At 47.8% G+C, this 121,896-nt stretch overlaps 9 protein-coding genes across 24 annotated transcripts; 2 read left to right on the forward strand and 7 right to left on the reverse strand.

Annotated features, from left to right (window-relative positions):
- Positions 1 to 6,139: 6,139 nt before the first annotated feature.
- Positions 6,140 to 27,689, forward strand: PAIP2 (poly(A) binding protein interacting protein 2). Its single transcript, XM_027605284.2, has 4 exons — positions 6,140 to 6,295; positions 22,924 to 23,087; positions 24,229 to 24,408; positions 26,682 to 27,689. Exons 2-4 carry the CDS (start codon positions 22,950 to 22,952, stop codon positions 26,736 to 26,738), a joined length of 375 nt encoding a protein of 124 aa, XP_027461085.1. The 5' UTR covers positions 6,140 to 6,295; positions 22,924 to 22,949; the 3' UTR covers positions 26,739 to 27,689.
- Positions 25,674 to 42,408, reverse strand: SLC23A1 (solute carrier family 23 member 1). Of its 10 annotated transcripts, none has more exons than XM_027605278.1 (16): positions 42,236 to 42,408; positions 39,723 to 39,784; positions 38,951 to 39,082; positions 38,342 to 38,499; positions 37,312 to 37,400; positions 37,080 to 37,147; positions 36,727 to 36,908; positions 36,493 to 36,613; positions 36,059 to 36,215; positions 35,602 to 35,749; positions 34,959 to 35,064; positions 34,639 to 34,768; positions 34,386 to 34,529; positions 33,838 to 33,933; positions 30,731 to 30,997; positions 25,674 to 26,193 (listed from the first exon to the last, which is right to left on the reverse strand). In XM_027605278.1, exons 2-15 carry the CDS (start codon positions 39,756 to 39,758, stop codon positions 30,750 to 30,752), a joined length of 1,815 nt encoding a protein of 604 aa, XP_027461079.1. In that variant the 5' UTR covers positions 39,759 to 39,784; positions 42,236 to 42,408; the 3' UTR covers positions 25,674 to 26,193; positions 30,731 to 30,749. The 10 variants fall into 10 exon arrangements, with proteins under 10 accessions (XP_027461079.1, XP_027461076.1, XP_027461078.1 ...); XM_027605275.1 differs by having other exon boundaries at positions 38,951 to 39,085; XM_027605277.1 differs by having other exon boundaries at positions 42,197 to 42,408.
- A 567-nt stretch (positions 42,409 to 42,975) lies between these two features.
- On the reverse strand, positions 42,976 to 44,949 carry MZB1 (marginal zone B and B1 cell specific protein). Its single transcript, XM_027606440.2, has 4 exons — positions 44,702 to 44,949; positions 43,773 to 43,900; positions 43,291 to 43,401; positions 42,976 to 43,192 (listed from the first exon to the last, which is right to left on the reverse strand). Exons 1-4 carry the CDS (start codon positions 44,873 to 44,875, stop codon positions 43,036 to 43,038), a joined length of 570 nt encoding a protein of 189 aa, XP_027462241.1. The 5' UTR covers positions 44,876 to 44,949; the 3' UTR covers positions 42,976 to 43,035.
- A 630-nt stretch (positions 44,950 to 45,579) lies between these two features.
- PROB1 (proline rich basic protein 1) lies at positions 45,580 to 50,607 on the reverse strand. Its single transcript, XM_027607124.2, has one exon. The coding sequence runs from the start codon at positions 50,135 to 50,137 to the stop codon at positions 47,075 to 47,077; it is 3,063 nt and encodes a 1,020-aa protein (XP_027462925.1). The 5' UTR covers positions 50,138 to 50,607; the 3' UTR covers positions 45,580 to 47,074.
- A 1,558-nt stretch (positions 50,608 to 52,165) lies between these two features.
- Positions 52,166 to 57,316, reverse strand: SPATA24 (spermatogenesis associated 24). Its single transcript, XM_027607135.2, is given in 7 exon segments — positions 52,166 to 52,327; positions 52,439 to 52,541; positions 55,399 to 55,469; positions 55,555 to 55,685; positions 55,919 to 55,968; positions 55,971 to 55,983; positions 57,145 to 57,316. Coding segments are annotated over 7 exon segments (615 nt in total). The 5' UTR covers positions 57,262 to 57,316; the 3' UTR covers positions 52,166 to 52,197.
- Positions 57,317 to 64,044: 6,728 nt separating this feature from the next.
- DNAJC18 (DnaJ heat shock protein family (Hsp40) member C18) lies at positions 64,045 to 92,974 on the reverse strand. 3 transcript variants are annotated; one of them, XM_027607127.2, is made up of 9 exons: positions 92,836 to 92,974; positions 89,970 to 90,056; positions 88,102 to 88,288; positions 79,744 to 79,889; positions 77,178 to 77,363; positions 75,580 to 75,689; positions 74,485 to 74,594; positions 72,167 to 72,339; positions 64,045 to 67,366 (listed from the first exon to the last, which is right to left on the reverse strand). In XM_027607127.2, exons 2-9 carry the CDS (start codon positions 90,007 to 90,009, stop codon positions 67,242 to 67,244), a joined length of 1,077 nt encoding a protein of 358 aa, XP_027462928.1. In that variant the 5' UTR covers positions 90,010 to 90,056; positions 92,836 to 92,974; the 3' UTR covers positions 64,045 to 67,241. The 3 variants fall into 3 exon arrangements, with proteins under 3 accessions (XP_027462928.1, XP_027462930.1, XP_027462931.1); XM_027607129.2 differs by having other exon boundaries at positions 92,848 to 92,871; XM_027607130.2 differs by lacking the exon at positions 92,836 to 92,974 and adding an exon at positions 92,741 to 92,761.
- Positions 92,975 to 93,405: 431 nt separating this feature from the next.
- On the reverse strand, positions 93,406 to 103,253 carry ECSCR (endothelial cell surface expressed chemotaxis and apoptosis regulator). 4 transcript variants are annotated; one of them, XM_027607131.2, is made up of 10 exons: positions 103,124 to 103,253; positions 100,001 to 100,045; positions 99,656 to 99,706; positions 99,437 to 99,496; positions 98,813 to 98,950; positions 97,553 to 97,666; positions 97,066 to 97,164; positions 96,845 to 96,881; positions 95,465 to 95,561; positions 93,406 to 94,244 (listed from the first exon to the last, which is right to left on the reverse strand). In XM_027607131.2, the coding sequence occupies exons 1-10, from the start codon at positions 103,182 to 103,184 to the stop codon at positions 94,116 to 94,118; spliced, it is 831 nt and encodes a 276-aa protein (XP_027462932.1). In that variant the 5' UTR covers positions 103,185 to 103,253; the 3' UTR covers positions 93,406 to 94,115. The 4 variants fall into 4 exon arrangements, with proteins under 4 accessions (XP_027462932.1, XP_027462933.1, XP_027462934.1 ...); XM_027607134.1 differs by lacking the exon at positions 93,406 to 94,244 and adding an exon at positions 94,274 to 95,295; XM_027607132.2 differs by lacking the exon at positions 99,656 to 99,706.
- Positions 103,254 to 109,626: 6,373 nt separating this feature from the next.
- Positions 109,627 to 112,481, forward strand: SMIM33 (small integral membrane protein 33). Its single transcript, XM_027607136.1, has 2 exons — positions 109,627 to 109,881; positions 111,322 to 112,481. The coding sequence occupies exons 1-2, from the start codon at positions 109,873 to 109,875 to the stop codon at positions 111,709 to 111,711; spliced, it is 399 nt and encodes a 132-aa protein (XP_027462937.1). The 5' UTR covers positions 109,627 to 109,872; the 3' UTR covers positions 111,712 to 112,481.
- Positions 112,482 to 114,188: 1,707 nt separating this feature from the next.
- Positions 114,189 to 119,970, reverse strand: STING1 (stimulator of interferon response cGAMP interactor 1). 2 transcript variants are annotated; one of them, XM_027607125.2, is made up of 8 exons: positions 119,836 to 119,970; positions 119,409 to 119,509; positions 118,700 to 118,926; positions 118,390 to 118,573; positions 118,032 to 118,239; positions 116,887 to 117,125; positions 116,016 to 116,202; positions 114,189 to 115,454 (listed from the first exon to the last, which is right to left on the reverse strand). In XM_027607125.2, the coding sequence occupies exons 3-8, from the start codon at positions 118,924 to 118,926 to the stop codon at positions 115,264 to 115,266; spliced, it is 1,236 nt and encodes a 411-aa protein (XP_027462926.1). In that variant the 5' UTR covers positions 119,409 to 119,509; positions 119,836 to 119,970; the 3' UTR covers positions 114,189 to 115,263. The 2 variants fall into 2 exon arrangements, with proteins under 2 accessions (XP_027462926.1, XP_027462927.1); XM_027607126.2 differs by having other exon boundaries at positions 114,190 to 115,454; positions 118,032 to 118,140; positions 119,836 to 119,969.
- Between the last annotated feature and the right edge of the window lie 1,926 nt (positions 119,971 to 121,896).

The following is a 121,896-nucleotide window of genomic DNA, read 5'->3' on the forward strand; positions in this document are numbered from 1 at the left end:
GGTGCCTGGGTGGCTCAGTTGGTTAAGCGTCTGCCGTCGGCCCAGGTCATGATCCTGGAGAACCGGGATCGAGTCCCGCATCGGGCTCCCTGCTCAGCGAGGAGCCTGCTTCTCCCTCTAACCCTACCCCCTCTCATGTACTCTCTCTCTCTTTCTCATTCTCACTCTCTTAAAATAAATAATCTTTAAAAAAAAAAGTTGGCTATGAACATCAAAAAGCATTAGCATCAGATTCTGGCTACTTTCTTGGCAACAAGTCTATATGGACTTCCTTTTTCTTATTACTCCACTTGTATCAGGGTAATCCCCAGTCTCTGCTCTCTTGTGTGTGAGTTCTGTAGTTTATTTTGTGGTGTCATGAGGGCCTGTGGAGGAAGGTATGGCAGTTTATTATTAGTGTGGTGGATGGTGAAGCTGTAGTGGTACCTCCTAATTCATGTTCCTGATTGTGGCTACTTCTCACAAGCACCAGGTGTGTCTGGCTTTTTTTTTTTTTTTTTAAGATTTTATTTGAGAGAAAACGAGAGCACAAGCAGGGGAGGGGCAGAGGGAGAGGAGAGGAAGAAGCAGACTCCCCACTGAGCTCAGGGCTCCATCCCAGGGGCTCTATCCCAGGACCCTGAGATCATGACCTGAACCAAAGTCAGATGCTCAACCGACTGAGTCACCCAGGTGCCCACTGACCAGTCAAATCAGCTGGGAAGGGCTTGGCCCAACCTGGAGGAATTGCCTCTGCCCTTCCAGTATTCTGCAATGCGTAGGCACACATCACCCTTCTGCAAAAACCTTTATCTACTCCACATCTACACCTTAGTGTCTAAGTCCTGTTCATCCTGCCTACTCAGCCTATACAAATTTGATCCTCCTTTTAACTCAGAATAGTTTTTTTGTTTCTTTCTGGGATTCTTTTGGTTAAATACACATAACAATTTATCATCTTAACCATAACAATGTATCATCTTAACCATTTTTTAAATTTTTTTTAAAGATTTTATTTATTTGACAGAGACACAGCGAGAGAGGGAACACAAGCAGGGGGAGTGGGAGAGGGAGAAGCAGGCCTCCCGCGGAGCGGGGAGCCTGATGCAGGACTCGATCCCAGGACCCCGGGATCATGACCTGAGCCAAAGGCAGACGCTTAACAACTGAGCCACCCAGGCGCCCCATCATCTTAACCATTCTTAAGTACACAGTTCAGTGGTATTACATCCACTTTGTTCTGCAACCATATCCATCCCCATAACTCTTCATCTTGTAAAACTGAAACTACCTATTAAGGAAAAACTCTCTATCCACCCCTTCTCCTGGCCCCTCACAATCATAATTTGTTTTTATGATTTTGACTATCATAGAAGCGGGATCCTACAGTATCTAAGTTTCATCCACGATGTAGCATATTGCAGAATTTCCTCCTCAGAGGCTGAGTAATACTTCATTGTATATAGATGCCATATTTTGCTTATCCATTCATCTGTTGATAGATATGGGTTGCTTCCACACTTTACCTGTTAGTAATGCCGCTATGAACATGGATGTGCAACTATAGGTCTTCGAGACCCTGCTTTCAGTTCTTTTGGATATATATCCTGAAGTTGTATTGCTGGATCATATGGTAATGTTAGATTTTTGAGGAACCTCCATACTGTTTTCCACAGCAGCTGTACCATATTACATTTCCACCAACTGCACAAAGGTTCCAGTTTTTCTACATTCTCACCAGCACTTGTTATCTTTTGCTTATTTGAATGTAGCTATCCTAATGGGTGTGAGGTAGTAACAACTTTTCTAGGAAAAGATCATGCCAGTTACTGCCTTGTGTATCAGTGTTTAGGACCATGCTGGCACATAGCACACATTCAAAATATGTTGCATAATGCTTTTGTATCCTCACCTGAATTGTAAATATTCAGAGCAGGAACCATTGCTTACCCCCATAGTGCTAGGCCCTTACTAAAGATTAAGTAATGATGGGATACACTCTTCCCAGCTTCCACATGATACAAATGAGCATAGAGACGAGACCATTACCAAACTGTTATAGAAACATAAGGTAGATTTTATTTGAGGTATGATATTTTTCCCTTTATAAATGCAATTGGGAATTCAGACTATAAAAAATATACAAAATACAGTAAATCTTCCAAAATCTGAGATATTGTTTATTCTGTTTTGAAACGTAGAGCTATTGCTATTATAGATAATGCTATTCAATCATATTTGCATTTATATCCACATGCTTATTTTTACATATATAATTTTAAAGATTATATGTGCTATTTTGCAGCCTTTTTAATTTTTTTTATAAGATTTGAGAGAGAGAGTGAGGGGAGGGTCAGAGGGAGAGAATCGTCATGCAAACTCCCTGCTGAGCACGGAGCCTGATGTGGGGCTGTCTTGCAACTCAAAATGGATCTCAGAATCCATGAGATCATGATCCCAGTGAAAACCAAGAGCTGGACGCTCAACTGACTGAGCCACCCAGGCGCCTCTTGCAGCTTAAAAAAAAAAAATGAGCATCAAACCCTACCAAGAGATATACATTTTTTTTAAGGTTTTATTTATTTATTTGAGAGAGAGCACACGAGCAGGGGGTGAGGGAGAAGCAAACTACCCGCTGAGCAGGGAGCCCCATGTGGGACTGGATCCCAGGACCATGGAATCATGACCTGAGCCAAAGGCAGACACTTAACTGACTGAGCCACCCAGGCGCCCAGGATACACATCTTTTTAATAACTAATGTTTTACTCTGTTACACCATAATTCATTTGACCAATTCCATATTGATAGGTTTTTTGTTTCTATGAAAGCCTTACATGTCCCTACATAGGTCTATTTTCTTTGGGCAAATTCCTATAGATAGGAGTGTTTGAGTCAGAGATCTGCCCATTTTACATTTTGATAAAAAGTCTGCAGGAATGGGGTGCCTGGCTGGCTCAGTCAGTAGAGCATGAGACTCCTGATCTTAGGGTCCCGAGTTCAAGCTCCACATTGGGCATGGATCCTACTTGAAAAAAAAAAAAGTAAAAAGTCTGCAGGAAGTTGGTAGTTTACACTGGGAGCTTATTCACAGCTATTCTGGGCCTTCATTACTATACTCTCCTGATTCCTACTTCAACTTCCATCTCAAGTTAGGATTCATTTTACCAACTGAACCAAACAGAAGGATTTCTGCAGTGTCTTTAAACTGGATCTCTAACAGTCTCATTGAAGTGTCCTTTTTGGCAAATTGTTAGCCTCTGCTCTACTAACAGCACTTTCCACGCATAGACCATCACCACCACCATCCAGACATAGCATGAACATTATGCAAATGAGTACAGGGTTCTGGGAAGGAAGGATAGCCAGAGGATAGCAAGGAAGTACTCTGGGCCCATCAAGCTTTCCCAGCCACAATGGTGAACTCCCACTGTGAGCTGGAAATCGTATTTGAACTATACCGAATTTTTTCTTTAAGTAAGTTCTGTCCCCAAGGTGGGGCTCGAACTCACAACCCACAAATCAGGAGTCGAATGTTCTACCAATTGAGCCAGTCAGGTGCCCCAGAAATTGAGATCTGAACCCCTTTGAGAAAATCAATGTAAGCCTCTGAATGGTTCAGATGAAAACAAACCAGGGGGCACCTGGGAGGCTCAGTTGGTTAAGCGTCCGTCTGCCTTCGGCTCAGGTCATGATCCCAGGGTCCTGGGATGGAGCCCCGCATTGGGCTCTCTGCTCAGCAGGGAGTCTGCTTCTCCCTCTCCCTCTGGTCCTACTCTCTCACACACTCTCTAACAAATAAATAAAATATTTTAAAAAACAACAACAACATGGGGCACCTGGGTGGCTCAGTTGGTTAAGCTACTGCCTTCAGCTCAGGTCATGATCCTGGAGTCCGGGATCAAGTCCTGCATCCGGCTCCCTGCTCAGCAGGGAGTCGGCTTCACCCTCTGACCCTCTCCCCCCCCATGGTCTCTATCTCATTCTCTCTCTCAAATAAATAAATAAAATCTTAAAAAAAAAAAAACCAACCAGGATTGGGGTGCCTGGGTGGCTCCCTCAGTTGGGCATCTGACTCTTGGTTTTGGCTCCGGTCATGATCTCATGGGTCATGGAATCAAGCCCTGAGTTGGGCTCCACACTCAGTGGGGAATCTGCTTGAAGATTCTGCCCTTATCCCTGTGCATGCTCTCTAATAAATAAATCTTTAAAAAAAACCCCACACACTGGGCGCCTGGGTGGCTCAGTCATTAAGCGTCTGCCTTCGGCTCAGGTCATGATCCCAGAGTCCTGGGATCGAGCCCCACATCGGGTTCCCTGCTCCGCGGGAAGCCTGCTTCTCCCTCTCCCCCTGCTTGTGTTCCCTCTCTCACTGTCTCTCTCTCTGTCAAATAAATAAAATCTTAAAAAAAAAAAACCCACACACCAGGATTTATCAAAGATAATTTTTCAATGTATATCAAGTAGTTTACTAAGTCACAAATTCTAATCTTTTCATGATTAGCTTCTGAGTGTCTGGTCAACTACAGATAATGTAAACTCCACCTATTTTGATTTTGTTTTCCTCCCTCCTCCTGTTCATACCTCTTCCAGCCTCAGGTTGATAGTTTATCTTTCAGGTTCCTTGGATGAATCATACTCTGCAGACCTGTAAAACAGCACCATCTCCTTCCTCCCAGAGCTGTTTGCTCAGCAAGCATCAAAGCCAAACCCTTCCTCCCAGTTTAGGCTACAGATCTGAAAATGTGGCCAAAGAGGTTCACCCAGGAGCTATGACAGAACAACTGTGTTCTCACTTCTTTGGGCCTTTGGAAAACCAACTTTTTAAAGCAGACTTTTTTTTTAAGCAGACTTTCAATGAATGTAATGGACCTAAAGATGAGTGAGCCCTCTTCTGGATTCCTTCCCATGGAGGGAACCACTTTTCTTAGTTTTAGTAGATATTAAAAGCATGTTTGTTGTTTTTTTTTAAGTAAGCTCTATACCCAATGTGGGGCTTGAACTCACGACCCCAGGATCGAGTTGCATGCTCTATAGACTGACCCAGCCAGGTGCCCCTTATGTGCTTTTTAATATTCAAATTTTACCAGAGTAAAAAGGTGAATCTCACTCCTTCATTTTCCTTCCCCAAAGGTAAGAAATTACTTTTTGTGTGTCCTCTTTTAAATATAGTGTAGGGCGCCTAGGTGGCTCAGTTGGTTAAGCAACTGCCTTCGGCTCGCGTCATGATCCTGGAGTCCCGGGATCGAGTCCCACATCGGGCTCCCTGTTCAGCAGGGAGTCTGCTTCTCCCTCTGACCCTCTTCCCTCTCGTGCTCTCTTTCTCTCTCTCTCAAATAAATAAAATCTTTAAAAAAAATTCCTATAAATATACTGTATATATACTCAAACATCCAAATTTTTTCACACATACTATATAACGTACTTTGGTTAGTATCAGTAAAATACATATATTGAGGCTTGCCAATGATGACTGCAAGGATTAAAGTAATGTGTGGGGGGCAGTGTATTCAGGATCATGGACTAGGAAGCTTTTGGACCTGAGGTCCCACCCTTCTATACTATCTCTGGACAGGGTATTTCTTCCCTTACCCCCGAAGAAGCTGCCATAGGCTGCCTAGGAACCAAATATTCATCACTTGAAAGTGTGTGTGCCCGAACGTGTCTGAATTCAGGGAGTTGTATAGATCGTATCCTTATGTGAATTTGTCTGCTGTTTCCCTATTATGGGTCTGTGTCAGGACCTCTGGATGTCACTGGGTGCGTGTCACTGTTAGTGTGACACTGTATCATGTTTGGTGTGTATGCGCGTGTGTGAATGCGCTGTCCTTATCCAGACGTTCCTGTTTGGTGTTATTTTAGATAACCGCTGCGATCTGTATTCTTCAGCCCCCAGATCCCCCACTCACTGCATGCCAACATTCTTGAAGGATGTGCGGGTGTCGGGGCACAAGTTCGCCTAACTCCAGTGTTTCCCAGAGGGAACGCAACAGGACTTCCCGTAAACCCCGCGTCCGCCAGGCACGCAGAAGAGGCCGTTGTGCACGCATACGCGTGCAGCCTGGGATACGAAGAAAACCTTGGGGTCGCGCGTTCTCTCGCGCGCCCTCTAGTGGCCTCAGAGAGCAGCGCTGACAGAACGAGGGGGCGGAGCCGGCGGGGCGGAAGTGAGGTCACTTCCGGACTGGGGTGTTTGTTTGGACTGGAGAAGGGAGGCGGCGGGCGAAGCGCGCGTCGAGCGGGGAAGCGGCGCTGCCTGTGGAGATCCGCGGAGGCCGACCGGATTCGTTGGCTGCCGTCCCCGCTGCCGTGCACTGGGTGAGGGGTTCCCTCGGGCGGAGCGGCCTGAAGGGTGCGGCGACCCCGGCGGTCGAGGGACAGCACCTCGGCAACGGTTGAGGGGCCTGGAGGGTCCCCCGGGTTGTTGGCCACCAAGCCTCGTATGGCTTCCTTTATTCCTTGCACCTTTAGTCGCGTCCGAGGGATGAGCTGGGACCGACTTAGACTCTTTCTTCTCTGAGAAATGGCCGTCGCTTTTTTTCTCATTGTCATTATTATTTATGATTTGGATCTCGCAGCACTCTATCCGGGTCTTCAGTGGCGCGCGAGGGTTGCCGGGATAGCACTTTCTCGTGCGCCACCCCCTCCACTTTCTTCACCTCCTCACTGGTACCCTTTTCCCCTGCCCCCCACTGCCGCTTCGGCAACAAAGCTCATTGTTTCTCCCCAGTTTACGCCTGCGCGTCGCCACGCGCAGCTCTTACTTGCTGCGCGTGCGCGCTGCTCCCGAAGCTGGGGTGGGGGAAGAGAAAGGGGCGGAGGGACTGGCGGGCTGGCGAGCGTCCTAGGGGAGCGTTCTGTGACCGTCCACGGGCCAGTACCTTTCTGATCGGCTTTCTCCCGTTTCTTCACCTTCGCTTACTCCTTATTTTTAGTTATATTGTTTCCCATGCTCAGATTAGGAGGGCTGGACTCCTACTCCGGGAGGGTTGTGAGCCAGATGAACTTTAAGGGCCCATCCAGTTCATATTCTTGGATTCCGGTCCTCTTAAATTTCTCTTCCACTATGTGCTTACTGCCCACTACCACAAAAATTATGTGGCTTGCGGTGAAGTTTGTTTTTTCAAAACATTTGTTGAAGCTGCCAGCAGTGTGATTTTCTGGTGACTCAAAAAGGGGCCTTTTCTGCTTCCTCTTGTCTGTCTTGCTTTCCCTGATTTTGCAGCCCCATCACCTCACCGAAACCTCAAACTCTAGAAAGAATTTGGTTTCTAATTTGCCGTGGGAGAAAGTCTAACAGCTGACAGCTTTTGACATTTATTTCAATAGAAGACAAATTCCCGTTTTCGTGTGTAGCTAATATTGTAGTCTCGTGGCATGATTTTTCACAAATTGCAGTTGAGCAGGTGTTGGTCTTCGTTTTCTTCAAAATCGCCTTTGAAATTTCAACCTATGCAGGTTATGTTTGGAAATAAGGGTCTAAGGATTTTTAATCTGATTCCCAGTGTTTGCTGGTTTGTGCTTCTGATTCCAGTTTGTGAAAGGATATTTGGGACAAATTAGCTTGTTTATGCTCCTTGTTAATTGTGAATTTGTACAAAATTTAATCTTTTCTCACGGATAAGTGTCTACGACAAATAAAGATAGGTGACTTTCCAAAAATGACAGCCTATTTATCTCTTTCTTTAAGGGATGGGTTTTAGGCAGTGGAAACTCCTGTGATGATTAAAGTCTTGAGAGCTGGGAGGGTTTTATTATAATATATTGCATGTTGCTCTTAAGGAGCTCCAATTGAAGTAGATGATCTCTGACCTCTTTGGAACAGAGTAAGTTTATAGTAGGCTTTTCCTTCAGTAAGCACTGTAACACCTTATTCAGGTTTACCCCTTTATGACTCTAGAGAGTGATGCTCCAGTTTCAGTAGAAAATATCATAAAATGCTGTTAGCATAGCAATTTCACGGACATTGTGAGAGATGAAAGAAGGTGGAAAATAAGGACTCAGCTCCCTTCCTTTTGTGCTTTTACATATTCTTGTAATTTACAAACGTATTCATTATAACCTATGAAATAGGCAGAGCAAGTTTTATCTTGCCCATTTTGAAATTGAGAAAATAGATTTTATTAGGTACATATTTCTATAGCACTTAGTAATGGCAGACATTGTTCTGAGTGCTTTTACAAGTATTTAATATCCACCTTCTCTAGGTGGTAAGTACTACTGTAAAATAAAGATAACAAGTAATAGATGTGAATTAACTGGTCCACTGTTGCACAGCTGGTAAGAACTGGAATTCAGACCCAAGTAGTCCAGAGATTATGTGCTCTTAACCAATTTACTGTGCTGCTTGTGGTTTAGTGACATACTCAGAATCCTCTAGGTGGTTAGTGGCATATCGTAGATTCGGATCCAGTCCAAGATTAAAGTTGTCCAAGTTATCTCTTTGTGATCTGAACCACCCTGTTGCATAGGCGCATTATTAATTTGCATTTGATACAGCCTAAGTTTCGGTTATAGTAACAATCTTTTTTCCTTTTTTTCTTCTAAATTTCCTTATTTTTTTTTTTTAAGATTTTATTTATTTATTCATGAGAGACAGAGAGAGAGGCAGAGGGAGAAGCAGGCTTCCAAGGAGCAGAGAGCCCAATGCAGGACTTGATCCCAGGACCCTGGGATCATGACCTGAGCCGAAGGCAGACGCTTAACCATCTGAGCCACCCAGGCGCCCTAAATTTCCTTATTGTTTAGAGCAGTGTTGTCCAGTTAGATAACTACTAAAGCACATGTGTCTATTGAGCACTTGAAATGTGGCAAGTGCAACTAAAGAACTAAATTTTTTATGTTATTGAATTCTAATTAACTTAGATTTAAAACCATATGTAGCTACTGGCCACCATATTGGATAGTGTGGGTTTAGAGGTTTGAATTGCTTCTGCTTTTTTTTTTTTTAACTTTTATTTTTGCATTTTTATATTTATTGATTCTTTGTTTTTTGTTTTTTGTTTTGAGAGAAGGAGCAGGGAGGTGGAGGGGTTGGGAGAGAGGAGGGAAAGAGGGAATGTGTTGTTTTGTTTTGTTTTGTTTTGTTTTGTTTTGTTTTTTGACAGAGCACAAGCAGAAGGAGAGGGAGAAGCAGGCTCCCTACTGAGCAAGGAGCCCGATGTGGGGCTCGATCCCAGGACCCTGGAATCATGACCTGAGCCGAAGGCAGATGCTTAACTGACTGAGCCACCCAGGCGCCCTGGAAAGAGGGAATCTTAAGCAGCCTCCACACACAAGTGCAGGCCCCACGCAGGGCTGGGTCTCATGACCCTGAGATCATGACCTGAGCCAAAATCAAGTCAGATGCTTAACCGACCGAGCCACCCACGTGCCCCATCTGCTTATTTTTTGCATCAGTTTTTATAAATAAGGATGATATTTCTGATGTGCTTTGAGCTTTTATCAGTAGTGATGATAGGCAGTACTTGAGCCATCCTTATTCTCACCAGATCACCTTTGTTATATCTAGTTGAGATTAGGGTGAAAGGCCTCATTCTGTGATGTTGTTTCACTTCTACAGGTTTTTGAACATGTGATTTTTTTTTTTTTACCTTATACCTTGCTCCAGCAACCTTTAATTGCTCTAAATGTTTAATATAAGCAGCAAAATAGGTAATAGTGTCATGTACCAGGCTCTGTACCTAGTTACTATTATTATTATCCACTTAATAGATGGGGAATCTGAGACACAGAGGGGTTAAAACTTGCCCTTAGGTTGCAGAGCCCCTGCTTTTAATTATTAATGTATACTGCCAAACATTAAAATGAAAAATTCAGTACTGCTTACAAACTTAAGTGGAAAACAGCTGAAGCAGAAATTTCTTTATCCTCTCTCACTAACTGCTGGAGAGACAACTGATTATGATAATAATGTGTGTATGCAAATAATGTTAAGGAAGAAAAGGTGTTTGTGGAGTCAGCTTAAAGAAAAAAGAGAGAACTGTGTTAAAAAAATTTTTTTGTAAGATTTTATTTATTTGAGAGAGAGAGCATGAGTATGAGAAGGGGCAGAGGGAGAGGGACAGCAGACTCCCTGCTGAGTGTTGAGCCTGACACAGGGCTCATCCCAGGACCCTGAGATCATGACCTGAGCTAAAACTAAGAGTTGGGCCCTTAATGGACTGAGCCACCCAGGCACCCCTCTATTTGAATTTTAATGAAAATTCTAAGAGATGAAACTAGGGGAGAAAGTTTCTAAAACTGAAATGATACCCATATTTTAAAATTTTATAGAAACCATTATGTGGAAGAGGCATTTTGAAAGGGAAGAAACAGCTGAATATGTGAGCTTGTGGATTGAAAGCACCAGACAGCATTAATAGGAAAAAAACCGCTCTCACCAAACCAAAATCTGGTGAAATTTCTGAATTTAAGTGTTAGGCTCTCATATTAGACTCTCACCTGAATAGGATCTTTACAAAAGAAAGAATAAAACAGTGAAAGCTGGAATATTTGCAGAAAATAGAAAGGACAGGTGTAAATCTGTCTCATTTAATAATATTACTCAAATATGAAAGCAAAAGATACTCTCAGACATGCAGTGGCTCAGAAATAAGTATCTTCAGGTAGCCTTTTGAAGAAATACTAAGCCAAAACTAAGATGTCAGGTTAGGGGAAGATGAAGAATAAAAGAAAGAATGATGAGCAATGACTCCAATAAAATATAAATAGACAGTAATGTGAATTTTAAGTGTTTGGTTCAGAAATTCTTCTAAAAAATCTATACCTGAGAGAAAACCAAGTAGTACAAAATAAACACTGCTTAAATTATTTCCACAAAACTTGGGAGGTGGAGTGGGAGGAAGGAAATGGGGTAAGTAAAATCATTCTAACGTTCTTGTCTGGGAGCAGGGATTGGGTTGGATACCCTGAACAAAGAAAAGCATTTTTTTTTTTTTTAAGATTTTATTTATTTAGTTGACAGAGAAAAAGAGCACAAGCAGGGGGAGCTGCAGAGGGAGAGGGATGCAGGGCTCATTCCCAGGACCCTGAGATCATGACCTGAGCTGAAGGCAGATGCTTGACTGACTGAGCCACCCAGGTGCCCCAAGGAAAAGCATTCTAAATGTCTTGAATTGGTTGAGGGTGTATAGAGCATGTTTTTAATTAATAGGAATCTATGTAAATCTATTCTAATTTCACGATAGATGTAAGTCATTATTATGCTGTACACCTTAAACTTTACAGTGCTGATATCAATTATATCTCAGACTAGGGGGAAAAAACTTATATTCCTCAGTAGTTTGTAAGTTATGGAAAATAAACCTGAAATTTTAAAAACTCTTATTTAAAAATAGGAAAATAGGGATGCCTGAGTGGCTCAGTCAGTTAAGCGTCTGCCTTTGGCTCAGGTCATGATCCCAGGGTCCTGGGATTGAGTCCCACATCTGGCTCCCCGCTCAGTAGGAAGCCTGCTTCTCCCCCTGCCTGCCTCTCCCCCTGCTTGTGCTCGCTCTCTCTATGACAAATAAATAAAATCTTAAAAAATAAAATAAAATAGGGGCACCTGGCTAGCCTAGTTGGTGTAGAGCATGCGACTCTTGATCTTAGGGCTGTGAGTTTGAGCCCCACATTGGGTGTAGAGATTACTTAAAAATAAAATCTTTTTTAAAAAAGGAAAATAAAGTACAGGAATAGAATGTAAGAAAGATAAACATGAAATTATGATGGAAGACATAAAACCAAGCATCAGTTTTCAAAAATAATTTTTTTAAGATTTTAAAAAAATTATTAGAGCGCATGTGGGTGCATATAAACAGGGAGGGGCAGGCAGAGGGAGAAGCAGACTCCCTGCTGAGCAAGGAGCCCTATGGGGGACTCAGTCCCAGGACTCTGGGATCATGACCTGAGCTGAAGGCAAAACACCTAACCAACTGAACTACCCATGCGTCCCCCAAAATGATAAATTTCTATGAGCTGGGTCAAGTAATCTCACTCTTTATAGTAGAAAACTTGAATACACCACTTTCAGAATTTAACAGATGAAGTAGAAAAAGATTGTGTATATGTGTACCTTAGATATAGAAATCACACATTTTGCTCTTTAGGCCCAAGGGGCATTTTGCAAAAACCGTAATTGTCTGCAAACAAAACTGTAATAAATTCCAAAAAGTGAAGATTTTTCTGGCTGTATTTTGTAACATAATGAAATTAAACTAGAAATCAGGTTAACAAAGTGTAATCAGAAGAACCTTAACCACTTGGAAATTTAAAAATTCTTCCAAATAATCTCTGGTTCATTATAAATTAAATAATTTATAATTACCTAAGACTGGTAAGAACTAAATTCTGTATATATGGGAAATTTATAAGCCATTTTTATTAAATGAAAGGTTGAAAATGAACATGTTTGTCAACTTGAAAAACAGGAACAAGCTTGGCTGAAATTAAGTAGCGAGGAGGGGAGGGAAAATAAAGTGTAAAAAACAAATTAATAAAGTAGAAAAAATCAGTGGAATTAGAGTAAGGGTTTTATTTATTGAAGTTGAATTTTTAATAGGTAATCCATTCAAAATTTAAAAGATGTAACAAAATATCTCTTGCCACCTAGTTATCCCTGTAGGCAATGAGTTTGTTTTTTTAGTAGTTCTTATTGAGCTAGAATTCACTGCATTTATCTCATTTAAAGTACACAGCAGAGTGATTTTTAGGATTGTCACAGAGTTGTATGTCTATCACCACAATCAGTTTAGAAACCTTGTTATCCCTTAGCTTTCATATAATATGTAGTGCTTTGTGACGGGTTTCTTTAACTTAGCATAATTTTGTGTACTCTTGAAACTAAGTTGGTATTAGTTCAAACTTGATGTTTTCTTTTTTTTTTAAGATGTTACTTACTTGAGAGGGAGTGAAGCCGACTCCCCGCTGAGCAGGGAGCCTGATGCGGGACTCAGTCCCAGGACCCTGGGATCATGACCTGAGCCAAAGGCAGACCAGATTCTTAACTGACTGAGCCACCGAGGTGCCCCAATACTTTAGTGCTTTTAAAAGTTTCTTTTAAAATATGTCATCCAACACTTCTTTTTAATTTTTATTATTTATTTATTTATTTATTTTAATTTTATTTATTTATTTATCTGACAGACACACAGCGAGAGAGGGAACACAAGCAGGGGGAGTGGGAGAGGGAGAAGCAGGCTCCCTGCTGAGCAGGAGCCCGATGCCGGGCTTGATCCCAGGACCCTGAGATCATGACCTGAGCCGAAGGCAGACGCTTAACGACTGAGCCATCCAGATGCCCCTCTGCCAGGTTTTTTTTTTTTTTTTTAAGATTTTATTTGTCCGACAGTGAGAGACACACAGCGAGAGAAGGAACACAGCAGGGGGAGTGGGAGAGGGAGAAGCAGGCTTCCCGCGGAGCGAGGAGCCCGATGCGGGGCTCGATCCCAGGACCCTGGGATCATGACCTGAGCCAAAGGCAGACGCTTAACGACTGAGCCACCCAGGCGCCCCCCTCTGCCAGTTTTAAATAGTCAGATTGAAGCATGAGCAAAAAGAAGATAGCAACAGATTGGCATGGTTTCATTCCCAGTTGTTTTTTTACTGTATCTGTCAAGTCATTATCTTTGTGTCCTCAAACATCACTCAAGCAAATTAGATACTTCTCTTGTGTTTCCAGCATTTCTTATGTTTTTGGTTTTGGAGAAAAGCTTTTTCCTAGCTTGGAGCTTACTGGCTCTTTGGAGTCTTGAAGCTGTTTGTTTCTGGCTGCCTCCAGATGGGATGATGATATGTGACAGCTATATATCCTTCACTTGTATTTTTAAAGTTATTTTCCTAGTAGTCACCTCAGTTTGTGACATCAAGTTTGAACTAATACCAACTTAATTTCAAGAGTACACAAAAACTTCTTTATAGCACTGCCCCTCCCCTCGCCTTATGTTATTGTCACAAAATACATCTTTATACATTGTGTGCCCATTAACATAGGTACCTAATTATTGTTTTATGTATTTGTCTTTTATTTATTTATTTTTAAAGATTTTATTTACTTATTTGACATAGAGTGAGAGCAGGAACACGAACAGGGGGAATGGGAGAGGGAGAAGCGATGTGGAGCTCGATCCCAGGACCCTGGGATCATGACCTGAGCTGAAGGCAGACACTTAATGACTGAGCCACCCAGGCACCTGTATTTGTCTTTTAAATCACATAAAGAAAAAGGAGTTAAGAGCCAGAAGTACATATTACTGATTTCCAAATTTGTGTAGTTACTTCTGATTCAAGTTAAATGTATAGTGTCCTTGTTTCAGCCTGAAGGACTCACTTTAGCTTTTCTTATAGGATAGGTCTACTGGTGATGGACATGCGTGCGCTCTCTCTCGCTTTCTTTTTTTTTTTTAAGACTTTGAGAGAGAGAACCTGAGCATGAGCGGGTAGTGGGGGGTGGGGGCAAAGGGAGAGGGAGAAGCAGACTCCCTGCTGAGCAGGGAGCCCACAGGGGTCTGGATCCCGGGACCCTGACATCATGACCTGAGCTGAAGGCAGACACTTAACCCACTGAGCCACCAAGGTGCCCCTCTCATTCTTTTTATCTGGGAATGTCTTAATTTCTCCTTAATTTTTTTTTAAAGATTTTATTTATTTATTTGATAGAGTGAGAGAGCACAAGCAGGGGGAACGGTAGAGGGAGAGGAAGAAGCAGGCTCCCTGCCAAGCAGGGAGCCCGATGTGGGGCTCGATCCCAGGACCCTGGGATCATGACCTGAGCCAAAAGCAACGCTTAACCATCTGAGCCACCCAGGTGCCCCTCGCCTTAATTTTTTTTAAAGAATTCATTTGTCAGCACAAGCAGGGGGAGTGGCAGGCAGAGGGAGAAGCAGACTTCCCACTAAGCAAGGAGCCCAGGCGGGACTCCATCCCAGGACCCCATCCCAGGACCCCGGGATCATGACCTAAGCTAAAGGCAGACACTTAACAGACTAAGCCACCCAGGCGTCCTCCCTCTCCTTAATTTTTGAAAAATAGTTTTGTTTTGTTTTTTTCTTTCAGCATTTGAATATGTTTTCTGGCCCCTATGGTATCTGATGTGAAATCAACTGTTAATCTCATTTTGAGGATCCCTTGTATGTAGGGTCACCTGTTTTGGAGATTATCTCTCTCCTCTTTGTCTTTCCGTAATTTAATTATAATGTGTCTTGATGTGGATCACTTTGAGTTTATCTTAGAGTTTGTTGAGCTTCTTGGATATGTAGAGTAACATGGATTTCATCAAGTTTGAGGAGTTTGGAGCTTTTTTTTTTTTTAAGATTTTATTTTAATTTTTTAAAGATTTTATTTATTTGAGAGAGAGGGAGAGAGAATCTGAAGTGGACTCCGTGCTCAGCGAGGAACCCAGTGCAGGGCTCCATCCAACAACCTCGAGGTCACGACCCAAGCTGAAACCAAGAGATGTTTAACCGATTGAGCCACCCAGGTGCCCCTACAATTTTATTTTTAAGTAGTCTCTACAACCAGCATGTAGCTTGAATCCACAATCCTGAGATCAGCAACTGAGCCAACCAAGCACCCCAAGGGGCCATTAATTCTCAAAATATTCTTTCTGGCTCCTTGTCTTTTCCTTTTGAGAGTCTCATTATGTGTATGTTGGTACATTAAATGGTCCCCGCTGGTCTCTTAGGTTCTGTTCATTTTTCTTCATTACTTTATTTTTTGCCTCAGGCTCAGTAATCTCAATTGACTTATCTTCAAGTTTGCTGATTTTTTTTCTCCTTGATCAGATCTTTTGTAATCCATGTAGTAAATTTTCCATTTCAGTTATTGTACTTTTTTTTTAAATAAAGATTTTATTTATTCATGAGAGAGAGAAGCAGAGACAGAGAGAGAAGCAGGCTCCCCTCAGAGCAGGGAGCCCGACGCGAGACTCGATCCCAGGACCCTGGGATCATGACCTGAGCCAAAGGCAGACGCTTAACAGACTGAGCCACTTAGGCATCCATTATTGTACTTTTCAACTCCAGAAATTCTTTTTTTTTTTTAAGATATTATTTATTTGTCAGAGAGAGAGAGGGCGGGATCAAGCACAAGTAGGGGGAGAAGTGGGCTCCCTGCTGAGCAAGGAGCCTGATGTGGAACTCGATCCCAGGACCCTGAGATCATGAACTGAGCTGAAAGCAGACATTTAACTGCCTGAGCCATCCAAACATCCCTCTTTTTCTTTTTTTTTTTTTAATAATTTCTCTGTATTAGTGTTCTCTATTTGATGAGACCTCATTTGTTTTTGTTTTTTAAGATTTTATTTATTTGAGAGAGCACGAGTAGGGGTGTGGGGCGGGGGAGAGGGAGAAGCAGGCTCCCTGCTGAGCAGGAAGCCTGATGAGACCTCATTCTTATGGTTTCCTTTAGTTTTTTGTACCAATTTAAAGTCTAATAAGTCTGTAATGTCTGGGCTTCCTCAGTGAAGTTTATGTATTAGTCATATTTTTTTCTTTGCATGCCTCCTAATTTTTTGTAAACTGGACATTTTGAATATTGCAATATGGCATCTTTGGCAGTTAGATTCTCTCCTTTCCCCAGGGTTGTTTTTCTTTTCTTTTTTTTTTTTTAAGATTTTATTCACGGGGCGCCTGGGTGGCTCAGTCGGTTAAGCGAGTGCCCTCAGCTCAGGTCATGATCCTGGAGTCCCGGGATCGAGTCCCACATCAGGCTCCCTGCTCGGCAGGGAGTCTGCTTCTCCCTCTGACCCTTCCCCCTTGGCATGTGCTCGCTCGCTCTCATTCTCGCTCTCTCAAATAAATAAAATATTTTTTAAAAAAGATCTTATTATTTGAGAGAGAGCACAAGCGGGGAGAAGGATCAGAGGGAGAGGGAGAAGCAGGCTCCCCGCCGAGCAGGGAGCCTGATGTGCAGGGCTCTATCCCAGGACCCCGGGACCCTGACCTGAGCCGAAGGCAGATGCGCAGCAGATGTGCAACCGACCAAGCCACCCAGGCGCCCCCCCAGGGATGTCTTTCTGCTTGATGTTTATTTATTTAGTGACTTTTCTAAACTAATTTTGTAAAAGTTTGAATTGTGTATGTGTGTGTGTGTGTGGCCATTGAAGTCTCTCTTCTATTAGCTTAGAGGTCAGGTAGTTACTTAAAAGAGATTTTCCAGGGGTACTTGGCTGGCTCAGTTGGTGGAGCGTGCAACTCTTGATCTTGGGGTTGTGAGTTCAGGACCCTATGTTGGATGTGGAGATTACTTAAAAATAAAATCTTGGGGCGCCTGGGTGGCTCAGTTGGTTAAGCGACTGCCTTCGGCTCAGGTCATGATCCTGGAGTCCCGGGATCGAGTCCCACATCGGGCTCCCTGCTCAGCAGGGAGTCTGCCTCTCCCTCTGACCCTCTTCCTTCTTGTGCTCTCTATCTCTCATTCTCTCTCTCAAATAAATAAATAAAATCTTAAAAAAAAAATAAAATCTTAAGGGGGTGCCTGGGTGGCTCAGTTATTAAGCATCTGCCTTCGGCTTGGGTCATGATCCCAGGGTCCTGGGATCAAGCCCAGCATTGGACTCCCTGATCAGCAGGAAGCCTGCTTCTCCCTCTCCCACTCCCCCTTCTTTGTTCCCTCTCACTCTCTGTCAAATAAATAAAATCTTAGGGGCACCTGGGTGGCTCAGTCAAGCAGCTGCCTTCAGCCCAGGTCATGATCCCACGGTCCTGGGATTGAGCCCCACATCGGGCTCCCTCCTCAGTGGGGAGCCTGCTTCTCCTTCTCCCAGCGCTCCCTGCTCGTGCTCCCTTTAGCTATCTCTCTCACGAATAAATAAAAATTTTTTAAGACTTCATTTATTTGAGAAAGAAAGAGCACCAAGGGGGTGAGGCGCAGAGGGAGAAGCAGACTCCCTTCTGAGCAGGGAGCCTGATGCGGGGATCTATCCCGGGACTCCGGGATCATGACCTGAGCCGAAGGCAGACACTTAACCGACCGAGCCACCCAAGCGCCCCAATAAAATAAAAAAAAATTTTTTTAAGATGTTATTTATTGGACAGAGAGAGAGAGAAAGAGCACAAGCAGGGAGACCAGCAGGCAGAGGGAGTGGCAAACAGAGGGAGAAGCAGGCCTCCCGGAGAGCAAGGAGCCTGACACAGGACTCTATTCCAGGACCCCAGGATCATGACCTGAGTTGAAGGCAGACGCCCAAGTGACTGAGCCACCCAGGCATCCCTAAAATAAAATCTTTTAAAAATTTAAATAAGAAAGATTTTTCTGGGGCTCCTGGTTGGCTCAGTTGGTAGGGTGTACGACTCTTGTCATTGGGGTTGTGAGTTTGAGCCCCAAGTTGGGTGTAGGGTTTGCTTTAAAAAAAGTCTTTAAGAGGTTTTTTGTTTTGTTTAAGATTTTATTTGACAGAGAGGGATAGAACACACGCAGGGGGAGAGGCAGAGGGAGAAGCTGACTCCTCACTGAGACGGTAACCTGATGCGGGGCTCTATTCCAGGACCCTCGGATCATGACCTGAGCCAAAGGCAGACGCTTAATGAACTGAGCCACCCAGGCGCCCCTAAAAGAGATTTTCTTAAATACCTATAAGCAAAAAACAACTCTCCCAGTTTTTTTGCAGATGGGCTGTTTATGTTGAGGCATATCTTCAAATCTCAGGCAGTTTACAAGTCTTTCTTATTTCTTAGCCCACCCTGAAGGTCAGCGAGAGATGAAAGTGTAGGGCATTCTCAGCTCTTTTCTGCCCATAGCCTTCTAGATTCCCCAGAATATACAGGAGCTTTTCAGAGTCCTTATTTCCAAAGGATTTCTTTCGCCAGGCTTTGCTCCCAGGCTTTTTGCTTTGTCTTTTGTTTGCCACAACTGTTATTCCTTGCCCTAGGTGGCTTTGGCTATTTCATTTGCCTTTAACTGTTTTTAATAGATGCCAGTCCAGCACTTTAAAATGATAAATTTTATGGTATTTGAACTATATATACCCAATTTTTTTTTTTTTAAAGTAAGCATTACACCCAGCATGAGGCTTGAACTCACAACCCCGAAATTAAGAGTCACATACTTTGGGGTGCCTGGATGGTGCAGTCGGTTAAGTGTCCGACTCTTGGTTTCAGCTCAGGTTGTGATCTTAGGGTCATGGGATCAAGCCCCATGTCAGACTTAGAGTGGAATTTGAGACTCTCTCCTTCTCCCTCTGCCCTTCCCCACTGTGCGTGTGCTCTCTTGCCCACGCATGTTCTTTTCTTTCTCTAAAATAAATCTTTAAAAAAAAAAAAGTCATATGCTCCACGGACTGAGCTGACTAGGTGATCCTATACCCAATTTTTAAAAAATAGCGTAACACAGGATGAAGTATAGTGTGGTCCAAGAAGGGTCAAGAACAAGTCAGAAGAAAATTTAAAATTCGATACGTTGCCTTACATTAGAACTAGAACACCTTGTGTTCAGTAATTGTAGGTCCATCAAAGTTCTGAGAGTAAATGATCCTTACCCCCGTGGCTTTCACTTGGCTGGCTGTAGCTGGAAATGTGATCTGGTCAGCAGTTGTTCCTTCCCTCAGTTGTCTAACACTGGTCCAGGTTTCAGTTCGTTATTCTTGGTTTCAATTGTGATTTGTTTCCCAAATATTGCTTGATAAAATAATTTTATTTATGGTCCTTTATAGACTTTTTCACTAGGATCTATACCAAAGCCACTGCTTGTTTGATGAGATGATAATGAGCAAAAAGCTGACTTACAGCCTTGTCAAACACAGGGATTGGGCCCTTTTTTGCTAAACTCTGTTTAGATTTTGTTGCTAGTTGGCATCAAACAAAGAAGGAGGGGAGTCCGCTGGGATTCTCAAACTATAGAATTTGCCGAGGCAGACTTTTCATTGTTTATAGAAGCTTGTGTTCATCTCTTGTATGGAAAAAATTTTTTCTTCAAAAAAACAGATTGTATTTATATGTAGATGTACTTTCAGTCACTGAGGCTTATTTAAAAACAAATTTGATATATTTGTAGATGGACATGTCTCACACATGTGGTTGCTACTTACCTACTCAATTCCATTTAAATACTGAATATCCCATAGTCTGCTAAACTTTTTTTTTTTTTAACTAAAGCTGTAAGCCACTCGTTAATATTGTGGTCTTCTGAAAGGGAGGATATAATGGGTATAAATTGGGATAGGATACATATTGGGAAAATAACAAAAGCTGTTATAAATCGCAGTGTCTTTGAACATAATGATCAGCTCATATTCAGAGTAAACAAAGTTACATCCAGTTGTAAAACAGGATTGACCCCCGCTTTTCATAATTTGAGTTTAATCTAAAATGTAATGCCTGACATATGAGAATTGAGTAATTTTCTTCAGAGGAACTGATTGGTCTTTAGTCAGAACTTGTTATCCAAAAAAAGGGTTTTATTTCATCCAAGATAAATGATAAATAAAAAATAACAAGGATACCATCGTCTGTTTTCTGTCCTGTCTGCTTTTGTAGTGCTTTTTCCTAACCCAAGTCATGTTTCATTCTACCCATACTCTGTCTCTGTCTCTCTTTTATATGTGTACAATAATAGCTAGGGCAGAAGTTCTTAATAATTTCTAGTTGAGGATCTCTTAACTAAGAATGTCACTGCCATGATGGTATTGTAAGTGGTATTCAGTATTTCAGAATAGACATATGTGTGTCAGGCTAGAAACCTCCCCCACTCCCAGCTTGAGAGACTAAATTCACATTATATGAACGGTATGAGTTTTTATTATACTTACATACTCTTAAGGATAAGTCCATAAGGGGCGCCGGGGTGGCTCAGTTGGTTAAGCGACTGCCTTCGGCTCAGGTCATGATCCTGGAGTCCCGGGATCGAGACCCACATCGGGCTCCCTGCTCGGCGGGGAGTCTGCTTCTCCCTCTGACCCTCCCCCCTCTCATGCTCTCTATCTCATTCTCTCTCTCAAATAAATAAATAAAATCTTTAAAAAAATAAAAGTAATAAAACTGTCCTCATATTAGGTGTGCTGATTCCTCCCTTTGGTGCTAGTCACACTGCTGTTTGATTTTATGTGCAAGCGACTCTTGTTATATGTAAACCCAATTTAGCAATTTCATACTTAAAGAATTAGTAGAATAGGGGCGCCTGGGTGGCTCAGTCATTAAGTGTCTGCCTTCGGCTCCGGTCAGGATCCCAGGGTCCTGGGATCGAGCCCTACATCGGGCTCCCTGCTCGGTGGGAGGCCTGCTTCTCCCTCTCCCACTCCCCCTGCTTGTGTTCCCTCTCTCTCTGTGTGTCTCTCTCTGTCAAATAAATAAAATCTTTAAAAAAAAAAATTAGAATATTGTAGAATCTGAACCTTATGCTTCAAACTTTTAGCCAGCAATATATCAACTGGGTTAGATCATGTTACACCTATTGAGTAGTGTATAAGAAACCAGACTACTGTATCAGATACTGCTCTGCTTTTACTCACGAAAGAAGAGATAAGGTGCGGGGCGCCTGGGTGGCTCAGTCGTTAAGCGTCTGCCTTCGGCTCACGTCGTGATCCCAGAGTCCTGGGATCGAGCCCCACATCGGGCTCCCTCTCAGCAGGAAGCCTTCCTTTCCCTCTCCCACTCCCCCTGCTTGTGTTCCCTCTCTCACTGTGTCTCTGTCAAATAAATAAAGTATTTAAAAAAAGAGAGATTAGGTGCTTGAGCTAGTTGGAGTCTGGTAGTCATTTGTGGCTGTGTGGGGGCTTGCTATTGCCTTTCATGGAAAGATGTTTATTACATACTATGAAGATAATAAAACAGTCTTAAAAGCAGTCTGTAGGGGCGCCTGGGTAGCTTAGTCGGTTAAGCGTCTGCTTTTGGCTCAGGTCATGATCCCAGGGTCCTGGGATTGTGTCCCACATCGGGCTCCCTGCTCAGTGGGGAGTCTGCTTCTCCCTCTGCCCCTCCCCCCTGCTCATGATGTTCTCTCACTCTCTAAAATTTTTTTTAAAGCAGTCTGTAGATACTATCTCATTTAAAAGCATGCATATTACGTAGTTTAGATGCTTCACACTCACTGTACAGTGGACCAATCCAGACATGGAGTAACTCGACATGGACCCAGAGATAAAGCAAGTAGAGAGTATGCTATGAAGTCAAAAGATCCTGAATAATAAAAGGATGGCTCAATTGGTTAAGCCTCCGACTCTTGGTTTCAGCTCAGGTCATGATCTCAGCGTTGTGAGATTGATCCCCGCATCAGGTTCCACGTTCAGCAAAGATTCTGCTTGAGATTCTTTCTCTCCCTCACCCCCTCTCCCCCCACTTCTCTCTCTCTCAAATAAATCCTAAAAAAAATTAAAAAAAGAAAAGAAAAGATCCAGAGCACTCTGTACCTTGGAACTGAGGTACTAAGAGGTTATTAAAAGTGTGTTTTTGGGACGCCTGGGTGGCTGAATCAGTTAGGCATCTGCCTTGATCCCGGGGTCCTGGGATCGAGCCCTGCGTCAGGCTCCCTGCTTAGTGGAGAGGCTGCCTCTTCCTCTCTCTCTGCCCCTAACCTCACCCTCATGCTTGCTCTCTCTCTTTCAAATAAATAAGTAAAATCTTTAAAAAAGTCTGTTTTCATTTGCAGTCTCTGGGCTTTTTAACACCAGTTTTTAAAAGTAGAATTTGCTTTTCATAAAGTCACTTGATGACTTAAGTCTTCCATACCATGCTTCTTTTATAAAGCAAGGGATATCTAATATTTTAAAAATCAGATGATTTGGGAGTTACATTCAAGCAGTTGATTACCATCATTGACTGTTACCAAAAAATACTAGATGAATCTAGGCTGTTCTCAGCTGTTTCTTAAACATTAAGATCATTTGAGAAAAAAAACTGAAACTTCCCAATTGCTTGATTTATCATGTGCATTAATATGTCACGTGAATCTGGTACCTAACCATGATGCCTGGTGGTAATAGATGCTCATTAAGAACTGAAGGACTGACTGACAAAATTAACTATTCTTCTTTGAAGGTTAAAAACGACAACTGACGCCAACCATGAAAGATCCAAGTCGCAGCAGTACTAGCCCAAGCATCATCAATGAAGATGTGATTATTAATGGTCATTCTCATGAAGATGACAATCCATTTGCAGAGTACATGTGGATGGAAAATGAAGAGGAATTCAACAGACAAGTTAGTTTTGCATACAAACATGATTTTTCTCATAGCCCATTACAGCCCTCAGTATAATTGTACTTGTCCCTGTAATGTGTTTTTCATCTGGTCCCTTATATGTGAAATATAGGGATTTTATATGCTACCACTCCTATTTTATTTGTATGCTGAGTACTACCAGGTTTATCTGCTCACTGAAATAACTTAGGGAAATTTGCAGGGTCCCACCCCAGATAGTCTTATCTAGGAGGACTAGGGTGGAGCCTGGAAAACTTGTTTTTTAAAAGCTCCCAGATTGGGTGTGCCTGCCTGGTTCAGTTGTATGTGACTCTTGATCTCAGTTTTGTGAGATCGCGTGTTGGGTGTAGAGATTAATTAAAAATAAAACCGTAAAAAAAAAAAATCTCCCAGATGGGGTTCCATTGTGCAGTTAGGTTTGGGAACTACTGCTTGCATCAATCAGATTGCTCTTAAGAGAATATAAATTAGGAGCAGACAGGCATGGGTACTAGGGTACAGAACTGTGCTGTTTTTTCACCTGAGGTTCTTAATTTGATAAGCCTGAAAACTTGACACCAGTATTATCCTTAGAGAATGTTCATACATTGATGAATGTTGTCTTTTATTCCCATATTTCTGACATCTGTTTCCATCTTGTGTCTAGTTCCTCCCTGATCATGGCTTTGGTAATCACTAGCCAGCTTGATTTCACCATATCTAGTGATGGATAGTCAAGAGTAAAAAAAGTGTAGTCTTATTTCAGTGAGAATCGTTTGGGCTGTTTTTGGTTTGCTTTTAATTAACCATGCCCCAGCCCTACCCTCTACAGATTTTTAATCATTTTTGGGTGGTTTTAGGGTTTGTGTAGTTTTAAAATATCACAGGTAATTCTGACAAATTCCTCAATGAAAACATTCCTTTATTTATTACTTCCCCACCACCCTCAGTGGAAAAAAGGATATTCTGCTAAGACAAAGACCACAAAACCCTAAACAGATCTTCCCTAGTCTTACGGTATATGTTTCTTTTTCTTGGCAGAGAAGCAGAGGAGGTTACAATATGGTGGTTTTAAGTGCTTTAATACAAAATATTTTAAGCCGTTCCTAGTGATGTCTTACCAAATGTGCTATAAATTACCCTTTATATATTATAAATCCAGATAGAAGAGGAGTTATGGGAAGAAGAATTTATTGAACGCTGCTTCCAAGAAATGCTGGAGGAAGAAGAAGAACATGAGTGGTTTATTCCAGCTCGAGATCTCCCACAAACTATGGACCAAATCCAAGACCAATTTAATGACCTTGTTATCAGTGATGGCTCTTCTCTGGAAGATCTTGTGGTAAAGTTATTTTTCATCTTTTTAAAAACTAGCTCATCTTGCCCGTAAGCAGAAAAGCCAGCAGTCATCTCTTTAAGAAGAGTTCTACATTTCTTCCCCTTCGGAAATTGTACTGCTTCTTACTATGGAAGCAGGGGCCTTCTGGTCTCCTCACTTATGACATGGAGTGACTTCTGGCAACACTCTGGGGCTAGTCTCAGACTAACAGACTTCTTGCCACTGCTTTTAGTTTTAATAACTGTGTTGCCCTAGGATATGTAGATGACTTAAAGCATTAATCCAAGAGAAGTATACAGTATGTCCATGTGACTTGCCTATACAAAAAGTAGCTTGATGAAGAGGTTTTGCTCTTTAATTTTGCCTTAAACATTTGGCGAAAATTTCAAAATTTTATCTGAAAGGTGAAAATTTGGATTTTTTTTTCTGACCCAAAATTTAGTTACCCTAACTCCCGTTTGGAACTGTGATTTAATAGGGACTTTTACAAGCTCTTGGCAGAAAAGAAACACAAACCTATTTGCATTTTTAGCTATTCTCCATGTCTTGTTGCTGGGGATGGTATATTTGCAGTAAAAGGTTTTTTAGGAATTATGATAAATAAGCATTAGTACTAGGGTAGAACCTGATGAGTTGTTTGCTAAAATTAAGATAAAATGATTGAAGTCCTAATGTTGACCTTTCTGACCATATTGACAATCTCTAATTGCTTTTACAAGATAGTTCTCTGGAATTTACTCCTAGACTCTGAAGTATTTTTTGCAGTTGTCTTCTTTTCACTGTGCAGTGATTTCCTACCCTTGGCGATACATCATAATTACCTGTGAAGCACTGAAAACAAAAGTCCCTCAGCTACATCCCAGACTTGCAGAATCAGTTGTCTAGGCATGTTAATGTTTAAAAAGCACTGCTAGGGCATACTGGCAGCCTGCCCCATCAGGCATTTGGGAGCCACTCTTCTAAAGGGCTATATGGAGAACATAGAAATTGACATTGTAGTATAGACTTGTTGCAGTAAATGACAGTAACCCAATTGAGCAGATGTGTGATATGAATAGTCTGTTGAGATATGCTTGCTTATGGCTACGTTAGTCATTCCACAAATAACCCTGGTTGCTCTGATGAGTAAAGTCCTTTGCTGGTCATAATGTATAACTTTAATGTGGACCCAGTATTATTGCCTAGAAACTGGTTTGTTCAACTTGACTTGGTCTATTTAAGATTGTTAATTCCTTCTCATTCTTTTGTAGCTGGCAAAAGATTACACATTCAAGAACACTTTTTTTATTTAAACCTCACATTTTTAAAGTTTAGATATAATTCCCTTAAGAGAAGTGAGACTATGTCCTGTCTAAGGAAATGGTTGTGTATAAATTATGAAACTAAAATTAAATTATTGCTCCAACATGTTATTTAATATACTTTGGTCTTGAAGTAAGTGATATATAGGGGGTTCAGATTCTATCTAAAAGCCTCTCAGCATTCCTACATTTCAGGGCCTGGAATACATCTTGATTTCTTTTCATCTTTTATCAACTGTGGTGGAGGCAAATTTCCAGCTATTCTCAATATGCTGACATGTCTGCCTAGGAAAATAAAGATTTAGAGGTATAGAATAATGGCTCTTAGAGACTTTGGCCCATTCTTCCCCTAACTTAGGCAAAAAAAGAGTCCCAGAGAGAGTGACTTATCCAGGCTTTCATAGGAAGTTAGGGGCAGAGCCGAAATTCCATCTTAGTTCTTCAGATTCCCCATGTAGTTTTCTTTTCCTGTTATAAACCTTGCTTCCTGTGGGAGAATCAGAATACAGCAATTTTAGAAAGATAACTCCATATTTTCAGTGAGGATCATGAGCAAAATTAATCCATAAACAGATCCTCAATCCCCTTTAATCATCATTTCAACACTTGTTTAATATGTTTGCATAGTATGGAACGGTTAAAATAAAATATCATAGTTAACAGAATTCCGTATTCTATGACACCTTTTTAGTTTGTGTGAAGTTAGTGGGTCTGGTTACACTTCAGCAAATTTAATTGCAATTCCTACTTTCTCTTTAGAAGGTGATAAGTTTTCATATAAATAAATAGTTTATATCTGGTTCCTTCTTTCCCTGCTATAGATAGATTTTTGGGGTTAAGTTTAACCTTACAATCTCAGTTCTTTTGTTTTATATTTTTTGGAAGATATTTTTGCATGTGGATCTGGGTTGAATGCTTCTGAGTATCTGAAGCCATCTGTTAATGAACTTGCTTTTTTATGTACTTATTTTCCAGGTCAAGAGCAATCTGAATCCAAATGCAAAGGAGTTTGTTCCTGGGGTGAAGTACTAAAATATTTGAGTAGACGGGGCCCTCTTTTGGTGGATGTAGCACAATTTCCACACTGTGAAGGCAGTATTAGAAGACTTAATTGTAAAAGCTCTCTCTTGTCACTGTGTTACACTTATGCATTGCCAAAGTTTTGTTAGTCTTGCATGCTTAATAAAAGTGCTGAGACTGTTATTAAGTAATAAGCTGTCAAACATTTCCTGAAAATAGAATTGGCCCCATGGCTTGATGTGAAGACAGCGAGGAAAGAAGCACCAGTCAAGTTGTGACAAAGCACCAAATTAAAATGACCTCTACATCTTAGTGAATTGTCTTTTTTGAGGCTAAACTAGTCCCTTAGGGTTAGCGAACGCTTGTTAACGTCTAAACTTTAAAAAAATGAGTATATTTAAATTAAGGTCTAGTTGTTAGGCATATTTTTTGCCTTTGTTACTATCAAAAAGGATCTGCTTTTTCTGAAGAAGGCCTTGTTAATTTGAAATAATTCTTTATAGACGAGTATATCTTTGGTTTACTGAGGTTATAAGGTAGTAATCAGATGAGAACTAGTCCTGACTTCGATGGTATTTTATCACGGAAGAAATAGTGAATTCTTCTAATGTTACACCTGAGGAAGTATGTAATTTGAGAATTGCATCTTATTCCAAGGAGTCACTGCGTCATAGCCATGCCTATGTGAAGTGCAACATATGACCCACCATAATCCAACTGAACAAAGTAATGGTAACATGATTTGAGTGGTGCTTTTCCTTGCTTTGTTAACCATCACTACAATAGTCTACAGCACAACTTTTCTTTTAACAAAGCTAGAACAGTTTTGGCTTCTTAAACTTCATACTTGGGTAGGTTAAGCTGCCATACGTGTTCAGTGTGAATAGTGTTTAAGTTGAAAATATTGTAAAAAAATTATATTTTTTCAAAAATATTTAAAAAAATAAATAATAGTAGAACTGAGCTGATGGCTTGTGTTTATTGGTGCTGGAATGCAGACTCTCCTGTGGTGATTGATACTCACTTTAGTGTGGGCTCAGTACTTCAGGACAACCCTGCTGGCAAGATTTGCTGAGAGCAGGCTTTATTAGATTCCATAGTGTCAAGTATGTCATTGTGCATGTATCTGTCCAGAATACAGCAGTAAAATAAACCCTGTATCCCCTTCTGTAACCCACCTTGATTGCCTCAGGCAGCAGTCAGTGTCAGGGCAGTTGTAGATATCCATGTTAAGAAACTTTTTGGCTGACCAGTATAATGGTAACCTTACTCTAGTATAATCGCTTTTGGCTTCTGCCCTTGACAAGCCATTGCTGGTCTGATTGGAATGGTTTGCTATTTTGATTCACCTGGACCATCTCTATTTTCCCCTCACGAGCTTATTTATAATATGTTCGTGGCTAATCTTTATTTTGGGATAGGCTGTCAACCATATAGCAATTCTCTGGTTCTACATACAGTTCTGCCTCATGGCCCTACTCAGTTGTTGATAATGCCCTCTGCTTTTCTTGAGTTTGTTGGGCTCAGAATTAAAAAGGCCATGTTGTCTGTTCTGGCTCACATTCTCCAGGGGTGGGGGTTGGGGGATGGTCCTTTGGTGTGCCCAGGTGCCCCAGTGTTTTTTAATAGCTCCATTAAAAGACAATAAACAGGTTTTTTGTTGTTGTTTTTGGTAATCTTGGGGTGCCTGGCTAGCTCAGTCAGTAGAGCATGCGACTCTTGATCCCCATGGGCTCAAACTGACGACCCTGAGATCAAGAGTTGTATGTTCTGACGGAGCCAGCCAGGGCAACCCAAAATAGGTAGATCTTTAAGCCTTTTTTTTTTTTTTAAGATTTTATTTATTTGACAGACACAGTGAGAGAGGGAACACAAGCAGATCTTTAAGAGAAGCAGAGATAATCCTACTTGACTTTTTCCTTCTTTTTTTTTTTTTTTAAAGATTTCATTTATTTGAGAGGGAGAGAGTACAAGCTGGGGGAGCGGCAGAGGGAGAGGGAGAAGCAGGCCCCCCGCTGAGCAGTGAGCCCAATGTGGGGCTCAATCCCAGGACTCCAGGATCATGACCTGAGCCGAAGGCAGACGCTTAACCGACTGAGCCACCCAGGCGCCCCAGACTTTCTTTTTTTTTAAGATTTTATTTATTTATTTGACAGAGACACAGCGAGAGAGGGAACACAAGCAGGGGGAGTGGGAGAGGGAAGGCAGGCTTCCTGCGGAGCAGGGAGCCTGATGCGGGGCTCGATCCCAGGACCCTGGGACCATGACCTGAGCCAAAGGCAGACACTTAACGACTGAGCCACCCAGGCGCCCCTGGCTCTCTTTCTTTTTGGAGCCATGATACAGCCAGTCCCCTCAGTCTTTAACAGCTAAGTACCACAAGTGGCACAGCAGGCTGACAGATGTATGAGGCTTACAGATCCTCTCTCTCTCAAGCTCAGATGGGGCAAATGGGTCATTTCCACATACTGCCAAATTACCATAGTGCAATGTAACTGGAGATTATAAACTTGAATTAGAGAGGCATTGTAACCTAATGATTAAGAGCAAAGACTAGCCAGACTTCCTGGATGTGAATCCAGTGATCATGGACAAGTCACTTAACTTTTCTGTGCCTTAGTTTCCACCTGTTTAAAATGGTAGTATTAACAGGGGCACCTGGCTGGCTCATTTGGAAGAGCATGTGACTCTTGATCTTAAGAGTTGTTTGTGAGTTTGAGCCCCATGCTCAGGGTGTAGAGATTACTAAAAAAAATAAAGAGGCACCTGGGTGGCTCGGTTGGTTAGGCATCTGCCTTTGGTTCAGGTCATGATCTCGGGGTCCTGGGATTGAGCCCCGCATCAGGCTCCCTGCTCAGTGGGGAGTCTGCTTCTCCCTCTGCCCCTCCCCCTGCTTGTCCTCTCTCAAATAAATAAAATCTTTAAAAAATTTATTTTAAAAAATCAAAAATAAAAATAAAATGGCAGTAATAACTATCTGTCTCAGGATTGTGTGATTAATACACATCAAGCACTTAAGAGAGCCCCTGGCACATAGAAAATTCTGTTTAAGTAATTGTTTTACGAGAGAGGAGTGTTCTAGGCTTAGCTCTCATTTTGTTGGAACTTTTCTTGATTGTCAGGGAAACCGCATATTAAAACTACTTAGCTGTTTAACTGGAGAGTCAGGCATCCACATTACAGGTAGAGATGGAAAGTTTCAGAGCATCAGCTATTCCATTTTGAAGCCCTTTGAACAGATCATCCCATCAGGCCTATGCAGCATAGTTTTAGGGTAATTGAAGTCATCCTGTGTTGATTTTAGGGATTTTTATGTTATCACTACTGAAACAAGGGAGCATATGTGAGAGAAATTTTCCTATTCTTTTTTTTTTTAAATATTTTATTTATTTGAGAGAGAGAATGAGATAGAGCATGAGAGGGGGGAGGGTCAGAAGGAGAAATAGACTCCCTGCTGAGCAGGGAGCCCGATGCGGGACTCGATCCCGGGACTCCAGGATCATGACCTGAGCTGAAGGCAGTCGCTCAACCAACTGAGCCACCCAGGCGCCCCAAAATTTTCCTATTCTTGTGCAGTGTATTAACCTATTTCATGTCATAAAGTGTTGTGGGGTTTTTGGTGTTTTTTTGTTTTTTGTGTTTTTTTAGCATATTGGAGTACACTGATGGGGCTACCTGTGGCTAGGGTTTATGGCTCATGGGCTACGGTTGACCCATTTCCTGCCTACTCAGAAGGCTGAAGGGGTCAATATGTCAGCATACTTGTAACCTCCTAGTGACCCACACCAGTTGGAAAGTTCTATTCTCATTATGAAATAGCTAAGGAATTCCACTCAAAATCCATACTTTAACTTTTTACCCAGTCTTCCTTTCCCTTGAAGACAATCAAATAGGTCACAAAAATAGAAACTGAGTGGTTTTGTTTTTCTTTGGTTAAAATATAAGAATATTGTGATTTTTTTTTTCAACCCTCCTACAAAAGGCAGTCTTAACACACGTCCTACCTTTCCTAGGAGTAATTTTTCAGACTTTGGTGCATGCAGATCCAGTTTGTATATTTTCTGGAGTGTCTTCTGGAACTGGAAGCTGGGTTTTCGACCTTGAAGAAAATCCTTTGAAGACGGGGCAGATAGGAATGTATTTCAGAAAGGCAATCCTTTTTACTATGCTCATCCCAATGGGGAAGTCATAGCTCTTGAGACTGGTAGACATCTCGCTGTTGGCATGGGCCCCAGCTTTCCACTGTATCAGACCTCGTTCCTCTGGGCTCCCTGAAATAGGACAGTGAGCTTATCAAGACCAGCAGCCCTCCCCTACCTCCCCTCCATACCTCCATAACCTAGTCCTGAGACAGATTTCTGGAATCCATTGTCTTCATTCTCAAGTATTTTCTGGGACTGAAAGGTTACTGAATCCATGATTTCTTGGATTTTAACTTGGCCAGAGCTCTAGGAAACCCTAATACTGGTTATAATTAGTATCTATTGTGTATCTGTAGTGTGCCAGTCTCTGTGCTAAGTGCTTTAATTTCATTATCTCATTTCTTCAAAACATACCTGTGGAAGGCATATAGGCACTAACATACACATTTTTATGATGAAGAAACAGAAAGGTTAAGTAATTGTCAACTTACATCTTTAGTATGTGCCTAGCATGTGCTAAGCTGATGAGGACCAACAGTGCCCAGTCTGCATTTGGGGGCAGGGAGGGCTATTTAGAAACACTATTAATCAGTATTAATATTCAATATTAGGATTCCATATTTGGAAAATAAACTCATTTTTATAACACAAACCTCAGAAAGTCAAGCCAAGTAAAATCTTTGTTGGTGGTGTGGATACACAAAAGATTATTTACATCTAAGGGAATGCTCCCTCAGGTGGGGGAGGGGTGCATGAGGTCTGGGGTTTTCACAAGAGGGCTGTGGTGAAAGAAGATCGTTGGAGTGTAAATCTAGTGAAAAGAGGTTTCCACTAGCCCCCACTAGCATTTACTGAAGTAATTTGTGATCCAAAAGTCACAAAAATAGAAACTGAGTGGTTTTGTTTTTCTCTGGTTAAAATACAAGAATATTGTGATTTTTTTTCAACCCTCCTACAAAAGACAGTTGTAACACACATCCTACCTTTCCTAGGAGTAATTTTTCTAAGTTTGGGCTGTCCATCAGCAAAATGCCCATCACACAGAAGAAAGTGTGTGATCTATGATTAAGGACTGGCTTCTGGTTTAGCCAGACCTGGGTGTGAATTCAGGTTGGGTGACCTTAGGCAAGTTACTTGACCGCTCTGAGCTTCAGATTCCTCATCCATGCACATTGAAGGACCACTGAAGGTTATGTGGTACAACATATGTGATGATCCTTGGCAGAGATGGTTGCTGATAGGCTGTTGCGTTGAAGGGTGGAGATGTGAAGAACTCAGGCAGTCTAAGGCTCTTAACATCTGGGTAGCTTAATCCAGCTATCTAGATCACAAAGAAGCCCCTCTGTATACAGCTGTCCACCTGATGCCTTCCATCTTCCTAGATTCCCTGAGCACTGAGACTGCCACTTCCTTGTCTCTGGTCCACAACCTGGCTTCCTCTCAATGGGGAACGACAGGTACCTCCCTTTAGTCCATGGGGTAGCTGCTACCAAGAGTTCTCACATCATCTTATGCTAAAATCCCTAAAAGGGCCCTAGTGGGGTGCCTGGGTGGCTCAGTTGTTAAGCATCTGCCTTCGGCTGAGGTCATGAACCCAGGGTCCTGGGATCAAGCCCTGCATCGGGCTCCCTGCTCTGTGGGAAGCCTGCTTCTTCCTCTCCCACTCCCCCTGCTTGTGTTCCCTCTCTCGCTGTGTCTCTCTCTGTCAAATACATAAAATCAAAAAAAAAAAAAAAAAGGCCCTGGTACCTAGGCCCTTCCTGCCCATGCTCCAGCCCTGCAGCTGTGTTTAGGCTGGTAAGTGGTGGGGAATGAAGGGCCATCATCCTGGTACTCCCATCCCTCCTCTCCCTGGACTGATGCAGTCTTTAACCTCTGCCCCACAGAGCTTTCCCTGATCTTCCAGGTCCCCCGAAACCCTCCAACAGAGGCAGTATGGTGCAGTGGCTGAGACAAGCCGTAGACTGCATCTGATGGACTTCGTTAAAATCTCAGATTTGCAACATTTTAAATCTGCAAATGTGAACTTCGGTGAGTCACTTAACCTCTCTAATTCTGTTTCCTGGGGCGCCTGGGTGGCTCAGTTGGTTAAGTGACTGCCTTCGGCTCAGGTCATGATCCTGGAGTCCCAGGATCGAGTCCCACATCGGGCTCCCTGCTCAGCGGGGAGTCTGCTTCTCCCTCTGACCCTCTTCCCTCTCGTGCTCTCTCTCATTCTCTCTCTCTCAAATAAATAAATAAAAAATCTTAAAAAAAAAAAAGATTTTAATTCTGTTTCCTTGTGAAATGGTATTGACAGTCTCTGCCTAACAGGATAGTTTTTGAGAATTAGGCGAGACCTAAAGTTTCATTCCAGACCCACAGTAAATGTTTGGTAAATGTTAACTCTGCTTGTTACTCGTTAGGACATGGAAAACTCATTACTCGTTAATACAACTGGTGGCATTTAGTTTTTATATTTTATAGGGCACCTGAACGTGGGCCAGGAGGGTTCTTGGGCCCACGCTAAGTATCCTCCACAATCCCTGCAAAAAGCCCCAATTCCAAAGAGAATGTTAGGGGCTCTCCTAGTAGTCAAGCATGACAGGTTGCTAGCATATTTGGAGTGGGTTTTGCCACCCAAACTACTGCTTCATTTGTATCTGTCCTAATGGAAGAAAGCAAAGGCTCCCAAAGGCACCCTTCCAATTGGTGGCTATCAGGAAATGGAGAGGAAACCACCCACAGGGCCCGGGAAAGACTCCCCTAGACCCCCACCCTCTTCAAGCCCTATAGGGCATGTCTCTGCCTCTGTCCCACCAGTGTCTCTCCCTCCAGCCAGTGGGCACTCCACCAGCCCGTGCCCCTGCTCCTCCTTGCAGGGCCTGCATTGCCTGGGTGCTGGCCGCACTTCTGGTTGAGGGGCCGTCTGTCGGAGTGCAGATGAGCCCAGCTTAGTCCTGTGTGCCCCTCCCGGGGCTGACCCATACCTGGCACTGTGTTGTCCAGTATGAAAGCGAGGCACCCACCCACGAACATCTCTGTAGTCAGCAGCACTGTCAGAATCTGGTCCACTTCAGGAACGCCTGTGGAATAGGCCAAGGGACAATGGGCATCTTGGCGTGGTCTGGAGACAGAGCCCAGGGACTTTGTTCCCACTTGTGCAGTTTGTTGACTTCTTTGAGCAGGCATGGTGATGAAACAGTACAAATCCCAACGTTCACACCTATAATCCCAGTTTTGTTGTCTTAGGACACATCATTTAACTTCCCTGAGCCTCACTTTCCTCCTCTAGAGAGGACAGTAGTATCTGTCTCTGGACGCTGTTGTGCATGTTAAATGAGCACATGTAAAGCTCCACGCCTCTCCATAAAAAGTGTCTCCGTCAAGGACAGCTGCTAATTCGCTTCTCGGCTGCTTCACACCCAAAGTTGGGCAGGATTTGTGGCTCAGTCGTAGGGTGCCTTTGAGGGAGGGAGCCGTGCCCAGAGCCCACCACGCATCTCCCACCCCCGGACATTCAGATTAGCGGAGGTACCTGTGTTGATGGCGCCAGGGTTGGACTCCAGGTAATTGGGCAGCGTGAGCCCAAAGAACATGGAAAATCCGAGCACGAACAGGTTGCGGGAGGAGTTCATGTCCACAAACTGCAAGTTGGACAGCCCCACAGCCGTAATCATGCCTGAGAGTGCAGGGTTAACCGCTGGAGCTGCCGCACGGGCAGGGCGGGCTCCACCACTCCCAGACCACGTGGAGATCCCCCCCCCCCCCGGCCCACACACGGCACTCACCGAAAAGGGTGCAGAACATGCCCCCCAATATGGGGTCAGGGAGCGAAGCAAAAAGGGCGGTGAACTTGCCAATGGTGCCCAACACTAGCATGATTCCCGCACCATACTGCACCACGCGCCGGCTGCCTACCTGCAGGGGAGCCGGGGGGGCGGGGTTAGGCCCTGGGAGCGGAGCTGGGCAGCAGGGGGTGGGGGGGCCTGTTAAGAAAGCGAGCACAAAAGAGCCCAGGCTTCTTGCAGGGTAGGCCCATTCAAAGATGGGGTGGGGCTGCTGCCCGAGGAATGGAGTTGGGGCTTTGTGCAGCTCTGGTTTGTGGCACCTTGGTAATCCCCAGAACACCGATGTTGGGGCTGGACGAGGTGGACCCGTTGCCTGTGCCCAACAGCCCTGCGATAATGCAGCAGATGCCTTCGGTGAAGATGCCCCTGTAAGGAAAGGGCGAGTTGGGGGCTTGATCCAGCCCCTGCCTTGGCTTGGGTACCCCCCTTACCCTAAGTGGGCTGCTCGCCTTCTTGGGGACTGTGCAAGCTGCAACTATCTGTCCGTAGTACTCCCCACTCCAGGCCAGAGGTAGGTCTGGGAGCCAAGAGCCCACGTCCAAGCGCTAGTCCCAGTGCCCCAGAACTTATTCTCTTAGGCGACCCTGGGCTTCAATTTCCTCATCTGTAAAATGGGGATAAGGGTACCTGTCTTACAGAATCTTTAGTAGATTGCATAAGAGAATGCACATGGAGGGCCAGGCACGTTGAAGACTGTCAACAACCATAGTTTCCCTTAGGCTTCATTATCTCAGCGACTCAAACACTCAGACTGAATGATGAGAGCATCCCCATTTCATAAGTATGGAGAACGAGGTCTGGACAGTCCCAAGTCCACACCTTTGAGACTCAACCCTGTCCCTACATCTGCTTTCTGAGTGGCCCCTGAGAAGATCCGATACGGGAGAGGGCAGGTGGCCATACCTGTTGATGGCATGTACTGGAGGGGGTGGGGCGCCAGCCAGGCGGGCACAAGCATAGTAATCTCCGATGGACTCAATGATGCCCGCCAGTGTGGCACTGAACATTCCCAGGACAGCAGCCGCAGTCACCGTGGGCAGGCCCCACTGACCTGGATCACGGGGTGATAGGAGCGTGGATGCAGTGTCGCTGGGTGGGCCAGGGAGGGGACTAGGCAGTTCGTGGGGGTGAGAGGGGGGTGAAGGGACCTCGAGCTGGGGCGGGAGCTCTACACTTGTGGGAGCATATTTGGGATCACTCGGAGTCGTGAAGCTGGAGTGAGGCTTTGAGGAAAACACTCTGCCTGGCACACTAGAAATGTACACCTAATGCCAGTTATATCATCAGCGGGATTGGTATCATCAGGGGCCTTGTAGATGGTCTCAGCTGGAGGCAGAGGAGGCCAGGTGGGGTGGCTCACAGGGGTAGGGGATGCGGATCCAGGGCGCAATAGCCATGATGTCCCCTCGTGCGTCCGTCCGTGCCTGGAAGCCGTAAGCTGTGGGGTCTGAGGGCAGCACGTTCGTCAGGGTCAGGACATAGCAGAGTAGCCACACGGTCATGATGGCCAGCACAATCTGAAGTGGGGTAGGGTGAGGGGAGCACTGAGGGCCCTAGAGGTCTTGGTCCAGGCTAACCAGCCCCTACCTCAGCCCTAGCCTCCACCACAACCCCAGCTGCAGCCTGCCCGAGCTCAAGCCTGGGCCCCAATACCTGCTCTAGCCCCTGACTGGGACCTTATCTGTGCTCTGGCTCTAGCTCTTCTGCTGTCCCGGACCTGCCCCCAATCTTTGCCCTGGACACAGGTCCAGCCCCTGCCCTAGTCCCAGCCCCAGCCGCCTGTCAGCTCCTCACTGGAAACATCTTGAAGATCTGGATGCGGAAGAGAGTCAGGCCCTTGCCCCAGCGGTAGACAGGCAGCAGGAAGGTGAAGTTACGCAGGTACTGGGAGAAGAGGACGATCAGGAGAATGGAACTGGGGGCAGAGGCACAAAGGAAAGATGGCTGGTAGGCTGGGCTATAGGAACAGGACCTGAAGGGGGTGAAAGGGCAGAGGCTGGGCAAGCATCAGGCCTGGTGCCTGCTCACCAAGCTGAGATGCCCCAGTGAGAGCCAGCTCGGTCACCAGCAGCTTGGAAGACAGAGAGGCCAATGAGGGAGACAGTGGGGGTGACCGTGAGAGGTCCTATGTAGCTGAGCAGGGCCCCAGGCAGCCCCATCAGCCCGATCACCACCTCTACCGTGCTGGACACCATGATTGCACCCTGGACCTAGAAAAGCAAAGATCAGTTTTAAGTCCCCATGTAGAGTCTATCACCTCTGCATTAAAAAAAAAAAAGCTCCTGGACTGCCTCCTTGAATCCCCCAACTCAGCAGTGGCTCCCCTCCCATCTAGCCCCCTCCTCAGGTCCAGGTCTCTTCTACACCAGGTGCAAACCCACCTCTCGTATCCGTGGGTGCCAGATATGAGAGGTGTTCAGGGGAAGACTCCAGTTACCGTAGATCTCCTCTGGGAGCAGAGACAGGGACACACATATGGCCAGGGAACAGAGACAGAGAAGAAGAGAAGATGCTGCCATGAAAGCACCCCAGTGTCTGGACTTGGGACAGTTGTCCAGACTTCCAGGCTCCTGGGCCTCCCCTCTTCAGCACAGCCCCCAGAAGTGTGCCCACCTTCTGGGGGGCATTTCCATCTCTCCAGGGCCAGGATGGCTTTGGCTGGGACCAGAAATGCAAAGGCGCTGGCCTGGAACAGCGGCAGCCTGGAAGAAGAGGCACAGAGTGGCAGGGGTGGGGTCGGGTGGGCAGGGACACAGAGACAGGAGAGATGGAGACAGAGGGCACCGAGAGAAGGAGACAGAATCACACCCAGAGGCAGAGACACAGGGACAAGGGACAGGGCAGAGCTAAGAGAAGTCACTGCGGCCCCAGGCAGGACTCCATTAATTTTGGGGGCCCAAGGAAGAAAACAAATGGAGTCCCAGGCTCACAGCCTTCCCCCCTTTCCGTCTCAGCCCCAGCTCCTGCACTGTGAGGAGCGCCGTGCAAGGAAGTAGACAGCTCAGTTCTTGCATCCAAGCTCCACTCACAACCTTCCTCCATCCTCCTACCACACAACCGTTTTTTGGCCACCCAAGCCTTGAGCTGTGTGCTCGGGGGCAGGGGGCCCCCAGGAGGATAGGCCGTTGAAGAAGCTCACACAGAGCCTAAAAGCTGGGAGTGAGTGGTCCAGATTACCCAGAGTAGGGCCTAACAGGGGGAGAGCCCAGCTAAGGGTACATTCCCTTAAACCCACCGACTCCTTGTCTTTGGGGAGCCTCAGGGGCCCAATGTAGGATCCCAGCTGCCTGGCTCTAAGGCTGGCTTGGGAGTAGGAGTAGCAGGTGGGGGCAGAGAGCAGCTCCCCCCGCCTCCGCCAAAAGAGCCCTCAGAGAGGGCGCCTGGGTGGCTCAGTTGGTTAAGCGACTGCCTTCGGCTCAGGTCATGATCCTGGAGTCCCGGGATCGAGTCCCACATCGGGCTCCCTGCTCAGTAAGGGAGCCTGCTTCTCCCTCTGACCCTCCCCCCTCTCATGTACTCTCTCTCTCTCATTCTCTCTCTCTCAAATAAATAAATACATCTTTAAAAAAAAAAAAAAAAAAGAGCCCTCAGAGAAACCACCTGGTCCTGTGGTGTGGATCACAGGTGGGGGCAGGCGGCTCACCGGATTCCCAGTGTGGTCTGGATGAGGGTGGTGATGCCCACGCAGGTGAAGATGGTACCGATGAGCTGGCTGACCATGTGCTGGTCCCGGCCCACACACAGCGCCTCAGCCAGAAGGAAGGGCACAGCAATGGTGCCACTGAAGCATGTCAAGTAATGCTAGGGGGTGGGGGGGAGGGCGTGAGGCGGCTCACAGGCAAACAGGGACACCCTAACGATCCTCATGCCTGTCTCAGGGGGCCTGAACCCGTGCTGCCCCTGGCAGGGTGCTCACCCAGGCCTGATAGTCGCACAAGGGAGTCCCAGAGAGCTACCGTTCGCCTCTCTCTTCGGGGTACTAATCTGCCCCCAAGTTCTTCCTGTGGCTTCTGTGGAGTGGGTCCTCTCCCTGTGACTGACATTCTGCCTGGCAGGTGACACATATTCCCGGGGATAATCTTCTCTCAGGCCCCATCAGACACCCCCTCCCACCCCGGCTCTGTGACAGTCACTGTTGTTAACCTTAGGTTTCTCTTCCTGTTACCCAAGATAAACTTGTTGGCTAGGAAGGGGGCTGGGATCCCGGGGAGCATGCAGAGTGGGGGCGGGGGGGCCCTGCAGGGAAACCCACCTGGAAGCCCAGCAGAACACACAGGTACCAGGGTGGCACATCCTCGATCTTGTACAACATGTCAAACTTGGGCTCTCCGGGCAGGGACACCGTGGGATCCCTCGTGGAGTTCCCTGCGGAGCCCAGGGACTGCTGCTAGGGCAGCAGAGAGAAGTAACTCAGGGTGGAGTGATGGGCACTAGCCAAGTGCATTCTGCCCCAGAATCAATCCGACGGCCTGAGTGGCCTGTCAGATCCTCAGAACGGCGTTCGAGCCCCCACCCTCCCTCTCGGTTCATCCACCTAGCTGTCTCTCGGTCTGGCCACCCCTGGCTCCCTCCTCACATTCTTTTGTGCAGGGATGAGTCCTCTGTGCTGGCTCCTGGAGGCCTTGGGATCGGGGCATTCCGGCCCAGAGGATGGGCCCCTAAGTCAGAAGGCCCCAAGGGGCGACAGGAGAGGGGGCCAAGAGGGCTGAGGTCCGGGGACAGGCCCTCTTGGGCACACTCTGCTCCTACCCTTGCCACTTGGAGTTCCTTGGGGTTGCCCTGGGGGTGGGGTAGGTGGTCCCTGCTGACCCTCAAGCTGGAGTCAGCCAGTCCCAAAGCTGACAACTGCACCCCCTCTGCCACCTACACCCCATCCCCCAATCGCTACTTTCAGCCTGGGATAGTCACTGTCAATCAAGTTCATTAGAACTTGTGTCTCTGCCTTCCCAGGGGGAAGACATGAGCAGGCCCTCTAGCCCCCACCCAACCCTGCCCCCACCCAGCTCCCACCCATTCCCCAGCACCTGTGTCCGGCCCTCCAGGTTCTCCTGGGCCCTCATCGTTGGGGCACAGGTGTGAGCGGTTCCTGAGGAAAAGAGGGGATGGCTTTACGAAGGCCAAGGGGACTTTAGTCCACACATCAGACATTGTTCGAAGTAAATCTGTAACCAGATCCGCAGCTCTGATTGCGAAAGGCAGACCTGGGCAGAGGTAACGTATTAACTCCGGCCCGAGTGGTAAAGGCCACCCAAGCCTCGGTCACATTTCCCTCCTGAGCATGCGCCCTTCCCTGCCTGCACCTGAGCCTGGGCATGGGACCTGATCTTGTTTCCAAGAGAGGGCCAGGGTGGGGGTGACGATAGACCCCAAGCCCTGGCTGACAGGGAAGAGAATGGCAGTGGCCCTTAATAGGTCACACTCTGAATGAGACTCTTCCCCACTTTTTAATAACAAGTTAATCATTATCCTCATCAAAGTCACTCTCCTTAATGAGGAATGACGGCATGCCCAGCAACTGCTATGTATTCCTGTGTTTAACCCCAGGCCTTAGGCGGTGGTAACCTCTTTTACTGCTGAGGAAACAGATCTAGGAGATGTGATCTGACCGAGGCCACATAGGTAGCAAAATTTTAGAACATCATTCCAAAAACTCAGGTTAGCCTGAACTCCTGAGTGCATGCTATAAATCAGCCATCAGGTTCAATAAAGGGCTGCCTTTCCCACATGGCCACATACCCTCAGCGTCACAGAGGCACAAAACAGAGGGACCGCTGCAGGAGAAGCTGCCCAGGTTGGCCCAGCCTTGCCTGTTCCCTGTGTCGGGACAACGATCTCACCCCCGCCCCCCGCCACCGCTGTTAGGACTGGCTGCATAATCTGCAGGACCCAGTGCCCTGTGAAAATTCGGGGTCCCCGTTCCAAAAGTATTACGAATTTTTTTTTTGGTTTAGTATTATGAATTTTGATACAGCAACAGCAGAGTATTAAACCAGGTCAAACCAAATTTTCTAAGCACAGGGACCTGAGTGCCTGTCCCATGGCCGCTGAAGCCTGCCCTGGACTCAAGCCTGTTTTCTCCTCCTGGCAGGCCCTCTGGCCTGGCCATGGGGCCCAGAGCTGGCTGAAGGGGCCTGGGGAGGGTCCGAGGAGCTGGGGCTCCTTAGCTGGTGAGGATTGGGCCTAAGGTTCCTGGTTCTGCTCCCCTCTGTGCTGCCCCAGGCCCAGCCCCCCAAGACCCACCTACTTCTCGGTTGTTGGGCCCACGGCCAGGCCCTGCTCCAAGGGCCCACAGGCAGCCAGGCTCTCCAGCTGGACAGCAGCTTCATGCTACAGCCGTGGGTCCGTCCTCCTGTCCAGCCTCCAGCTCGTCTCCTGTCAGCCTGTCTCCTGCTCTACTTCCTTGGCTCCTGCTCTGGGGTGTCCCAAAGTTGTCTGACCAGTTTGAAGCTTGGGAACTGCTCCTTAGCACTTGCCTCCCCGCCCCTCTCCACCCCAGTACTCCCCAGGGGGCTGAGCCCCACACCTTACACTTATGTGCACAGTGCCATGGACATTCAATTCAACCCAAACCACATGCCATCCACATAGAGATGGGGCAGCTACGTTGCACATGGTTTCAGATGCACAAACAAACGGACCTACAACACCCAGACTGTGCTACAGAGTGTGTCTAAATCCCTCCATATTAACACAGAGCCACACAGGTCCGTGTCACATGCTCCCATTTCCACACCCAATACTACTGACAGCGCAGTGGGTTCCTTGGGCCCTGGCTCTCTTCCCGAAGACGAGGGGTTCTCTCCTGGGGCGAAGGCCAGGGAGGAGGGGCCTCCGGCTGGTAGGAACCAAGTAACGGAATGTAGGGGGCCAGGCTTCAGTACAGCTCATGGATGTTGGAAGGGTCAGTGCCTGCCTGGAGCACCCCTATTTCTTCAGCAACAACCTGCCCCCACCCCCAGAATCTGAGTCCCCTCCCAGCCCTGCCACTACTCAGCCTGGGACTTGGCCTGAGCAACTCTTTTCTTTTTTCTTTCTTTCTTTCTTTCTTTCTTTCTTTCTTTCTTTCTTTCTTCTTTCTTTCTTCCTTTCTTTCTTTCTTTCTTTCTTTCTTTCTTTCTTTCTTTCTTTCTTTCTTTCTTTCTTCCTTCCTTCCTTCCTTCCTTCCTTCCTTCCTTCCTTCCTTCCTTCCTTCCTTCTTTCTTTCTTTCTTTCTTTCTTTCTTTCTTTTTCTTTCTTTCTTTCTTTCTTGAGAGAGAGCACACCTGCTCGCAAGTGGGGGGGCACAGAGGGAGAGGGAGAGAATCTTAAGCAGACTCCGCCCTCAGCGCCAAGTCTATCTTGGGGCTCGAGCTCACAACCCCGAGATCATGACCTGAGCCGAGATCAAGAGTCGGATGCTTAACTGTCTAAGCCACCCAGATGCCCCCTCTTTTATTTGCTAAGTTTCAGTTTCAGTGTCTGTCAGCTGGGGATTCGAGTGTCTGTTCTGTCCACCTACCAGGTCTGTCCACCTTCAGCAGATCAGGGAGATACTCACGAAGGAAGCGACAAGTTAGAGCGCGGCCTGCCCACAGGTTCCTGTTCTCAGGTGGGGCCCAGGTGGGGTGCTTTCCTCCATTGCTAAGGAAAGGTCCCAGGTCAAAAGAACTTCTGGGGAGAGCAGGACTGAGAGCCAAGATACTGAATCCAGCTCGTTCCAGGAACCCTGCCCTGCCCAGTCCCAGGCAGACACCTAGGGCCCAACCCTGTCAGCTGGGGTCAGAGGTAGAGTCCAGAAATTGAGCAGCTGCTGGGAATAGACCCAGTTAGACTAGTGTTCAGGGAGAGGCCCAGATAGCATGCAGTGGCTGAGTAGGCGTGTCTACAAGGTAGTCTGCTCATGGAGTTTTCCTTGGTTTTTCTCTCTTGATGGATTTGGGGTTTCACCATAGTCCCATATGCCTTTGACAGCTCGCTCACATTTCCACCCATGACACATCTCACCTACCTCTGGGAGACTGGTGGGAAATAAGTGTATTTGGCCCTCTCTAGGTACAACATCAGCAGAAATGCCAATGTCTGGCCTCCTAGCCTCACAAGCACCTTTTGCAGAGAGAGAGAAGGAAGAAATCGAGGTCACTGGATTTTATTTTAGTCCAGAAGGGAAGGCCTACCCCCCACCCCACCCCCGACACACACATGGCCCCAATGTCCTGAAGCTGGAGGAGGGAGGGGCCATGGCAGCACAGAAAAGCATGGCCTTCCTGCCCTCTAGGTAGCCTGCAGAAAGGAGTTGGGCAGATCTAGAGGACACCCCAGCTCTCTTCAGAGACTGACCAGGAAGGGGAAGGAGTCGGACTAGAGCTCTGTCCTTGTGACAGTCGCCTCTTCCAAGCAGGCCCCTTGGGGTCCTCCACACAGCAATGCCTCCAGAGCCCCTCGGCCTTGTTGGTGGGCTTCGTAGATCTTGTCTTCTCCAAACTCCCCCAGGTAGTGCAAACATGTCGTGGAGAGCCTAGGGGAGCCCAACAGGAGCCTCAGACCCTGCCTGCCCCTCAGGGAGCTGATCAAGGCTCCAAGGTCTCCAACCTACCCCCACACCCCTGTCATCACCTGGTGGGCCAGGGGCCCCCTGTGATCATCACGCTGATGCTTTGCTCTGGCCCCTTGCTGAGTCCTGGGCCCGTGAGACGTTTCACCTGGTTCACTTCTTGGACCCCATAGCTGGAAACAGTAGGAAGGAGAGGGAGACAGTATTAGTGGGAGCCCTGCCAGCAAGGGATACATCCCCACATGAAGCTGGGGACACGGGGCATTTGCTAAATTCAGAATGCAGATTCTGATCCTCCCTGTTGGAAAACTGAGAACCAGAGAGGGAAAGCCCCTGTCTCAAGGTCACACAGCAACCTTGTCCCCTGGACATGTAGCATTCTACTTGCCCCCAGCTCCAGACCTCAGACTTCATCCCAGCCAGCCCCCTCCCTTGGACAAAAGCCCTAGTGGATTGTGTATCTGGGGTGAGTGGGAGAGTGGGAGCCTCTACCCATCAGCCCTACCCCTAGAGGAGGGTCCTAGGGGCCAAATTCTTGACTCACCCCTGCCAGGTCTGGGTGCAGCTCTGGTCCAGGACGTCTGTGTATACCGACTCACTCAGCTCCCGCCGCTGTCCCCCTGAGTCTGGGGTGTGAAGCTTGGCCTCTGCTTTTGCCAAATGTTGCCACATCTAGAACAAGGAGGGGCTGAGAGCCAAGGCTTCGGGACTGCTCAATGGCAGGGGAGGCTCAGACAGAAGACTGGGTGTCCGGGAGAGAGTGAGGTGCCAAGGGAGAGTTTTGGGCCCTCCCCCAGGTTCTGAAAGTTGGGACTGGGTCTGCTGAGGTAGGGTCCACCTCCCTGGGTTGGGGTGGGTGGGTAGGAAATGTTGAGGTGTGAATGTAGGCCTGAACAGTGGAGCTCCTTCCCCAGGACACACCTGCCCATCAGCCATGATATTTTAAACCGTAAGAACGAGGAAAGGAAAAAAACCAAAAAAACAAAAACAGAGCCCGGTCTTCAGGGACACGTGTACTCATAGGCTTCCCTCCCCCCACAGAGGTACTCAGGCATGCTTGACAGGTTTCTGTGTGAACTCAAGACCACGCATACTCATATTCATGCACTCAACCCATGGGCACACATGCACATATACACCAGGGCTTGCCAGCTGGAGGAGTCCCAGACCTGAGGATAAGCCCGGAAAGGGAGGAGTCAGCGAGGACAAGTGGGTGATGCCCTGGGGTCTCAAGATACTGTGGGGTGTCCCAGATTATTTGCTCTCTGTTGGGCTGAGAGATGGGTAAACTGAGGCATGGAGGTTTGGGTGAGGTGCAGATGGCAATGTCGTGGAAAGCTGAGTCTAGCTCAGGGCCCAGGGGTGAGGGTTTGGAAATCGAAGGCCAGTGGTAGAATCTGAGGTTGATGGAAGGGCCTGGCTTCAGGAGGGACCTGGACAGGGGCAGGGGAACGGCAGGGGGGGAGTACTTACCTGGTAGACCACTGCCCTGCAGGCGTCACAGCGCAGGTGAGCAGGCATATGAGCTGAGTACTTCTCCTCATCGTCCAGCTGTGGGGCCGTGGCTGTGAGTGGGGCCCTGTCCCCAAAGCCCCCTGGGATGGCCCAGGCTACCAGCAGCAGTAGCAGGGGCAGTGACAGCCTCATGGTCAGTGGATCTGGCTCAGTGAGCCTGGGCTGTGGTTGGGGCGCAGGTGTGCATGTGCCTGTGTGCTGTGGGGGCCACCCCGGAAAGACTGACCCAGACCAATGGGGAACTAACACCTCACCCCTCCCACTCTCTTCCTTCCCCCAGTGCCCTAGAGATGCCACGTGTGCACCTCCTCTACTGGGATCTCTGCTGCAGCCAACTCAGCCCCATTTCACAAATAGGGAACAGTGACGTAAGGAGGGGGGCTGGGCCTGCGCAGGGACACATGGGGGCTGACCCCTCCCATGTCCTGGGATCTGGCCACTCGGTGGGCACTGTACTGAGTACCCTGGGGGAAGAGGTGGTTAGTTAGTGTCATTTTTATGAGCACATGAAGGCTCAGAGAGAAGTGATGAATCCAAGACTATACAGCTTAGAAGGGCCATACTCAAGTTAGAACCCAAGCCTGATTGACCCCACTGGCCACCCAGCCACCAGGGAGAATGAGTCCACGGGCATGGTTGCAGGCCTAGGGCTCCCTCCCTGGGAGGCAGGTTTGCGGAGGCAAGGATGCCACAGCACATGAAAGACACACATGGGCTCCCTCCCTGGGCCCTGGGGCCCTCTCCACCCAGATCATACCCAGGCGTGGAAGAACATTATAGGGGGTGTCAGAGGTCACAGCAGGAAATCAGAAATCAGACAACTTACACGAGCTGTTCCAAGCATCATGGCTCATTAGGTCAGTGATTTATTGCACACCAGGATGAGGTGAGGGGACCAGTAGGGGCCCCGGGCCCTCCATGCCATCAGAACCAGCATCTTTGGCCATGAGAAGTTGTTCAGGTGAATTTGCCTCACAGCTCTCGCAGTCAGCTTCCAGCCCAAGGCAGGGAGGCAGGGACTTCCAGGGACCCAGAGTGCCCAGAGGCCTGGAACTTAAGTAAGGCATCAATCTCCATCCCTAACAACTGCTTCTAGGGGGAACTGTTCTTCCCCAAACTCATCACATCACATATCAGTTCAGCAAGGCCCCGCCCCTTCAAGCTCAGAACTACACACAGACCCCCCCACCGCAGAGCACCTCCTACCACATGCATCTCTCTCAGCCCTCCTCAGAGGCTCCAGCAATCTCAAGGTCCAATGTTCTAATTTAGAACACATGCTTCAGGTCCTGTTCCTTCCTTGCCGTGACCAGCCTGCTGAGCTAGGCCCTCTCTGGGCATGGCTGCCACATCTGTTACGGAGGGAGGGGAACAAGCTGAGGGCTCCAGGTCTCCCTGCCCTGCTCCCCACCCTCATGGCATCCCTTCTACTGCCAGCCCTAACCCACCCTCCACTACACCCAGAGGCTTAACCAATCTTCCCTGCTTGTTAAGTCCTACCTGATGATTCACTTCATCTGTCCCCCCACCCTGGGTGGGAATGGCTTAAGGCTCCACTCCTGGCCCCAGGATGAGCCTGCTCAGCATCGAGGGCTTAGAGAGGCAAGTCAGATGCCGAGGTTGAGGGGAGGATGGGAAGTGGGGCTCCCAGCTGGAGACTACCGCTGCCTCCCCACCCAACCCCAGTCCCCAGGCTGACCCTCCATAGCCCCTTCCATATTACATCCCTGCTCCATCTCCACCGGCTGTCCCCTCAGCTCCCTTTCTCCAAGTCAGCCTGGCCAAAGGGCTGCACTGGCCACTTTCCCACAGCCTCTCAGGCCTAGGCTCAGAGCCTCTTCCAAATAGTACCAGAGTTGCTAGTCAGAGCCCTCCCTCCATCCACCGGCGCTCCCTAGCCTGCTCCTCCTCAGCTGGGTCACCTTCCGGGAGGGACAGACAGCTCCCTACCTCCGGGGGCAGCCCCGACCTCTGCTGATCCTCTTTCTTATTGCCCCTAGTGAACTCCCAACACGCCCTCAAGTCAGCTCCCAGGAACAACTCCTGAGACGCCTCACTTTCACACGCACACAAACACACCACACTCTGGGAATGCCTGGGAAAGGAGTATACAATTTTGTTGGGGGAGGAAGTAGGCAGCCACTTTCTGAGTCCCAGCTCCATCAGTCCCAAAGTCTGCTACGTTCTCTGAAGGTAACTTCCAGTGTGAAGACTGGGCGGGATGGGTAAAAGAAAGAGCTGATAGAAGGAAAGGAGGGCAGGGGACTGGATGCTAGAACCTCCAAGGCTATCAAACAGGCCCCAACACCCTGCGGATCAGGCCCTGGGGCCTCACACGGGGAACAAGGACCCCTTGCCGGGCTGGGCTGGACCTGAACTGTTGGGCGGAGCACAGAGGAGCAGAGGAGGAGCGGGGCTGGGGGTTCCACTCACTGGCAGGTAGTACATCCCGTCCAGGGGCCCCGCCTCGGAGGCCCAGGGTACATGGGGGCCGCTGAAGGCCGGTGGGCCGGGGGACGGCGGCATTGAGAGGCCCGGGATAGGCCCATAGGCGGGCGGGTAGAGGCCAGAGCCCAGGGCCAGCGGGGTGTAGACGCGGCGGGGTGGCCCCGGGGGCGACGGCGGCAGCAGCACCTCTACGTATTGACCGCTTTCGGGGTCGAAGAGCAGCCGTAGCCGAGGCTGCCGCGGCGCCTCCACAAAGTAGTAGCGGCCGCTCTCGGGGTCCACCAGGACCTTCCCCGCGTACGCGGTCCCAGGTGGCCTGCGCGCCCCCGGGTAGGGGCCTTCAGGGGACCGGTCCATCGGAGGCGCCGAGGCGGCACGGGGCTGGGGCGGGGCGGTTCTGCCGGCCGACGCCTGGGGCTCCCGAGGGACAGACGACCGGACCTCAGTCGCCGGCTCGGGGGCTACAGGGGGAGCCTCCAGTTTGGGTGCTATCCCAGGGCTCGAGCTAGGGTGCTCCTGAGGGGAGGTGGGGCAGGGTGGTCGAGGTGGTTGGGGCCCGGCCGGCCCGATGGGCGACTGCTGGGGTGAGGTGCGAGCGCCGCCTAGAGGGCTGGTCCGCCCCTCGCCGTCGGGGACCAGGCGCTGGGCCTCAGCGTCCCGGTTCTCTCTGCCAGCACCGCGCGCCAGAACTCCCCCGGCTCCCTCTGGCCGGCGGCCCAAGACCAGTGCACCAGGCAGGCGGATCTCAGTGCGCGCGAAGGGTTTTGCCGTGCTGTTCTCTGCTCTCCGCCTCAGGACCCCGTTGGGCTGCGAAGCGTCCCGGGGGACTGTGTCAGGAGGCGGCTCTGGAGGCTCGTAGGGGTGCGTCACGACCGGAAGAAAGTCCTTGAGATAAACAGAAGTGTAGTGAGCTGGGGCTGGGGACCCCAGCGCCTGGAACACTTGTGTCTTGGATGCGCCGCCCTCCTCCCCGCGGGGTTCCGCAGGAGGCACAGGCAGCCCCAAAGCTGGGGTTCCCGCGGAGAAGCTTGGCGCATACGTGGTCTTCACCATCTTGCGCACGTCGCGGGGCCGCGGGATGGCCACGCGCGGGCGTCCGGAGGCGGCTTCTCCCGGGCCCAAGGCTTCCCGGTGCACATCGGCCTCCAGGGTACCCACGGGGCGACTGAGGGGCATCTCAGGTGCAGCCACTTCTAGCGCCGGCTGGCTGCCTCGGAAGGCAAGATCCCGCATCTCCCGCGTGGACTGCCTTGGCGCCTCTGTGAGCTCGGGAGTCCCGGGTGCGGACGGCCTAGGCAGCTCGAGCTCCTCTTGTCCTATCCCATTCGGAGCTTCCGACGCAGATACCATAGATGAGTCCTGCAGTGGGCGATCCCACGTCTCTCGGGGAGATGGGTTCCACGTCCCATTAGTACGATCTGGAGCCTCCCATGAGGACAGGGCCAGCGGGGACGGGTTCCTACAGCTCGCTGCGGAATTCCTAACTGCGGGTTGCGGAACCTCCGATAGGGAAGGAGCTTCGGGGGAGGGGCTTCTCGTCCTGGCAACACCGTGATTCCACTGGGAAAGGGTCGGTGGGGAAGGGCTTCTGCAGACAGTTTCCTCAACCGCGGCATCCTGATTTCCCCATGCAGATGATGCCTCAGGGAACGACGGGCTACTTACCCTCCGAATAGCCCGATTCCACGGGGGCAGATTCTGGGGGGACGGGCAGTGTGGACCCCGTACCGTCCCATTTGGAGCCTGCCACAGCGGGGACGAGCTTCTTGGCCTCCCAGCCTTACTCGGAACTTCCTGGGGGGCCGTAGACTCGAAAGGCGGACTTTGTGCCCTCAGGACGGGTCGATCCAGAGTCTCTCGCGGGAACCGAGTCTTGACTTCCTGACTGTGAGCCTCCTGAGTCTTCTCCCCTGACTGCAGGAAGATGCTGGAACTAACCGGACCCAGCGGCTCGGTCCCCGGCGCGGGCTTGTCGCGCCGAATCGCGCGCTCTCGGAGGCTCGGCCACGGCCGTGGTGCCCTGGTGGGGGCTGAACTATAGTTCACGCGGGGTGGCCGAGACCTGGCCTCCTCCAGGACCTTTCGGGTACTGCGGGCCGTTTCCCGAGTCGCACACTCCGGCCGCCCCGTGGGCCCGAAGGTGGCGCTGCCCGGGGCAGGGGCCGCAGGGCTCAGTTTTCTGGCCAGTGCTGTCTGCACTAGGCCCGCGGCTTCCTGCAGGCGGCCCAGGGACTCGTCCAGGGAGCCAGTGCGCAGAAGCAGTCGGGGGCGCGGTGCTCCCGCCTCCCGCGGCGGACTCCGGGGCCGGGGGCGCAGCTCGATCTGACGCTTGGGCACAGTCCGGGTCCTGGCGGGCGCGTCGCGCTCCTCCAGCGCCACCTCCACACACTCGAACTGCGCTGGGGTCCCAGGACTCGGCCCGCGGGGCCGCAGCTCCAGGTAAGTGGCCCAGCGGGAGCCACCGTCGGGGGTCTGGGGCGTCGGTGTGGTGGGAGCCGGAGTCACGGGCCCGGGCGGAGAGAGGCTGCGGAAAGCCGGCGCGGTGAGTTGTTGCACCTCGCTATCCGCCGCGTCCGAGCGGCTGAACAGGGCCCCGGCGCCGAAGATGACTTCCATCTCCCCCGACGGCAGCATGCGCAGCTGGGGCTGGGGTGGCCGCGGACCGGAGCCCGGGCCTCGCGGGAAACCCGAGCCGGGCCCGAGCTGCTGGAGGCTATTCTGGGCGCTGACGGACAGGCGAGGCTGCGCGCCCGCCCCCAGCGCAGGGGCCACCCCGGGCCAATTCGCCCGGCACTCTGCGTCCGGCCCAACGTCCGGGGGCTCCGGAGAACCCGGAGCCGTGTGGTAGGAGCCTGACGAACCCGACGAGTCCTGACGCCGGGCGGGGGCCGCAGGCAGCAGCCCTGGGAGCCCGGGCAGGGCTGGCCGGCCGAGCGCGGTCAGCATGGTGGGGCTGGACGCCGCGCACTACCTCCCTCACGTTCGCCTCCGCCGGTGCCGCGGACGCCCGCACTGTCCCCGCCCCGCCCGCAGATGTCGTGGGGTCACCGCGCCTTAAAGCGGCCGCATCCCCTCGCGAATCGGTGGCGTCGCCAGCGGGACAGCCTTGGGCCCTGGGCTTCACTTTTCTAACTTTCTCCTCGGGTGCGGGCCAGAGGCCTAGGACGGCTCTCCAGCCTCGGGCTGACAGGAAGGTGAGGGATGGGCAGGTGTCCAGTTGGAAGCCAGGAGCTAGGCCTAACTCCGCTCCTCACAGGCTAGGAAACAGGCTGAGCAGGCACCTGCCTGAGGTCAAGCACCATGGTGTGTGGATCAGAATGTGAGCCAGGGGACCAGGACCAGACTTGGGTCGGGCAGCCCAGGTCTTCTGAGCAATTTCATCTTCCCCTGAGCCCCCAGTGTCTTCCCATCACCCCAGTGCACCCCTTCTCCCTGGCCCTCTCATCACTTGTCCCAGCTAGAGTTCATAAGGGTGCACTCACCACTTTCCTTGACCCATCACCCCACAATCTCTGATGGAGGAGCATTGCTTGGAGGGCTCCCCCAAATCCAAAAGTGCTAGGGCCTCAGGAAGGTGCTGTCCCTGGCTGGACTTCTTGCCTTTAGTGGGAACATACTGGAAGGGGCTGGAGTGGATAGCTGTAGCTTTTACAGGTGGCCTTGGCACCTAGAACAAGCCCTAGATGCTGATGTGGGGTCTCTTAGGACCCTTTGGGGTAGCTGTAGCCCCCTCTCTAAAGCCCCTCTGAGGCAGAAAGAGCTCTGTGCTCCCCTAGGCACTTGCAAGGCCCTCACTCCAGCCCCCACCACCTCAGGGCTCACCCTGGGGACAGGCACTGGTGGGGAAGCAGCCACCACCTGTCACTGTCCTGGGATAATGACAATGGGCACCATTTGCCTTTAGACTTCTGGCTTCAAGTTCCTGCTATGATTCAGGCCCTGGCTGGCCTTAGAGCAAAAGCAGCGGCACCTCCCCCTTTCCCGTGCACTCACCCTCACACTGACCCAGGTTAGGCTAGACTTCACAAATCTGACTCAGCCTCCCGTGGGTCTCCTGCCTGGGTGTGTCCCCCTGATCACCTAGCCATCAGTGATGCCTTGTGAAAGGATCGAACGGGCCCATCACCTAGCCCTGCATATGTAACCTTAGCAAGTCACTGCCCCTTCAGAGACTGTTCTCCCAACTTACAAACAGACAGAGCATTGTCCTTCTCCCTTCTTTCTCCTTGTGAAGAGTCGGGCCTCTGTTTGGGGGACGTGTGAGAGGGTACAAGTGTGATTCACCGGGATAACATTCTTGTTATATGATGGAAATGGATTTCCCAAATTCACTGTGGGCCTGGAACCCCCTTTGATGTCTCTGGTCAGGGCTTCTCTCTCTCTCTCTCTCTCACACACACCCACACCCCCACATACCCCCCCCCCCCCCCCACACACACAGCCCTTCCTGCTCTATAGCCAAGTTGGGAGAGTTAAATTTACCAGGGCACTGGGAGTGGGGTGGGGTGTTTACAGGTAACCAGGGGTAACCAGAGCTGTTTACATAGGGAGGGGATTAAATACCAAGAGTAGGAAGGACAGCGCCTATTAGACAACCAAGTAGTCCTCCCCTAGGCTACACCCCCACACCCCCCCTCCCCTGACTACCCAAGGGAGGGCAGGAAGTGGCCGGGGCTGGAGACTTGAGCATCATCCTTTTCTGAGCTCAGGAGTGGCCTGCAAGGTGGTGGTCCAAGGCCTGTCCCCGACCCGGCCCCTGGTAACTTGATTCTCCCTTCTATGACCAAGGCCCTCCAAAAGGCAGGCAGCAAGGGAAAAAAAAAAAAAAAAAAAAAAGAGCACCTTCTGCTTCTTCCCCTGCCTCTTCCCTGGGAATCAGGTCACTGGTGAGGCCTGTGGTGGCACAGGCCAGGGCCCACAGGGATAGGAGATAGGGACGGGAACCCCCACAGCAGAGAAGGCAGAGGTCGGGCATTACAGCCAGTGAACGGAAGGTGACGGCCATTTTATTTTTCCCTGGGACGCTGGTGGCTCCGGGCCTGACGCGTCCCCGAGGCTTTCTTATGCTTCTGGTCCAGCACTTGGGCCATGTAGTTCTCCTGCTGCTTCTGGATCCGGTAGTCAGACATGTGATTCCTGCAACGGAGCCAGCTGGGCATGGGCTGGGGGCAGTCTAGGGCAGGGGCCAGAGAGCTGGCTCCCCACTTCCATCAACAACCCCCAGCCTGGTCCACCCAGACCCCTCACCTGAAGATCTGTTTCTGCTGGCTGATAACTTGCTGCAACTCCTTAATCTCATTCTCTTTGCCATTAAGTATATCTTCTTGCTTTATAATGTGAGACTCAATTTCTGTGGGGGAGAGAGGCAGGGAGGAGGGGTGGTTCCCATCCCACGGGCTCCTTCCTGAGATAAGGCATTCATTCCCTTACAGGTCTTTTAAGAACTTGGCTCCCCCCACCCAGGGGTTCTCCACAAGTAGCTGCTAACACCTTATAAGAATGAGTTTATTATGGAGTTTTGACAGGATGGTGGCTGAGGGGCGCAATGTCTGATGATGTGTCAGTGATTTCACAATTCTATTCTGGACCAGGTGACCCACGTGAGGGCAGACGAAGGCCCTTGCAGAGAGGTGGACAGTGCTGCCCAAAGGCAGGAGGATGAACGGCTCCTGCCCTTCACTCCTGCCGATCTGTACAGATATGACCTCCTTGGCCAGACCCTTCCCAATCTAAAAGTACATCCCCTCTTAATAGTTCCTATCCCTGCTTGCTTTTTCTTAGCCCTTACAGCTAACATACCATATATTTTACTCACTTGTCTTCTTCCCTACGGGGATTCATATCCATAAATCCAGAAGGATAAAGATTTTTTAAATTTACTGCTTTAACCCTAAGGTCTAAAATAGTACCTGGCACAGAGAAGGTGCACAACAAATTTATTTGTGGAATGAATGAACAGGATAGCCTCTGGGGGCTTAGGACTTAGGAATATCACTTAGTTCAGTCATCTCAATCCCAGCAGACCTACTAAGGGCCAGTTGGATGCCCAGCCCTGTGCTAGGGCTTCAGGGGAGAAGACAGGGTCCCTACCCTCAAGGAGGCAGCTCCTGAAAGAGAGTTAAGACTCAGAAACTGATCAGAGAACAGAACAAGGCAATGTTTCAACAGTGTTAATATTGATGAGACAGTATTACCACTTTGGGCAAGTTGCCTCCTTTTCTAGACCTGTTTCCTCAACTGTAATGGGGACAGGGACAGCCCCTGTTCCACAGGGGCGTGAGGAGCTCCCAGGGAGATAGTGGTGGCAAAGCTTACCCCCACATTAAGTGCTCATTAGACGCAAGGATGATTTTTTGTGTCTTGTATCAAAATTGAAAGAGGCTGTAGGGATCTGGAGGGTGCTTCATTTATATGAACTGTCCCTTGAGGAGCCCTGGAAAATTCTGATCTCATTGCCTTTAAAGACTGGATGAACATTAACTAGAACACAAACTCTAAAAATGCAGAAATGCTGAAGCATTGAAGGTTTCAGAAGAAAAGGCTTGGTAAAAAGTTAAGGCACGGCATAGAAAAGAGGAGACAAGCAAAGACACGGGGGGGGTGGGAAGAGAATGAAAATGAGCTATGTGGTCACAGAACCAGGACTGTTGAACCTTCTTCCCAAGGTCACCCAGACTGATTGATTGTGAAGTTCTTTTGGGAAAAGGCATCAGAAATTTATATGAATCTTTTAAAACGAATGAGAGATAAATTTAAAATAAATAGCACCTCATGAGAGAATGGTTAGGAAATCCCTTTGAGAAAAATAAGGAACTATGTAAGTGTAAAAACCAAACTAAACCCACATAAAGGGAGGTTGGAGGGTGGGGAGGGCACAGGCCAGGGGAAGGCTCAGGTCATGACATTTGCTCAGGCTTGTGTTCCACTAGAGGGGTTTGGGACATTCTGGGGGGAGGCAGCCAGGTTCCATCCCCATCGCATACACACATGCACCTTGCACAAGCAGAGCCCTGTGGCCTTGGGTATCTAGGAAATGCTCTGGCACCACCAGGAAAGAAGTCTAGTTCTTTTTAGGGAAATGGGGGGGGGATAGGTAGGGAGGAAGGACTGGGGTCCAGTGGCCTTGGGAATGGAGGCAGTGACTACCTGTTGAGCCCCAGGGGGCCCCAGTGGGAGCCCTTGATCAAACAGCCATGGGGCCTGTCAGCCCACCTAGTCAGATCAAGACATCAGTCTGCTGGCATCTTACCAGTGAGAGTACTCACCAAGGGAGACAGAGGGCTGGATTGATGGGTACGGGGTGCCCAAGACTCCGGGTGGCAGCCCATCAGGAGGGACCCTGAATCTCTTTTGGACTTGGACTCTGGTCTTTGGCCTACTCAAAATCGGCTGTAATGCATGAAGCAGGTTGCATATGGAATTCATATCTATTTCTTAATAGATATGAACAGGTAAAGGGAATTTAGTGTCCTGGGAAACTAAAAAGGGGGTCCTAAGATCTAGGGACACTGGATGGCTGACAGAAAGTGCCCCCAAACTCACAGCACCAACTGAGCCAACAAGTGGCCACAGACATCTGGCACAGAGCAGAGATGAAAATTAATGGCCTACAGACATATTCTACTCGGCCTATACAATAGTTTTAAAATTTCTAAATCAGCTGCCAACACTAAAAAGTCAGAAAAGTTTTTGTTAAAAAACAAAAAAAAGTATCTGACAATACTGGGCCCCCATTCCCACAGCAGAGGCACTAAGCCCTTGAGAGGTGGCATGGCTTTTCCCATCACCACGGTCCCCACTCCTCCCTGTTGGGTCCCCAACCCTGACACTAGAGGTCAGCTCCCAAATAGGACTGCGCTTGCCCTGTTGTTCCTCTTATAAGTTATGAGTCAAGTACACTATTTCTAATACCCATCAAAAGTGGGAAAACAAAAGGTGGACTAAGAAGGTCGTTTGTTTCAAGAAAAATGGGAGCGAGCCCGTTCTTTTATGGCCATGAAGAATATTGTACACCAACTGCTTCCCTCATTTCTGTGGCCTGCCTGGTCCCTGAAGGCCTTTGCGAAGGTGTGGCCCGCCTGGGCCTGCCTGTATCCTCAGCCGGGGGCAGAAGTTGGGGTGAAACCCTGCCCTGGACACGGGCACTAGGCTGTTAGGGAAGAGCCCATGCATGTAAGCGTGGGGGGGGGCACGGGCCTCCCGCCTACCATTGCACTTGGTGATGAGCTGGTCCTTCTTGCTGGATTCCTGCAGGGCTCTGCTCTTGACACTGGAGAGCCTGGGTGGAGAAGATAAGAAAGGGTGGGAAGGCTGACAGGCAGACTGGACCCCAACCCTTCACCCCCCTACCAAGGCCCACTCACGCCTTCTCAAAAGCCAGCTTCTCTTGCTCCAGCTGTTTAGATAGCACCTCTACCTCTCCGAGGGCAAACTGCAACTTCTCCTCTTCTTTGGCCAGGAGGACCTTGGTCTTGGCGTGGGCAGCTTTCTCTTCCTGCAGGGGCAGCAGCAGTGACCTCATTAACTCCAAGGCACCCTGGGTCTCCCTCGGTTCCCTTAACCAGCTCTATTTCTCAGAGAGGCACATGGAAGCCAGGACCCAGGAAGATTCTGTTCTCACTACTAGGGCTGGAGGCTCTCAGAGGCCAATACTCAGTAACTGTGCCCATCCACAGGGATCCCAGGAAATGTGGGAAGAATTAGGAGCCTGCAGAGGCCATTACTTACCACCAGCTTCTTCTCCACTGCCTGGAACTCTTCCTTACTGACAAAATTTCATCCTGGAGAACCATCTGCAACAGAGCCGGGCTCAGGGGAGGGCCTGGGGCTGGAGTGGGAGGGGTGCTCTCTAGGGACCAGGACCAAGGTTAGACAGTGGATGATACCCACGGCATCTAGGATGAGACTTCGGCTCTGAGAAGGGAGAATTTGGTTCCACAAGATTCACACAGGCTCAGCTCTAGGTCCTACCCTCAAGGGGCAACCAGTCTGATATAGGAGATAGCTCATGGCCAGCCCTTCTAACATGGTGTGTGCTATGATGGAGAACCACAAAGGGCTGTGGTGCTCAGGGGAGGCCCCTGGCCTGGGGAAAAGTCAGAATTGAGTCCAGAGAAGGATCATCAGACAGGACATCTGACTGCTAAACAGGGGCAGGCCAGAAGGGGTGGGATAGAAGACTGTTCGGGTGAGAACACACATGCAAATGCCAGCTGCGAAGAAGAAGAGCTGGGTACCCTCAGGGAATTGCAGGTAATTCAGTGCCTAGAGCTGCACACACCCATTAGAGTGAGAAATAGTTGTTAAGTCAGTTTTGTTTCTGAGATGGAGCTATCTCACGACCTTCTTATCAAGATATAAAAAAAAAAAAGGGGAAAAACCATGAACTCCAACTGGCCAGGATTTTACCGTGCCAGGTAATCTGTGACTCCACGTTTTGAACTTGCGAACGAGGGTTTGCTTGAGAAGGCAAAAGCAAAGGGACATAAAGGGGTCAGAAGCCCTTAAGTTAACATGTGTAAGGGACAAACCTGTGCTTACGGCACTCAGCATGGCGCTGCATTAGACACAGGGAAGGGGATGTCCACAATAGAAAAGATGTTATAGTTTCAGTGCCTGCACCGGAGGGCCCTGGGAAGCCAACGAAGTCATCTCCAATTAGAAATGGGGAAAGTGAGGCTCGGTGAATAGACCGGGACATAACTACCAGGCCTTACACAATCAGAGTAGAAAACAACTTTTTTGATTAAATTCCCTGGTAAATATTCATGAAGACCTTGCCCCGTTTTGGCTCCACCCCTACCACCTAGAACACATCTGGGCCCCGCCTCCTCCTGATGACGCCATTGGCAAGGTGCTCTAAGGTCGCCAATGGCTTCGGGACAGGGCTTGGCCCCGCCCCCTCCATTTAGGTGTCCAGTCTGGCCTCTCCCCCAGCTTTTCTGGCTGCGTACCACGTTCCTCAGCTGATGGATCAGTTCCTCCTGAGATTCGATCACGTCCCGCAGTTGATCGAAGGCGAGACACACTGATCCTGACCCCCCCTGCGACCACCCGAGGGGCGTCGCCATCTTTCACCCCCGCCAGCTCGTTGGAAATGGCTGTCTCTGGGCGCTTCACCCACCGTCGCCCACCAATGAGAATGCAACGCCATAGAGCACCCTGGCAACCAGGGGCGGGGACTTCCTTTGTTAGCGAGGCTGGGGCCCGCCTCTTAAAGGAGCCGCTCTCTGAAAGGGGCCTACTGTGGAGGGGGAATCTCTAACAACCCTTAGGAATTTAAGTTCATAGTTTATTTGCACACCTGTTTTGTCTTGTGTTTGTCACGCAGACCAGAGGAGCAGTCGCGGCCCGGCTTATACTTCTTTAAGGAAGTGAACAGGCCTTACTCAGACAACGGCTCTCTCAGCCTTCGCCCAGGGCCTGTTAAACTGCTAGACCTCTGAAGCAAAAGCTAGCTAAGGCAACCCCTCCATCTTTACCTTACCAGGCTTCTTTGTCGCGCCCTAATTTCTAGATTTACCCCAGAGTATGGGACTCCAGTCTCCTGTGATCTCTCTTCCATGTATGAGTACACGCAGTACTTAGGTGGCCTGAACCCAAGCAATGAAGGGAAGCCCAGGAACAGGAAAGGAAAGTGGCCTCACCCAAGATAAGAATCCTCGTGCTCTGGTACCAGGCTTTTGGCAGCCACACTGGACCCATGTGCGACCGTGTCAAGGTACTGGGGAGGGCCCTGAAGAGATCAGGAGAACTGAAGAGGGGCATGAAAGTGACAGGGAACAGAGGTACAGAAGGTTAAAATGTTCCCAAAGTGGCCACACATCCTCACCAAATCCCCTTTGAGGGCTTTTTTTTGAAACCCAAATAAGGGCGCCTGGGTGGCTCAGTCGGTTGGGCGGCTGCCTTCGGCTCCGGTCCTGGTCCCGGGGTCCTGGGATTGAGCCCCGCGTCCGGCTCCCTGTTCGGCGGAGAGCCTGCTTCTCCCTCTGCCTGCCACTCTGCCTGCTTGTGCTGTCTCTCTATCTGTCGAATAAATAAGTAAAATCTTAAAAAAAAAAAAAGATTAAGTACGCTTAGGAAAAATCAGAGCTAAAATTTACTGAGTATTTACTATTTTGTGGCACCATTGTGCCTTTTTAGTACTATTTAGTGTAATCACAATAATCTTGGGAAGTAGGTTATAATATTCTTTTACAGATGAGGAAATGCAGGTTCTATGAGGATGAGTAACTTGCCAAGGTCACCCAAGCTAGGAAGCTTTGGAACAGAGTCCCTGTTCTTAACCATGATGCTGTGTTAGGTTTTTGATGAACATAATGGATACTAAAGTTGTAGAATTTGATACCCCCAAGCAGGAAATGACTATATTAAGGAGTTTGGAAAAAGTATCATCAGTGGGGGCGCCTGGGTGGCTCAGTTGGTTAAGCGACTGCCTTCAGCTCAGGTCATGATCCTGGGGTCCCAGGATTGAGTCCTGCATGGGGCTCCCTGCTCAGCAGGGAGTCTGCTTCTCCCTTTTATTCTCATGCTCTTTCTATCATTCTCTCTCTCTCTCAATAAATAAATAAAAATCTTAAAAAGAAAAAGAAAAGTATTATCAGTGACCAGGAAGGGAAGCTGAAAGCAGCTCAGGCTGCTCCCCAAATCTCCCCAGGGGCCTCTTTCAGGGTTGAAATTTGTGGCCAGATAAATGTGGCTCTTTCTGTGGATCTCCCAGTAGTAGCTCTTGTTTCATTTTTTTCCGTGTTTCTTATGTCTATTCTCACATCCTTGAGAGCAAGGCCCTTCCTTCCTTCCTTCCTCCCTCCCTCCCTCCCTTTCTATCTTTCTTTCTTTAAAGATTTTATTTATTTATTTGACAGACAGACACAGCCAGAGAGGGAACACAAACAGGGGGAGTGGGAGAGGGAGAAGCAGGGTCTCACGGGGCAGGGAGCCCAATGTGGGGCTCGATCCCAGGACCCTGGGATCATGACCTGAACCGAAGGCAGATGCTCAACGACTGAGCCACCCAGGTGCCCCCCTTTCTTTCTTTCTTTCTTCTTTCTTTCTTTCTGTCTTTCTTTCTTTCTTTCTTTCTTTCTTTCTTTCTTTCTTTCTTTCTTTCTTTCTTTCTTTCTTTCTTTCTTTCATCTATCCATCTATTTGAGAGAGAGGACAGAGAGATTGGGGGGGAGACAGAGGGTGCAAGTATGGTAAGAGGCAGAGGAGAGGGAGAGAGAAACTCCATCAGGCTCCATGATGAGTTTGGAGCCCCAGGTGGGGCACAGAGCCCACCGGGGGCTGGATCCTGAGATCCGGAGATCACAACCCCAGCCAAAACCAAGAGTCAGACACTCAACCAACTGTGCCACCCAGGACCCCAAGAGAGCAAGGCCATTTCTATTGACCAATCTTAAAGGGCCTAGAGCAGTACAGTGCAATAAAACTTCTGTGATGGAATTAGTCTACATCTGCACTGTCCAATACTGCAGCCTAGAGCCACAGATAGCTAGCGGTTCAGCACTGGAAATTGTCGCTCATGTGACTCGAGGAATCGTTTTAAATGAAAAAAAAAATGTTTAATTAGTTAAAATTAAAATTTAACGGTGCCTGGGTGGCTCAGTTGGTTAAGCGACTGCCTTCGGCTCAGGTCATGATCCTAGAGTCCCGGGATCGAGTCCCACATTGGGCTCCCTGCTCAACGGGGAGTCTGCTTCTCCCTCTGACCCTCTTCCCTCTCGTGCTCTCTGTCTCTCATTCTCTCTCTCTCAAATAAATAAATGAAATCTTAAAAAAAATAAAATTTAAATTTACATAGCCATAGTAGCTAGTGGCTACTGTGTTGGATGGCATGAGCCTAGAAGGTGCCATGTGGGTTGTGTGCCTCAGCACAGAACCTTCTTGGAACTTTGTCTATCAAATGTGAGTGTTCACCTGAATCACCCTTGACCAAGCTGCACCTTCCTCTGGGGCAGAAATCACTGGATTTCCCCCTTGACATGTGTTCTTTCTCTGAGTCTTTCATGAAGTGCTACTTTGATGTCCCTTGCCATTCATGTTCACCTCCAGAAGCTGGAATAGGCTGCCCTCCAGGGCAAAACTCAGCCAGTTCCCTGGGGATCGGAGATTATGAGCAAGAGAGAACCCTGGATCCACGTCCATACCAGCATGGACATGAAGGATGGTCACCCTCGTGGGGGCTGCTACAGACTCCCACTCTATATGTCAACAAATACTACAGGCTTCTGGTCTCAGTCAGGGCTCAGTGAGGGTCGGGATGACATAACATCACAAACAGCTCTGTGATCCTGGCCCCGAAGTGTTGCCTTTCTGCACAGGGTTGTCATTCTGGTTGATGTTCCCATTATCTATTGCTGTATAACAAACCATTCAAAATTTACAGCTTAAAAAATAATAATTTCACTCAGGAAACTCCAATTTGGGCAGGGTTCAATAGTGAAACTCATCTCTGCTCAATGTTGTATCAGCTGGGATTTTTTGGGGGGAATGGGGGGCGAGAGGGAGAGAGGCTAGAAATTCTATTTCCAAGATAGCTCACTTATGTAACTGGCAAGTTGGAGCTATTAGCTGGGAGCTCATTGGAGGCTAAGGACCAGGGTTCTTGTTCCTCTCCATGGGCTGTTTGGGCTTTCTTATAGCATGGTGATTAGGTTTAAGAGAAAGCATCCAAAGTGATAGGAAATGGAAGATGGCCACTTTTTTAAGGCTTGGGCTTAAAAACCAGCACAGTGTAATTTCTGCTATATTCTATTTGCCAGGGAGCCTCAGAGTTCAGATTCAAGGAGAGGGAATACATCCCACCTATTGATAGGAGTAGTTTCAAAGAATTTGGGCTGCACTTCCAGTGGACGTCCTCGTGGATGACTATGTCATTTCTCCAAGGTTCACCTGAGATAAAACCAGAATGAAACAGTCTAGTGAGGGAGATAAGCATCAAATAAACAGCCACTTAAATCCCAAGTTGAGTCATTATCCAAAGAAATAACATCATAGCTCTGACAGGTGTTAAGAAAGAGAGGAATGCATTTTTTGTTTTGTTTTGTTTTGTTTTGTTTTAAGTAGTCTTCATGCCCAATGTGGAGTTGAACTGATGATCCTGCCATTAAGAGTCACATGCTCTACCTACTGAGCTAGCTAGTTGCCCTGCAATGAGAGTATTTTAAAGGGAGATTTTTGCCCAGTCTGGGGTGTCAGGGAAGGCTTCTGTGAGGAAATGGGATATTTGTGCTGAAACCTATTAAGATTACCAGGAGGCACTTAACAAAACAGGTAAGGGCAGGTGAGTTGGAAAGGGTTCCAGAAAGAGGAAACAGTATTCATAAGGTCCCTGGGGCAAAAGGAGTTGGCAGAGTATAGTAATTAAAAGGCTAGTATGGCAGAAAAGAAAAGGTTGTATGGGGCAAGAAGGGTCAGTGGCCAGAAACTTGGTAGAAACTTGTTAAGCGTTAGGCTGTGTTAAGAACTTTGATGGTTTTTATTCTAGGGGCAAAAGAAAGCTACTCAGGGGTGCCTGGGTGGTTAAATGTCTGCCTTTGGCTCAGGTCATGATCCCAGGGTCCTGGGATTGAGCCCCACATCTGGCTCCCTGCTCCGCGGGAAGCCTTCTTCTCCCTCTCCCACTCCCCCTGCTTGTATTCCCTCTCTCGTGTTCTCTCTCTCTATCAAGTAAATAAAATAAAATCTTAAAAAAAAAAAAGAAAGCTACTCAAATACTTTAGGCAACAGGGTGACATAATTTATGCTCTGAAAAGATCTCTCTGGTTGCAGTGAGGTGTACAGATTGGAGGTGGCCCTGAGTAGATGTATAGAGACTACTTAAGAAGCTATTACAGGGACGCCTGGGTGGCTCAGTCGGTTAAGCGTCTGTTCAGGTCATGATCTCAGGGTCCTGGGATCAAGTCCCACATCGGGCTCCCTGTTAAGCAGGGAGTCTGCTTCTCCCTCTGCCTGCCGTTCTCTCTCTCTCCCTCCCTCTCTCTGACATATAACTAAAATCTTAAAAAAAAAAAAAAAAAAGAAGCTATTACAGTTTTTGGAGCACCTGGCTGGCTCAGTCAGTAAAGTAAGAGGCTCTTGATCTTGGGGTTGTGAGTTTGAGCCCCATGTTGGGTATAGTGGTGGCTTAAATAAACTTAAAAAAAAGAGAAGCTATTGCATTTTTTAAAGATTTATTTATTTGAGAGAGAGAGAAAGAGTGCACACACGCAGGGGGGAGGGGTGGAGGGAGAGGGAGAGAGAAACACAAGCAGACTCAGGGCTGAGTGCAGAGCCCGATGTAGGGCTTGATCTCACAACCCTGAGATCAGACCTGAGCTGAAACCAGGAGTTTGACGCTCAACCAGCTGTGCCCCCCTCCTCCCGCCCCGGCACCCCAGAGCTATTGAAGTTTTTATCAGAAAAAGTGGCTGGTAGTTTTGCAGTCAGATGGTGTCAGAGGAGATGAAGGGAGTAGTTAGATTTAGGCTGTTCAGGAGGTCAAACTGATAGGACTTAAGGAGGGAGGAGGGGGGAAAGGGAGCCAAGGTGTTCTGTCTACTGCTGCAAACTGCCACAAAATGTCATCACTTAAAACAGTAACCGTATTATCATTTGCTCGTGATTCTGCAGTTTGGACAGGGCTTGGTGGGGCAGCTCATTTCCGTCCTGCCCTTCGGCTTGGGTGGCGGCCGACACGGCTTGGCTTGGGTTTTATGTCTGGGTGCTCAGTGCTTGCTGCTGACTCGGTTGTTTGGTTCTCCTCTGCATGGCTTCTCCATGTGGTTAGCTTAGTGTTCACAGGGTGCTTGGACTTAACATGGCAGCTGGCTTCCCCTAAGTGCAAAAATGGAAGCTGCTAGTTTTACCACATTTTGCTGGTTAAAGATCAAAGGCCAGTTCAGATTAGAAAGGGGACTACACAAGGGCACAAATATTATGTGTGGTCCTTTGGGGGATACCAAATGAGGTCTCCCATACAGAGTTTCCTAGCTTTCTGACTTTCACACTTGGATGGATGGTGGTGCTATGCAGGGAATTGGGAGCACCGAGTGTTGCTTCCCTCTTCTGTTAAAAAAAAAAAAAAAATGACTGCATTCTGTAAGGGTGATTATATTTCAAGTCTCTTCTTCAGAGGTGCTTTCACTGAAGCCTCCGGCTGGATTGAATTCCTCTGTTATAGCTCCCCAAGATTTCCTTGGTTTCCCCTCTGGCATTCATCCCGCTGGGGAGCACTGTCTGAGGTTAGCTTCCCCCTCAGATGTGAGCTCCAGGAGCCCATGGTGCTGGGTCTCACTTGTTCCCCAACCCCATCCCCAAACTCAGCCCACTTGACACAGAGTAAGTTCTCCATCTTTGATGAATTGAATCTCATCTCCATCTTTTTCCCCAAATGAAAGGTATTATTATGAACCATGCATTGTACTTTTAGTCTTTTATTTATTGTTAGTTATCTCTGCACCCAACCTGGGGCTCAAGCTCATGACCCTGAGATCAAAAGTCACATGTTCTTCTGAGTCAGCCAGGCGTCTCCCATGACCCATCCTAAACATGGGTCATTGGGAACAAGGCCATTAAGGAACTGGGATACCACCTGGTTTTTGGAAGCTAAGTAGTTTAGCTCTGTACATTGGCTGTAATAGGCTTCGGCTGCTGTTGTTACCTGATGGAAAAAAACTACAGAATTGGCGATGCCACCAGTTATCTGTTGTTCTAAACACCAACAGTTCCAGTGATGGATTCAGGAAGGCTGGTGCAGAGGAGACACACTAGGCCTCCTCTAGTCCCAAGTGGCTCCAAGGGAGTGAGGCAGTATGTGGTGCCCAAGGATGACATGAGCAAGGGTAAAAGAACAAAGGGAAAATATAGACCCATTCTTTTTATATAAAATCGTTTAATTTCTTTCTCTGTTAAATTACACTCAATCCAGATGCAGTGGATCAGGTGACCAGAGTTTTCAGGATTCGTATTCCCCCCGGAGCTGATTCCATCTGTGTCAAACCCGGCTCTGGTCACAGAACATTCACATCTTTAATTCCAAATACTGAGTGTGATGCAAATGATGTAATCAATATCGAACACATGGATATATAGTTACTCAGTGGTCATTGCAGGAGGTATCAACAACACAGGCTCAAAAATTATGATGTAGAGTAACTTGGCCCTTTCCAGAAATAAATATATTAGAACACTAAGCTTATACCATAAATGAGTCCAAAATAAATACTAATTAAGAGCTAGCTTCTGTGAGGAACAGAGCATGCAGAGACAATGAACTAGTGTGGCCAGTTGTAACAGAAAACTTCTGGAATCCCACCAGTGCCTCCTCACAAAGCCAGTCCTGAGCGTGAGGATGAAAATGAGGAACAACACAAGGCTTGGCAGGGCTGCTGGATCCCATGTTCCAGTGGGGTTTGGAGTTCAGTGTGATTTCTAAGAGTTTCCAACAGAAAGCATAGCAACGGCATTTTCTTACCGGTCACTTGTCCCAAGTTGGGAGGCCTGGAGCTGATCAAGGAAGCTCAGAAGTTTTCTGGTTTGAACAGATGAACCCCAGGGTTGCTAATGGGGGGACAGGGATTCCTTGAAGCTGTGGTGTCCTCTGTGTGAGAAGGTTTTCCCCCCTCCCCTCCTCACTGCTGATCAGGCAGCGCAGAGAGCGCTTTCATTCTGATGAGTGGGAACTTCACCTTCTTCGTGAGCCGCTAGCCCTGCTTCTTAGCCCCACTCCCACCTCAGAGCTAGCTCTCCATTCTGCATTGATGCAGAGAGCGACATGGCAACACAGCAAGAATCAGCCTGACCTAAGGAGTTTATACATCAACAGGAACCCTTCCAAAAGATGTAGGCAAGAGGAAGACGCTTATTTTACCACCATGCAGACAACTCATCTAAAACAGAACCCAGGAAATTAGGGTGTAGCCATATTCTGGACCGTGCCAAATAGATTAAACTATTCTTCAACAAAGGCAAATACCCTTCTGCTGAGGAAAGCCAGAGGTGGTGTAGTCTCTTAGGTGATAAACACAACAGTACCATCAGTGCTATGAAAACAGACAAGAGACCTGATGCTTAATGGAGTTAGTTTTACCTCTCTTTAGTGTCATCACAGGTAACTCATCTCTGCCATGAAATCTATGTCAAGTCAATTTAATCATGGCCCCTTTTTTCTAGCAGAGACTGGAGCTGGGGAGGAGAGAGCTTTGATTTGTGTGTGTATAGGGAATCTTTCCATAAGCCTGTTTGGCTCACAGGCATATTTTATAGTGTAAATCCCCTCAGCTACTCAGAAAGGATCAAGGAAGTCCCCCAAACCAGGAAGATAGACCTAGTTGAGCAGCAAAATCTGGCTATCTCTGGAGCTGCTCCCCTCCCCACAGCGGAGCAGGTGTCCCCTACCAGCCACCAAAGATCCACTCTTCACCTCTGGACCCATCTCCTGACCCTGTGAAATGTCCGTGTTGAACCATGCTAGACATGTCTGCCTAAATCAAGGCTGTGCCTCTGAAAGGACAAACTCTACTTTGGAAATCAGTTTTGATATAGGAACTTTCCTTCCCTCCTGAAGAAAACATGGAGTGTAGACTACAGTCACCTATTGATCTTCCAGGTTCTGACTCATGATGATCTAGGCAGTTCAACCCTGGAAGCTCACCTAGAGGAGAGGGCCCAGAACCACGGGGCCTAGGCAGTAACTTACATCTTCCTTGTCACCAGTGGGAAGGGCCGCCTGCTTTTGAGGGACCTCTTGTGTTGTATACAGAATTGTTATAGAGAGGGTCTTGCTTCCTCAAGGCCAGGGAGGAAGGTGTCTGGAGTGAACGCAGGACTGCCATAAAAAGGATACAGGGTCCCAGGGTCAGCCTACCACCTCGCTCTGCCATTACCAGCTGTATGACTGGGTCAGCCATTCATCCTCTCTGGGCCAATGTTCTCTTTCATAAACAAAGGGATAACATGTCTCCTTCACAGAGTTGTGAGGAGGCTAAAATAAGAAAATATATGTGAGAGCTCCTGCTTCATACTAGGCACTCAATAAATGTTGACAAATGAAAAGGCATCTCATGTCACAAGCTATGGGGCCCTGGGGTAAAGACAGGGACGGCTGGGACCAACACCGACCTCCAAAGCAATGGAAAGAGGGTCTTTCCCCTCCAGCTCTAGGCTTGAGCAACCAGCCTGGGTGGTCAGCAATACCTGCTCTTAGGCCTGACCACTGTCCTTCTGTGGGGTGCAGGGACTCCGGTCAAGTGTGAGGCTGCAAGAGGAAATGGCAAAAAACCACCCATATTCTCCGGTTCTGTGACGGACTGGGGAACCTGCATTGAGAAGCTGAGACTCAGTCTTGCGTTTTACCTTCATCCCCGGGTCCCTGCTTTCTGCTGCTGGGCTGTCCATGGAACTGTTTCTTTTACCCAGTGGCTTTTACTTTCCGGACCCTCTACAAGAGAAAGGGTTAAGGAAGTAAAAGAAACTCAAATCAGGCAGTTTGCTAATGCCAGTAACTCTGAACAGAGATAGGTAAATGGAAAACTACTGACTGTAATAATAGTTTACATCTCTCCACATTTCCCTTAGAAAATGCGAAGTTGGGCAGGCACCTGTTCCAAAGGCTGAATGCCGGGGGCCACGATGACTCACAGGAAGGGAGAGGTATCATTCTTGGTGTACACTGTAAACAACTAATATGAAGCTGCTTTGGCCATGCCTAGGAATGACTGGGTATCGAGACTTAACTGAAGAAGGGAAGGAGGAAGACAATGTGCATCTGCCCTGGGATGCCTGAACTACAATCCTAGAGGCAGGGTAGGCAAGGAGCAGGGGGGCTGCATCAAATGCTTGGCCTTTAATTCAATTCAGATGAACGGTTCGTGGCCCCTGGAGCCAATCTCCAGGAAGGCTTCTGTGATGACAAGTCTGGCTCCATGCTCAAGTGCCTTCAGCTCTGCCCACCAAAGTTAGCAACTTGTAAAATGTTCGTCATTTCCTAATTTTGTATTATAAAATGGAATTAGGAACATAAATAGTAACAAGTAGCAAAACCCCAACCCTGTGTAGGACTAGCATCCTCTCAGCCACCTCTGCGCAGGCCAATAAGTTTGGAAAGTTTTTCACAGTTTTCAAGTTTCAGCGACTCTGCCTTCTGTTTCAGTCGTTCATCTCTGTATAATCCTGCCAAATTTGTCAATTCCGACTCTGAAAGATAAAAGAGGTAACCAATTCATCAAGAGAGTTGGGCTCCTTTGTTTTGTTTCAATATTTCTGGAATCAAAGCTCCTTTTACTTTCATGCTTTTTCTTTTAATTATATTTAAGAAACGCTTACTCATTTATTTGAGAAACGCGAATCCGGCAGCTACGCTACACCAGGTGCCGAGGATTAAAGGCCACCTGTGGTCCCGGAGTCCTACAGTATCCATGCTCTATTATAAAAGCACTGGGCTTAGTTCTTATCAATAGAACATTTGGCACCAGTCTTAGGAAACGTGCACGTGTGCAGTAAGAGGAGACTCCGTTTCACGGCCTTCGTACGGATGGCTTTCAGATGGCAGTTGGGAGAGAGTGGAGCCCAATCGCCTGTTCCTGTCATCTGAAACAAAGACAGCTGCTCCATTCTGTCCCCTGCGTTGCTGGATCATAACTCAGACATGCTAACTGACACAGAGCCTCCCTCCGGTGGGCATGCCTTCTATAGAAGGCCAGGCTGCTGGCCGCTTTCTTCATTCCCTCACCACATGTGGGGTCCCTAACTCAAAGGCCAAAGGCAGCTGGGCTCTTTGAAAAGTGAAATCATCTGGATCCGGTGACCTTTGTCTCCTTGACTAAATGAATTTCATTTTCTCTTCATGGTGGAGAAGGTCATTCTATTTTTAACCAGAATATAATCTCTGCTGTCTTTGCCGATGCAACGGCGGTTTGGCTGCCTCTAGTTTTCATTCTTTTGTCAAGTTTCAGAGACATTCTTAGGAAGGAAAGCCTGAAAAGCACCCCCCAGAGACGTGTTGTGTATTAACAGGATGGCACGCTTGGATGGGCCGTGTGGCTTCTGAAAGCCTCCAACAGCAGGCAGCTCCTCGGTGTTTAAAGGACCATACTTGTGAAAATGCTATTTTAATCATTTTGAAATATGTCTATCCATTCTTAATCATCCTGCCAACAGATTTTGTTTTTCTTGCTGGAACGAGAGGCACCTGTCTGATTAATCAGCAAACTGACTGGAAACAGGAATTAATACTTAGCCAGGGGGAACAATGGGCATTGGTTTCTGAATAAGTTTCTATCAACACAAAACGCTGTCTGGCATTTCTGCTCACAATGATTCTATTTACACCAAGTAAGGCCCAAAGTGCAGATTAAGTGCAGGACTCCAGGGTGAGGGGTGGCCATGCATGAAAACCCTCCCTCTACAATGGAGGCTCAGAGCCCGGGCCCTAGCCCAGCAGTGGCTTGGCAAGCGGCGTGGCTCCTGGGCCCCAGAACAATGTGCTCTCACCCGCTTATGCGGGTGCCCACGCTGCCTGCTTGCCGGGGCTTTGCCTTGGCACCGTCATCCTTGCAGGCGATGCGGCTTCCTGGAGGACCGGGTGCCACGCCCAAATGAAAGCCCCCCCGCCCCCCCCGGGGCGTGCCCACCGCACCAACTCCATTTCCCTGGCTTCTCTGGCGTGTGGGAAACCTGTTCAGGAGGCCTCTATGCCTTTGGTCCTCTGGAGTCACTGTTATGCCCGCATATGGAACAGATTCTGTGGCTTTGCTTTTCCTTCAACGATTTCCTTAGGTTTTTTTGTTTGCTGAGCTTATCTCAATGCCTCATTGCCTGACATCTCATTCTAGAAAGAATTAAGGGCTAGTGATTCTTACTGTTTTCTACATTGAAGTCCACTCTAACAAGCTGATGAAGGATTAGATGGATGCTTTTCTCAAAATGTCACTAGCTTTACATAAAGTTCATTAAAACCAAGTTTCCATGCTCCAGGGGTTGAGACCCCTGCTCCAGATCAATGACTTTGCAACAATGCCAGTGTTTCAAGGAACCACGTCCCAAATGCCCACCACCATGCTTGGAGAAACTTCTCTCCAGACTGCCAGTGAATGCTTTTGCCCTTCCATGAGTAAAAGGTCAGCTCAATTAATATGTTACTTTTGATACATTTTGACTGTTAATACTCAGTGACTTCTAAGTAAAAAAAAGAGAAAAAATCCTTGGAAGGGGCATCAAGACAACAGCTTTTTTTTTTTTCTTCTTTACCAAATGTTTCCCTTGCCCCTTGTGATAAATGGACAGAGCATTGAGCCTTCCAGGCAAACAGACTCAGGCAAATTGCTAAAGAAACAAGTCCCAAAGCCCCTCCAAAGAACCCTCTGCACTCTTGTGGTCTGGAAGACCGCAGAGGATCCCAGCCACCCTCGGGATCCAGCTCCATGAGACAGAACTACATCCAGTCTAGCCAGGTCACGCAAGGCCTGGACTCCAGCAGGAACCAAGCACTTACTATATGCCAGACACCAGGCTAAGCATTATACCCATACCCTCTTCTATAGCCCGTATGGCGTCTCTAGGAGGAAGTGCGTCTTATCCCTGTTTCAAAGCCTGAGCTTCTACCCACGGTGCTGCCCTGGTCCAAGGCATGGAAAAAGTGCTCCTCGGCCGGGCAGGGCCAGGATCTCAGCTCAGCTCTGCCAGGCTGGGCGGCAGATCCTGCCTGTTACTTTTGTCCATCCCAGCCTGGTGGCCACTTCCCCTGGCATTGGGTTGATTATCTAGATGCAGCTGTGGAGGAGTAAACAGGGCAATCAGTGTTCATAGTAGGGGATTACTCACAGAAGTTCACTCAGATTAAGCATTCTAAGGGAAAACAGAGAAGAGAAATGAACAAAAGATTAAAAAAGACAATGGCTAACTTTGCTAAAAACATTTTCCATTCGGTATTTTGCCAAGAGTGAACTTTGTTCTCAAGTGGGTTTATTTTTACAACCTCCAAGTGCTAAATTTAACCTTGGCGGCACTTGCTGCTGGATCTGGAGGGCACATGCTGCTCATTCTCAAATGGCATTTGGGTTGTGGAGAGAGTCTGGACAACCACCCTTAAATGCCAGAAATAGATTTTTAAGGGGTGTGTGCGGATAACCCCCTCTTTGGAACTTGTGGGTACATGCATCATGCTTACCCATTGGATTTTTATTTATACCTAGAGAGTACCAAAGTCCTGAAACTAGGCCTCATGAATATGGGGAGAAGCCTAAAAGCCATTTTAGATGTAATCTTTACCGTGAGCTCTTTGCATAGTTCCAGCTAGGGAGTGTATGTGGGTGTGTGTGTGTTTGAAGAATGTGAAATGCAGATTTTCATCCAGTTCTTGCAGAAAGCAACAAATTCAAAACCCTCCCAGGGTTGAATACAATGGGGACTTTTAGGACACACACTGTGGCCTTCACCTGATTTAGATCTGTGTATAAAATGCCTTTCTGTCCAAAGCCTTTTCTTGCTCCAAAATTCTTTCCTGATCTTTGAAACTCACAACAACTAGTTTAACATGAAGTAGGGTACTTCCTGACCTCCTCAGTTTTTTTCAGTATTTATTTTTCAATAAATTTTAAAAAGCAACTTCCTCCTGCTTAATTTCCCCTTACGTCTCAGAATCATTGCCCATCAAGCTCCTAATGCACCTGAGAGTGGAGGTGGGCTCTGCCCTACAGAAGTAGAGGGCAGAGACAAGGTCCCTAGGGGCTAGGGTAAGGATGCTAACCCTGCTCTGTGATTTTTAATCCGCACACATTTTCATTATTTTCCAGGCCTGAGAATCCTCTCTTCCAAGGATATTTGTTGAGCACCTGTTCCGGAGCAAGGACGGTGCCAGGGGCCTGGGACACAAGATTGGTAAGACATGGCTGTTACCGTCAGAGGCCCACAGTCTGGCAGGGAGACTGACACGTACCTACAGCGCATGAATGCTGAGAGCAGTACTGTGTTAGCAGCACGGACCAGGTGTTTTAAGAACACATAGGAAGGACAGATTAACGTGGGGGTGGGGTTGGGCTGCATGATGGGTCAGCAAGGGCTTAGCAGCGCTGTGACTGAAGAGCTAATCTTATCAGGCACTGGTAGACATTTAATGATATCCAGTTACACCATTTAAAAAATGAGTTCGTTTGCTTTTTAAAAATTAAAGCCACATTTTATAAGATACAGTTAAGGTTGTGTGTATGTGCCCCCCCGCCCCCCGCACAGGTGTGCATACGTGTGTGTATGTGTAGAATTCAACTGGGATGAAAAGTGAACCTGCTGGCTGAGAGGCAGGGCTACCCTTGCTACCAGCACTCCCCATTAATACTCAACTGGAGTTGTAAGCCAACGGGCGGATACTGACACCCCCATTGTCTCCAGAGAGGGAACAGAGTGGAAGGCCTGCTCAAACCCACCCTTATTGAAGGGGCAGACCCAGAGGTAGGGTCACTTTTGATCTAGGTGGCCCCAGCCAGCTAGCACTGACTTTTGGTCTGGCTCAAAAAATTAGGCTGGATCAATCAGATTTTCCCATAGGGAATGTGGAATTATGAAACTGGACCAATCCAGCTAGAAAGGGGCCAATAACTAGTGGGGTTGTGGGAGCCGGGAGAGCGATGGGGAGGGTAGCAACCAAAACCAACCAGGGCAAAACCAGGCTCTGAAGGAGGAAAACTTGAAGAAGCAAAGGAAGGCAATTGGCAGAGAGGAGAGTGGGGCAGATGGGCAGAGAGAAGCAGACACTCAGAGACAGACAGATGGATAGGCAACTAATGCTGCCTGCCTAAGTTCCTCAGGTTTCCAAATTCTGGCCACATGTATCCTGACGATGAACTTCACTTTTTTGGTGGTGTCCCAAATGGGTCTCTGTCCTGTCTCTGATCACATAAACACGTGCTACTCAAACAAGGAGAGAGGAGGGATTGGGAAGCTGGGCATGCCTCAGGTTGGAAGCATGACCACCAGTTAAAGTCCCTTTTTAGAACATCTTACTTTGTTGTTTCTCCTTCCAACAGCTTGTCTGGACGTAATCAATGTAATCCTTCTCTATCGTCTTCTCCAGGTCACGGAGAGATGCTCCTCTGTAGGCCTTCTCAAAGTTTTTATCCACAAAGTAAGGCACCTGCAGGTTCTGCGTTTCTCTAGAGATGGTGTAGCCCAAGGTCCTGAGACAAGGAGAGGGAGGCTCAGGTAAGCTGGTTATATTTGACAATCTCACTCTTAGCACTGACTGCACAGATATCATGACCATAATCCCTTCTTCATAGGGCAGATGCAAGTACCACTGTCTAATACTAACATTTATTATTTCTGTAGCAACTGTAATGTCATCATTATGTGAGTGTATTCATATTGTGAATTCAGCCTCAGTATAGTTACTTTATTCTCTTCAAGGATTTACCTCTCTTATATTGCTTTCTGTGCTAAAAGTTGAGTGCTGAATGCTTTTTTTAGTATACTTGCTGCCGAAGTGAGCACGAGTGCTGAATGCTTAAAAAAATGTTGTACATTGTGTAGGACCTAGCATAGTACCTGGCACAGACCAGGCTATTGGTAAACGTTGAGCAAATGAACTGATCATTACAGTCACAAATAACCAGATAGCTTACACCAACCTAGCATCAATTTTTAAGACAGGAGAGAAAGTACTTCACACACAGCTGCTAAGTGAGAACTGCAAAAACCTCAGACAAAAGATTTCAGTGATGCTTCTGCACCAACTCTCTGTGGGTCTAATATTTCCAATGGTATGTGGTGCTCAGAAACATCAGTAGGTCTGGGTTAACTAAATACTAACCAAAAGGAAGTATAGAAAGAAGCTCAAATTCAAGTTAAAACAATGTGACAGCAATGTGCAAAATCCAGGCTAGTTTTATTCAAACTAGACAAATTCCATCTCAACTGTAGTTAATATTTTCCCAGCTTTCTCCTTTGATCTCTCTACTTAAGCATCGTGCTGGATGTCTAAGGGTTCAGGCCATGACTGCTCCCACCTCCATCTGGGAAGGTGTTAGCAGGGCCGGTTCATCTCTGCCCCACTAGCTGGGCAAAAAAGGAGGGAGAAGTAGCAAATGGAGAAACACAGGAAGTCGGGAAATAGAGGGAATCAGGCCAGAGTGACCTGAGAGTAAAAACCCCTCTCTGAGACTGAGCTTCCTTCTCTGTAAAATGAAGATACTGATCTAGAATACAGTCTTCAGTCTACAGTGATTGCTAGCAAAGACTCTTCCTGTTATGTACTGCCCCATGGGTTCCACATTTTCTAAGGTTTTTTTTATTTTTTTAAAGATTTTATTTTTAAGTAACCTCTACACCCAATGTGGGGCTTGAACTCAGAACCCCGAGATTAAGAGTTGCATGCTCTACGGACTGAGCCAGCCAGGTCCCCCATTTTGTAAGGTTTTTGTCTGCTAAACCATAATGAGTAATGACACATTTCTCATCTAACTTAAAATAATTAATCCAGTGGGATGCCTGGGTGGCTCAGTTGTTTAAGTGTTGGACTCCTGATTTCAGCTCACGTCTGGATCTCAGAGTGGTGAGTTCAAGCCCCATGTTGGGCTCCATGCTGGGTGTGGAGCCTACTTAAAAAAAAAAATTAATCCAATGATCCTCAGACTATGAACCAGAGTTATTTGGAGAGCTTATTAAAACTCAGATTGCTAGTTCTCATCCTCAGAGTTTCTGATTCAATATGTATGGTGTGAGGCTTAAGAATTTGCATTTCTAACATGTTGCCAGTTGCTCTAGATGATGCTGGTCTGGGGACCGAACTATGAAAACTGAACTAATTGAAATAATTAATTGAAGAAATAAAGAAATTCCTATCATAGCTCATAGCAAAGAAATGTGATACTATGGTTTGACTGTGCAGCCTCATCATGAATAAATGTCCCATTCTTCCAATTACTTAAATTGAAAGTAATCACTGGATCTCAGATACTATGTTCCCAACCCGGAGGAGTCCGGTGATCCGATCACAAGCTCAACAGGGTCCATTCTAAAGCTAACATGATGATAAGGATTTAATCTGAAACTGGTTAGTCTATTCATCCTTCAGAAACCAGTTGCTGCTGTTCTGTGGCTGACCGGATGATGTCGCTGTGGAGCAAAATAATCCGTGGCCCGAGCACACAGGAACCGCCTACAGTAATTTTGGGTCTCTGCACTATATTACTATCCTGCTGTTCCTTTAAACAAAAAATCCGTGTTTTCTACAAAGGCGAAATGTAATGTTAGCAGTACCAGCAAAATGTTCAAGTCTTTTACCCTCCAAATTGTTAAGAAAGATTTATAAATATTTGACTTACGATTTATAGAATAGACTGTATGGGGGATTAGCTGCTAGCAGCTGAGTAATGACAGATATAATCACAATCACAAGAACTGGAAGTAACTGAATAAATGCAGAATACGTGGTCTGAAAAAGAAAAAATATTTGGCGTAAGTGTTCTTCATCAATATAACGCTTACAGAAAACAGGATAGTTTTCCCAAAGAAAATTCAAATTACTGCAATATATTGCACAAAGCCCAAAGCTTTCCTAGGAAGACTGTTCTCTCTGCGGAGAAGACTGAAGGAGACCCACCCACAACCTGTATTGACAACACCCAGTAATTCTCATGCAGCCCCCTTTTCTGAGACCAATGAAGCAGACACTTCTGGGTGAGTCTGCCCAGACTGTGACTCCCATGGGGCCACGTTAGTGTTATGCAGCTCTGTCGCCTTGGCCACAGCTGAATGGACTGGAGACATCTAACCCTAGCAGGGGTAATCACTTCTCCCTCCCAGGAGTTTGGAACTGAGACTCATCATACTGTTCACTGCTGGGCAGTCACTTGAAGAAAGGACATGTACTCTTAGGCAGTGTGGATGGGCTATCTGTAAGAGGAAGCAGAACAAGCTAGGCTGCTTAGAGAGAATAAAGCAGATGCAGAGAGGCAGGAAAGGTGGAGACAATCTGGCCACAAAGAGTCATGGAAAGATAGCTGCATGGGTGCCTGACTGTACCTTAGTTTCTGGTTCCCATCTGTCCTGAGGCCCATGTGCGCTTCCTGCCCTTGAGCTTCATGAGACCCCCTAGATCCCTTACTTTAAACTCCCTTTAGTTCTGAATATTTTGAAGGGGGTTCCTATTTTCTGCAGGGAAGAAAACCTCGGTCAAGACAGCCCCACAGGGGAACTGATTTCCTGGAACAACCACCGAAGAACGGGTGGGGAAGGAGGTACCATTCCGGCCTATTTGGGCCAGTGGTCCACCCCTTCCTACCACTACCTCTGCTTTCCTAAAACACCTTTTAACAACATGACTCAAGTTGAACTTCCAAAACCTGATCGTAGACGCCGTAAAAGTCCGCTCAGTACAAGTGTGGATGAGCAGTAGTTGGGCTGTCTGCCCTTGGTACCTGAGGTTTCTCTGCTTCTTCTTCCTTCCGCGTCTGCGTCCGCTCACGTCGGTGCCGCCGGCGGTAATAGTGGTTATCATCGGTCACATGTGAAAACATATGAATGTTTCCTGGGAAAGAAAGAAAAACTTAGCATGGGATATGGCAAAACACTCCTTCCTTGCTTTTTCCAAGCTCCTTGCTCCCAGCTAGGTTCTCCGATGGCCGAGTATTGTCCCATTTTACTCAGCAGAAAAAGAAAACAGTAGGTAAACCAAGTGAACCAGGTGTAAATGGAATGTGCTTAGTTCTCCTGCTTTTATTTAAATAGTCCTTTGGAACTAGTGAGCGAGAGAACCCCAAAAGTCTAGTAAAGAAAGAGCATTTGGGCCATGAATCCTGTCTGACACGCTCTTTTCTGCTTCCTTGCCCAGTATCAGATTATGTCACTAGTGTCTTCCTTCCTCTTTCTTCCTTCCTCCCTTCCTTCCTTTCTTTCGTCCTTTCCTTCCTCCCTTCCTTTCCTTCTTACTTTCTTCCTTCCTTTCTCTCTTCCTTCCTTCTTTCCTCCCTTCCTTCCTTCTCTCTCTCTCTCTCTTTCTTTCTTTCCTCCACACCCAGCATGGAGTCCAACATGGGGCCTGAACTCAGAATCCTGAGATCAAGACCTGAGCTGAGATCAAGAGTTGAATGCCCAACTGACTAAGCCACCCAGGCATCCCAACACTAGTATCTTTAACAGCAATTCATAAAATTCAGTTTACTTCCTGGGCATTTAATTACCCCAACATCAGGGGCGCTTGGGTGGCTCAGTTGTTAAGTGTCTGCGGCTCAGGTCATGATCCCAGGGTCCCGGGATTGAGCCCCGCATCGGGCTCCCTGCTCAGCGAGAAGCCTGCTTCTCCCTCTCCCACTCCCCCTGCTTGTGTTCCCTCTCTCTCTGTCAAATAAATAAATAAAATCTAAAAAAAAAAAATAATAATTACTCCAACATCGAACTCTCTGGAGGTAGTTTTCTAACTTTTATCTTTATATAGCTGCTACTTTGCAATAATGATAATAGGCATCTTGCTACTTATTTATAAAGCACTTAAAAATATCTAATCCTCACAGCAGCCCTGTGAGGTAGATATTATCAGTCCCATTTCTCAGGTGAGGAAACAGGATCAGAGAGACCAAGTGATTTGGTCAAAATCATGCACAGTTGGAGGCTGGAGACTTGCCTCAAACCCCAGCTCATGTGATTCCAAATACTTTCTTTTTTTTTAAGATTTTATTTATTTGATAGAGAGAGAGAGAGAGAGAGCAGAAGGAGAGGGAGCGGCAGTCAAGGGAGAGGGGGAAACAGGCTTCCCGCAGAGCAGGGAGCCTGATGCAGGGCTCAATCCCAGGACCCTGGGATCATGGCCCAAGTCAAAGGCAGACACTTAACTGATTGAGCCACCCAGGCGCCCTGATTCCAAATTCTTCCTCTTTCTACCATACCATGGTCCCTCTATTCAGATCCTCAAAGAGGAGCTAGCTGAGATACAGAAATATATATATGTATATATATATACATATATATGTGTGTGTGTATATATATATATATTTTTCAGCTATAATTTTGAAATACTCACCTGTAGGAAAATGTCCTCCAAAGAAGACATTGAATAGCTCTTCTGGAGTGATGTCAGCTTCGAAGTCCCTGTAATAATTATAAGGTCTGCCTCGAGGGGCAGTGAAAGTCACTGGTTCATCTCCATATTCATCATAGCGGAGTCGCTTGTCAGGATTGCTCAGGACTGCAAAGGCATTTCCTATTGCTGCAACCAAAACCAAAAAGTATCTGAGGACACAGTTTTTGCTGTAGCTGAGGGTGATGCAAGAAGTAGCAATGAAGAGCCCAGAGCTGTTGGCTGCTGGATGACCTCACAGGGGCCTAAGAAAAGGTGCTTGGACCTAGAAAGTTCACCAGAGTTCTTGCCCTTGACATTTTCCGTGATCTAGTTTGATAAGCCAGAAGCAATATTGGACTCAAGATGAACTAAGAACTATTGCTTTCATTCATCAAAAATGTGTCCTTATTTCCCTTGAGAGCAACAGTTCATACATAAGCAGTGGTATTCTAACTTGAAGTCAGAAACAATCTCCTAAATAAAATAATCAGTAAAATCAATTGCTTAGCTAAAAGCAAAGTCCTCACTAATCACAGTCATGTTTCAGCTTACTTTAGAAAGTAGGCTTTAGAAATTAAGAAACCTATCTCCAGTGTCTCAATGACAGATCAAAGACTGGATAGATTACACATGCTTACTATCACCTCTTCTCCCTATGCACAAATGTGCAAATGTCCAATTAAAATTCATTTAAATATGCAATCAGTGCCACTAATCAAAGAAACCTTGAAAAGAAATCTTTAAGACATCCCCATTCCCTGCCTCTAATTCAGCCAACACTATGAGAAACACAGTCAGAAAGAGCATTTCTTTATGATTCTTCTAGCGAGGGAATTATATTAAATATTTACAGCAATATAACAGCTAAGTAGAAAAAACAAACAAAAAAGGCTAAATAGGGGGTGCCTGGGTGGCTCAGTCGTTAAGCGTCTGCCTTGGGCTCAGGTCATGATCCCAGGGTTCTGGGATCGAGCCCTTCATCGGGCTCCCTGTTCCTCGGGGAGCCTGCTTCTCCCTCTCCCACTCCCCCTGCTTGTGTTCCCTCTCTCGCTGTGTCTCTCTCTGTCAAATAAATAAATCTTAAAAAAAAAAAAAAAAGTCTAAATAGTTGCTTCAACATCACATCCCTTGAAATCTGGCCAATTTCTTATAGAAATGGCATTACTCTGTGAGATACTTTATGTGAAGGTGTAAAGAGAATGTGGGTTATCTAGTGGTTTCCTTGTAGAAACTGTGGGGAGAACAAGATTCACAATGGCACATCAACAAAGGGAGATTATCTTTTGAGGTAAACGTTGACTTTTAAAATTTTTTTACTCTTTCTTTAGAAAAATTCCAAATCTACAGAAAATTTGAAAAAATAGTAAATAAATACATGTATACCCTCTATTTGACTCATCAACTGTTAGTATTTGCCACATTGCTTCCCTCAACTCTCCATACATACATAAATACATGCATACATGTAGTATGTATACATTTCTTTTGCTGAACCATTTGAAAGTAGGCTGCAGATATTATGGCACGTCATCCCTAAATATTTCAGCATCTATCTCCTAGAAGAATCTCCTACGTGATCACAGTACCATTATCATAGCTAAGAAAATTAACTTCAACCCATGCAATTCATGCGAGGTTCATGTATTTGCTTTTATATCCTTTTAGTTTCTTTTCCTCTAGAATAGTCACCTGCCTTTTCTGCTTTTCATTATATTGACTTTTTTGAAGAGCAGGTCAATGTTTTTTGTAGAATGTCCCATATTTTGATGGTTTCCTCATTATTAAATTCAGGTTGAACATTTTGGCAAGAATACCACACAGGGGGCACCTGGGTGGCTCAGTTGGTTAAGCGACTGCCTTCGACTCAGGTCATGATCCTGGAGTCCCGGGATCGAGTCCCGCATCGGGCTTCCTGCTCAGCAGGGAGTCTGCTTCTCCCTCTGACCCTCCCCGCTCTCATGCTGTCTCTCTCTATCTCATTCTCTCTCTCAAATAAATAAAATCTTAAAAAAAAAAAAAAAGAATACCACACAGGTGCCATATCATATAATGTGAGGTGGGTCCAGTATTGGTGACGATAAGTTGGATCACTGGGTTAAAGTGGTGACAGCTAGATATCTCCATTATAAAGCAATTTTTCCCCTTTGAAATCAGTAGGTATTCTGGGGGATGATGCTCTGACAATCATGTGAATATCCTATTCAGCAAAAACCTGTCACCCGGCAGTTTTAGCATCCATTGATAATTCTTGCCCGAATCAAAGGTTTCCTTGGGGGTGAAGCTCTTAAGTAAGATTTTTATTTATGTCTCACATCTAAAAAGGTACCATTACAGAGAAATCAAATATTTTTTTTCCCCAAAGAAATTAAGGTAAGTGAATGAAGACGAGAGGGAGCTATGCTGATCATCACTATTTAAGAGGTATGGCAGAAAAGAAAGGCCCTACTTGTGGCCGTATAAAACGATTATAGGGGAGGCTGAAAACAACTTGACAAGTGCAGAATTAAACATTAATTCAGGATCAGACCTTTGAAAGCATCAGTTGCTCCAGGAGCACAATTCTTGTCAGGGTGAAATTTCAGGGCGAGTTTTCGGTAAGCTTTCTTAAGCTCTTCATCACTGGCATTTCGAGAAACTCCCAGAATTTCATAGTAATTTCTGCATTTCTTGATCCTAAAAACACACATCAGAAACATATATGTCTACAAAGGCCCCTTTTGTATTATTAACTGTAAAATAGTATGTTTACATTTTACATTTACATCTGATCCTCCAATCTGTGAGCCCCAAAACAAACCTAAAAGAAAACTGGTGAACACATTCATGAAACTTTCAAATTGATTAACAAGGTCCTCCTCCCACCGAGAGCTTAATGCTTTCAAAGTATTTTTACATCCAATATTTTATTCTTCCTGTATCCCTACAAGTGGGTAGAACAGACATGCTGATCCTTATATCAAGGTGCAGGCTAAGCCCCTGAGAGTTCAACCACAGGACGGCAAAGTCAGAAGAAACACCTAATCACTCTAGTGATTTCTCTCTCTTTTTCCTTAAGGCTGCCTTTCAAAACTTTGTTTTAAAAAGTTAATGTAGGGGGGTGGGAGGGATGGGGTGGCTGGGTGATAGACATTGGGCAGGGTATGTGCTATGGTGAGTGCTGTGAATTGTGCAAGACTGTTGAATCACAGATCTGTACTTCTGAAACAAATAATGCAATGTATGTTAAGAAAAAAAAAAAAAGAAGATAGCAGGAGGGGAAGAATGAAGGGGAGTAAGTCGGAGGGGGAGATGAACCATGACAGACAATGGACTCTGAGAAACAAACTGAGGGTTCTAGAGGGGAGGGGGGTGGGGGGATGGGTTAGCCTGGTGATGGGTATTAAAGAGGGCACATTCTGCGTGGAGCACTGGGTGTTATGCACAAACAATGAATCATGGAGCACTACATCAAAAACTAATGATGTAATGTATGGTGATTAACATAACAATAAAAAATTTTTTAAAAAGTTAATATAGGGGTGCCTGGGTGGCTCAGTTGGTTAAATGACTGCCTTCAGCTCAGGTCATGATCCCAGGGTCCTGGGATCGAGCCCCGCATCGGCTCCCTGCTCTGCGGAAAGCCTGCTTCTCCCTCTCCCACTCCCCCTGCTTGTGTTCCCTCTCTCACTGTGTCTCTCTCTGTCAAATAAATAAATAAAATTTTTTTTAAAAAAAGTTAATATATACACACACGGTAGAAGATAAATATCTAACAGTACTAAACTGTATACAGTAAAAAAAACTTCCTGCTTCCCTATTCCCTGCCCCCGATCTCCCACCCTAAGGACAACCACCGTTAGTGTTCTGTGAATCCTGTGTCTATGTATAGACACCTCTCCATTTTTTTTTTTTTTAACCTAGGAGCATATTGTAATCACCTTTATACATCCTTTTTTTCTTTAAACCAAAAGTTTATTTTAGAGATGGATTGATAACATATAGAAATGAGTACAGGATAAAAGTTTAGACTAGAGTGGCAGTTCTGAACTTTTTGATCTCAGAAGTTTCTTATACTCTTAAAAATTACTTAAATCCCCAGAAGAGTTTTTGTTCATGTGAGTTATAGCTATCAATATTTACCGTACTAGAAATGAAAACAAGAAATTTTAAAACAGAGTGATGATATACTATATATCAGGTAGCTTCTCAAAAATCCCACTCTACTGTCATGAGAGAATGAGAGTGAAAAAGGCAAATAATGTGTTTGTACTATTATGAAAATTGTTTTAAACTTGCAGACCCCCAAGGGTTTTGGGGTTCCCAAGCTACACTCTGAGAAATGTTGTACTAGAGCATGAACTCGGGGGTCAAAATGCCTTGGTTGGGATCTTATCTTGCTGTGTAATTAACCTCTGTGCCCTAGTGTTATCTTCTGAAATGGGCTAATAATTTGAACTATATTTCACAAGCTGATATCATTTAAATGAAGTATTCATCAAAGTGCTTGCTAGCATGTGACACCCCATAAATATTGGCTATTATATATCTATGTCATTCTTTTCAAAAGCTGCATTGCTTTTATGGATTATATTTATTGCATTTTATGGATTATATGTATCCTCTACTGATAGGCACTTACAGAATATCTCCAGTCTTTTGCAACTACACAATCCAGTTAGGCAGAGAGAGGCCCAGAGTCTTGCTCAAGAGTTCAAAGTAAGTCAGTAACACAGGCTGGACTATAAAGCAGGGTCTGGAATGTCAGTCATGGTCCTTCCCCAAGAGCTGCCCATGGGGGTCCTTTGGCTCCCCAGCCCAGTTTCCAATCTCTGCTTCCCTGGCAGATACTCCTCTGCCTCTTTCTCTCTTTTGTATAAATTTGTTATTTGTTTAATAACATATTTCTTGAGCTACAATTCACATATCACAAAGTTCACTCTTTTAAAATGCACAATTCACTGATTTTTTACAAAGTATATTCACAGAGTTGTGCACCCATATCACTATCTAATTCCGGAACATCTTCACTACACCAGAAAGAAACCCCAAACTCATTGGCAGTCATTCCTCATTTTACTTCGCAACCCCTGGCAACCAATAATGTACTTTCTGTCTCTATAAATTTGCCATTCTGGACATTTCATATAAAGGACTTTTGTGTCTGGCTTCTTTGACTAGCACAACGCTCAAGGTTCATTCATGTTGTAGTATGTATCAGTACTTCATTCCTTCTCTTACCAAGAAGTATTCATTGTATGGCTATTCCCCATTTTGTTTATCGATTCATCAGTTAATGGATATGCAGGTTGTTTCCATTTGGGGGTTATTATGGGCAATTCTGTACAAATGTTCATGTACAAGTTTTTGTGTGGAAGTATGTTCTTATTTCTCTTGGTATTTACCTAGGAGTGGACTGCTAGGTCAGGTGCTATGTTTAACCTTCTGAGGAACTGGCATTGTATTTTCCAACCTGGCCACACTGTTTTCCATTCCTACAAGCAATATATAAGTGTTCCCATTTCTCCACATTCTTATCAATACTTGCTATTGTCCATCTTTTTGATTACTGCCTTCCTAGTGGGTGTGAGGTGGTGTGGTATCTCACTGTGGCTTTGGTTTGTATTTCCCTAATGACTCATGATACTGAGCAACTTTTCATGTGCTTATTGGCCATTTGTAGATTATTTTTTTAAGTATATTTTTTAAACATTTGTATATATTCTTCGGAGGAATGCCTATCAGATCCTTTGCCCATTTTTCAGTTGGGCTATTTGTCTTTTTATTGTTGAGTTGTAAGAGTATTTTATATGTTCTAGATATAAGTCCCTTATCAGGGACTTTCAAACATAATTTGAAACATTTTCTCCTGTACTGTGAATTGATTTTTCACTTTCTTGATGGTATCTTTTGAATACAAAAGCTTTAAATTTTCATGAAATTCAATTACCTATTTTTTTCTTTTGTCATTTGTGCTTTGGGTGTCATGTCATGGAAGAGGTACATTTATGTTTTCTTCTAAGTTTTATAGCTGTAGCTCTTACATTTAGGCCTTACTTTAGGTCCTTGAGTTAACTTTGGTGTTTGTGTGAGAAAGGAGTCCAAGTGCATTGTTTTGCATGTGGGTATCCAGTTGTCCCAACACATGTATTAAAGACAATTCTTTCCCCTATTAAATTGCCTTGGCACTCTTTCTTTTCTTTTCTTTTTTTAAAGTAAGCTCTACACCCAATGTAGGGATTGAACTCATGACCCCAAGATCAAGAGTTGCATGTTCCACTGACTGAGCCAGCCAGGTACCCCTGCTTTGGCCCTCTTGTCAAAAAAATCTGTTGAGGGTGCCTAGGTGGCTCAGTTGGTTAAGCAACTGCCTTCAGCTCAGGTCATGATCCCGGGGTCCTAGAACTGAGTCCCGCATTGGGCTCCCTGCTCAGCAGGGAGTCTGCTTCTCCCTCTGACCCTCCCCCCTCTCATGCTCTCTCTCTCTCTCTCTCCTTTCTCTCTCAAATAAAATCTTTAAAAAAAAAAAATCAGTTGACTGGGGATGTCTGGGTGGCTTGGTTGGTGGATGTCTGACTTTTTTTTTTAAAGATTTTATTTATTTTGGGGGGAGGGGCAGAGAGAGGGAGAGAGAGAGAGAGAGAGGAAGAAAAGCAGACTCTGCGCTAAGTGCAGAGCCCGATGCCAGGCTGGATCTCAGGACCCTGAGATCAAGACCTGAGCCAAGATCAAGAGTCAGACACCCTGGGATGTATGGGTGGCTCAGTCTGTTAAGTGTCTGACTCTTAGTTTTGGCTCAGGTCATGATCTCAGGGTCCTGAGTTCAAGCCCATGCTGGGTGTGGAGCCTACATTAAAAAAAAAAATCAATTGACCATAAATATAAAGGCTTACTTCTGGACTCTCAAGTCTATTCCATTGATCTACATGTCTATCCTATGCTAGTCTACATCATAACTGTAACTTTGTAATAAGTTTTCAAACTGGGAAATGTGAGTCCTCCAACTTTGTTCTTTTTCAAGACTGTTCTGGTTATTCTGGGTCCCTTGTATTACCATATGAATTTTAGGACTGGATTGTCAATTTCTTCAAAAAAGGCAGCGAGGGATTTGATAGGGATATGTTGAATCTATTGATTGATTTGAGTAGTATTACCATATTTCCAATATTAACCCTTAATAAAATAAGCCTTTGCAATATTTAGCTCCATGAACATAGGCAATCTTCCCATTTATTTACACCTTTTTTAATTTCCTTAAATGAAGTTTGTAGTTTTCAGTGTACATTTTGTTAAATTTATTCCTAAGCATTTTATACTTTTTATACATTTATACATTTTATACTTTTTTGATGGTGTTATAAATGAAATTATTTTCTTTTCCATTTTTGGATTGTTCATTGCTACAGTACAGAAAAACAATGATTTTTGTGTACTGATTTTGTATTTTGCAACTTTGTTGAACTCAATTATTCTTTTTTTTTTTTAAGGTTTTATTTATTCATTTGAGAAAGAGAGAACGAGCTCAAGTGGGGGGAGGCAGAGGGAGAAGCAGACCCCCTAATCAGCAGGGAGCCCAACGCGGGGATCGATTCCAGGACCCTGGGATCATGACTTGAGCTGAAGGCAGATGCCCAACCGAGCCACCCAGGTGCCCCTCGTTTATTAGTTCTAACTGTGTGTGTGTATGTGTGTGTGTTCCTTAGGATTTTCTTTCTTTTTTTTAAGTAAAGATTTTATTTATTTGTTTGAGAGAGACAGCACACAAGTCAGGGGGAGCGGCAGGCAGAGGGAGAAGCAGGTTTCCCGCTGAGCAGAGAGCCTGTCCTGGGGCTCAATCCCAGGACCGCGGGATAACGACCCGAGCGGAAGGTAGACGCTTAACTGACTGACCCACCCAGGTTCCCCTATTCCTTAGGATTTTCTATATTATATCATATCATCTATGAATACAGTTTTACTTCTTTCCAATCTGGATGAATTCTTTTTGTTTTGTTTTGTTTTAATTTTTTCAGTTTTTTAAAAGATTTACTTATTTATTTTATTTTATTTATTTTTTATTTTTTAAAGATTTTATTTCTTTGACAGAGAGAGAGAGCATTAGCAGGGGGAGCAGCAGGCAGGGGGAGAGGGAGAAGCAGGCTGCCCGCTGAGAGGAGAGCCAGACATGGGGCTCTGTCCTAGGACCCTGAGACCATGACCCAAGCTGAGGGCAGAGGCTTAACCGACTGAGCCACCCAAGCGCCCCATTACTTTTTTAGAGAGAGCGTGAACACACATAAGTGGGTGGGGGAAGATCAGAGGGAGAGGGAGAGAATCTCAAGCAGACTACCTACTGAGTGTGGAGCCTGAACATGGAGCTGGACCTTTCGACCCTGAGATCATTACCTGAGCCGAAACCAAGAGTCTGAAGCTCAATGGACTGAGCCACCCAGGCACCCCCAATCTGGATGACTTCTGTATTTGTTTTTCTTGCCTAAATGCCCTGGCTTGAAACTCTAGTGGCTAGAGTAAACATACTTGTCTTTTTCTTGACCTTGGAAAGCATCCAGTTGTTCACCATTAAGTATGACGATGTTAGCTGTGGGTTTCTTGTAGATGGCCTTTATCAGCTGAGGAGGTTCTCTTCTACTCCTATTGTGTTAAGTATTGTTATCATGAAACAGTGTTGGATTTTGTCAAATGCTTTTTCTGTACTTATTAAAATGATCATGTGGCCTTGTGCTTTATTCTATTAATATGGTGTATCACACTGATTAATTTTCATGTGTTAAACAACCTTGCATTCCTGGGATAAATACCACTTGGTCAAGGTATATAATCTTTTTTTTAAAGATTTATTCATTTTTTTTTTATTTGAGAAAGAGAGAGGGCACATAACTGGGGGGAGCGGCAGAGGGAGGAGGAGAGGAGCAGACTCCCCGCTGAGCACAGAGCCAGATGCAGGGCTCAGTCTCACGGACCCAAGATCATGACTTGAGCCAAAACCAAGAGTCAGAAGCTTAACCAACTGAGCCACCCAGGAGCCCCAAGGTATATAATCCTTTTCATATGTTTTTATATGTTGCTAGAATCTATATCCATAAGGGATATTGATTGATAGTTTAGTTTTCTTATGTCTTTGTCTGGTTTTAGTTGTAGTGTAATATTAGCCCCATAGAATGAGTTGGGAAGTGCTCCCCTCTCTTGTATTTTCTGTAATAGTTTATGAAGGATTAGTTAATTCTTCTTCAAATGTTTGGTAGAATTTACCAGTGAAGGCTTCTGGGCCTAGGTTTTTCTTTGTGGGAAATTTTTAAAAAATTTTTATTTTATTTAAATTCAATTAATTAACATATAGTGTGTTAACAGTTTCAGAGATAGTTCAGTGATTTATCATTTGCATATAACACCCAGTGCTCATTACATCCTTAATGCCCGTCACCCAGTTACCCCATCCCTCCACCCGCCCCCCAGCAACCCTGTTTGTTTCCTATAGTTAAAAGTCTCTTATGGTTTGTCTCTCTCTCTAATTTTGTCTTATTTTATTTTTCCCTCCCTTCCCCTATGATCCTCTGTTTTGTTTCTTAATTCCACATGAGTGAAATCATATAATTGTCCCTCTCTGATTGGCTATTTCGCTTAGCATGATACCCTCTAATTCCATCCGCATCATTGCAAATGGCAAGATTTCGGTTTTTTTTGATGTCTGAGTAATATTCCATTTTATGTGTGTGTGTATCTTCTTTATCCATTCATCTGTCAGTGTACATCTGCACTCTTTCCATAGTTTGGCGATTGTGGACATTGCTGCTATAAACATTGGGGTGCAGGTGCCCCTTCGGATCACTGTTTGTATCCTTCGGGTAAATACCTAGTAGTGCCACTGCTGGGTCACAGGGTAAAATTTTTTTATTATTAATTCAATCTCTGTATTTGTGGTAGGTCTGTATGATCTTCTAGTTTGTACATTTCTACAAATTTGTCTGTTTCATCTAGGCTATCTAATTTGTTGGCGTACAATTGTTCATAGTATCCTTTTAAAATCTTTATTATCATTGTAAGATTGGTAGTGATGTCCCCTCTTTTATTTCTGATTTTAGTTATTTGAATCTTCTCTCTTTTTCTTGGTTAGCCTAGCTAAGGGTTTGTCAATTTTGTTATTTTCAAAAAGCCAACTTTTGGTTTTGTTGATTTTCTGTTGTTTTTCTAACCTCGATTTCATTTATTTCCACTCTATATTATTTCCTTCATTCTGCTTGCTTGGATTTAGTGTACTCTTTTTGCTCTTCTTTTTCTGGTTTGTTAAGGTGGAAGATTAGGTGATCTGAGATTTTTAAATATATATATATAAACATTTACAGCTATAAATGTCCTATGTATTGCTTTAGCTGCATCCTATATATTTTGGTATGTTGTGTTTTCATTTTCATTCATCTCAAAGTATTTTCTAATTTTTCTTATGATTTCTTCTGTGACCTATTTGTTATTTCAGGAATATATTGTTTAATTTTCACATATTTGTTAATTTCCTAAACTTGCTTCTGTTGTCGATATCAGAGAACATGCACTGTATGATTTTAATCCTTTTAAATTTATTGACACTTGTTTTGCGGCCTAACATCTGATCTATCCTGGAGAATGTTTCATGTATATTGAGAAGAATGTGTATTCTGCTGTTGTTGGCTAGACCGTTGTATATAGATGTCTGTTTCGTCTAGTTGGTTTTCCCTGCCTCTCCGACATAGAAGCAGTAAAGTTACCTCAGATTACACCCTAACACTCCACTCCACCTAGTCTTGCCTCTGAAGCCAAGAAGCTGTTGTGCTTCCATAATAATAATAAAAGTACCAATAACAGTCAATGCTTATGTAACACATTCTGCCAGGAGCTCTACATTAAAATCACTCATTGAATCCCACCACAGACTCACCTTTGTACCCCAAGCAGCTGTTCCTCAGTGTAAGTGGCACTTCCCTCACCCTGTCGGGTTGGATTCCACTCATGCTCAGACTTCTTTTCCTTTTGCATTTTCATGCAATTACAGCACCCACAGGGATCATGACTTTCAGGAGGTCTATCTTCTGGGTATTTGTTTCTTCTAACTGCATCAATGTAAGCTGCAAAGCAATAGCCCCTCCGTTAGGCCTCAGTCTGATCTGCATTTAACTTTGCTACCTGCCCTCACTATCGGAGAGGCTGCTTGTGGCCATGAGTGTGAAGGCCAAACTACTGACATCATACTGACTTTTAAGCATCCATATAAAATTGAATGAACGTCTTCCTTGAGAATACAATATAGTAAATACGGAGGCAACCATGAAAAACTTATAATGCTAGAAACATGAAGCATAATAATGTCCACCATACCTACAGTGGTCATTCAGCAAATAATTCTGAATCAGAGCCAGAGAAGGGGCTTAAGAGGCATCTCCTCAGTACCTTGCCTTTCAAAAGGTGTCCACCTTTAGTGCAGTGCAGGGAGAAGCCTATTTTTCTGTGATCCATGGTCAGAAGTCACACTGCTCATAAATTAATTTGTTGTTGTTGTTGTTGCCATGCTTCCCACCACTAAGATTTAAAGTAGGGGTGAGTTCAGTTCTTTTAAACTAGCAGTTACAGAACAACACACTTGGCTAGATATATGGGTAAGACCTACTTCTGACCACAAAGGGGTTATAGTTTAAAGGAAGAAGATTCGATTCATCATAACACCTGGAGAATGTAAAGAAGGCCACAGCAATCCAGTCAAGGAAGGCAGAAGACTCAGGTCCTGTCTGGAGGATCCGGAAGAGGCTTTAAAAATGTCTCTCTCCTGCCTAAAATCCCTTAGTGACTACCCACTGCTCCTTGTCCAAATTTCTTATAGGCTCAGCCTGCCTCTGCAGCCTCCTCCCTCACCACGAGCTCTTTTGCAGCCTATGCTCTAGACACACCAAATGCCTTTCAGATCAGCAATGCTTTCTTTTTTCTCTGTGCCTTTGCATATGCTGTTCCCTCTGCTTGCAACATTCTTCCTCTAAGTCATCCTGACTAACTCCAAGGCATCCTTCATGTCATCATATGTCACACTTTCTTCCTGAGGCCTCCTTTGACACCCAGGCTGTCACTGTGCTTCCCAAACCTAAGACCTTGTTGTGTAGCTCAGGACTTAGTGGTTCTGTTTCGTAATTGTCTGTCTACCTGTCGAACTCCCTCAGTGGATTGTGAGTTTTGTGATCTCAGGGGCCCAAGTCTGTCAGATCCCTGCTGCACGATCAGCATAATGCAGGGTACATAACAGGTATTGAATCAATACTCTTTGCTTGACTGCAGGATGGAAAAGGCCGGTCTATCGGTCCTGATGTGGGCTGGCAGGAACAGGACCAAACGGAGATTGAGAGTCAGACGGCCTACTTGGGCGGAGCGAGGATAGGGGCCGGAAAAGCAAGCTGTGGGAATCCGCATCACCCTGCTGACCTCCCAGCCACCCTGGAACAGGCAGGACCTGACCACCGCGGGCCCTAAGCTGGGCACGGGCCGAGACGGGGCAGGGCTGGAGGCCGGAGGCAAAGAAGTCATCACGGGTGACTCTGGGCTCCTAGCTGGTTCCTTAGCTTGAGCCAGCGCTCCTGATTTTCAGATCCCGGCCCCTGCCGTGGGCGGTCCCCCACCTAATTCGGAACCCTACTCAGGCTCAGCATCTCTTCATAGGCCTCCATCCCTCACCTCAGGCCCAGGGTCTCAGGCCTCAGTAATCTCAAGGAGCCCCATTCCTCTCCCAACTCTGCCCTGTCCCACCCTCCGGCAAGGACCTGGTACCTTCGGTCCAGCGCTCCCCGCTGCCCAGAGTCGCAGCCATATCGGTTCCCAATCAGCAGGTCTGCGGAGCCTCCCCAGCGCCCGAGGCTGAAAGGGACGGGGCGAGAAGCGCGGGGCATGCTGGTCATTGTAGTCCAACTCATAGGAGCCGTGGGACATTGGACTACAACTCCCGGCAGGCTCCGCGCAAGGGGCTGTAGGAGTTGTAGGGGCGTGTGGGGCTCGACCCTTGGAAGCGAGGTCTGTGGAGGTTTGTTGCAGCTGGTTGACTGCAGGGCGACTGCGGACCACACTTTTCCTCGTCTGTAGCGTGGGAATAGTGGCTTCGGCCTCACCTAACACTGGGGGCATTCAGGGAGGCGCGGTGAAGTCCTGCCTGGGAAAGGTTTTGCAAACTAGAGGATCACAGTATGACTATTCATCTCAAGGATGTCCTTTTTAAAATATATGCTAATGTCCGTTCTGTGCAAAGTGTATGTTTGGTCCTGGAGATTGAGAGACGGGTTTTGGGGATGCGAACCCAATCCTGAGATTTTAAGAACCAAGAAAACAGAAAAGTTAAGTAGATTTATGTAGAGGGCAATCTGGGTAGGCCCCTCTTCGTGCATTTGCTTTGGCACAGCATCATTCGAGGGACCTCTGGGGTTTAGGGGTAGAGAAGGAAGAAAGGGCCAGGTGTTGGAGCCAGCATTAAATCCCCTATCTTTGCTGTTCCTTATCCTTCATCCATCCCATCCTACTCCAGGGCACCTCTGAGACTTTTCTCTTCTGTTCCACCCCACTCGTTTCTGTGGCCCATTTGCTTGTTTTCTGAAGGCCCTACGAAATTAGTAAAAGGAAAGTAAAATATTCCTGCTTTTTCCCACTCAGGTCTGCATGGGGCCTAGCAAAGAATAAGAGCAATTCTCATAGTGCCTCACTGACTTGTGCCTGCGGGTGAATTGGGATGGCCAAAGATCAGGTTTCAAAAGTGAAAAATGATCAATTCATTCCAAAACAAAAAATTACTTAGAATTCATTGAGATCTTACCCGGGAAGACCACATCAGTATGCCAACTATGATATCAAGCAGCAGCTACTTAGGCATTTGGGGTGGCACTGGGAGATGATCAGCAGGAGACACAAACTGATAGGGTAAAATCCTCCAGTTGAAAGCAGTTCTATTCCTTCCCTGCTCTAGTTAGTGGTAGCTCTAGGATATATGAGCATCAGTATGCTAAGGAAGCCACTTGTGCTTTGCAGACAAGGGACCTGATCAGGGATATACATTAGGTGATTAAACTTCAGAAGGAAATTTATTTGGTTTTGAGAAACTAGACTGCTCCAAAATATGGACAGGGGAAGGTGGGGTATGCCTTAGAGTCTAGGGGCACAGGGCTAAGGTCTGGAGGTACTCAGAAATGTCAGTGCTATGAAGTGAGAGGTATCTGATTGATAGTGGGGGTGCTAGAGCACTGTGGGGAGTAATTGGATTGAGAAGGGGTACTGTGAATTATGGGGCTACTTAGGAGTAGAGTCCAGGTTCAAGAATGCTGAACAAGATTTGGGAAGCTGCAGTCTTTTGGAAATGTCTGGTACCTCAACAAACCTTTTCCATCGTCCTCTGAAACCTCACTCCCCACTTTTTTTCTACAAGACTCATTTAGTCCTAGATCAGTAAAAAATGGCTCAGCATGGCAACCTTGTCAGATATTGCCAGCAAACATACCCTTTAGCTCATTTACACCTGAATTAACACTACTAGATGAATGTTTCTATGACTGTAGCTCTAGGACTAACTTAGAACTCCAAACCTCAACATTTAGAATACTTCTGTGCCAGTTTTGGCTTAAGCACACCAACCAGTCAACAAAACAATTCCCACTATCAAATTCAGTCTCTGTGTTTGGTAAAAGAGGAAGCTGTGGGTTCAGAAGGTTCAGGATGGAGGTGCCCGGGGAAAGTAACTAGCAGGAGGAGTGAGGAAGCAACTGGGAAGGAAATAAGGGAAGAGAATTTGGAATCTCTGAGGTGGTTCTCAAGGAGAAGGACGTAGGTATAGAAAGAGGTTCAAAGAGGTGATAAAGGACATCCACAAATCCAGAAGGAGACCGCTGAGCAGAGCCACATGATGTTGTCCAACAGATTCAAATAGAATTGATTGGTACTAGCTTGGCTTTAGGAAATTATATGCATGTACTAGGCCAAGGGGCCTGCAACGATCCTTCATCTGCTAAACCATTTCATTGAGAGCTGGAGCCGGCCTCTGATTTCTATCAGTTTTCTCTACTTTTAGAAATATTTGTTGAACTGTAGTGAATTTTTGCTGGTATGATTGAGATACTGACCCATCTATCCCTGGAAGAAAGACACTGAGTAAATGTTCCCTCTGTCCAACTGGGCCTGTGTGCCTGAGCTGGTTTGTTGGTTGCCCTCCCATAAGATGGGGAAAGAAGCAAAAGAAGGACCCTTTATAGTAACCACCCCACCCCACCCCACCACCTGTTCCTGCTTTGGGGCCATCTAGTCCTGTGTCAGAATAGGGAGGAAGCTGTCTTGTAAATGGCCACCATCCTGTTGTCTAGACATCAAGGAAGAGATACTGTCTCAGGGAAGTTGCAGGGGCTGCAGAAGGCTGCACTCGGATTTCCTATCAGAGGTGGGTTCTTGTATTTGCATAAATAGTAGGATCCTCTAGCAGAACTCCTTCTAAGGCAGTTTGCTAGAGAATTAAGTGAATTCATCCTTGCCCCTTTCTCAAAGGAAAGCTATTTAGCAACAGGAAAACCAACCTGGCTAATGAAGAACTGCAATGTCGGTTTCTGGGTAAAAGCCATCCAATCTTATATTCGTACCAGTTCACACCCTTTCCCCCACATATAAATACCTTATGACTAACAGCTCATATCTGCAGGACATTGTCCAGAGTCAAGGGGAAGTTTGTGGCCTTAGAATGGAGACATCAACTGAGTTACCTAGAGTGAACCTCATGTTCTTGACCTAATTTGTCCAGTATGATAAGCAGCTGAATGAAGTGCCCATGGCAGCCAGAATAACAAGAACAATTCAAACAGAATGTAGTACTTCTAGACATTGTTATGTCACCTGGAGAGTTCTATCACAATGACGTGTTTTTTTGTGTGTGCTGGAACTGGCTAGGAAGTCGTGCTTTTTGCAGTGTGGCTTAAATAAATATCTCTGAGTTATTTTTAAAAATGCTGTCATATTTTAGGGGCACCTGGGTGACTCAGTTGGTTAAGCATTTGCCTTTGGCTCAGGTAATGATCCCAGGGTCCTGGGATTGAGCCCCCTGCTCAGCAGGGAGCCTGCTTTTCCCTCTCCCTCTGCCCCTCCCCCCCAATAAATTCTTTTTAAAAATGCTGTAGTGTTTTTAAAAATGCTGTAGTATTGCTGTCATAGGTTGGAAATAGACTCTGAGATTCTGAGATTTGCATGCTGAGGGTTTATTGATGAGTGCTCCTGGGAACAAGAGCTGTGAGGAGTAAGGGAAGCAGGATTAGACAGAAGGGGAAATTGAGGCAAGAGGTCCAGGTCTTTATCCCACCCCCATCAACCAGCTATGAGCCCTCAGCAGCCAATGCTCCTTTTTTTTTTTTTTTTTTTTTTTTAATTTGAGCAGCCAACACTCCTAACAGCGGGGGAAACAGCACGTTGACCTTGAAGTGAGACCTGGGTGGTGATACTCCACATTGTCTGCTGCAATTGCCAACTAGTACTTCTGCTTCCCACATGTCTCCACATTTACTCTTCCATTTTACCTACCAAGTAGCTACCAAAGGCCAGTTAGGAACCATTCTTCCCTTAAGACACAGGGAAATCTTAAGTTCGGAGAATGTAGAAGACTTGCCCAGACTCAAGACTTGTCTCTGGCTTCCACCCAGGGTGATCTCTACTCAAAAGATTGTGTTCATTTTTTCTTACGTCTAGAGTTTATAGAACTGTAGAATATAAGAACCAGAAAAGATAGTGAAGACCAAATAGTCCAGCCACCTTGCTTTAAAAGTAAGAAAACAGGCTGGGAGCTGGGGAGTGATTTTGCCCAGCTGCACAGCTCAGCCTGTGACGACATTTCCTGCCCTCAAGAGCCAGTTTTTATGACCTTCAATGTGCTGGGCACCGTGTACCAAATAGGAGCTACAGACGTGACTAGATTTCAAGCCTTGTCCTAGAAGATTTTAGAATCCAATAGGTTTCTTCAGTCCGCTTGAATAGTTGCAAAGAAACAGAGTGAAGCTTTTTGTTCCAGGCTTTCTCTTTCAGATCACCTCGCAGAGTCTAAATCCAGAAGCAAATAGCATATTGTTTCACGTTGTTCAGAATGTGTAAGCTCCTTGTAATCTGAACTGCCAACTAGCAGATATTCATAAAGTTAACCCCTCTGTGCAGACACACACAGGTGACTCTTCCACTGAATTTTCCCCAACCAAGATTCATTTCCAAACCAGTGTCATGGTGGAGATTTCTAAGAAAATGGGTAACTGCTTTTCCTCCTTCCCTTTAAGAGATTTAAGAGTGTTTGTCACCCTTTATTCTCTTTCTAGGACACAAACATTACAGCTGCATGGGGTAAAGGGGGTGGGTTTTGACTTATGAAGTCACAGACCTACCCCAGGGCAGGGAGAGGACATCTGCCCTCATATTACTCAGCTCTCCCTGCTGGACTTCCCTAGTCAGAATGCGCTGTGCCTCTCATGTTCTCACTCTCCAGGTTCAACACGTCCTTACTGGTGACGATTGGTCACTGTTTCCAGCTCCCTTTCTCTCTCCTCTCTTGAAGCGATTAGTCCCTCAGGACCTCATTCCTCCTTAATAATCCAGGGGAACTGAGGCAGACCTGACAAAATGTTCAGTCTACCTCGCAGGTTGCTCGGAGAGCTCCCTACAAGGGCAGAAACTTGGGTCCATACCTTGCCCACAGCTACTGGAGCACTGTTAACAAACACGCACGAGAGCACAGACCTTAAAAGAAATTAGACCGTCGGCCAGAAAATAATTTTAATGCAAAGTAGCAAAGGCCACTCCACTTTGTCATTTTCCTTGCTCTTGCTCTCCAGACTCTCCCTTCCTGTGACGGAGAGCAGGTGGGAGGAGCAGGCTGTGTTTCCAGAGTGGCTGCCCATATGGGAAAGAGTCTCTCATACTGGCAGCTTGCTCCTAGATCTGGAGGAATGCCAGTGTCCTTTTAGATCTTGGAGTAAGTGTGAAATAATAAAATAATTTATATGTGGTTCGTGCCTCTACCACTTCCATCGCCTTCCTCTTTATAGACACAGGGCAGCTGCGTCATCCTTTGACCCATGGGGACCCAACATTGCTTCTAAAGAACCTGCAAAATAAATACATCATGAAAAAGGGTGAACTTCTCGGGAGTGGCGGGCTAGGGAAGAGGAGAGCAGAGCCTGCGTCTTTGAAAGTATCTCCTTTCTGGCTAAGGAACTAGAACCTGCAGGTGAGAAAAGGAGAGAGAAGGGAGGAAGGAACCAGGAAAAATGTACCTTCTCTGCTGTGGGGCATCCTTTGCTGTTATTCATGTTGATATTCTTCATGGAGATCAGGGTGATGCTGTCTTTCTCTCCATTGGCTGTAGAGCAGCTGGGGGTGAGAAGGGAACATGGGTTGTAAAATGGAGGAGCAGGAGGGCAATGGGGTGGTCAGGGAGCTGTGGGGTTAAGTGTTGGAACTTCGACCTTTGTTTCGATAAACCTGTATTTTGGTGGTGGACCCTAATGAAATGGGAGGGTGCTCGGAAGCCTAAAAGACTTGTATCTAAATCTTAGTTTTTCTACTTGCTACTTGTGTGATCTTGACCAAGTTACAACCTCTCCAAGTCTCAATTTGTTCAAATGTGCAGAATGCAGTATATCTGCCTTGAGGAATGGCTGTAAGGATTTGAGGTAATATTATAAAATACCTACCATAGTGCCTGGCACAAACAAGATGTTCCTTAAATATTTTCTTATTTAAAGGGTATATTAGAGGAGTGCCTGGGTGGCTCAGTTGGTTAAGCGTCCGACTCTTGGTTTCAGCTCAGGTTGTGATCTCAGGGTTGTGAGATCTAGCCCTGCATCGGGCTCTGCGCTCAGTGTGGAGTCTGCTTAAGTTTCTCTCTCCCTCTTCCTCTGCCCCTCTCCCCTCTTCTCTCTCTTTCTCTAAAATACATCAATAACATTTTTTTTAAAAAGAGGGGTATATTAGAATCTGAATTCCTACATTTTTCATGAGGGGGTTATAGAGACTTAGCCCTCAGGCTGAAAAATTCCAGTTCATCTCCTGTCTCCCGATTGTTTCATTTTAGGGTCGCCCCTGTCCCGCCCATCCCTAGTCCTGGCCTCAGTGGTGGCTGTCAAGATTCCATGCATGCTTGTGGGAGCATATGTGCAGAAGGTTGGAAGTATCAGTTCTTCTTCTTTTTTTTTTTTAAGATTTTATTTATTTAGGGCGCCTGGGTGGCTCAGATGGTTAAGCGTCTGCCTTCGGCTCAGGTCGTGATCCCAGGGTCCTGGGATCGAGTCCCGCATTGGGCTCCCTGCTCCTTGGGAGCCTGCTTCTCCCTCTGCCCCCCCCTCTGTCTCTCATGAATAAATAAATAAAATCTTAAAAAAAAAAGATTTTATTTATTTATGTTAAAGAGAGAGAGAGCAGGGGGAGGGGCAGAGGGAGAGGGAGAGAATCTCAAGCAGACTCCTCATTGAATGCAGAGCCTGACACGGGGTTTGATCTCACGACCCTGAGACCATGACCTGAGCTGAAACCAAGAGCTGGATGCCCAACTGACTGAATCACACAGGTGCCCCAGGAAGTATCAGTTCTCTCTTGGAGTGGGGGCCTGAGAGGTCACATAGATGACTCCTCCCTTATACCTCTGACAATCTTACCTTTCAGATAGCCCCGGACTCCCAGGTTTCTGGGGATCTGTAAAATAGTCAAAGGCACAAATTGGGGGTCACATGCTATAACTCAGAAGCCCACCCAAGGGGACTACCCTTCCGTCTCATCAGTGGCGCTCATGTGCCATTCTTTTCCTACACTCCAAATGTAGCTCTTGGTCTCTTAGCAAAGAGGGGCAAAGGGGGGCCCTGAGGGGCAGGGTGTGTACCTTCAGACTCTTTGTTCTTCCGACACTTAAACCTTAGACTGACCACACTGACTAGGACGATCACCACAACCACCAGGATGACAATGAAGCTGATAACACCTGAACAGTGAAAAGGACAGGGTAAAGGAGGGGCAAAAGGGGGCAACAGGAGTCCAAATTCCCCTCCCAGCTAAGTGCTGTGTAGAGAGGCTCTGAGAGCAAAGTGAATTCCCCTTCTCTGCTGAATGAATGAGCTCTCAGCCCCCTACCGCTGCCCAGAGCAAGCTCCACAGCCCTGCCTCACCCTCCCATAAGAACATGGAACCCAACAGAGCCCAGAAGAGCTGACTGGAGGGCCAGTGGAGGCTCCTTCCTACCAGGGCCTTCTTCATCAGCCAAGCCCTCCTAGAACAAATAGGTGGGATTTAAACTTGTGTTTCCAGAGCCAGAGTCCAAGTTAGTTCAGGGATGGGGTCTCCCGCCACTCTCCCCACCTTCTCCCTCTTACCAAATGCAGCCACAGTGAGCACGGTCTCTGATGTGGGGCTGGGCAGGATGGAAGAGTCTTCTCTTGGCCTCAGGCTCATGGTGGTTGATATGGGAGTAATATTTTGAGAAGTGTCTGAAATGGAGTGGGGATGGGTGCATCAGTGACGGGACTGGGATGGCCCACCAGAGAGAGAGAAAGCTAGTTCCCTTCCCACTTCCCCAGGTAAAGAACTCAGAAGGAGCTCATACCCTACAAAAAAGACTTCCTCCTTGCCACTCAGACCAGATCTCATGAGGATGGAGGTTGGAACTGGGTAATGTGGGATCAGGTGAATGGCATTGCTGGTTGCTCATGTTACTAGCTCCAGGGGACTCCAAAAATTCAAGATGTCTCCCCTCCCCCGTTAATCTCTTCCCACCATCCCCTGGGGCCCATTTATGCTCCAGAGATAGGGAGCCAGACTGGGCAACGTAAAGCAATCTGTGTTTTGCCAAGGGTTGAAGTGGGAGGAAAAAAGCTCACAGGATGTTTATCCCCAGGCACCAATTTAATGAGGCAGGCTGCCAGTTAAGGGGCACAAGTTCCTGGCCCTCTTAAAAAGTAGTACTATCACCCATCTCTTCCCCTCTTCAACTCTTTTTTTTTTTAAGCTTTTATTTTTAAGTAATCTTTACACCCAACATGGGGCTTGAACTTGTAACGCTGAGATCAAGAGTCACAGCTCCAGTGATTGAGCCAGCCAGGCACCTCCTCCTCCACTCACTGTACTGCAGGTCTAATCACTGTCCATTTCCTTATCCATTCCTGCACTGCCAAATAAGTCTGTGAGTATAAAAAATTCCCAGAGCCAAGGGGTAGGATGAGAGAAAAGGTCAGGGTGCTGTGCTGGGCCTGTGCCATGAAACAGCAGGTCTACCCCCTCCCAGCTCTTGCCCCACATTGGCGTGTGAAGGTCAACCTGCCCCAAAGAGTGTGTAGCCCTGGCCAAATGCCTTTTGCCTCCCTTGCCATCATTTTGGGTTCTACCTCTCCCTTTCCCCTCCATGCCTTTATCAGTCCCGAGTCCATCCAGGCCTTTTGCCTTCATTGTGACCAGGCCCAAGGCTGTGTCTCTACCTCCCACCAAACCTCTCTCATCCCCAAATCAGGCTGCCACTGATGTGGATCCTGGCCCTGTGAGGCCTCCTTGTGGGGCAGATCCTGGTCTTCTGAAAAGGTGGAGAAGGACCCCAACCAGATATGACCCCATGCTCTTGACCCTCAGCCCCAGGTACTCACGAAGTCCTGCTGTGTACTTCTGTGTCTGGGACTGAGTCAGGCCCAGCGGGGACTGGGAGTGACCATCCACAGTGCTGGTGCTCGGTGTCACAGGTTTCCTGGCTACCATGAGGACCTGTGAGGCCTTCTCTGGAGCTGCTGTGGATTAGGAAGCATGGGTGGGCCTGCTCAGGGCCTCAGCCAGCCTGTACAAGGGGGCCCTCTTTAGTCCAAAATCTTCCTTTTCTTTACTGCTTTCAATTCCAGAAGGAGCAATCCTCTCTTTTAACTTTGGGCCTTTACCTATAAAGGCCTCTGCCTGGAATATACCCTACCACCCTCCACCCCACACTCCTCATCTGGTTAACTCCCTCTTGGGCTTCAGCTTCCGAGGTCACTCACTCTAGCATGTCTTCCCAGGCCCCTGAGTCTGAAGCGGCCTACGTCTGTGTCTGTCTTGGCCCTTGCAGCCCTTTCTGCTTATACTCATTACAGCCCTTTCCTCCTGCTTTGTAGTTGGCAACATAGGGTCCTGTTTACTTGTCTGTTCCCCCACCAGTCTGTATTCTCCTGTAGGGCAGCAACTGTGTCTGCTTCCTCACTGGGCCCTCCCCGGAGGGCATCTGGATCTGAGCAGCAGAGTACCTGGGCTTCCAGTGCTAGCCAGAGGGCTTGGGCTGCTGGGCTCTGAGGAAGGGCTGTCTCCTGCAAGGACAGAGGCAAGGGGAGGTTGGAGGGGGCAGGCTGGGTGACACCACAGTCCCTTGCCCACCTGAGAACCCTTGGGGTCCAAGTAGATCTGAAAGGCTGGGCAGGGAGCTGGGTGGGAACAGGGACCGGCCCTCCGCAACCACACTCACTCACCTATGTTGGAAGAAAGTGGCTCTGTGGTTAGACTTTGATGGCTGAAGGCTCCTGAAATAAATCATCTGAGGCTGAGGGTCACTGCTACCTATAGCTCTGTCTCCCTCTCTTCTTCCCTGTAGCCTGAGTTTTCTAGTCTTTCTCCCTGCCCCTCCCCGCCCCCCCCCCCCCCCAGCCATTCATCTCTGTCCTCTTTTGAGGCTCGTTAGCCTGGGTCAAGCTGGACTCAGCCTTTGATGTCCTGAGACCTCTGGCCCCGGCCCCCGTCACCTGAGGTCTGTTCTCTTGCCCTTCCTAAGCTGCCAGGCCTAAATGCCAGAGTAGGCCCCGTATGTTTGGTCTTACCCTGAGGGCGAGATGTCTGCATTGTCGTGGGCTGGGAGTGGTGGCCTGCAAGAGAGAGCAGAAGACTGACTCGCTTGGTGAGTCTCTTGCCCAGCACAGAGCCCACAGAAGAACCCAGGCTTTCCAAGCCCTCCGTGCTGGAAGGCACACACACTTGGCAGAGGGCTGCAGGACTTGGCTCTGGCTCACAGGGCTAGCTTCCTCTGAAACCACCCACGACTCAATAGCACCATCACCACCATCGCATGGTTCAGTGTCCCAGAGTCCTTTCCTGTCTCTTTAATCCCACGTGGGTTTTATGCCAAGCTGATAGGAGGTCAGGGGAAGGTTATTTCAAACTAGTGATTTGTCCAAGGACAGAGGGCCAGTGACCTGTGACATCTAGATAAGGACCTAGGACTCCAGGTTCTTGCTACCCTACCATTGAGCCATCCATTTCTCCCTGTGAATATTGTCATCTTGGTCCTGCCCCCAAGGGAAAGGGATGGAAAGATGTGGTGAATAAAATGAGGTTAGGGATTGGGGTTGGTATCTGGGCTGTCTGTCTGCCCGCCCCACCCCGCAGCTAGAAGGAGGGGTGCACACAGGAAGCGAGTTCTGAGGTATATATTTAGGGGCGGGAAAGCTCTAGAACATGTGGCCAATTTTACTTTCATAGGCAGAGGCTACTTCAGAAATGGCTCCGTTGTTAGCCAAACCCAGGGAGGAGCCAGTTACCAGGAGGCCCCAGTCAGAAGCCCTCGTTGGCTTTTTTGTATGGACACGTGAACGCCTGTGGGCCTCTGGGTCGATGTGTACGTGTGCTTGTGTGCCCCTATGTGTGTCCCCTGTGTGTGTGGGACCTGAAAGGTCAGGTTGTGTTTGCTCATTTTCCACAATGAAATCATTCTTGAAACCTGTGAACAATGTGAAAGGAAAACAACGTGGGGAAGTGGAGCCGCCCAGCTGGGTTCCCGTCCCTCTGCCACGGCTGGGACCGCAGCCTCTGGCCTGGCCCTCGGCCTCCCAGGCCCTCGTCCACAGGGAAGTCCCAAGCCTGGGCCAGGGAGAGCCGAGGTGGCCGCGGCCAGGGCCCTCCCAGCCTGCGGCAGCCTGCCACTCTGTTTATTTTCCTTAGCCACTGCCTTTCTCCATGGGGCTATCACTTTGGATGGTGTGGGTTTAATGGTTTCCAAGCCCAAGCTTGCCCAAACCCTGGCTGTGTTTTTCCAGGTCACCAGCCTCTGGTAGCCCCACCCCCAGCTTGGGTGGGGACATCAGAGGGGGATTAACACTTGTAGGTGCCTGAGGCTAGAGAGAACTCTGCTCAGCTGTTAAATGACCCTGGAAGAACACCTTTCAAGGCACAGCCTGAAAACACCCGGCAGTTACTGATCAAGCGTGTCTTAGGTACCGTCTGCGTTCTATCAGGTTGTCACGTTAGCTTTTAGTGGGTGGCCACAGTGCACTGCCTTCCTGCAGATGTGGAAACAAAATTAGGGTCTCGGAAGGAGCTCCAAAGTCACAGGCTTCAAGTGCCAGTACCCTGTTCTCTGTCTTCTGGCCCTGTCCCCGTACCAGAACTTTCTGTCACCAGTGGATTCTTCTTTGAGTAGGGGAGAGACTTCAGGAACATCTGTTTCTGCAGGCCAGGGTACCTCTGACCACTGGGTCTGCAGACAGCCCAAGAACCCCACAACCCCGGCCACAGAGATTCTGATTTTCCTGCCTCTCCTCCCTAATCCCTACCTGCTTCATGAAGCTTCCAGCTTCTCCTTTCTCCCTCACCACCACCCCCGTCCCCTATTTTCCTCAGCAGCATAACTTAGTAGTTAAAAAAAATCACAGCTTTTGGAGTCTGACAGGTGTGAGTTTAAGTCCGGACTCTACCACTTCCTCTCTGACCTGGGCCCCTTCTTTAAAATGCAAATGACTTTCATACCTCATAAGTGGTTGTGTGGATAAGAAAATTCATATAAAGCACTTAACCCCGTGCCTGACAGACAATCCATGCTCAATATATGCTAGACATTTTATTTTTGCCCCATTCTCTCCAATCCTCCAAGTTTCTGTGTATCCAAGTCAAGTCTCCCTGTGGGCCTGATTAGGCTCAAAAGGGTTCCTCAAGGAGGATAGTAAGTGTGCTGAGATTTTGCGATGAAAGATGAGGAAACTTGCGGGGCGAGGGGTGAGCATGGCTTATGCAGAGTTTACCCAGGGCATTTCAAGGCTTGCTGCTTGCCTGGACAGTGCCCTCTCACGAGTCTCCCATTTAATCTCCTCTGCCATTCCTGTGGTTTCTACAAGAGTCTAGCCCCCCCCCCCCCCCCCCCCGCCCACACACACCAGGGGATAGCCACCCTCTCTCCCGTCCAAGCACTTTGCACTCTTTGCGGCTGCCGTGAGGGCAGGCTCATAAGTCTCCAACAGAGGACTGCTGGAGAGTAAGGTGGGGGTGGAGAAGGGATGACCAAAGGGAAGTTGCTGCCCTGTGAGTCAGAATCTCCTGGATTTCTCATGGTTCCCAGCAACTGCTCCCTAATTAGAGGACCCTTTCTGAACGGCTTCAACCCTCACCAGCTAGCAGAGTCGGCTCAGAGGTGTTATTGCCAGTCATCTCCTCTGGGTGTCTTCTCACCCAGCGGGTGCTGTGTGCATCCTCTCTGATAAATAGTTCTTTGTATCTAACCTGAGTCCCTCTGGCTGTGATTTGAGCTTCAAGTCAACATTTGGATTCCCAGGTGGTTACTCCTCATGTGAAAGAAGACTACGGAGCACCTGTAAAGCCCAAGGTGCAGACAATTTTGTGCTAGAACACCCTGGAAGGAGCTTTCTGGCCTCAGTCTCAAGCCAAGAGAGTCGTTTCCCCACATTTCAGGAGGCCAGCCTCTGTGGGGACTGCGGTTCACCCTGGAAATTTTCCCACAAAAGGGTTTAACCACATCTCGACTTTACCTTCGCTCGGTAATGACCCCCCCACCCCCATTTCAACTGGGTCCCTTCATGAGAAGGCTCTGGAATTTCCCTTGGGCATGGGCCTGGATGGAGAGCATATGCCTCGTCCATGGTGAAGGACGGACAGGCGCCCAGGATTACCAGCTGCGGGAGAGGAGCAGCTGAAGCAGAGAGGCAAGTGCCCCTTACCTTGGAGTAGGAGGAAGCCAAGGATGGCCCAGCACAGCGGCGTTGCTCCGACGGTGCCCATGTCAGCCGGGTCTGTGGCGGACAGGCAGCCGCTCCGCGGTGGCTCTGTCCATAGTGGAGAAGAGAGGGAGTGCTGGGGCGGGGTGGGGGGTGGGGGCCGGCTCTCCAGGAGCTTCCTGTCGAAGAATAGAAGGAAACAGATTGGGACTGGCTCCAGGGGCCCTGCTCAGCCCGGCATCCCAGATGAGGATGTAAGGCTGAAGCAGCAGTGACCGTGTCCGGGGCTCTGCCTGGCCCGGGCTAGAGCTACTGGGGTGTTTGTCCTCCAGGGCCTTTCAACAAAGATCAGCGATGGCCGCGAGGCTCCATGTTCCTCTCTTCCCCTCTGAGGGGGCCATCACGTCCCTCCACACACTGTCTGGAGGCTTTTGGAGGTTTTCCTGGAGTCTAACGCCAATCCCTCCCCATACTTTTTCAGACCAGGTCCCCCTCTCCCATGATTGAGCCCTAAAGCTCTCCCCACCAGCCACCCATGCTCTGTAGACACTGAATGCTTCCCAGTCCTCTTCCTCCTTGGGGCTCCCAATGCAGATGGGACTCCCAGCATCTTTCAGGGAGGCCTTACAAACATTGTTCTTCTTTTTTCTTTTTTTAAGGTTTTATTTTTAGGTAATGTCTACAACCAACATGGGGCTCAAACTTAGAAGCCTGAGATCAAGAGTTGCATGCTCCCCTGACTGAGCCAGCCAGGCACCCCTCTGGTTATTCTTAACAATTCTTAATGTTGCAGGGCTACATTCCCTCCCAAGGCTCTAGGGGGAGTATCTTTTTTTTTTAAGATTGTATTTATTTATTTGACAGAGAGATAGAGAACACAAGTAGGCAGAGCGGCAAGCAAAGGGAGAGGGAGAAGCAGGCTCTCCGCTGAGGAGGGAGCCTGACGTGGGGCTTGATCCCAGCTGGGGTCGAAGGCAGATGCTTACCCTCCTGAGCCACCCAGGCACCCCTCTAGGGGAGTATCTGTTCCTTGCCTCTTCTAGATCAGTGGCTGTTGGACATTCCTTGGCTTGTGGCCACATCACTTCAGTCTCTGCCTCTGCCTTCACATCACCTTCTCCTCTGTGTGTCTCTTATAAGGACACTTGTCGTTGAAACTCGTGACCATCTGGATAATCCAGGATGACCTCCTCATCCCTAAATCCTTAACTTAGTTACATCTGCGAAGACTTTTTCCACATAAGGTAATAGTCACAGGTTATGAGGACTAAGATATGGAAGTATTTTTGTGGGGGCCACTATTCAGACACTATGGCTACCTTTCTCCCACTTTAAAGTTGCTCTTTTCACCTTTGTAAGTAAGTACTTATTTGTAAATAAGTACTTTGAATTATGTAAATATTACATGTTACAATCATTTATTATTTTGATGCAAAAATTGTCCCCATTTTGGTCACTGGGGGTCCCTTCAAGCTGGCTTTCGTGTCCTGTTGACATGGTTCCATCATTCTTTGAGCACTTTTTTTTTTAAAGATTTTATTTATTTATTTGAGAGAGAGAGAGAGAGAGAGAGCACATGAGAGGGGGGAGGGTCAGAGGGAGAAGCAGACTCCCTGCCGAGCAGGGAGCCTGATGTGGGACTTGATCCCGGGACTCCAGGATCATGACCTGAGCCAAAGGCAGTCGCTTAACCGACTGAGCCACCCAGGCGCCCCTTTGAGCACTTTCTTACTTTCTGGAATAACAAGGTGTTTCATGTTCATCCTGTGCCCAACCTTGGAATTGGCTGTTTCTCCAAGGAGCCCTAGTTCCTTTTAGTGGCAGATGGTATTTAGAAACTGAGATCCAGGTGTGCTCATTGCTACTAGGGGGTAGCTTCTCCAAGGCCCTTCTCCCCCCCCTTTTTTTTAAATAAACCAGGAATTTTTTTTTAAGATTATATTTATTTATTTGAGAGAGAGAGATAGTGAGAGAGAACATGAGCAGGGAAGAGAGGAAGAAGCGAGCAGGGAGCCTGATGCGGGGCTCGATCCCAGGACCCTGGGATCATGACCTGAGTGAAGGCAGATGCTTAACCAACTGAACCACCAGGCGCCCCTCCCCTCTTTTTTTTTTAAAGATTTTTAAAAATCTTTAATTTATTTACTTTACGGAGTGAGGGGTGGGCAGAAGAGCAGAGGGAGAAGGACAAACGGACTTTGTGCTGAGCGTAGAGCTCCATGCAGAGCTCGATCCCATGATCCTGAGATCATGACCTGAGACAAAATCGAGAGTCGGATGCTTAACCAACTGAGCCACCCAGGCACCCCTCCAAAGCCTTTGTCTTAAATCTGGCTCCACTTAATGCTTATTTGATCACTCCCCTTGTAAATAACCTTCCATCTCAGCACCACCCTCCCCTCATGGATTCCTTCTACTCAGGCTCTGACCATTCTGGGCCCTTCCTCACTCCTCCTGGGCTCTGACACCCTTCTCTGTGACTCCCTCCCACCCCCAGAGGCACATTGCCTAACTTGTCCTGCCTCACCTTTAGGACTGAATTATTCCAGAAGTAAAGGGAAAACAAGAGAAGGAAGAGCTTTCCCTTTATTTTCAAATCATAAGCATTTTCTGCTGGCTCACAGTCTTCATCGTGATTATATATATTTTTTCAGATTTTATTATCTATTTATTTTAGAGAGAGAGTGTGCCCATGGTGGGGGGGGTTGGGAGGAGGTAGGGAGAGAGACTGGCCCACTCCACGCTGAGTACAGAGCTGGATCCCACGACCCCAAGGTCATGACCTGAGCCGAAACCAATAGTCAGACGCTCAACCCACTGAGCCACCCAGGCGCCCCTCATTGTGATAATTTTTAATGGCAGCGTATTTACTATTCTATGGTCTGTTTAACCACTTCCCTGTTTTTAAACATTTAAGGTGCTTCTGGTTTTTCTTTTTATGACTGATACTGCTGTAGACAGCTATAGGCTTATCACATTGTTATTGTGGTTGTTTTAGCCATTGTAATAGATATGTAGTTTTTTATCGTGTTTTTTCCTTTTCCTTTTTTTAATTTTTTTAAGATTCTATTTATTTGAGAGAGAGAGAGAGAATGAAGGGAGGAACAGAGGGGGAGGGAGAGGGACAAGCAGACTCCACAATGAGTGGGGAGCCTGACAAGGGGCTGGATCCCAGGACCCTGAGATCATGACCTGAGCTGAAACCAAGAGTCTGACACTTAACTAACTGAGCCACCCAGCTGCCCCTATTGTGGTTTTTTAAGAGCTTTATTGAGATATAATTCACATACCGCTAAAGGCTGAAGGTTTGTGTCCCCTCAAAATTCATATTAAAATCCTAACTTTTGGGACGCCTGGGTGGCTCAGTCGTTAAGCGTCTGCCTTCGGCTTGGGTCGTGATCCCGGGGTCCTGGGATCGAGCCCCGCGTTGGGCTCCCTGCTCAGCGGGAAGCCTGCTTCTCCCTCTCCCGCTCCCCCTGCTTGTGTTCCCTCTCTCGCTGTGTCTCTCTCTGTCAAATAAATAAATAAAATCTTTAAAAAAAAAATCCTAACTTCCAAGGTGATAGTATTAGGAGGTGGGGCCTTTGGGAGAGGATTATGTCATTAGGGTGGAGCCTTCCTGAACGGGATGAGTACCCTCATAAAAGAGACTGCAGGCAGAGAGCCAGCTTGCCCCTCTGAGGACACAGTGAGAAGGCACCATCAGTGAATCAGGAAGTGGGCTCTTGCCAGACACTAAATCGACTGTCATCCTGATCTTGAACTTCCCAGCCTCCAGAACTGTGGGAAATAAATTTCTGTTGTTTATAAGCCACCCAGTTTATGGTATTTTGGTATAGCAACCTGACCACACTAGACGCATACTATATAATTTACCAATTTAAATTGTACAATTCAGTGGCTTTCGGTATTATTCAGAGATTTGTGCAACCAGCACCACGATCAATTTTAGGACGTTTTCATTACCCCACAAAGAAATCAGATACCACTTATAGACCTATAGCTTTTAATAAGAAGGCTGGAAATAGGATGTGGTTGAGATGGGTAGCCCTTGCTCTCAGACTACTTCCAGTGACGCAGAAGTTAAGATGAACCCCAAAAGGCAGCCAGGTCCCAGATGTCCCCTATTCTGGCAATCTCCTGCTGGCCTGCTCAGAATGCCCACCCAAGTCCCTCTCCTTCAACTTCCTCGGCAGGCTCCTAACCATGACTTCCTTCATTGAGGAAAGAAGGAGGGAGGAAGGGCTGCTCCTTTCTTTCCTTAGGCAACAGGGCCACTTCTACCTCCCCCAGGGAGTTGGAAAAGAGAAATGACCCCAGTGTATGGAACTGAGTCAGGGGCCTCCAGGCCAGAGGGGTGATAGTGGGGAGGACCCCAGAGCCTTTTTTCATCTGTGGTTCCAGCACTCAAACATTGAAAGCCAGGAGTTTTCTGCTCTGAAATAAGAGCAGCTTCTTGATCATTTTAGAACCTGAACCTATTGAAGAGGTTCCATTATAACACAAAGCCAAAAAAGAGACAGAGGGAGTAAGTCACTGAACACTTGTAGTTCAGAAGTGCCATCCTCACAGGTGAAGGGTGATGGCTTACAAACCTCCAGGACTCAGGACAGGATGGGGACGGGGAGATGCTTCTGGTTTCCAGTTCTGTTCTGCAACCTTTGTCCAGCACCTGTTGTGTAGTACCAGGCACTGTGACGCACTCTAGGACACAGACAGGAATGCCCTGATGCGGTTCAGAGACTGGGAGGAAAAATGAGCACCCACACACCTTTCTATCAAAGTGTGACAAATGTCAGGAGCAAGGGAAAAAACATACTGGTGTAGGGTTTAAGGAAAAGAAAACTACCTCAGTAGAGTGGGCTGAAGACTATATTCCTGGCAGAGGTGACACTTGAACTAAAGCCATAAAAGATAGTTAAAGTTTAGATGGTGGGAATGGGGGAAGGGCATCTCACAACAGTGAGCACAGAGATGGACAAGTAAAGGAAGGCTGGCACAATTGTCTACTCCCAAAATTCCACTCCCTTATCCTTTCTGAGGCCTTTTAGTAGGTAGATTCAAGATTGATGAGGGAGGGAAGGGGGAAATGAGCCCTCAGCAGGATCAGGAATTGGGCTGTTGGACTCAGGGACTGGAGCCTCAGTGGCAGGGCCTATGAGAGTGATGGTACATGTGTCTTGAGGGGGCAGGAACCGAAGAGCAGAGGCTGGAACTCTGGACTGTGGCAGAGCCCATATTCCCTCTGGCTGAAGTCTAAGTGATCCAACGTGGGACATCCAGAGCCTTGGATGGCACTGGTAGGGGGTCGTCCTCCTAGCTGGCTTCAAAGCCAGCCAGCCATTGGACTCACTCAGTTGGCAGGTCAGGTCAGCAGCCCAGTGACCTGGGCTTCAATGAGCTGGGAGCTCTGAGTGAGGTCCCTGAATGTTGGAGTGTGGAGCAGCTTGGCTGAGGGACAAGGAATCAAGAGGCTACATCTTTCCTCCTGAGATCAGACCACTGGGTGAAGGGTTTCCCAGGGTCTCCTGGTCTCCAGACTGGATGGAGGGTGGTCCATGCACAGCAAGGGACAGAATGAGGGATGGCTGGTTTCATGGAGTTAGTTGAGACCAAAAATTATCCTTTATGAACTCTCCAGATAGAGGAGAAACTGGTGGGCACTTTTTTTTAAAGATTTTTTTTTTTTAAAGATTTTATTTATTTATTTTACAGGGAGAGACACAGCGAGAGAGGGAACACAAGCAGGGGCAGAGGGAGAGGGAGAAGCAGGCTTCCCGCTGAGCAGGGAGCCCGATGCGGGGCTCGATCCCAGGACCCTGGGATCATGACCTGAGCCGAAGGCAGCCGCTTAACGACTGAGCCACCCAGGCGCCCCAAAGATTTTTTTTTTTTTTTTTAAGTAATCTCTATACCCAACATGGGGCTACAACCCTGAAATCAAGAGCCGCATGCTATATGGACAGAACCAGCCAGGTGCCCCTGGTGGGCACTTTTTGTGACTTGGACACATTGAAGCACACATTCTCAAAATGAAGTTACATTCAGACAAATGCAAAGAGACATGTAGAATTCATATTTGTAAAAACCAAAGAAGAAAAAATCCAAAGAGAAAAAAAATACCTTGCACAGGAATGATAAACATCAAATTCAACCACATGGTTACCCATGGGGTAAGAAGAAGGGGAGAGCTCAAGAAGTGGGGCTTCTTTTTTATTTGTGATATTTTGGTTCTTAAAAAATTTTGAAATAAATGTGACAAACTGTTAAGATGGACAGAGCTGGTGGTTAGGCCTAAGAGATTTAGTATATTACAGTCTACACTTTTCAGTGTGTTTGAGATATTGCATTAAAAAAAATCAAAGAAACAGTAACTCAGGAAATCAGTTGGGGTGGGGAGTGGGCATGTCACGGTGGGGAGTGGGGTGGGGTGGGGGTGCTGGCAAGGTGTCTGAGACCTGCTGGAAGAGGGGTAGGCAGGCAGACCCAGGCTGCTGAAGCTAGCAGGGAGCATGAAAGAAGGTGCCAAGATCAAGGTCCGATCATAGTTTAGGAAGGGCTGGGCCCAGGGGAGTCCCAGTATTCACGGAAGTGAAAGCGCGGGAGAGACATTGAGAGTGTGTGTGCAGAGGGTGTGTGCTCCCCGTAAGCCCCATAGACGTGGCAGCTCCGGGTAGGGGCCAAGCTGGGGTGGCAGGCTCTTCTTCGCAGGGCTGGCCGCCAGTCCCAGGAAGCCTTGCACCAGGCGGACAATGCACCAGGTAGACTCTTGGCTCACCCCCTCCTGCTAGGCTGCCTGACTCCCTGCAGGGACCCCAGCCCTTTCACCAGCCTGAACTTCCCTTTTTCCCCTGTACATCCGGAGCTTCTTACCCCCCTCCCTCCTCTGCCCTGGGAGCTCTGTGGCCTGGGCCCCAGAGAGCCTTAGACTTTTAACTGGGGGTGGGTATTGGGCTTTCTACATGCAAAGGGACAGTGTGGGGATGACAGTGTGACTGAGAAACTAAAGAGAGAGTGTTCTGGGTAGCCTTCCCTGGACCCCAATTGCCTTCTCTTGGGGCAGGGACAGGCTGATGGCTCAGGTTTAGGGGAGAGGCTCCACCCTGGACGGTTGGGCCCATGATGGTCCAGCGGGGCAAGGGGAGGCTAGGGAGAGAAGGTTTCTTAAGCCTGTGGTGACTTCGTCAGCTGGCTCTGATGTTTATCGTTTGGAGGATTGCTACCTTCATGGTAATCCATCCCACCCCTACTCAACAGTTAGCAGAGCAGAGACAGACAGACATTACCCCCAGCTTCTGGCTGAGACCCTGAAACAGGCTGAGGCTGGCGTGGGTTCTCTTCAGTTCAGCCAGGAGTCCACACCGGGCACCCCTCCCCTCCGGGTCCAGATCCTGAGACCCGTAAGAAGATCCTATGTTATGGGATGAGGTATCCCCTTTGCTTCACCCCAAGCTTTGGGGGTTCCTGCCTCATTTTCCTTTCTCCCTCCCCCAGGGTACCACCCCTCTACCTTCTGTGTGAGTTGAGGGTAGTGGGAACCTAAGACACAATGATTCCCTTTTCCCAGGACTTGAGGAACAGCTGCTCACTGCTGGGGGGCCAGGCTGTGGGACAGCCGACAACTAGTGTGCTCAGATTCCTGACCTAGGACGTATTATCTATCGAGGAATTTTACTGGAGGCCTGGGAAGACAGAGCAGTGGGAGGGGACGGACTTGGGGGGCCACACTCTATATGCCAGACTGTAAGGAAGCCCCTCTCCATCCCTTTCTGAATGACTTTGTCTCCCTATCTCTGTTTCTTTTTTCTCTGTCTTTGTCTCTCTGCATTTATTTCATTCCTTGTTCTTTCTTTATCTCTCTCTCTCTTTTTTTTTGTCTTCTTGGCTTTGTGTTTTTCTCTTTCTCTCTGTACCCGCCCCCCCCCCACACACCTGTCTTTTTCTTTAATTCTCTCTCTTCCTATGTGCGGGTTTTTTTTTTTTGCGGGGGGGGGGGGTTGCTACGCATGTGTTTATCTGTATGTTTCTGTGTCTCTCCATGTCTGCACTCTGTCTCTTTCTTTCTTTGTCTATGTTTCTCTCTCCCTAAGTCTCTCTGTCTGTTTCTCTCTCCGTTCCCTTTGGGTGTCTGTCTTTCCATTTGGCTCTTTTTCTGTGTGCACATGCCCATGTCACCCTCTCTCTCTGCCCTCCTCTACCAGGCTGGCCACCATCCCTGGCCTTCTCCAGCTGTGAACGGCTCAGGGGGGCAGGAGCCCCAGAGGCAACTCCCAGAGGTGCCAGGTGGGGCCTGGGAACCACCGCAAGGGGATGGGCTGCCCCTGCTCACCGTCATTGTCGCTGCCTTTGTCCTGATGGCTGTCTGTATTGTGGTGGCAGTTCACTTTGGGCCAAGACTACATCAGGGCCGTGCCACTCTCCCCACAGAGCCACCAACCCCAAAGCCGGAAGACGGCATCTACCTCATCCACTGGCGAGTGCTGGGCCCTCAGGACAGTCATGAAGATGCCCAGCGGGAGCCTCCTGTCCCTGGCTCCTGCCCTGTGCCAGATGGGCCTAGGCTCAGCATTGATGAAGTCACATGTCTGTAGGAGGGAGACTTTGAAAAGTTGGACGGACCTGGCTCAGAACAAGAAACCAGACAGAGAATTAGGGCACAAGCAAATTGGGGCCTGGACATCAGAGCTTTGGAAGAGCACACATGGACTCAGCTGGAGCTGCTCTCTCTGCAGAATATTTATAGAGAAAACGCTGATGTGGACAGAAGAAATAAAAGAAGCTTGAGGGCTTTGCCTGGAAACACGCTCCTGTGAGCATTGCTAGGGCCCAAAGCTGCCCTTACAAAGTGACTCCCTGCTTTTCAGGGACCATCAGATCCCTGACCCTCCTTTACCAAGTCCTTACCTCCTCCTCTCACCCCTAATCTCCTTTGCTTTTGGTGTCAACATGAGTCCAGCTTGCAAGATTCCCCCACCCACCCCACCCCTGTGCAGGGATCTCAGAGTCTCCCTGTAGAGGCCCTGCCCCCAAAGCCCCCAGGTCCTGTGAGGGCTAGTCAGGGAGAGCCACGGCAAAGAACCCAGGGGTCTGCCTTCTCTGGTACTCAGGAAGAGAAGGAAAATCTGTTGCCCTTCACCAATTGGAAGACATCCCTTTGGCTGTTGGAGCTTATGCCTCATCAGCAACGTCCAAGGCCCTTGTAAAGCCCCAAGCACCATTTATAGCTCCCCACATTGCTTTTGAATGCCTCTTACTATGTTGGGGCAAGATTTTGTCTTGCCTTCCCAAGATGGGATGGGGGGAGTTTGGGGGCTCTCATTACGTCCCCTTTTCTGTGTGTACCGGCCGGTTGGAACCAGCATAAAACTTATCCCATGACATTGCCCAAATCCAGAACCTTCCAGCTGGTGGGAAAACAAGAAAGGAAGAGGAGCTCTATGCAGCTTGTCTACGGGAAGGAAGAAGTGAGGAGAGGTTTTCTAGGGGGGGTGGGCATGGAGGTAAGATGCAGGAAGGCAGAGCTGAGCCTCCGGGTGGCTCTCTGGAAAGTCACTCTCTCCCTGACACGTCTGCACCTCACTGAGGTGCAGTCGAGAACGTAAGGATAGGCATTTATGGAGGAGTCTCTGAGTCCTTTACCCTGGGGAACACCTGAGGACAGCCGATGCACCCTGGTACTGGCCTTGGTGAGACCCTAGCACAGTCAGGAAGGCGAGGATAGCAGACGATGAAGAGGAACAGAGGTGGAGATTGTAATGTGTTCAGAGGACTGACCTGCCTCCTTCGTGAGAGGCACCTATAATGTTCATTGCTGCTCCTTCTTGCGGCCCAGCCCTGTGCCGGCCACCCAGCTCATCTGCTGACCGGTGGCTATCAGACCGTTCACTCCCCATAAAAGCTTGGGAGGAGGAGCCACTCTTGTCCCCATGCTACAGTGGAGGATATCAAGATCCCCAGGTGGACGCGGGTGCTAAGTGGTGAAGTCACAATTTGAACCTGAGCTGTCAGACTCCACAGCCTAAGCACCAAGTTGGGGGCCGGATGGGTGGGGGAGGGCCATTTTGGAAAGGCCCTTGATTCTGCCCTGGTTTCTAGGCACAGGAATGATGGGTGTAATGTTGGAAGAGTCTCAGGCCTTGCGGGTAGAATGGCTGGGACAGCTGTGAAGAAGAGATTGTGTCCCCCTTTACTCCTTAGGCTTTGGCATCCTTGGGAGCAGTTGGTTCCTTCTGGCAAATGTGTGTCTGTCTGTTGAGCCTTTCTCCACAGTGATGCTGTACACAGAAATTCGTATTGAGCTTTTGTGATAAAAACAGAGGTGAGGGGCACCTGGCTGGCTCAGTCAATAGAGCCCACAACTCTTGATCTTGGGGTTGTGAGTTTGAGCCACATGTTGGGTGTAGAGATTACTTTAAAAAAATTTAAAACAAAACCAAACCAGAGGTGGGAGGTAGGGAATAAGTCATGCGTAGAACAGAAGGAACTGGTAGAAATGGGCTGCCTGCCCTCCCAAATAGGCCACTACAACGTTGTAATGGCTCGGTTCTAACAGTGATGGCGTAAGACACAGCAGGTGCCTGGCTGTGTTGTCCAAGGTCTCCCAGGGTATATCCTGTCTCCTCACACGAACCCCCCCCCACCTCTTACCCCTTTGCAGGCTCTATCATCCAGGGACATTCATCCAGTGGCACCTGCTCCTTTGAGTAGCCCCTTGTCCTGCATGCGGCTGTGTGCCCCTCATGGCATCAGCGTGCCTGCTCAGGCCGCTCCGTATTCCCCAAGCCTCTCACTAGAGACAAGGGCCCTGCAAGGGCATGCAGACACCGTGGGGCATGCTACCCTCTATGCCCTCAGCCTGATTCCTGGGCTCTGTCCACAGTGAAACCATACCCACCACTGCACTGCCCTGTCCTAGAATAAGGAGGGGGGTCTAAGGAAGTATGTCTGTGCAAGTGGATTTGGACATTTCAGATAACAAATTTTTTTTAATAGATTTTATTTATTTATTTGAGAGAGAGAATGAGATAGAGAGACAGCACGAGAGGGAAGAGGGTCAGAGGGAGAAGCAGACTCCCTGCCGAGCAGGGAGCCCGATGCGGGACTCGATCCCGGGACTCCAGGATCATGACCTGAGCCGAAGGCAGTCGCTTAACCAACTGAGCCACCCAGGCGCCCTGGACATTTCAGATAATAAATGCCAATCACTTGTGTCAGTCAGAGTCCAGCCAGAGAAAGATGGCACACTCAACTAGGTCATCTGAGCAGTGTTGAAAAAGGGGGCTGTTTTGGGGCGCCTGGGTGGCTCAGTTGGTTGAGCATCTGATTCTTGATTTCAGCTCAGGTCATGATCTCAGGGTCAGCCTCCCCCACATACACCCATGCATGTACTCTCTGAAAAAAAAATTAAAAAGAAAAGGAGGAGCTGTTTAGAAAGGGCAGGTATAAGGAAACCACAAGTGAGAGTGAGTGCTCCAGAGGGGACATTAGCAGGAAACCAGGACCATCGCTAGGTCTCAGCAGCATGGGGAAGGGATGGGTAATGGAACCTGGGGAGAGATAACGGAGAACACGGCAGAACCATGACTTTAGGTCGGAGGTGCAGAGAGCCCACAGTGACGTTGGTACTGCAGGGAAGGATCTGGGGGAATAACTACCCCAACCTCACCCCCCTCCTTCCCTCTATTCTTCTACTGGGGCTTCCCGTGGACTGAACATGACCAGAATTCAGAGAGCAAGGGAGCCTGTTGATGCCATCCCAGGGCAGAGGAGGCAGAGAGGGGTAGAGAGTCAGCCTGGAGGGTCCAATGGAAGACACACCCAACACATCCCTTAAGTTTACCTGGCATTTAGAGTTTACAAAGATGTTCCATACAGTCATAATCCTCACAAAAACCCTGTGAGGTAGGGAAGACAGTAATTGTAATCCCATTTCATAGATGATGACACTGAGGTTCAGAGAGGCAAAACAACTTGCCTAAGGTCATCTTGAGATGTTAAGTTCAAGGACCTTCTCTGAGAGACTCCCTGTGGGAGGAAGTGGTTCTGCTGGGCATCCAGCTGCTGAAGAAAGCCCTTTAATCAACAGTCTTGTGGATCCAGAGTCTTGGGGAGCACTGGGGGTTCAGGCCAGCAAATCCTGAGCCTCAGGAGATATCCGTGCGGAGTGGGAGAGGCTGTTCCAAGCCACTGATGAGGAGCTTGGGCTCCTGGGACAGCGTGGAGGAACTGGGTACAATCGAGGTGTCCAGGCTGCCCATAGTGACCTCTCTTTCCTCCTGCCGCAAGTGCTGGAGAATCTCTTGGGACAGGGAGAAGCTGCTTCCCTCTGCAGGTTCTGGAACAAGGATGGGGAAGGTGGGGGAGGAGTGCAGTGAGGACCTCTTAGGTTCTTACTTGAACATGCCTTGAGACTTGCTGGGCAGATCCTGCAACCCACCCTCTCCCTCACCTCCCTGCATCCCTCCCCACCCCTGGCCCCTGGGGCTAGAGTTTCTTGGAATTCTGGAGCTAGAAGTGGTTTCAGAGATAACAGAATTCAACCTCCTCTGTCTTAGAGATGGTGCTCGGAGGGGGGCACAGACCTGCCGCTGAAGCTGCAGCCCCGGTCTCTTTGTCCAGAGCCTGGGGCTCTTCTGCTTCTTCTGGCAATCCCTAGATGAAGTCAGGGGCTCCTAGAGCCCATCTCTTCACACTCCACCCAGGACCCATAGCCAGGTACCCCAGAAAGCAACTGAGTGTCCTAGGTGGAGAGGTAGGACCTCTCCCGGGGGAGGAAGGAACCGGGCTTGAATGCCTTGACCACTTGGGAAGGCCCAGGGCACGGTTGTTGCTCTAGCTACTTCTAACCCCTCGGGACACCTGCCTCTTCCTGCCTGGTAGCCTACCCAGCCCTCACCCGAGTAGACAATGAGGCGGCAGTTGTTCTGCGACTCAGGGGCATCTGCCAGGATGTCTTCCAGTATCCGGCAGAAGAGTTTGGCCTGCTCCAGCCGATCCTGCTGGCTAAAGCCAGCTCGGCCATCCTGGGACATGGCAAAAAGCGTCTGCAAGGGGGTGGCGTACTCCAGGACACAGATGCCCACCTGGAGGAGGCGAGAGGAACACAAGACTCAGCCAGGGCCAGGGCAGACAGACTCTGGGTCCTGGTGCCACTGCTAGGGCCCTGCTCCCTCAGCCTGTAGAGATGGCGTCCTGGGAGGTGGTTACCCTGCTGGGATCTATGGTGTCTGGTGGCCTTTGCTCCGAAAATCAGCACCGGGACTGTGCTAAATTTATCCTCCTCGGATCCCAGGGCAAGGCCCGCGGAGTCACCTGCCGTCAACTGCTCCTGGGGGCTGGGCTCTGGCGTTCAACCCTGGCCTGGGTTTCCCCCCACCTATGTGAGATCTTTCAGATGTTCTCACATCTTGGTCTAGGACAGCTTTATGGTCAAGTGTGTGGCTTGTCGGGTTAAAATCATCCAATTTCTTCCTGGTTCTCTGAGTCTCAGTTTCCTCATCTGTAAAGTAGGGGACATAACAGTCCTCACCCCACAGGTGGCGGCGAGGGTTAGATGAGGTGGTCAGATGAATAGCATCTGGTATGCAGTAAGGGCTCAATTAGTGTTACTGATCATTATCATCATTCAGAGCTGAAGCATGCCCAGCTGGGGAAAGTAAGGCTCAGAGAAGGGCAATGAATTTTTATCAGTGCTTGGCCAGGGGTCAGAATTCTGGTGCTCTGGGCCTGACTCCTCCTTAGCAGCACCCGCCTCCCCGCACACTCACCGGTTTCCCGTTTTCCAGAAGCTCATAGACGCTGTTGGTGTAAACCCGGCCCTTGATGCCAGCACGGTCGGCACTTTGCTGGGGCAGCTGATAGAGGAAGCGAATGTTGGAGTCGGCCACACTCAGGTCATCAGGCACCCCACAGTCCAAAGGGAAGAGAATGTGCAGCCGATGGCTCCGTATGCCCCGTAGCATGTTGGTCTGCAGCTGATTGTACATGCGTATCCGGGTTGGGAGCCCTGGGGTGGAGAGACCCGAGAAGTCATTCCTACAACCCTATCTCCCACCCAACCCAGGACAGAGACCGAGGTCATTGGTTCCCTCAATGTGTAGGTGCAGGAGAACCAAGGGTCCAGTCCACTTGCACTGTGCAGGAGCCAGGAGGAGCAGAGCATTCAGGAACGCTCCCACCCCTCCCTCTACTCCCACCACCTCTCTCTCCCCTCAATTGTCCTTTGTCCAGATTTCTCTGCTCACCCCACTCCTTCCCACCACAGCTTTAGGGCTCTGAGAGGCAGGAAGAGCCCTGGAAGGTGACATTCCCAGCAATCCTAGGTGCACAGGATCTGGCCTCTAGCTCCAGACCTGTTTCCTAGCAGAAGCTAGGTGACAAGGGCAGACAGCAATGAGATATGGGAGAACCACGGCCTTGGCCAGCAAGTCAGAAGAAATGAGACATGAGACATGGGCTCACAGTAGAGTGGTCAAGGATCCAGGCTCTGGACAGACCTAGGTTCAAATCCTGTCTCCTCCGCTCACGAAGCTGTATGACTTGGAGAAGTCACTTCACCTCTTAGAACCACAATTTTCTTATATCTCTAAAACAGGGATGATGATTATCCCTTGCCCACAGGGTATGAATTAAAAGCGAAAATGCGCACGAAGGGCACAGAACATAGAATCATATTCATTGGAAGAATTCATGGTTAACCTGAAAGAAGTCACTTAGTGGCTCTAAGTGCCATATTCCTCCCTGAAAACCAGGCATAATAACATCCTTCATGCCTACAGAATTGCTTTGCAAATCAAATGATTCCCGAGGAATAAAAATGCTTTGAAAAATACAGCAGGTTCTAGAAATGCAAGTTTTATGTCTTATTGTCTGTCATGAAGATCTAGAAATAGGGGCATAGAGAATGGCTCACCTGGCAGGATCAGCCGCAGGTACCCAATGTAATATGACCATGCCAGCCCATGGGCCACGTTGAAGTTCCTTTTTTCACAGACTGCAGAGACCTCAGCTGGGGCTAGGGCCTGTAGACAGCAGGGTGGGCCTGGGGAGCCTCCATGAAGGATAATCAGGGCCCTCCTCCTCAAGAAGTTTTCCCAACCAGTTCCAGCTTGCTCCCTTCTCTGACATTGACCTCCCGTTGTAGGACATTAGAGGCTCTACTCTAAGGGCCGACCTCTAAACTCATCCCACTCCTGATACCGAGCTCAGAGTAGGACACACGAGCTGCCGCCTCCACTTGGCTACACCCTCCGCCTCCCTCTGTGTCTTACCTGGAGCTCCAGGAGGATGTTCAGTGCCTGCGAGAGGCCCAAGAGCGCAAGCGTCCAAGGGAAGGGCCGGCCAGCTGGGTTTGGGAGGGAGCCATAGAAATAGCAGGACAGCAGCAGCAGGGCCCCACAGCGAATGGGGCAGCCCAGGCAAGCGCGCATAGCCCTCCAGGAGCTGCCCTGGTACCTGCAGGGGACAGTCAAGCTCCGGACTCTGGCCCAGCTCCTCCTGAGAGATTCAAGGAGGGGCAGGCCTGGGGGTCAAGAGAGTAAGACATGTGGGGTGCCCAGTTGCCATGGGTAATGGAGTCACCTGGAATGGAGGTGGCACAGCTCCTCAGTCAGATGGCAGACCCCCTTGAAGAGCAGTCCCAGCTGCAGGGAGGCCAGGTGGAGCACCAGCCATTGGAGAATGTGTTCTGGTGGCTCCCCCAGCCCCCAAAGGGCTGCCAGGCAGACGGCGAACAGGACAAAGGCTGCCTTCTGGGTCCTGGTCCCCCTGGGCCGCGGGATGGATGGGTGCAGGCTAGAGTGGGGCATCTGTGGGTACCAAGAAACCCATTGCTGTTATCTATCCTCTCCCTCTCCTACCGCTTCGGGACAGCTCTCTTTCTTCCTGGTGCCCAGCCAAAGTCAGAGGCTGGAGATGCCTCTAGGGGACAGGCTGGGCATATAGCATCCCAGGGCTCCTGTCCGGGAGAGATTTGTTGAAAAGGGAGCAGGGGGAGAAGTGCATGCGCCCACACATCTCCAGCCTACCCAACCCCAGGAAGACCACAGGTGTAGAGAAGAAAGAAGGCAGTGACTGTCCCAGACCCAGACCTGAAAATGTCCTGTGAGGTGCCACCCACCTAGGGACTGTTGGGAACCTGGGCTTCCCTCTCCCCCGAATCCACCCCAGGGAAGACCTTAGTCAGCAAAGGTGACACCACAGTCTGCGGGTGCAGGCAGGGCAGACCCATCTCTGGGTCTCCGGGGGCCTCAGCCTTGGAGCCGATGCTCCACTCTCCTGATCTACCTACCTTCTACCTCTGAGACTGCAGGTTGTTTCTGGAAGATGACAGGGAGAGAAGGTCTAGTGCAATGGCTCCCAGGGACCGAGGCCAGCCTCTCTGGCTAAGGCCTGAAAACAAAACGTTAAAAAACAGTCTAAACTTTCTCCACAACATTCCAGCCCTGGCATTTCACCAGACCACAGCTTAGGAGAGGAGGGTATTTCCTGCTCCCCAGGAAGGGAGGAAGGGCCCTGATGAGCTATGCCCCAGTCTTGGTATGGGGAGGGCAGCTTGAGGAGGCCCTCATTCTGTTGCCCTTTGCTCCCCCTCACTGTCCCCTGCGGCCACAACCCTGAACACCTCAAACCGCAACGATCGAACAGACTCTTCAACACCCAGGCAGGACTCCACACACTCCCAGACAAAGGCAGAACACACACCACACCACACTGACCTGCCTGATTTTTATTCTGATTTCGAGACGCAGATCCTCTTTTTCTGAAGACTGTGGTATCAGGAAGGAGGAAGGAGAATGAAAGTTATTTCCTGTAACAGCAGCCTTTTGGGTAAAAGGCTTTGTAGTAGCAGAGAGCATTCAGGGGAGAGGGGGTTTGGCTTGCCCCAGGAAGTAGCCACGCCTCTGACTTCTCAGACAGAACCCGGTGATTCTAGCCAAAAAAGCAGTCTTGGGGCACCTCACCATCAATCATCATCATAAAGTGTTTACTATGTTCCAGATATGATGCTAAGTATTACACACAGTATGTTACTTAATCCACTGAGCCACTCTGGAAGATAGATATAATATTATTCCCCATTTTACAGGGGACCCATCTGAGGCTCAGTGCGGTGAATGGCTTGCTCTGTGCCTTCCCTGCTCCGGAAGGGGTAGGAGGTACTAGGACCAAGTTTCACGCCTACGCGTTCTCCTGGGGTGGCCGGGAGTGTCTCTGAATGCTCTCCGGCAAACTGAGAAGCTGATTTGATTTGAGGACGGGGCAGGCCTAGAGGGAGGATTGCGGTGGCTCCCACAGGGCAGCAGCAGTTCATTCCGGCCCAGGTCAGAGAGTCTTCGCCTGGACCCTTCCCCACATCACAACCAGAAATAAGGTGGGTGACACACGCATTCATAGATGACACTGGTCTCCCAGGAACAAGGCTTCCTGAAAATTCTTGTTTGTGAAAATCACTTCCTATAAATGGGGGAAGCCCCTACAACTTCTCTTCCCTACAAGTGGCTCACAGAGGAACCCCCTGAGGTGAGCAAGGGCTCAGCCACATCAAAACCAAAGAAAATCAAGGGTGCCCAAAAGAAGGCCTGAGTAGAGTCCTCCCAGCTCCAAGAGCCAGCTGTGCCAAGTAGCCGAGGGCCTCCAGGCTACGGAGGACCCACTCCCCCAGGGGGCCCCCGCGGTTGCCTGCTCTGCGGCTCTACACTGGTCATTGTTTCCCCCAAACGTGTTCTTCATCCCATCCCTTCCTTCAGCCCATCTCCCTAAAATAGAAGTTCCTCTATTTTTAAGGGCAGGTTAGCCCTGTGCCTCAGAAGCCTTAAAAAACACACCTGTCATCACGGACCTAGCCATCCACTTCCAGGAACACTTCGTCAAGAAATAATCAGACAAGGGGTGACTGGGTGGCTCAGTCAGTTAAGCATCTGACTTCGGCTCAGGTCATGATCCCATAGCCCTGGGATCGGGCCCTGCATCGGCCTCCCTGCTCGGTGGGGAGCCTGCTTCTCCCTTTCCTGCTGCCCTTGCTCATGCTCTCTCTCTCTTTCTGTCAAATAAATAAATACAATCTTAAAAAAAAAGAAGAAGAAATAATCAGACAAGGGCATAAAAATGCCTATTTTTCAGATGTTCGTAGCAGTATTGTTTACACCAGAGAAAAACTGAAAGTTATCTAAATGCCCAACAATGAGGGCTTGTTAACTAAATTGTAATTCATCTTACCGTAGAAGGTTGCGTAGGCACCAAAAATGATAAGATAATTTTGTATTAATGACCTTTTTTTTTTTAAGATTTGTTTATTTTAGGGGGAGGAGGGGCAGAGGGAGAGGGAGGGAGAGAATCTCCAGCAGACTCCCCCCCACCCCCAGGGCAGAGCCCAACATGGGGCTCGATCCCACAACCCTGAGATCATGACCCAAGCCAAAACCAAGAGTCGGACGCCCAACCAACTGAGCCACCCAGGCACCCCTGTATTTATTGACTCTTAAACATGCCTTTTATACATTTCTTACTGGAAAAAAAGCAGCATACAAGACAGTATAATTGCATTTTAAGAAATATATCTTGCATGAAAAAACATCTGGAAGCACATATGTCAAAATGCCAACAATGATTACTCTATGCAGTAGGAATGTAGGTGGTTTTGGGGCGCCTGGGTGGCTCAGTCGTTAAGCGTCGACCTTCGGCTCGGGTCATGATCCCAGGGTCCTGGGATCGAGCCCCGCATCGGGCTCCCTGCTCGACGGGAAGCCTGCTTCTCCCTCTCCCACTCCCCAAGCTTG

Source organism: Zalophus californianus, chromosome 5 (genome assembly GCF_009762305.2).
Source record: "Zalophus californianus isolate mZalCal1 chromosome 5, mZalCal1.pri.v2, whole genome shotgun sequence".
NCBI classification, from domain to species: Eukaryota; Metazoa; Chordata; class Mammalia; order Carnivora; family Otariidae; genus Zalophus; species Zalophus californianus.

Bases quoted from the DNA above. Each gene is read 5' to 3' on its own strand.
- PAIP2 (XM_027605284.2), top strand. From the start codon at position 22,950: ATGAAAGATCCAAGTCGCAGCAGTACTAGCCCAAGCATCATCAATGAA. The intron at 23,088-24,228 runs GTTAGTTTTGCA...TTATAAATCCAG, and splicing joins AAGAGGAATTCAACAGACAA to ATAGAAGAGGAGTTATGGGA. The intron at 24,409-26,681 runs GTAAAGTTATTT...CTTATTTTCCAG, and splicing joins CTTCTCTGGAAGATCTTGTG to GTCAAGAGCAATCTGAATCC.
- SLC23A1 (XM_027605272.2), bottom strand. From the start codon at position 41,024: ATGAAGCTGCTGTCCAGCTGGAGAGCCTGGCTGCCTGTGGGCCCTTGG. The intron at 35,750-36,058 runs GTGAGCCACCCC...CCCGTGATCCAG, and splicing joins GATCCGCATCCCCTACCCCT to GTCAGTGGGGCCTGCCCACG. The intron at 33,934-34,385 runs GTACCTCCGCTA...CCTATTCCACAG, and splicing joins CCCTGGCGCCATCAACACAG to GCGTTCCTGAAGTGGACCAG.
- MZB1 (XM_027606440.2), bottom strand. From the start codon at position 44,875: ATGAGGCTGTCACTGCCCCTGCTACTGCTGCTGGTAGCCTGGGCCATC. The intron at 43,901-44,701 runs GTAAGTACTCCC...TCCTTGTTCTAG, and splicing joins GCAGGGCAGTGGTCTACCAG to ATGTGGCAACATTTGGCAAA. The intron at 43,193-43,290 runs GTGATGACAGGG...GGGCTCCCCTAG, and splicing joins GGGGGCCCCTGGCCCACCAG to GCTCTCCACGACATGTTTGC.
- PROB1 (XM_027607124.2), bottom strand. From the start codon at position 50,137: ATGCTGACCGCGCTCGGCCGGCCAGCCCTGCCCGGGCTCCCAGGGCTG.
- DNAJC18 (XM_027607127.2), bottom strand. From the start codon at position 90,009: ATGGCTGCGACTCTGGGCAGCGGGGAGCGCTGGACCGAAG. The intron at 77,364-79,743 runs GTCTGATCCTGA...TTTTGGTTGCAG, and splicing joins AGCAACTGATGCTTTCAAAG to CAATAGGAAATGCCTTTGCA. The intron at 72,340-74,484 runs GTAAGTCAAATA...TCCTTGTCTCAG, and splicing joins TACAGTCTATTCTATAAATC to GACCTTGGGCTACACCATCT.
- ECSCR (XM_027607131.2), bottom strand. From the start codon at position 103,184: ATGGGCACCGTCGGAGCAACGCCGCTGTGCTGGGCCATCCTTGGCTTC. The intron at 99,707-100,000 runs GTAAGACCAAAC...GATTTATTTCAG, and splicing joins GCAGACATCTCGCCCTCAGG to GAGCCTTCAGCCATCAAAGT. The intron at 95,562-96,844 runs GTAAGATTGTCA...TCTCACCCCCAG, and splicing joins AGTCCGGGGCTATCTGAAAG to CTGCTCTACAGCCAATGGAG.
- STING1 (XM_027607125.2), bottom strand. From the start codon at position 118,926: ATGCCCCACTCTAGCCTGCACCCATCCATCCCGCGGCCCAGGGGGACC. The intron at 118,574-118,699 runs GTGACTCCATTA...TGTCCCCTGCAG, and splicing joins CTGTGCCACCTCCATTCCAG to GTACCAGGGCAGCTCCTGGA. The intron at 116,203-116,886 runs GTGAGTGTGCGG...CGCCTCCTCCAG, and splicing joins TTCTGGAAAACGGGAAACCG to GTGGGCATCTGTGTCCTGGA.